We start from the raw sequence: 129,171 nt of genomic DNA on the forward strand, positions 1-129,171 counted from the left end.
TTGAATATATTACCTTAAAGTTTCGCCTTGAAATTCCTTGGCAAAATTTCCGAGTCTCAAGTTTATTCCTTCTGGCTTGACTGTTTCCTCACTGGTGAGCATCTCTCGATTTTCCTTGAATTTGACAGCCTTAGAATTTTATCAAGGCAACCCTCACACTGAATCTACATTTAATCTAGAAACTTTTGGTCTAAAAATCACCTGATTTGCACTAGTAGTTTGGAAAAGCTTCTTGTTTGAAGTTAGCTTATACGTCTGCCCTTACAACCCTGTTCCCTTCGGCACCTTTGCTTGTACCTCCGCTCGAACAATGCCTTCCTTCCTTCAAATATCTCTTATTCTTTCCTTTCTTTGTGGTTTTTATGTACTTAACTGATTTTTGGATTGAAGTGAGGCGCTCTGCCCCTTTTATAGGCGTCTAACCCTTCTCCTTTGTCCGACACCTTTTCCATTGATCATAACCAGGTGTACTTCTCGCACCCTGCCAACTCCCAGCCTCTTCCACCTTCTGCTTGATGTGTCTTTACCCTACATTATCAACACAACCCTCATATCAACGCAACCTTAGGTGTCTTCCTCTTCCATAGCCAGCACTTAAGGCTTAACTTTGCATGTCTTCCTGTGCATCCACCTTATTTGCTTAAGGCCTAAGATTTCTTCCCAATAGGCCACATGTCCAGATGACGACATGGAATGCATTCATTCAATCTCATATGCGCCCATCTACCACAAGTGTTTCCATTCACTTCATTTTCATTCATCCAATTGGCATAACATACCTACGTCCGGACACCACCCCTTAGCGCATGCGTCCATCCTATCTTTGCATTCTTGCAGTGTCCTTTAAATCTCCGCATAATGCCCTTCCATCCATTGTCGCCTAGCGCCTTTCCCTATTCGGGACATACTTTCCTCAGTTATGCCATTTTCAATTAGCGCAACCTTACCTTGTGCAACCCATTAACACAACTTGGTCACATATGCTAGATGCTCGTAAGGCTCATCCTTAGCCGCATGCCCTCTACCGCATGGCTTACCTTCGCCTTATGCGCTCAATCTACGATTATGACCAACCCTCTTCCACCGCATACTCTTTGCTCAAGTCTTGTCCTATGCGCTCACATACCCTCGAATGTTCAACGCATAGCACATCGTCAACACATAACAACCCTCTGTACTGCAAGCCTTAGCAATGCAAGTCATTCCACTATGCGCTTGCCATGGCTCGTCTCATCACCACATAGCTCATCATCTAATACTGTTGCCGCATACCACCAACGCATAGTACCGCCGCATAACACCAACGTATAGTATCGCTGCATGACACCAACGCATAGTGTTGCTGCAAACCATTAGCGCGTAGTGCTGCCGCATATCATCGTGTAGCATCGCCGCATACATGATCAATTCACGCACACATCTTCAGCACCTTGTGCCTATGTTCACACAACTATGAGGCTAATGCATGCTTTACTAACCTCTCAAACATCGGCTGCCGCATGCTTAACCCCGCATAAAATTTCCTCTTGGCCATACTTCAGTCTCTTTCACTACCAAAATATCCTTTCAAATTCCAATGGCCAATGCATTATCTTCTACTCAGCTATTTTCCTAACCTCTAACGCACAATTCTTAACCTCATTTTATTAGTTAAGGCTTATTTCAAAGCTACTTAACAAATCTATTTAAACACTTATTTTTTTCCTACTTTGTACTTAGTTAATCCCTTTTATTTCTGGTTTTAAGTAGAAAAATGAAAGTTCGGGTTTCGCAGGTATAATCGGTAAGCGATCGCTTAGCAATATCATATATCTAAGCGATTGTGCAGGTACTATCGTATGGGCACTGATTTTAAACGATGATACTATCTTTTCAGAATGTCCGCGCACCACGAGATCAACACACCATTAGCTATTTATAATGCACTCATCCGTTATTTAGAACAGAAAAGGCGCCTTCCCATTTCCTTTATAACCGTCCAATGAATGTGATCATCATATTCATAACATATAATAAATATCATATATTAATTATAATATTTTCCTCTACTAGATATAAATCATATTTATATCCAATTTCCTCCAAATTAATGTATATCATACATAAAGTTAATCATATCATATTTAATTAACTCTTTCAATTATATCATATATAATCGAACTCCCTCTTGTCAATTTGAACTTTTCAAATTGACCCAAAAACTGACTCTCAACTTGTATCTAAGCTACCAAGGGGACCTTATGGACCTATGGCTCAAAGCTCCAACGGTACGTGAATAGCTTACTAAACTTTTTAGTCACGATATCCACCATCCGTTAACTGCAGGCACTCCACTAAAGACAAAAATATATCTATGTCCATAGATATATATCTATGTCCATTAGATATAACCAATCATCAGTACGATGACCCTTCACAGATGCTTGTAATTACAATAGGCCAATTTACCGTTTTGCCCCTGTAATTACATCTTCCTTCTTAAGTACTATTGATCCCTCTAATAAACAATACAACATAGTCCTACTATGTGTGAACACCTCTCGAGCCATGAGAAGGTGCGTGGCGCCACATCGTTTAAGCCCTAGAATCAACCCTTAAGGGAGCTATCTATCTACTTACCCCTACCTCGGGGAAGAAGTGAATTCCACCTTGTGTAGCTGAGTTCCCAACTCCCAAATCAGACGAATCCCCAAAATGGTAGGTTTGAGTCGGCGTTCTGGCCACTCGCACCCACGCAAATCAAAGGACCACCCACAATGGCAGGAGTTCCCAACTCACTTAGGATTGAGGTCATGTTACCTATGATCATCCTAGTGAAGTGAAGTCTCAGTTATGAATGGTGTTATATAACAAGACGTTAACACTTCATGGTCAAGTCTTATACAAACTCTTTATATAGGACGTCCCCGTTCACATGTCCCTTACACGAATGATCAGGATCAGACCATCTGTGACAAGTCACAACACTTCTGACCATTCTACAAAGCGGGTCGCATCCGTAGTGTTACCAGGATAAGGTTTCCCTCCTATATCCATATACTACAGACCATTTTGGTTATCACTCAAGACATGATCCACTTGTATGTCACTACATACATGCTTAAGTTACATACAGATAACTAGGGATATTAAGTTTATTGGTTTGTGGTAAAATAAAAAACATCTAAATGTGCAAAGTCAAGTAGTGAAGTAAATACCATTTATATTATACATCACAAGTGTTTGTACAAATTTATTTACAAACTACTGGATACGAGACTTTAGGGCACAAACCCCAACACTATCTCAATCATGTTTTAAAACAATTTTAGAAAATGATTATAACCTAATGTTTGCATGCAACTCTTAACTATTGATTTTAATTCTAATTTTACTTAATTATAACGATTATAAATAAATGAAATGATTAAAACATTCATTGCATGTTTGACATACTTTAGTTAATCATAACATTTATAAATTAATCTAAGGTAGTGTCATGCTTCATGCAATCTCAATTCATTACTTTCTTATATAACAAGGTAATGAATCATTTTATAACATACTTCCATACATCATTCTACCATATATTGTAACAATTATAACATAAATGATGCATGGATATGCTATAAATGCATGCATACATATACTATAACATTATACTATACGATGCATGAGCATGCTATATAATTTAAATCATGCATATACATATATTATAACACTTATAATATAAAATGATGCATGAATATAAATGCATAACCTATGGTGGATTTTAAAACTATATGACATACATTATGACATATATAATAAACATACAACACATGCATATTTAATTAAAGTTGATGGACCAGGATAGTAAATCTCAAAACTGGAAAAGAAAAGGATAAACTATTACAAAAGATGAGTCCATCAGTTTAGAACAAGTGAACCGGGTCTTGAACCACTCGCTTTGAAGCCTTGCAGCTTGATCATGTAGCAAACTCATAATCATCGAGTAACGTGCGTCAAGTATAGACGATCATATAAAAGCGATCGCGTAGCTTTTGACTATGCGATGATCATGAAAGTCCACGCGATCGTGTAGTGTGCATCGAGTAGCGCATACCATGCGATCATGTAGCTAAAGACTATGTGATGAGCATGATAGTCTACATGATCGAGTAGCGTGCGCTGAGCATCGTATACTATGCGATCGTGTAGCTACTGACTATGCGATGAGCATGATAGTCTACACAATCTTTTAGCAGGCATGCCTTGTGTCGAGTATCATATACCGTGCAATTATTTACCCATCGAGCGTCTATGTGTTCATGCAGCCAACATAACACGATCGTGTAATAACCTTACACGATCACCTAGCATTTAGCAATGCGATCATTTAGCATATGCAACACGATCATATAGAAAATTCTACACGAACTCATAGCAAAATCTAGACGATTGTTTAACTCCAGCTACATAATGCATCCACCATTTCATCTTCTCCATTGAAACACACTACAACCTTCACATCTGAAGCTTAACGAACGACTCAAAAACAAACAAATACAGCCTCGATTGCAAGTTTTATGCCCAAAAAACGCAGGGGCCTTTACAAATTAACTTTTATAATGTAAACAGAAAGCCAAAATAGAGATTACTACCCTGAACATCCATCAACAACCATCCACATACATTCAACATTTAAACGCAATGCAAAACTTAAAACCTACCAAAAACTGTAAACGATTTCAATACAGAAATGGAATTTGGTACAGAACTATAACTTGGCTCTGATACCAATTGAAGGAACTCGTTTACAAGGAGATCGATGAGCAGAAGAAAATCGTCCAAATTCCATTTAGATTGGAAACATAAATTTACAACAAACATACAAAATATGCATTATAAGTTAAATTACAGCATATTTTTTAAACAACAAAAAGGGTTCAAGTGATTATACCTTTGAATAACACTTCTTCTAGTACAACCCTCGAACAGTCACGAACTTTTCAAACAACAACAAAAACTTAAAAACCATCTTTAAGAAAATCACGAACCAAAAGGTAGACATAACCACTGGGATTCTTCGGTATACTTGGGGTGAGAACCCAAGAGTTGTGGGCTCTGACTATTTTGGTTAGAAGGGAGTTTATAAGTTTGAAGGAGAAAGACGATTGAGGAATAAGTATTATCGTATAGCAAAGAAGCCTCAATCGTTTGGTCTCTATATTCTTGTCGTGTAGACTTGTTTCGTATGGTAAAAAAGAAAAAACTATGTTTTCATTTATTCCATTTTTCCATAAAAAGCACTTAATCACCCACTAAGGTGGTTAGAGAGAAAAAGGGATTAATTATCCCAAAATAATAAATAATATAAATAAATATGATAACAACTTATCATATTATATTTATAACCTATAATTTTAATATTGCATCAAATATAATATAAACTATAGTTCTTTTTCTCTATTTTATGGCATTTAATATAAATCATATTTATATTAAATTTAACAACTATGAATCTCATTCATAGAAAATATATTTGAATCACATTCAAATATTTATTCCTCCAATTAAACTATAATGTATTAAATACGTTATGTCAATTATATCATATTATGTATAATTGAATCAATTTAATTATATCATATATAATTAAATTTCTTCTTATTATTTGAACAATTCAAATTAACCAAAAAATTTATCATCAACTAAATCCTTTTGAGCTACCAGAGAACCTTATGGACCTGTAGCTTGAAGCTCCAACTGTACGTGAATAATTAATTAAACTTTTTAATTACATTATCCACCATCCGTTAACTATCGGGCACTCTACTAAAGACCGACAACTGCACTCTTCACACTACAGATATATTTCTGTGTCCATTGGATATAACCAATCAACAGTACGATGACCCTCACAAATTGCTCGTAAGTACAGCTGGGCCAAATTACCATTTTGCCTCTATAGTTACATTTAACTCCTTAAGCACCACTGATTCCTCTAATGAACAATGGATCATAGTCCCACTTGTTGGGGTTGATGCCCTAAAGTCTCGTGTCCTATAGTTTGTAAACAGTTTGTACGAACGCTTGTGTTGTATAATATATGATATTTACTTCACATCTTGTTTTTTGCTCAGTTGCATGTTTTATTTGCTTTATCACAAACCAATAAACATAAAATCCCTGGTTATATGTATGTAACTTAAGCATGTATGTGGTGACATATAAGTGGATCATGTCTTAAGTGATAACCAAAATGGTCTGTAGTATATGGATAGATGAGGGAAACCTTATCCTGGTAACGCTACGAATGCGGCCCGCATTGTGGAATGGTAACAAGTGTTGTGACTTGTCACAGATGGTCTGATCCTGATTATTCGTGTAGGTGACATGTGAGCGGGGGCATCCTATACAAAGAGTTTGTATAAGACCTGACCACAAAGTGTTAACGTCTCGTTATATAACACTGTTCATGACAGAGACTTCACTTCACTAGAATGACCATAGGTAACATGACCTCAATCCTGAGTGAGTTGGGAACTCCTTCCATTCAGGGCGGTCCTTTGATTTGTATGGATGCGAGTGGCCAGGTTGCCGATTCAAACCTACCATTTTGGGGATTCGTCTGATTTAGGAGCTGGGAACTCAACTACACAAGATGGAATTCACTCCTTCCCCGAAGTAAGGGCAAGTACATAGATAGCTCTCTTAAGGCCTGATTCCAGGGCTTAAACAATGTGGCACATAGTTGGACTATGTTGTATTGTTCATTAGAGGAATCAATGGTACTTAAGGAGTGAGATATAACTATAAGGGGAAAACGGTAAATTGGCACATCTGTACTTACAAGCATCTGTGAAGGGTCATCGTACTCATGATTAGTTATATCCAATGGACACATAAATATATCTATGGTAAGAAGAGTTCGGCTATTGGTATTTAGTGGAATGTCTGGCAGTTAACAGATGGTGGATCTCGTGGCTAAAGAGTTTAGTCAGCTATTCACGTACCCTTGGAGCTTCAAGCCACAGGTCCATAGGGTCTCCTTAGTAGCTTGGATAAAGTTGAGAATCGGTTTTTGGGTCAGTTTGAAATGTTTAAATTGACAAGAGAGAGTTCGATTATGTATTGACTAAATGTATGAGATACATTATTTTTTAGGAAATTAGATATAAATATGATTTATATCAAGTAGAGGAGAAATTACTATAGTAGTATATGATATTAAACTATAGGTTAAGAATATAATATGATTATATTCATTTATTAATTAATTAGTCGGTTATATGATAATTGGCTAAAAATTTCTCCTAAATCGTGCGATAGTGGGAAAATCATTTCTGATTATTGTAACAGAAGAATAAAATGAAAATTGGTTTCATTTTGCAAAAAATTCAAAAAAGTCACTCAAGGTGTGGAAACGTCACGATCGCTTAGCTGAGAGCCTATACAATAGCGCCTTATCACCTAAACGATCGCACACCCTGCATATTAAACGATCGCACGCGTTCTCTAAACGATCGCTCAGTTTCACTAAACGATCGCTTAGCATGCCAAGTTTTCTAAACGATTGCTTACTGTTTACTAAATGATCACTTAGTAAAACCTACACGATCATGTACCTTTCTATAAACGATAAGCATCCGACTATAGATAGTCACCTACTATCTCCCACTTACTTGTCATTCTACACAATCGTTCTTTCCTCCTTCCTCTACCAATTCCATCAAAGTCCACTCTTTGGATTCTAACTCCGAGAATACCAATGGCTTCAAGTGGTGGTGTCGTCCCCGGTTGTTGCTTGTTCATGTGTTGTCATTCGTGCAGATGATCGTGTTGTTGGGCGATAAAGACCGTAGACGGTTGCTTCTGCTAGATTGAGTTCGAAGTGAAGACAATCTTCAACTGGTACGTTTACTCAATCTGTTGTTATTTAATTGTTAAAGCATGCCTATAAATAGTGTTAAAATGCATATCTGTTTGTTAGAATGTGTGTGTAGTAATTTGGTCACAATGAAATAGGAAAGATTCGAACGCGGTCATGGATACTGTGGTATCAGAGTTCCTTTAATTGGTATCAAAGCCAGGTTCTGATACTCCAATTTCATTAATTCAACGAATTGCATATACATTCACGGTGGGTGCATATCTACTCTCTATTTAATTGTTAAATTTTCTGTGGATATGCATATTAATGGAGTTTTCTGGATGTTACCTCGTTTTGATTTAATTCTTTTGCAATTTCGGTTAATTGTAAAGGCCCCTGCATTTTTTGGCACAATTAATTGTTATCGAGTTTGTAATTCAGAGTCGGTTTGAGTCTTGAGTCGTTCGTGAAGAAGTTCGGAGCAAGGGTTGTTGTTCTTCGAGGAAGAAGACGATCAAGGGTTGATTGAATCATGTAGACGATGGGGTAAGCGATCGCTGAGTATCGGATGCTCGAGTATCGTTTAACACACGCACGCACTAGGCAATCGTTTAGCTCAGCAAGCTTCATCGCTTAGTAACTGACTAAACGATCTCGGAGTAACGCACGGTAAATCGTTTACCTTTTTCCGCATTAAGCAATCGCCTAGACGATCAGGTTTCGCAGCCTTGTTGTCATCTAAGCAATCGTTTAGCTTTTGCGCTATCATCTAGTGTGCGCTAAACGATCGTTTACCTGCAACGTTTACTAAACAATGGAGTTTTGCTGGTGGTTTAAGACCCAGTTTTCCTGTGAATCGGTTTGCTCGATGAAAAATGTAAAAGATAGAGTTATTTCATTCCTGTTTTTGTAAAGTTTCATCCTAGTCCATTAATCCTTGGTTTTTTACATGAGATGTATGGTTATTTATATGTCATATGGTATGCACATATAGTAAATCCCACCTTAGGTTATGCATTGGTCATGCATCATCTCTTTATTGTAAATGTTATAATTTAGAGAAGCATGATTTAATTACGTAAAAAAGCATGCCCATGCATCATATAATATAAGAGTTATATTTATGTATGCATAAAAAGCATTGACATGCATCATCTTTATATTATAATTATTATAGTATAAGGGTGTATGGAAAGCATGTTTGCTTGGTTATTATGCATATATAAAAGTTATGTATAGTAATGATAGGACATTGCATGAAGCATGACACACAGGTTTCATTATAAGCGTTATAAACACCTAGTTGTGCGCATTGTAATTTTTTAGTTGTTTCTTTTTAATGGTTAAAGAGAAAGTAGAACTAAAAGCAATAAGAAAGAATGCATGCTCACTTAGGTTTAATTCATGGTTTTAAAATGTTTAAAACTTGGATAACATAGACCTAAGATCATGGTTCTAATATGATTAGCAACCATTAGGCTTTAATCTTTTAATCAGTTTAATAGGATTAAATTGACTAATAAAAGGTTAAAGTGTAGCAAATCTATCTATAAGAGACCTTTTGTCTAAGGCGAGTTCTGTCTAGGCTGGGGTATTTAAGTTGATGGAAACGTAATACCCCTATCTGAGAACTTACCTGAAAAGGTGAATTAGATAGATTTGATGCATGCATGCAAGTTAAGACAGTCCATTAAAGTGTTTAAATGTGACTACTTGAACTTGTTCTTTTTTCATAGACAAAAGTTGTTTATGAGTGGACTTAAAAAGATGACTTAGACTAAAATCATTAGCCAGATTGTCTACGTTAATGAACCCCTAGGTAAAACATTCAGTGGGAGGTACTTAGGGCATATGATGCTTCACTTAAACCTTTCACGTTTCTCCTATATAGTCCACACCGTGAGATCTACCCTCAGCCTCGTGGCACCTTTGGTGTGTCCCCCTAAAGGATGGTGTTTGGGTAGGTCAATATCAAGATGGATGGAGAGAGTGTTCATAGTAAATGGGAGCGGGAGGTGCGACAACATACCCCTCGGTCTCCCTCGTTGGATTGAATAAAGATTCTACGCATCACCTCGAGGCACCCTGGGACTGTCCCCCTATAAGATGACAGTTTTGCGCATTTCTTTATTTGATCTCCTATAAGAGGATAAGGTTACTTAGTCTCTTGTCCTAATCTGCTTCTTCCCTACGGTGGGCTCATTAGGGCGGGACTCTGGCACCGAAAGCGAGGGGTCACACTTATGCGAAATTGTTAAAAGTTAACAATTCTGGATCAAAGAAATGATGGTTGTTAGGTTTAGTTCCAAGAGTTGGTTTTGCCTAATAGTTGAGAAGGTCTCATCCCAGTGAAATAGCATCTGATCACCCCACCGGTGATGTTTGTCCTACCTCACTGGGGCATCATTGCAAAATAGAAGTCTTACACTTAGGGTACTTGAAACTGTTTTGCAAAATTAATTGGTTAAAATGTGGTTTAGCAAAATTTGATAAAAGTTTTGTTTGTTTTTTCAGCAACAATCTTTTAAAAATGGCCATAGCCACAATACCTTTACTTAGCGCCGAAAAATTAACTGGCGATAATTTCTCAACATGGAAACACATGATCATGACAATACTGATCATCGAGGATCTCATGTTTGCCATTACGAAGGTCTGTCCTCCTATTCCAGCTCTGAATGCCACTCGAAAAGTTCGAGAGGCATACGAGCCATGGACACGGGTGAATGAGAAGGCCTGAGCCTATATCTTGGCAAGTCTTTTTGAAGTCTTGGCCAAGAAGCATAGGCCCATGGTCTCAGTGCGTGAGATCATGGAGTCCCTACAGGGAATGTTTGGACAACCGTCTAAACAGCTCATGCATGAGGCTCTTAAGTATATATTCAACTCCAAGATGGAAGAAGACACTTTTATTCCTGAACATGTGCTTAACATGATGGTCCACTTCAATGTGGCGGAGTTGAATGGGTCTACCATCGATGAGGGTAGCCAGGTTAGCATAATCCTACATTCTTTGCTAGAGAGTTTCCTGCACTTTGTTAGCAATGTGGTTCTTAACAAAGTGAAATACAACCTTCCAACTCTCCTCAACGAGTTGTAGACCTACCAATCTTTACTAAAAAGTAAGGAGGGGAAGAAGAGTGAGGCAAATGTTGCTGCATCTTCTAGGACATTCCATAAAGATTCAACCTCAAGAACGAAGTCTGCACCTTCTACTTCTAACTCTGCAAAGGGAAAGAAGAAGAAGGGTGGTAAGAGAAAAGGGAAGGTGCCTGCTAACATGCCACATGTCGCCCCAAAAAGGCGTCCACCGCCGGTTGAGAAGGGAAAATGTTTCCACTGCAACGAGGATGGACACTGAAAGAGGAACTGTTGTACCGCCCCAGGCCTAGGATTCGGAATTTGGCCCCTGATGGCTCCAGCATTCCCCTGTGACCTGGTTATGTCATCCTCCCTTACCTTGAATGTTTTTTTAGAAGTGAAAGTTGTCCCCATAGGATTTTCTCCGAGCTAAGCACGCTTAACTTTGGAGTTCTTATGATTGAGCCACCGAAAAAGAAGGTGCAACTTGTTGGTATAGGTGGTAGTAACTTTCAATTCTTTTAAGCCTTTCTTAACCATACTTTCATGTCCTCAGGATCCCTCTCATTCAAATGTGATATTGATTCATTTATGTACCCCTCCTGAACTCGAGTCGTTACAACTGTCCCCGCTGGCTGAAGGAAAAGAAGGCCACCAAAAGGCCAAGGCTGATAAAGGTAAATATGATTTACTTGTACTTGAAACTTGTTTAGTGGAGAATGATGATTCTTCCTGGATAATTAATTCGGGCGCCACTAATCACGTTTGTTCTTCTTTTCAGGGGATTAGATCCTGGCGACAGCTGAAGGCTGGTGAGATGACGATGCGAGTTGTCACCGGGTACGTTGTCTCAGCTGTGGCAGTGGGAGGGCTCCAGTTATCTTTACAGAATAGATTTCCAATATTAAATGATGTATATATTGTTCCTAAACTTAAGAGGAACCTTATTTCTGTAAAGTTCTTGCTACAATGTAAATACGTTGTTTCTTTTAATGTGGATAAAGCGTTTATTCATAAAGATGGTGTTAATATTTGTACAACATATCTGGAAAGTAACTTGTATGTGCTAAGGCTGTTAGCCATTAGTTCCCTCCATAACACAGAATTGTTTAAAACTGCCATAACTCAAACTAAACGTCGACGTATTTCTCCAAAAGAAAATGTCCAACTTTTGCACCTTCGATTAAGGCACATCAATCTCAATAGGATTGAGAGATTGGTGAATAATGGACTTCTAAATGAGTTAGAAGAAAATTCTTTACCAGTGTACGAATCTTGCCTTGAGGGTAAGATGACTAAATGACCTTTTACTGGAAAAGGTTATCGAGCCAAAGAGTCTCTTGAGTTAGTACATTCTGACCTTTGTGATCCTATGAATGTGCAAGCCCGAGGTGGTTATGAGTATTTTATCAGTTTTACTGATGATTACTCTAGGTATGGGTATGTTTATCTTATGCGGTGGAAGTCTGAATCTTTTGAAAAGGTCAAAGAGTTCAAGGTTGAAGTTGAAAATGCATTGGATAGATAGATTAAAACACTTTGATCGGATCGAGGTAGAGAGTTTTTGGACTCAGTATTCCAGGACTATTTGATAGAACATGGAATCGTTTCCCAACTCTCAGTGTCGGGTACACCTCAGCAAAATGGTGTAGCAGAAAGGAGAAATAGATTTTGTTGGACATGGTTCGTTCGATGATGAGTTACGTTTCCTTACCGAACTCGTTTTGGGTTTTCGCAATGGAGACTACAATATACATACTCAGTTGTGTTCCCTCCAAGAGTGTTGCGAGAACACCTCTGGAGTTGTGGAACGAGCGTAAAGCTAGTTTGCGTCACTTCCACATTCTCACTGATATTTGAGGATCGAAAAAACTCCACGAAAAAATTTGTCGAGATGCTCCCCACCTTATCCTCGTCAACCTCTCAAACACCGTTATCATCCAAAATGCCATCAATCCGATTTCTCTTCTTTTGCTGAGAAGCTTTGGCAAGAAGCCACTTAGTGTTTCTATCTTCCCAATTTAACCAATCTTCCCTTGATCTGCTTTTCCAGTACTGTTCTTCTGCATCCAGCAATTTCTCAAGATCTCTTTCCGCTTTTTCAAGCTTGGAAACCCACTCCCTATCCGAAGTACTCCAGAGAGCAGTAATCTCTTCTTCCTTCCTTTTGATTGCAGATTTCAAAGACTCGTTAAGCCTGTCTTTGTTCCACTTGATGAGGTCGTCCAGACAGGCTTCATTCTATCTTGAAAAAAATCAATCTCTTCCCTTCGGCCCCTTCTCTGGCTATCCTTAATAATGTCTCTACACTCCTCAAACTTAATCCAACCCTCTTTAAATCTAACAGGTTTAACTAATTTTCTTCTATGGCAACACTTTCGTGGAGAGTCTAGTTTAGCTAAGATGGGTCTATGAACAGAACAATGGAAGTTTATATGACTAACCTTAATGGAGTTGAATCTAGAATACATCTCGTTGTTCACCAAGAGGCGGTCAAACCTCTCCTTAATGTAGCGACCTTGACCATCTTTCCTTGTCCATATAAAAATATTACCACTCTATCCTATATGGCTGAGCTTGCAAGCTTCGATGGCTTCTCTAAAATGATCCATTTGACCATGATTTATAATTACACCACCAGACTTTCTCATTTGAACCCATAATCTCGTTGGAATCTCTTCATAAAATCCATGATAATTTCAGCACCCCCGTTAAGCCTGGAAAGCAATCTCCACATTTCAAAGTGTTTTTCCTTGATGAGGTTTCCATAAACTCTAGTGAACTTCCACCACCCAGCCCATCCTAGACAATCGCTCGATATGACCCAAAGAAAAAGAAGAAATGGCCAAATTTATGCTTAGATTCTACAGAATAAAAAAACCTCCACTTTTACCTTTAATCGGGACTATAAAACCACCGTCGAAACCCAAATTTATCTTCACCTTCTCCTTGATCTCATTACTACACATAATATTTGATAAGAACACAATTCTGGGATTTACCTTTCTAACGTCATGTCCAAGGGCTCAGAGCATTCAAGGATTCCCCGTTGAAAATGTCCTAAAACTCGCCACTCGTATTTTTTAAATATATTCTATTTTGCAATAAAAATATTATTGAGGCTTCATTCAATAAAAGTGTTATTAAAATTGCATTCTGTTATAAAATCTCATAAACAAACCCATGACTATATTATGAATACCTAAACTTTATGTAAATACAAAAAAGAGGATCAAGTTTTAGTATATGGCCAAAAAGGTCTATAAGTATATGGATGTGGTTGGGCACCTCATCTTGGAGACACTATGGATGCGACCCACTTTGTATATTGATACAAACGATGTGTTTCCAAAATCGTTCATGTGAAGACATGCGAGTGAAGGCATCCTATGCAAAAGACATTTGCATAAGACCGAACCACAAAATAGTCACTTTTCTTTATAACAATCGTTTACTGTTGAAATTGACTATTTCAAATCGATGACCTAAGTTAACTCGATCTTAATCCTGAGCTAACTATGAACTCTTGTTTATTCGGGATTATCCTTTGATCTACATAGGTGAGAAGTTCAACATCACCGTTCAATAAGCCTCCCATTTTGGGGATAAAACCAGATAGATAGTTGGGGACATAGTCCTGCAAGAAGGAATTCATTTCTACCCATCCTAGGGTTAACAGACAGGTTGTTCCCTTAAATACTGATTCCTGGTCTTGAACAAAGGGGTCCCGCCTCTCATGGTCGAGAGGGACATGGTTTATAAGTTGGACTATAAACCAATTATTCAATAGAGGATTAATGGGAGCGATATATTTACAGGGGTAAAATCGTAATTTTTCCCTAACTATAAATACGAACAACCTGTGAAGGATCGACTTATTGATTATGATTAAATCAAGTGGACAGAAATATATCTACAATAATGAGAGTGTAACTACTGAGCTATAGTGGTATGTCTTGGTAGTTAACGAATATTAATTAATTCGGTCTAAAGAGTTTAGCCAATTAATCTCAAATCGTTGGAGCTCATGATCTGTAGGTTCATAAGGTCTCTCTACTAGCTCATAAAAGATTAAACATTGAATTAGAATATTGAGTGAATTTGAAATGTTCAAATTCAGTTTAGGATTTGAATGCCTAACCCACTTGTATAATGCTCTTTGAAGTGTCAATCAATTGTTTATTGAACTGCTTGCATGCTTAATCTGATTAAAAAGGTCAAGAATTAATCAGTGTAAAGTGGATGCAATTGAATTTTAAAAAGAAAATTTTGCTCCAATTTCTTTTCTCTCAAACCCTCTTCAAACCACTTCCAATTCCATCTCATTTAAGAGTTCCACCACTCAATTCAAGGCTGCGATTAATAAAGAAGACACTCTTGGTAGTCTACTGAAGTGATTGAAGGCCAAATTCGTGGAGCTTGCAAAGATTAAGTAGAAATCTACAAGGGTATTAAAACTGAAACCCTATTGTTTTGAAACTATGACTTTGCATGCTTGTTACTTAAATTAATGTAATTAGAGTACTTAACGATTCTGTTAGCTTTCGTATATTGCATGTTTACTCTAACATCCCCAAACTTTGAAAGTTCCAACATAGGATATCCATGGCACCGATCTCCCTCCATCTAGATTGATAAAAATTTAAGATTTAAATTTATAGAATTAATTCAAGATTTTAATTGATACAAAATTTTGGAATATAAATGGATAAATCCGAAGCTTTTTATTGTGTTGTACGATTAATGGAGTAACAAATTTGTGAGCATTTCTCCATCGCCACGTCCACACTTCAACACCGACCATCATTCAAACAACTTTTGTTGTGTTTCAATTGCATCCGATAGTTTTATGTGGTTTTTTCTCCACGATGTCAATCTAAAGGAAATTTATTCATTTTAGCTTAAATTTTTAAAAAGCTCAAAATATATATAGAAAGGTTTGCTCCAATTGAAGAGATTATTATATCAAATCCAATCCCTCGTTTGGTAATCATTTCAGTTTTATGTGGCAACTATTTCGTTCTTTGTTTTTTATTTTTTAAAAAATTAAATTTTCTCTTCATTTCTTACAATGATTTACATCTTTCTTAAGTATAGTGGTTTAATTCATAACCAAATTCCAAAAATAAAAATAAGTTTTTAAAAGTTACTTTTTTAAGTTTCAAAATTTGACTTAGATTTTTTAATCATTGGTAAAATGTAGATAACAAATGAAGAAATTTGGAGGTAAAAATATTGTTTATAAGGTTAATTTTAAAAAACAAAACTAAAAAACCAAATGGTTACCAAAACAGGGCCTTCATTTTTTGCTTTTGGTTTTTCAAAATTGAGTCTATTTCCTCTTCCATTTATTACAATGATTTGTATCTTTCTTAATTATAATGGTTGAATTCTTAGTCAAATTTCAAAAACAAAAATATGTTTTTAAAAGTTACTTTTTAGTTTTCAAATTTTGGCTTGGTTTTTAAAACTATTAGTAAAAAGTAGATAACAAAAGAAAAATTTTGGAAGTAAATGTAGTGTCTATAAACTTAATTTTCAAAAATAAAAACTCAAAACCAAATAGTTACCAAACGAAATCTTAATTAAAATTTATATTTCATTTAATGTTACCCAAATATTTAATTGACATTAGTATTATCTTACACGATTAATTTTAAATTTTATGGATCAAATAGACATCGATTTTAAATCTCAGAAATCAAAAAGGTATTTAGGTACTATGATAGTTTTTTTTTTATATATATATATATATATATATATATATTAAAAAAAAAAAAAAAAAAAAAAAAAAACCCTCCTCTTCAACCTCTCACCTTCAACCCCTACCCCACTTCAAAACACTCCTCTGGTCAAGCTGGCTCCACCGCGGACGGCGGCTGCCCATTAGATTCTTCTTCTTCATGAGTCTTAAAAATTATCTATCCATTCCCATTTTCTTCTTCCCAACAAATTCATTCCATCTTCTTCTTCCTAATCTCCAATATTATGATATATTATGATGATTTGATATTAAAAATTTATAGACTACGGACGTATTTGAAATACATTTTTAATTTGATTAAATTGAGAGAGATCATGAAATCAAATTTGTTTTACACCCTATTGAAATTAATTTAAAGTTTATTTCAAATTGTTGGGTGTTAAAAAAATTGTTCTCGATTGTAATTTTAAGAATATATATATTTTGCAAAGGTATAATTAATTGCAACAAAGATAAGAATACCTCATGTAGCTTGATATTAAAGCACAAACAAAACTCTACCAAAGTTATAAGACTGAGACAAAGTAATCGACGAACTACAATTCATGAAACACATTCAAAAGAGAAGAACCTACTTAAATTCTCTGATCAAATAGAAGCCTCGAGTTATTTAGAAGGAATTTTCGTACGGATGACCTCTTTTCAGGAATATGAATGAACAATGACCCAAGATTAAAAAATGCTTGAAAAATGGTCATGTGAAAGTACCGACTTGTCCCCAAAATGTATGTGAGGGTCGAACACTACCATGATTTCTCGTTCATTCTTCTCGCTCCTCATTCCTTCCTCTTACTTTTTCTCTTGTTCTTCATCAACATGGCAACAGACACTTTTTTCTTTAATTTTTTTCCTTTGTTCGGATTCTTCTTTTAGTTTCTTCTCACTCTCGCTTTTTCCTCTCACTCTTTGTTCTCACTCTCACTTGTTCCTCTTGCTCTTCATTCTCACTCTCATTTATTCCTCTCACTCATTGTTTCTAGCGAGAGAGTGAAAGAAAAAATTGCAGAACGAAGAAGGAAGGGGAAGAATGCAGACTAAAACAGAAGAAGAATCAATAGAAGAAGCAGAAGAAGAAGATTATGAATTGCAGAAGATCGAGGGATTTTTTTAAAAAAAAAAAAAAAAAAAAAAGTTCAGATCAAGAGCGAGACCAAGGGAGAAAGAATTGATATGACTTTGGTAATTTCACTAGGGGATGATATAAGCAAAAGGCAAAAAAATATATATATATATTTTCAAAACCCATGTCAAATTTCATTTGGGCCTTCTATTTTAGATCATCCATGTCATTTTTCTCACTTAGAACAACAAAGGAACACTTTAATCTGAACGAATTGACAAATCACCTAGGGCGCAAGGTAGCAACATGAGCACAAAAATTACCCTCCAAAAGTGATAGATAATAGCACATAACAGATTATACTTCTTAAGACCTTTTGTCGTTGATGATTGCCTACACTAAAATGAAAATTCAATCCAACTCAATTCCCCATTATGGGAGCTGGGAGCAGCCATGTGCCATAAGAATGCAGCTTCAAATAGACAGACTAAAAGCCAAATAAAGAATAAATAGTCTCCAAACTTAACTCCATTGTTACACAAAGAATACAAGGTTGTGACAATATTAAATAAAGAATCGATTTTAAACCTAATTTATTGAGATAATCTTAGATTCAAATCATACATGATTTTGAATAAAATTCCATCTTCAATGGGAGAACTATTATCAAATAAGAAATTAAATTATCAATGTGATCATAATTTAATTGGTATCATCGTGATTAAAAGGTTGTGGTTCGAATCTTTCTACGTCTCTACTAAAGAAATATTAAATCAAATCAAAATTGGAAAAGGGGGAGAAAAAAAAAAAAAGAAAGAAAGAAAACATTCCAATTTCACTTGAATATGAAAATTTTCGCGAAATCAAAATTTTGATCACATCCAGAAAAAAAATATATCAAAATTTTATTAAATAAAAATCTATATTAAAAATCTATTCCCAATTAAGAACCTCAAATCAAAAAATAAAAACGTGAACAAACTTCACATATTTTGTTTCCCTTTCTTGAAAAAAAAAATAAAAAACAACAATTTTGACCCTAAATGGAGAAATGTTGTATCAATTTGGAGCTATACTTTTAATCTGATCTTGTTAGAATCATTAACATTAAACTTTAAAAAAATTGATGCATTTTTAACTGAAAAATCTCTTGTTCGCAATATTATTAGGAAAAAAAAAATTCTTTACGTATTCAATGAATTAAATTTTAGAGAAAAACGAAATTGTAGCTTTCTTTCTTTCTTTCTTTCTTTCTCTTTTTTATTATTATTATTATTATTTTTTTTTTTTTTTTTGAAATTTATGAAGTTTAGCAAAATTATATTATAGTTAATTTGTGCTTTGATAAGCTTATTTTTTTTGCAAAATTAAACTCTATTTTATTGATATTAATATGTTACAAAGTTTTTAATATAATTTTTTTTAAATCTTAAACTAATAATGGTATCAATTTATATCATAAGTGTGTCAATTTAAACATGAAACTAATAATTGTATTAATTAAAATCTTAAACTTTTGTAAGTATATTATTTTAAATCTTAAACTTTCATAAGTATATCAATTCAAATAAAGCTTAATAGAAAGTTTAAATTAATATATTTATAAAAAATCAAGGTTTAAATTAATATAATTATTAATTTAAGATTAAAATTGATACTCCTCCAAACTTTAGAGATATAAATTGATATTTATCCAATTTTTTTATCGAAGATTCGCGCCCACATACTAATAATGAAGAAAGTAATTATGATATCAATTTATTAATAAAATTAGATATTATTAAATTAGGAACCCAATTAGATAAAGTTGTTTGTGCGATGACACAAATTTGTAATATTTCTATCAAATGGGAAAAAAAATAAAATAAAGAAAAACAAAAATAGGAAAACGAACTGGAAACCGAGAAGGAGAAGGAAATGTGCATTGGAGTTATTATAAATATACTCAAAGAACCGACAAATCATCTCATTATTTGGCCACACCGTACAAAGAAATTCACTAACAATTACCGGCAACCGGCAAAATTATGTTGAGAGAGGATTTCATAGAAAAAATCTCAATTTCCAATTGGGATAAAGGCAGTGTTTTAGGAAGAGGTTCTTTTGGACATGTTTACTTAGGAGTCCCTAACAAACCTTATCTTGCCAATGTTGCAATCAAATCAGCTCCTTATCAAACCGCTTGTTCTCTTATTAGAGAAAAAGTAGTTTTGCAAAAATTCATCGGATGTCCCGAAATTGTTCAGTACATTGGAGAAGCGTTAACGGTCAATACTGATGACAACATTGTTTACGATTTGATATTGGAGTACGCTGCTAGTGGAAGTTTAGCTCACCTGATCAAGACACGTGGAAGGTTATTAGAACGTGAAGTGAAAGTGTATTTACGAATGATATTACAAGGACTTTCTTGCATTCATGCTAGAGGTTATGTGCATTGTGATCTCAAACCTGAGAATATTCTTGTATTTCCTATTGGTGACAGGAAAAAAATGAAGCTAAAAATAGCGGATTTTAGGCTTTCAGAAAGGTATTTTGGTAAGAAATTAGAAGAGAGTGGCAAGTTAAAGTTTAGAGGGACGCCGAAATATATGTCTCCAGAGTCTCTAATTGGAAAGATTAAACCTTCGCTTGATATTTGGTCTCTTGGATGTGTTTTGGTTAATATGATTAGTGGAAAATGTGTTTGGAATGATTGTACGACTAGAGAAGAAGTGCTTTTAAAACTTATGTTTGAAATGAAGACACCAAATATACCAGAAGAATTGTCTTTTCAAGGAAAGGACTTTCTTCAAAAGTGCTTTGAAAGAAATCCCAAAGAAAGATGGTCAGCCGACATGTTACTCAATCATCCTTATTTGGTAGAAGAAGAAGATAGTATTGAAATGCTTCCAATTTTTATTGGTCTTTTAACCATAATGATCATAGTCGCCATTCTTTTTTAATTCCTTTGGTCTATTTTCCAAAGGTTTAATGAAATATAATTTTAAAGAATGATTTTTATTGTTAATAAAAGTTTACTATTTGAGTGTGGTTTTATTATTTTTATGATAGGTCGGGATGTCATTCCCCATCCCATCCCCACTCTCCATTTTATTCTCCATCCCATGAAATTTCCACAAGAATCGGGACAAGGATTGTAAAAAGTCAATTAATTTAAATCACTAATGTGGGTAAATTTTAATTAAATAATTAACTTTATCACTAAATTGTTTATTAGGGTTAGTTTTATATGACAATTTAAATTTAAAGATAAATTACTCAAATTTTGGTCTAAAAAAGCTAATTAATTTTTTTGGTAGAAAGAAATAAATATAAATCAAATTATTCACATATATAATCTAAATTTAAACATTCAATTTAAACATATTCATTATGTTTCCCAATAAATAATCAAATTTGAAATTTAAATGTAATATTTATATAATAATAATAATAACATAACATTAGATAAAATGGGGCGGGGCCGGGAATGGAGAATGCATTCCCCGTCCCCGTCCCCGTTTAACTCACGGGAATTTTTTTCCCCCACTCCCTATCTCATTCCCGACCTAATCAGGGAATCCCCGCCCCATTAGAATAGTGGGGAAGATCTTGAGGTAGTCTATAACAAGATTTGGAGAAGTTTGCAGTTGAGAATCAGGATTTGAAGAAGTTCTACAAAGGTATGGCTTGAAACCCTCTTGTTTTAGTATGAGCATGCTTTAGTTTCTGCCAAAATTAATGAGTTGGAGTGCTCATTGATCCTTGTTGCTTCCGCTGCTTGCTGATATACTCTAACAAAAGAATCATCACTAAGATTCTTCATCTCAAAATTCTTTTTGAGAAACCTCTTAGTGTCATGCAAAAAACTACACCATTACTTGCTATGAGTATGTCATCGACATATAACATGAGAAAGATAGATTTACTCCCACTGAAAGATATCTATATACATTTGTTGATCAGCTTCGCTGTAAGGAGAGAGAAATTAAAGAAAATAGAACTTTAATTTTTTAAATAAATAAAGATGGATTTAAATGAGTAGATTTGGGGGAAAATATCTAAAATAATTTAATTAATATTGAAAAGTTGAAGTTAAATTAAAGTTTAATTTCGATTCGTTGTAATTATCGATGAGATTCAGGATGAATTACCAAAACCAAAATTTAAAGTTTAGCTAAAATAATATAAGTCAAAGTGAGTTTGGCTCATTGGTATTGATATGATCTCTTATTGTTGAACGCTTCAATTTGGCCACTGAAGGATCGACAAGAATCAACCATTTTTACTCATGCTAATGCCCTAAAAATTCTTGGATTTCACGAGATTCTAATAACGTATATAAGAGGAAAGAGTGGGCTTCTTCAGGCTCTTCCTATTACAATGATTGGTCAAAATAATGAGTCACCATCGATATCAGATATATATGAGATCGCCACATTTTTTATTATAAAAAAAGTTCTATAATATAATTAATCAAATTCTATTATTGACTTATGTCATTTGAATGAGTACTGTACTTCATAGTCTTTATATAGTCTTTCTCATGCACCTAGAGAACTGATTCTTCTTGAATTGACACCATAACAAGATTTATGCGCATCAATCGAAAGGTGTCAGCAGGTTCACGGAGGCAGGAGTGACTGCAATGAACAGAAATCTCACTCACCGAAAAAGCACGAGATAGCCGAAATATGAAAAGAAAACCACTTTAAATAAATACAGATTAATATTGAGAATCCGGCAAATTTAGTTCATTTTGTATATGTTGTATCCCTCGTGGGCGAATGCCAAAGTCCGAAAGGTATGACCAGTTTCCAGGTGAAAGCACTTTTGGTAATGGCTTTTCAAAAGCCTTAAGAACGAGAACTGTACCAGGCTACCTCAACCTAGCTGCTTACCAATGGGGGACAACCCGACCCATGGTGAAGTATCAATCAAAACCTATACTCCATCTCTACTTTTCTAATTTTGTAATTTCAAATCATCAAATTCAGTCTTTCTACTTTATACAAATCTTTAAATTACTCATTCTAGTTTTCAAGTTAAATCTTTTTTTAGTTGGTTTAATAATAATAGTATTTAGGGAAAGAAAACAATTTTTTTTTTTTTTTTTTGCAATGGTATTGTAATTAAAGTATTGGGTGAAAAGATCGAATCTCTGACCTCGAGACCAATAATATAAATACTATGCCAGTTGAACTACGCTCGTGTTTGCAAGAAGAAAATACAATTCATGTTTCCAAAATTTATGGAGAAAAAAGACATTAATGATTTTCTTTCTTTCTTTCTTGAAAAATTGCATAAATCAAGGCGTGGACATTTCCAAAATTTATTGGAATTGGAGACTAAATTTAGACATTCAAGGGTCGTTTGGGATAAAGAGTTAGTTATTATAGTAACCTAGATAAGTTATAATAGTTTGTGTTTGAGGTGTAAATTATTTTAGTTTGAGTTATAATATGGGTTTGAAGTGCAAATTATTTTAATTTAACTAAGAAAAAGTGAACACTGCAGTAAAAAATAAAAAAAATTGATGAATGTAAAATAATAAAAACTATAGCAAATAATAAATACGATAGCAAATAAGAGTTTTGAAATAGTGTTGACGGTAGTTAATTGAGAGTTTTGAAATAATATTTACTGTAACTAGAGGCGGTTATTATAGTCTTAGGATAATCTTTGAATCAAAATCTCCTCAATGATTAAAATAAACTTAATTCTATCGATGACGATCAATATTTGACAAGAGTATAATGAAATATGACCTATCTTTAAAATCGAAGTACTGCAACTTTTTGTTGAAGTGAAATTACGAAATCCATCAACACGTGTTAATTAATATTTGACTTCTCTTATTACTTGTTGAATTTTATTTTTAAAATTTTTTTTACATGTGTATGAGTCTTCCTTCAAACATACGAAATATAAGAATTACATCAATAAATTACAAAAAGTGGAGAAAATTTAAAAGGAGAGAACTGCACATCAAGTTGGATTCCATCACTTGGTAATGATGTAAGGTAACAAATTATAGAATTTATGATTTTAAGAGGTGAATCATATTTCAAAATAGTCATCCTTGAAAAAAAAAAATTTTAAAAAAATTCATAAAAATAGAAAGTGATAAACTCATAGTTTAAATTTTCAATTTCAATTTCCCTCCAACTTCTCACAATTTCGAAATTTCAAAATTTTTTTAGTTTTATCTTTTTTAGAAATTAGTTACGTTAATTCAAAAGAAGTTTTCTCTTTTACGACAAATATTTATTTTCAACCAACTACATATTTTCATTCAAATATATTCTATTGAATTTTTTCATCATTTCCTCTCAAACTTGAATTAATGTAAATTTTGTAATATTCATCTCATTTTTTCTCAGAACCTATCTTGTAAAGTTTTCTTTTTCTTTTTTCATTTCCAATATGTTGTGTTATGTTTAATATTATGCTTTTTATATTTCTCTTATGTTTAATGTTAGGGAAAATTAAAAGGATATTGTCCCTTTAGAAACTATTTAGGAAAATATTGTTGTTTTCAAACTATTTGTAAAAATATTGTTTCTTTTTTTTTTAAATAAGTCTAGGTCAAATTTTCAACCCTCGATCTTCCTTTCTTGTACGTCGAACTTGCCCTTCCTAACATGATTATTGAGTCTGTTTAATTATCATTCTGGAGACCTTCCTCTATCAAAATATCGTATTTCTAAATTTTCATAAGGTCCCCTGGAATTCCTTCCAATGCTTGTTGTATAATTTTTACAGATTCTGTCATCTCAGCAAGTCTGACTAAATAACGAGCTAATGAATCTCCTTCTTTTTGCCACTAAACTTCCCAATCAAATTCGAGAACGAGATTATAAGAGAGAGCGATATTTTGAGCGTGAGCGAGAGCGAGATAGCGATATTTTGATAGAGAGCGAGAATACCGTACAAATTTTCTTTTTTTTTCTTTTTAATTATTACACATTCCACCTTCTTCTTTCTAATCTTTTTTTTTTTAATTTTCTATTTTATAAAAAACAATTTCTAAAAATATTTTATTATTTTATTTAAACTCTAAAAAGAATAAATTAAGAAAATACTAACTCATAAAAATAAAAAAATTTAAATTAAATATCTCATTTATATAAAAATAATTACAAAAATCAATGTGTTCCATGAGGCGGACGTCGTCGATTTCGAGCTGGTTGTCATCGTCGACTTCGAACTTGAGATTGCTCGGGTTCTTCTTGATGTTGCTCTAGTACCTCTGCAGGCGCTTCATAATATAAATATTCATTATGCTCTCCACGACCCCGTCCATGCACGTATGAAGACGAAGGATCAGCCTCTGAGTCATAATGTCCTAAACCAAATTCACAACCTCACGGAGTCTACTGTTGTTCGATCTCCATCTCTCGACCAAGGCTGTGATCATATGCCAGTCCAATTGAATAAATCCTACCTCTCGATGTCTGCAAGATATTTCTCCAGTAGTACGATCTCGCCATACAACATATGATCGATGAATGGACTGGTCGTACAAAACATCAGGATCAACAGGTCCTGGGTTTATCTTGACGCTCCAATGCATCCCTTATTTCTGCTCTTCTTTTCTCGAAATAGTTCACGCATTTAAAGAATGTTATCTGAGCAAGAGCATTTATAGGCAACATCCGAGCTCCTTTGAGGACTCCATTTATGCACTTTGATAGAATTGTCGTCATCCACCCATATCTGAATCTCCATCATGTGCTTGAGTCCATTGCTCTAAACTAATGTTGTCAAAAAAAACTTAGATAGCTCCGATTTATTCCTTTGATATCTTCAATTTCTTTGTTGAACTTTTGAATTTGAAACTGACACCCGACACGATAAACATAATTTTTCAATGAATTAAATTTATACTTTTTATTGAAGTTGCTGACGATATGTCGTAAGCATAAACAATGGTGACATTTTGGTCCCGTCCAAATTTTCTAGGTTGTTCACTGCTGCAATTATACTAGCATGTCGATCTGAAATTAAACACACCTCTTCGTGTGTTACAATTTCTCTCAGGTATTTCATACTTAGTGATCTCGAACAAGCCATCATAATGAGCAGTACTGTTCATGTAACAAGTGGCAAGCATTCGGCATTCCATGCTCGCATTTTATGGCATTTTGCTCACATTTTACCATGAACTACAAAGATTTTATTGAGGACAACGTATGCTGAATGTTACTCTCCTCAATTTCAACCTGTACCGCATGAAGATTACTGGATCACGCACCCTAATATGTCTGTCTTACATCCTGATCCATCGTTGTTGAGAAGACCTGGTAGACCGAAAAGTTCACGTTATCACAACGAGATGGATTAGACAGAACCAGCCACTCGACAACGATGTGGATTTTGTAACTAGTTAGGACATAATCGAAGGAAGTGTCCTTTGTTACCAAAACGGGCTCCAGATAGTTAGGGATTGAATAATAAATAATTTTTTTTATTATATATTCATTTTATTGTATATTCAATTTTTTTTTTTTGTAATCAATAAAGTTTTACATTATAATAATCTAATATATTCAATTTATAGTATAATAATCTAATATATTCAATTTAATCAATTTATTGTCTAATGATTATTCAATTATAGTATAATAATCTAATATATTCAATTTATTCAATTTATTGTCTAATGATTATTCAATTATAGTATAATAATCTAATATATTCAATATGTTGTCTAATGATTATTGAATTATAGTATAATAATCTAATATATTCAATTTGTTGTCTAATGATTATTCAATTATAGTATAATAATCTAATATATTCAATTTATTGTCTAATGATTATTCAATTATAGTATAATAATCTAATATATTCAATTATAGTCTAATCATTCAATTATAGTATGATTATTAGCTCTTTTTTCTCTTTTTTTATATATATTTTTAAGGAAAGTTCAAATAAAGTGAAGGCTATCGCTCTCTCCTAAGATCTCGCTCTCTCTCAATATCTTGCTCTCTCTGTCCATTAATGATTACTAGCTTTTATTTCTTCTGGAACAATCACAAACACTTTTTTGATTATGGATTTACTATTAGAAACTCAATGCAATCTTAGCATTCAATGTGTATTCCTTAATAATCTCATTTTTTAATTATTCAACCATTTCATTTTACCAAGTTCAATGTTAGTCAGATTAGTCAATATAAACTAAATCTCGCTCTCTCCAACATTCTCGCTTTGAATCTCGCTCTCTCCTACTATCTCGCTTTGAATCTCACTCTCTCCTTAATCTGCTTCAACCCACTTATCTCCTTAATCGCTTTGAAGTTTCGACATGTGTGTAACCTTCGACAACCTAATATACAAAATTTTGTTCGTAGACAAAGCTAATTCGGAATTGTCTTTCATTCCAAGGCATAACTTGTATCCATGCGCTTCATATTCGCCTGGAGTTCGCTCCCAGAAATATAGCCATCCCCACCCCCTCACGTCAATCCCACAAGCCTCCGTCTAATTCGAAATGATAACAAAATGCATAGGTTGTTAGAAGCAGCTCGAGTACACAGATACATATAGTATACCATCTCATTACTTTATTTCCTCTATGAGGGAAAAAGAAAAGTAATAAACCTGCAATCTCGAGGGTGGATGTGTGTCGAAACTTCAACCTTCGACAACCTAAGCAAGATTCGCGAGATTTCCCTTGTCGAGGGTTGAAGTTTCAGCCTATGTATTGTTTCCAAGTTTTTCTTTGTTCGTCGAGTTCTCAACGTTCGACCTCCAGCATCGAACTCCCAAAACAACAATATTTCTCTAATAAGTTTCAAAACAACAATATTTCTCTAATTAGTTTTGAAAACAACAATATTAATATTAAAGGTCCTTTAATGTTATGATTTTTTATTATTCTTATTATGTTATATTAGTTTAATGCTATGACTTTTTTTTTTTGTATCCACTTCATTTTATAATAAACAATTTACAATTATTTTATATTCAAATATTTCATGTCCATTAAATTATTTTAGTGAAAATTGTTTTCAATTATTTTAGTGAAAATTTAAGTTTTAAATAAAAAAAAATGTTCGTTTGAGAATCTCACATTGCTAAGATTGGGAAGTGAGACTTCATTTATATACTTCTACCTTGAGTTGTAGGTTTGGACTCCAAAGAGTACCCATATTTTAGAGGGACTAAGGAGAGAGATTAATGTGGGAATGGTGGGCATCCTACACGCATGGCGTGGTGTGATTAAAGGGCTAGTTTCCATCTATAGTCAATTTTCACTAGAATTATCTCAATCTTGCAAGTTAGATAAATCTTTTTATGGTCTGAAACAAGCTCCTAAGTAATGACACGAAAAATTTGACAACCTATTTATAACTTACTTTATAGAAATAATAATTAAAAATGGTCAATTATAATCTAATACAGACACACTCAAAATTCCATTAACTAACCATAACAATTTTCATCAATTTTCATTAAATTAAGATCTCAATATTTCCATCAACGTCGATATTCTGAATGTTATAATGACCAAAATGATATTTCGATTTAAAGTTATATTAAAATTTAAACCCTAAAATTATTGGGCGGTGGCCGGTGAGGAGGGTAGTAATGGAGAAATAGACCATACTGAAAAAGAAATTCGGCTGTCACACACACACACCCATCAATCACATTCCAAAGCCATATAATCGCCCAATTAAGGAGACACATATAGGTCCATACTATTACTTACCTTCAAACTTATGAAAATCCCCTTTCAAATTCTCATGGGACGTGTTTCGATATTGGTCCTTATACTTTAACGAAATAACAATTTAGTTCTTACGACGAATTTCTATACTATTTAGTTCGTTAATTTTATTTATATAAGAATTTAGTTCGTGAACAATCATTTTTGTTATATCTATTTTTAAATTTTAATTGATTCGATCTTTTATAACCATTACTTTTCTTAAATTTCATCATATAATTTAGATTAAACAAAATTTGTTGATATTCAAATGGTATAAAAATTGTAATAAATATTTTATAAATTAATTATTATATAAAAAAAAATTAAAATAATAAGTCTACTTTAGTTCATAGAACTAAATTAGACCAATTTAGTATTAATTTACTAAACAATGCAATTAATTTTTTCTAATTCAAAATTAAAATTGACCCAACACTATTTTACTTCATTTCATAACTCATTTTTTTAAAAACGCAACTGTCATCAAGTATTTTAAAAGTTAAAGCAATGCCAAACTTACCATAAATTGTTACAAAATAAAATTTAATACATTAATTTGATGGGATTTTTCATAATAAGGACATAAAGTTACAAATTTTAAACCATATAAACTAAATTATTACAAATTTAAAAGTATAAAAACTAAATTCTACCACTAGAATGCCACTTGAATGTAAAGGGATTAAGAGTATTTTAACCCTAGAATATATAAGTTTTGGACTTTAAATTTTTACAATTTAAATTATAATTCTCGAAAATCTTTTAAAATTAGTTAAAAATATATACTTTTTTGTCTTAGATTTTGAGTCTAGTTTTCATTTGTTTCCCAGATTTCAAAATGTTACATTTTAAATCTTAAGTTTTGAGATTGGCTTCAATTTAGTCCCTAAATTTCAAATAATCATAATTTTCCCCTTCAGATTTGAGTTAAGAGTGTAAATTTTGAAATTTAAGGACCAAACTAAAATAAAATTCGAATATCAATGATACAATTATAACATTTTGAAACTTAAAATTATTGAAATCAAATTTAAAACTTAGGGATTAAAAGTGTAACATTTTGAAATTTAAGGACAAAATAAAAACCAGACCAACGAATTAAAAAAATATTTTTCCAAATTAATTATTTCAGTTTTCAAAATTTTATAAGGAAAATTCTTATAAATAAAAAAATTCCAAAAATATTTAGACTTTATAAAAAAGAATCTAAAAATATTTTATATTATGAAATTTTTTACTATGAAGTGTAAATATTTTTTAAATATTTTTTATATTTAATAAGCCCCATTTCATAATAGCACCCTTTTTTAAAAGAAAATCTAAAGCACAGAAAGTATTAATCAATAATTATTTAAGAAGGAAAAATTAAAAGGATATTATCCTTTTAGAAACTATTTATGAAAATATTGTTGTTTTCAAACTATTTGTAAAAATATTATTGATTTTTTTTTAAAATAAATCGATGGTTGAAAATTCGACTCGAATTTTGAACCCTCGACCTTCCTTTCACTTGTACGTCGAACTTTGAACCCTCGACCTTGCCCTTCCTAAATTATTATTGAGTCTGTTTAATTATATTTCTAAATTTTCATAAGGTCCCCCTGGAATTCCTTCCAAAACTTGTTGAATAATTTTTCTGTCATCTCTGCAAGTCTGACTAAATAACGAGCTAATGAATCTTCTTATTTTTGCCACTGAACTTCCCAATCAAATTCGAGAGCGAGATTATGAGAGAGAGCGAGATTTTGAGAGAGCGAGAGCAAGAGCGAGATAACGAGATTTTGATAGAGAGCGAGAATACCGTACAAATTTTCCTTTTTTTTTCTTTTTAATTATTATACATTCCACCTTCTTCCTTCTAATCCTTCTTTTTTTTTTTTAATTTTTCATTTTATAAAAAAAATTCTAAAAATATTTTATTATTTTATTTAAACTCTAAAAAGAATAAATTAAAAAAAATAATAACTCATAAAAATTAAAAAAAAATGTAAATTAAATATCTCATTTATATAAAAATAATTACAAAAATCAATGTGTCCCACAAGGCGGACGTCGTCGATTTCGAGCTGGTTGTCATCGTCGACTTCGAACTTGAGGTTGCTCGGGTTCTTCTTGATGTTGCTCTAGTACCTCTGCAGACACTTCATAATATAAATATTCATTATGCTCTCCACGACCCCGACCATGTCCATGCACATATGAAGACGAAGGACCAATCTCTGAGTCATAATGTCCTGAACCAAATATTGGCATCATCATCATCGGACTAACATAATTAGTTTGACTCTGCGTCTACGTCATAGGGGGCAACTCTTCCACATTATGTGCAACCTCATCAAACTCATCCTCTTCGCGAACAGGTCCTCTACGTCTAGAAGCTGGTGGAGGAACAATAGGTATATCGTACATATAATAAATTTCCTCCATATAGCTTTGGTTGTCACTACATATAGCAAGAACATGGTTCGGATCATTCGCAACCTCACAGAGTCTACTGTTATTCGATCTCTGTGAATTATAAAACAATTAGATAATATTTAAAATAAATTTAAATTAAAAAAATAGATAATATTCATTCATTTACCAGATGACCCACAGCTGCTCCCGGACGAGTGACGTAGCGTCTTGTTATATTTTATACCAATGAATATATTATGGAATGACATCTGTGTCAAACTATTCAAGAGAAACCCCCACTGCAATAAACCTTGCACGATAGTGCCATCACACTACCAAATGTGCACCTTTTTCGGACCAATCTCCAGTCCTTAGGTTAATATCATGCAGTACGGGTTTAGTATTACAAGGCGATGGGACATCCTGCTGAAAACCAAATTGTCTCATCACCCTGTCAGGAAGATGTCACTCACTAATGTGAAAACATATGAGAGGACTCATCGGCCGCCATATGTTTTGAACATTCGAACAAAAATTAGGCAAAGTATGCACAATAATTTTGTACGGCTCCCAAATAACCTGAAACACAAAATATTATATTAGAGAATATTAAAGACAAATACAATAAAAATGTGAATAAAATAATCAATTTGGTTTAGTGTAATGTACTTGTTTAGATTGAAGCAGATTAAACATGTATCTATACTAGTTGACTACATGTGTGGCTGTCCTAGTCACACAAAATTTGTCTCTCCACCTAAATTTTTAAATTGATAATTTAGAATTTAAATTAACTAGATCAGTGATATAAAAATTAAATTGAATTAAAACAACATACCGAGAACCGTAGGCTCGTCCAACTAATTGAGCGTCATTAACATGATATAGCTGTGGAGCCATTGTTGGAAATCGCTCCCAATCCCATAGTTGCAAAAGTATGAGAGGCCCAACTATCTCTCGAACCTCAGATCTTGTTGCTTTGCATAGTTGTCTATACAACCATGCCAAGCATGCTCCACCCCACAAATACTGCCCCGCATCATGGAGGTTAGCTAATAGTTGCAGGAACATCAAGTGAACAAAATGACTTGATTTATCTGAAAACAGATTTCCACCCATCATTTGTAATATATATGCTCGCGCACCCTAATATACCCTTCTTACATCCTGATCCATCATTGTTGAGAAGACTTGGTAGACCGAAAAGTTCACGTTATCACAACGAGATGGATTGGACAGAACCAGCCACTTGACAACGATGTGGATTTTATAACCAGTTAGGACATAATCGAAGGAAGTGTCATTCGTTACTAAGACGGGCTTCAGATAGTTAGGGATTGAATAATAAATAATTTTTTTATTATATATTCATTTTATTGTATATTCAATTTTTTTATTATAATTTATTGTATATTCAATTTTTTTATAATAATATACTGTATATTCAATTTTTTTTTTTTTGTAATCAATAAAGTTTTACATTATAATAATCTAATATATTCAATTTATAGTATAATAATCTAATATATTCAATTTATTGTCTAATGATTATTCAATTATAGTATAATAATCTAATATATTCAATTATAGTTAGCTATTTTTTTCTTTTTTATATATATATATTTCTATGGAAAGTTCAAATAAAGTGAAGACTCTCGCTCTCTCCTAAGATCTCGCTCTCTTAGTCTCGCTCTCTCCTAAGATCTTGCTCTCTCAATCTCGCTCTCTCCTAAGATCTTTCTCTCACTCTCGCTCTCTCAATCTCGCTCTCTCCTAAGATCTTGCTCTCTCACTCTCGCTCTCTCCTAAGATCTCGATCTCGCTCTCGCTCTCTCTCAATATCTCGATCTCTCTGTCCATTAATGATTACTAGCTTTCATTTCTTCTGGAACAATCACAAACACTTTTTTGATTATGGATCTACTACTAGAAACTCAATGTGTAATCTTAGCATTCAATGTGTATTCCTTAATAATCTCATTTTTCAATTATTCAACCATTTCATTTTACCAAGTTCAATGTTAGTCAGATTAGTCAATATAAACTAAATCTCGCTCTCTCCAACATTCTCGCTTTGAATCTCGCTCTCTCCTAACATCTCGCTTTGAATCTCGCTCTCTCCTACTATCTCGCTTTGAATCTCGCTCTCTCCTTAATCTGCTTCAGCCCACTTATCTCCTTAATCGCTTTGAAGTTTCGACATGTGTGTAACCTTCGACAACCTAATATACAAAATTTTGTTCGTAGACAAAGCTAATTCGGAATTGTCTTTCATTCCAAGGCATAACTTGTATCCATGCACTTCATATTCGCCTGGAGTTCGCTCCCAGAAATATAGCCATCCCCACCCCCTCACGTCAATCCCACAAGCCTCCGTCTAATTCGAAATGATAACAAAATGCATAAGTTGTTAGAAGCAGCTCGAGTACACAGATACATATAGTATACCATCTCATTACTTTATTTCCTCTATGAAGGAAAAAGAAAAGTAATAAACCTGCAATCTCGAGAGTGGATGTGTGTCGAAACTTTAACCTTCGACAACCTAAGTGAGATTCGCAAGATTTCCCTTGTCGAGGGTTGAAGTTTCGGCCTATGTATTGTTTCCAAGTTTTTCTTTGTTCGTCGAGTTCTCAACGTTCGACCTCCACATTAGTCGAGTTCTCAACGTTCGACCTCTAGCCTCGAACTCCCAAAACAACAATATTTCTCTAATAAGTTTCAAAACAATAATATTTCTCTAATAAGTTTTGAAAATAATAATATTAATATTAAAGGTCCATTTAAGAATATAAAACTATACTCCTTCATTTATTCCATTATTTAAGAATGCAAGTCGCTTTCTAAATAAATGTTCTCCCACGTTCACAAAACTCGTGGCCACAAATTTTGTGTATTTTTGTCTCCATAAATTATGAACTTTTATTTTAGGAAAAATACTTGGTCACTACATTTTAGATTTTGTTTCTATTTCGTTCCTATATTTCGTTCCTAAATTTTAAAAGGTTAAATATTTTATTCTTAAGTTTTGAGTTTAACTTCAATTAATCCCTAAATTTTAAAATGTTATAATTTTATTATTGACATTTGAGTTTTGTTTCAAGTTAGTTCTTATGTTTCAAGATTTATATTTTTAACCTCGATTATTCACTAAAGACTCATTTTCCATCTTTGGTATTAATTTGTGTTAATAAATTAAAAATCATTAAAATAATTATAATTAATTAAGTTTCACTATTTTTATCACTTTTAAAATTAAATTAAAAATTTTACTTAATAATTATTTTTAATTAATTTAACATCAATGATTGAAAGTGAGTATTGAAAAATTGAAGTTAAAAATGTAAAATCTTAACCCTATAGACCAAATTGAAACAAAACTCAAATCTCAAGGTTAAATTATAATATTTCGAAACTTAAGGACTAAATTGAAATAAAACTCAAAATTTGAAGATCAAACGTGTAACATTTGAAAACTTAGTGATCAAACAAAAACTATATTCAAAATCTAGGGACCAAAAAGATATTTTCCCTTTTACTTTTTACAAAAATTATTTTGAATTTTTTTTTAGTTCAATAATGATCAAACTTCTGAGCTCTTATTCGGGATATATGTCTAAGTCAATTTAGCTATGCTCTTGGGTACTTGAGTAGATTTATGTCATTGAATTTAAAATTATAACAATAAATTAACTAATTTACGTGATTCTACTTACTTTTTTATATAGATTAAATTATAAGTTTAATCCTTAAATTTTTAATTAGCCATTTCAATTATGTCATTGAAATTTAAAATTATTACAATAGTTTGAATTTTCAATATTTATCTAAAAAGCCCTTAGCCTTTAAAAAGTTTCTAATAAATCCCCAAACATTTAATTTTTTTTTGTTTAATAAAGCATTGGTTTTTTTAATTTTATGTGCAATATGCCTTTAATTTATTTGACATTTTTAAACAAATCAAGAAACTATTTGACATAAATTAAAAGTTTAGTATTGTTTTATTACACTCAAAATTCAATTTTATGTTCAGTAGATTTGTAAAAAAATTTAAAAATGTATTCCTTATATATCGAAGTTCTATTAAATATAAGGTAAAATCTATTAAATACCTCATAAAAGGTTTGTAACATAACATTTTATAGGGGAGTATTTTTTAGATTTAAAAAAAAAACGATGAATTTACCAAAACTAACATAGTTTATGACCAATAATATATATTAAACTAGTAGTTACGACTCAAAGTGAGCATAAACTTAGAAGTAATTAGTATGCAGAGCATTCAAGAACAAAAATTTTAAATCTCATATACTCTACTTGTTGTCTGAAACTTTTTTCATAGTACTTTAATATTGAAAAGAGTACATACGTACTGCAATTATTTTGGATGTAAATAACCTTTATGTAAAAGTTGGTGACTTCCTCACCTTAATGGGATTTGGAACTGGACTCCTAATAGTTGGTTGATTTTTCTACTTAGGTAGATTTGATAGTGGCAGTGGTTGTACAGGAGGAATGTGCAACATGACTTGTTGTTCGGAGTCTATTATAGACATGTGATTGTATTAGTTGATGGTATTCTTATATCCATAATTACTCTGTTACGTGCACTGGTAACTTTGAGTCTAGGATTCATTTATTATTTGAGTACTCTTTTAGCCATGCCATTTGGGAGGGATATGCGTTTGGGTGGAGGGGGTGCTCCCACGGGATCTCTTATTGGGATACGATGCTCAATTGGATTTGTCACTTTAATGTAGGCAATCAATTGAGGTGTAAGGTCTGGAGAGTCACTTGGTATGCTGCTATTTATCATATTTGGCAAGAGCATAATTTGCATGTCTATGAAATTATCTTGCATCCTCTCCAGGTGATCAATCAGGTTGCTCTGTCTGAGTTTTTCTTTGTTGTTCTTTGGGGATTTGGGCTTCTATTGAGATGACCCATGAGGGTTCTTCTCATTGGGACCTTTTATCTTGAGTTGTAGTTACTTTTTCTCTTGTGTTTGGAAGGTTTCGTTTGTTTTGTATGTGCCTTGATCTTAAACTATGAAGTCCATTTCTCTTTTTAGCATTCCAATATCTTTGTTAAAAGAAAAAAAGTGACAAGTTGTATAAACCACACTTAGAGTATGGTGATAATTGCAATTATATCCGCAAACTATTAATTGTAAAAATTGATCCTCAAACTTATACACGTGTTAAAATTGGACCTTTAAACTTATATAATTATAGAAATTGTAACAAAGTTTGAGGAGTCAATTTTTATCATTTGGTGGTCTAATTTGTACAACTATTCTAAGTTAATTGGTCCAATTTTGAAATTTGAGAACCCAATTTTTACCATTAAAATTTTGAAGGTGTAATTATAACTATCACCCAATTTTTGGGATGATTTTTCCAATTTTTCAAAACAATAAAAAAAAAAAAAAGTAAGTACGCAGTATTTGATAACAAAGTCACATGGCAGAAATAATCACATTGTCGTACAAATCTTGAAGAAGTGAGCATAGACCTTTCTTAGTAGGGTGACCATAGACTTGGTGAATATTATTCCACGTTCTTTTTAATATATACATATTTTGTTTGTCGACATATCAACATTTCTATATGTCTACAAATTTTATTATATTATAAACAAATTAAAAAAATATATCTTTTTTTAAAAAAAATAAATATATAACAAAAATATCATTAGTATGGATTATTTTTATTAATTTTAAAAATTTTGCTATATTTATAAATATTTATGCTAATTTTGCTATTTGTGACAATTACTCTATTAACGTTTGGTTTTTTTCTCCTTGTTGTGTTCGATTAAAATATTCTAAATATCCACCTTCAGTTTACAAGATAACAAGTCCCTTTCATATCTCTACGATAATTTGATATTGTCTTCTTAATTTTCATTCCATCTAATTATTACCTCTTTTTATACCATTGTTTAATTCATTGAATGAACTTTGATTTATATGATATTTTATATAATAAGTTCAATCTCTAATATATAGTCTTTTGATTTTTTCTCTTGAAAATCTAAGGAAGTTTTAACCTCTTAAATCTTCTTAAACTTTTAATCTGAGAATTTTTGGGAACTTAAAAAAGTTTGTCTTCCATATTTCAACCATCAATTCTTGAGTTAAAATTAATTTCAACCTTCAAGTATGCTTTAGCTTCCTTAATCTTTTCACTCTCAAGTAGGAGTGTCCAAAAAATCTGATCAATCCAGTCCAACATAGGTTCATTTAAGTTTAGTTGAGTTGGAATAAATGAAATTTGATGAGTTGGATTGAATATGAGTTCACTCAAAAAATAATTGGATTAACCTGAACTTATTATTAATTTTAAAAAGTATGTTTTTTTTTTTACTTCCAATACAATTATATATACATACGTTTATTTTAATTTTTTCATAATTTTTTTATTCTCCAACAATTATTTTAACACTATGGACAGAAAATTTTCATAATATAAATTGAAAGTAATTTTTAAATGTTAATAAAATAATTAGATAATTTTTTTACATATTAACATTTTGTTTCTTTTTAAAACAAAAATCTAAATAATGACCTGAGTAAACTCAAATCAATCCAGCTTAAGTATTTTATGATTCGATGGAGTTGGGTTTATTATTTAACGATGCTTATTTGGCTTAAAAAAATTACAACTTAAATAATTAGATTTGGTCTAAAAAGTGACTTGGACAAAACATGGTGCTTGGACTCAACCTTTTCTTTGGTCCAATTTTCCCTCATTGAACTTGAATTGAATTGGATCTCAAGCCCAATTGACAATTTAACCAAATTGTATTCTCCAACAACTATTTTAAAAATACGGTATTAATCAAATCTTTTTTCTTTTATGTATATATATGCATCTTCTTCATTTCTTTATCTTATTATGTTTTTCTTTACATTGTTTTCTCATCAAAACTAGCTTTTAATTTCATTAATTTTGTAGTTCGTGAGATTAAATTTGAGGACAATATGTTTTGGTCAAGTTTTGTTTCATTGAAATTTAATGCATGTTTGAATTTGATTTTAAAATTGTTAAAATCATTTTTATCACACTTAAAATATCTTCGAAATGTGTCTTTCATCACCCAAATTAATTTAATATTCAATTTATATTTTTAAGCATAATTTTTATTTTATCAAAATTGGCTTTAAACTATTAAATTTATGTTTTATAATAAATTTTAAAATGGACAAAGTAATAACCAAAGTGTCGCATTATGCGAGTGGCTGGCATGAAAAATAGTGCTTTTTTTATTTAACTTTAAAACATTTTTTTTAATGACCTTCTTATATATGAAATATCCATTTACTATTTCACTTAATTTATCGCGATATATATATTTTTTTTAATTTCATCTTTAAATTATGTTACACGTATGTTGAAGAGTGGATTTAGTATGGATTCAACCCTTCTCAATGCTCTTTATATAATATATATATATATATATAAAAGGTTGAGATAATAACAAAATCACTAACTAACCTAATGTAAAATTACTTTCTAGCCCCCCTCTAGAACCAAGTTCAAGTTTCATTCATCACATTTATTTTTATTAAATTATATATAAATCTCCGTCAATAAAATTTCTAGATCCACCATTGCGTATGCCATATATAAACACGATAAGATAATTCTTATTTAAGATGTTGATTTTTTCGGTTGATTTCTATTTTATTTATTGCTTTAATTATAAAAAGAAAATATCATTATCGGCACTACAATGGAAGAATATTTATCGACTCATTTTGTCTATATATCTTTTAATAATTATAGTAAGTATAAAATATCATGATTTAATGCTAAAAATATATTTGGATGAATGATCACGTTCTTTCTTTGTTACTACTGGTTGGGTTGAAGGTGGTATATCCTTTGATGTATGAGTGTGTTTTAGACCATAGATAAAACATCACGATCTAAAAATGGAAATATGTTTGGAATGGACAATCACATCATTTATCCCATTACAACTATCCAGATCGAAGTGGTTAGATGATGAAGAGGTGTAGCATTTCGTGTATGAGATTGATTTAGACGATAAATATGAAAGCATCACGGTCTAACAATGGAAATATATTTAAACCGACAATAATATCTTTTTCCTTCAAAAATTTTAAAACTTTATATTTTGTTTTCCCTTGCAAATAGTTACGACTTTTGGTATCAAGCTAAGGTAGAAAACAATATGTAATCATATATTTTTTTTTCTTACAAAAAGAGAGAGAGAAAAAATTATCTTTTCAGTCACCAAGTATTGAAGAATATGCGCATTTGGTTCTTAAGTTTTAAAAATTTATCTTTTTAGTCCTAAAAAAAATAAGTATATTTGGTCCTCAAATTTTCAAAATGTACCTTTCTAATCATTGAGCTTTAAAACTATGTTTAAAAGATCTTTGAAGAAAGGATGTAGTTTTTAATAATCATTCTTCTAATTTAAAATGTTATATGATTATTTAAAATAATAGTATAAAGTTACTAGAGAGATTTTTTTAAACCTACCTTTAAAAATTCAGAAACTAAAAAGGTTTATTTTGAAAACTCAGGGACGAAGTAAATCTATTCTTATAAAACTAGGAACTAAAAAGATTCTTTGACTGCGATTGCGAGTGTAGATCAGGAAATAAGGATGATTTTCGGGATCAAACACACTTATTCTTCAAAACTTGAGAACTAAAAAATGATAATTTTCCAAAAAAAAAAATCGAAATAAAGCTATAAAAGTATGGGCTAGAAATTTAAAATAGCATCCAAGTTTGATAATGATAATGAATTATTAGTTAATGTGAAGGGCATTTAGTCTAGTGGTATGATTCTCGCTTTGGGTGCGAGAGGTCCCGAGTTCGATTCTCGGAATGCCCCTTTTTATATTTTTTTTGTCTTAATCTACAGAATTTTATTACTATTAATTATTATTTTTCCTTCGTGGAAATGGGCTGATTTCAGGCCCAATTCTTTTTAATCGAAAAGTCCAGCCCAACTGTGAGAGCGTCACTGATATTGGATCCAACGGCTCAATAAAACTACAAAAATTATAGCATATAGCATTTTTTGTACACAAATTTCACAAACATCATCTTTTTCCCCCAAAAAAAAATAAAAATAAATCAGCTTTACATCCTCCAAATCCAGCTACTTATTTATTACCCCAAAATTTTTATAATATTCTATTTCTTTTTATCATTCAATGGTAGATTTATGATTAATAGTAATTTTGAATGTCATATTTATGTAATGTCAAATATATCATTAAATGTATATTAAATATCATATTTTTATCTTCCTGACTAAAAAAAAATCTTGCCAGTAATCTATTGAATTTATTTTCTTTAAGAATCCACAAAAATTCTTAAAAAAGACATCATTATAAGATTTAGTTCCTTATTAATTTAATAAACTTCGGTAAGAAAACAACTATACAAAGAATTTTCTCATCTTCAAAAATTTTCCACACAACAGCTTTTTGTCCTCTCTATTTTGCCCTTCGCCATTTTTTCATTTCTTTTTTTTCCCCACAAAAGAAAAGACTTTTGCACAAATGAGTAAATTTTTGTTTCAATATTTCATTTTATTTTTTTAATTGTGTTTCTCGTTTTTTTTTAGTTTATCTAATTTAAGTTTTTAAAATGATTGATTTTTGTTTGACTTATTAAATACAAAATAAAACAATTTGAACTTACACATAAAATTGAAAATTTAGAAAATTTTAAAAGTAATTTGGACATGTAGTTGTCAAATTCATGAAAACGAAAATATAGAAACATTAGTATGTTAATGAAAGTTTAATAGATTATTGAGTAGATTTTGACCAATAAGAATTAGGTCCAATGTTACTTGACCTAATTTTTCAAAATAAGATTTTATAACCATTTTCAAACTTTTTTTTTTTAATTCTTCATTTTCTTCATATCGCTTAACTTTCATCATTCTCTCTCCCTCCCTTCTTCTTCTAGACTTTTTTTTTTTTTCTAGCTCTTTGCTCTCAATTTCATTTCCGATAGCAACAATGAATAAAGTCGTTCTAGTTCTAAAATAAACCAAATGTAAAGAATAAGAGAGTAAGTAAGAACCAGAGCAAAAACAAAAAGGAATGAGCAATGAAAAAGAACCAAAATAAGAACTAGAAAGCGAGCTAAAACTAAAACAACCGTGAAAAAATAAGATTAACATTACTATTATAATTTTTTTTTTAAAAAAAAGACAATAACAAAAATAAAAAGGATAAAATATACTTTTAGTCCTGAGATTTGAAGTTAATGTCTAGATTTTTCCGGTTGATGTCTGCTACTTTTTGCCATCGCCCCCCAATGAAGAATAAGGATTATGTTGCATCTTCTGCCACCAGGTGAAGAATGAAGGAGAGACTTTGCAAATCCAACTAAATTAGCTAACCAAATATATACAAAATCAAAAGTGAAAACAATAAAATTCTCCAAATTAAAATCCCATTTTCTATTTACGAATGAAATGAATTAGAAGAAAGTTTGATGTACAAAACTTGGAAAAAATGCAAAGAACCACCACTCTAGGAATTGGTTTTTTTTTTTTAAAAAAAAGAGGAAATCAATCACAATGTGCCATTAATAAAAAAAAAATCAGAACATCACAAAGTGAAGGACAAAAATAGAAGATATTTAAATAAAAACATAAATGGTAGCTTGAGTTCTTATATCCAGACAATGAATACTCCAACTATGTAATAGGGGAGGAATAGGCATCGATGGTAGAAGCAAGACAGACACGAGACAACAATACTGAAATCGGGCGGAGATGGAGACCACATAAATATTAGTTTTATTAATTTAATATTAGATGGAGGTTGGAGAAAATTTATGTAATGACCCGACTTTCTAGGACTTATACTAGGTCGTTACTACATGCATACATGAATCTTAAAATGACTCTCCCACAAATATTAACTAAAATCAAAATAATTTTATTAAATAAATAGCTTTTGTAAAATCTAAATGACCGAAAATCTTTGGTCGAGGTCCCCCTGAAATAAAAATAAATTTCATAAAGTTTTATAAATAAAAATTTCAAACAATGGAACTCTAAGTTCAAACATCAAGACTAGAATTTAAAACATGAAAACATGAAAGGAAGCATCTCTCTGGTCCCAGTGGCACAATCATGGATTCTTTTTTTCATTCGTCGGTGTGTTCTTATCCTATCTGAAAACATAACATAATAAAGAATAAGTATAAAATACTCAATAAGTAACCCCACTACTGGGGTCAGGCTCTGCATTTATGTCCAATAAATGCAACTTTCTAGTGAAACAAGGAAAAACCTCTACGAATCCTGGATGGTCATCTAATGGATAATGAACCTGTCCTACCGTAGGTGAGACGTACCCACAAGCCTTTGGTGAAATCCCGGAGGAGATCACTAACCTTTGGTGAAGTCTCGAAAGAAATCACAACCTCTGGTGAATCCTGAAGGAGTCACAAACCTTTGGTGAATCCCAAAGAAAACACAAATCTCTGGTGAAATCTCGAAGGAGATCAGTAACCTCTAGTGAAATTCTGAAGGAGATCACTAATCTTTAGTGAATCTCGAAGGAAACACAAACCTCTGATGAAATCCCGAAGGAGATCACTAACTTCTGGTGAAATCCCGAAGAAGATCACTAACCTCAGGTGAATCCCGAAAAAAACACAAATATTTGGAAAAATCCCGAAGATCACAAACCTCTAGTGAAATCTCGAAAGATATCACTAACCTCTAGTGAAATCCCGAAGAATTTCACTAACTTCTAGTGAATCTTGAAGGAAACACAAACCTCTGGTGATTCCCGAAAGAAACACAAACCTCGGATGAAATCCCGAAGGAGATCACTAATCTCTGGTGGGTACACGATTATGGGTATGGGGCAACTATCACTAACATAAATATCATGCAATAAAATCAGAATTCCACAATCATGGAAATATATCATCATGCTCATACATTCTTAGAACATATCATATAAAACTTAGTTCATGCTTATTCATCCTCATAAAATATTTCATAAAATTCTAGATCATGCACATTCACATAACGTGCTTCAAGCAGAATTATCGTTATACTCATATACTCTCTCTAAAATTAGAGTAAGATTACTTACCTTGGAATTAATTCTAAATAACTAGCAATTCAACTCCGCAAAACCTTGAATCTTGAATAAATCCAAAAACATAAACCAAAATTAAATCCGACGTTTAGGATACAATTCTAATCACAACTTAACCCGAATGTCTCTAAACAACTTACTCAACATGTGGTTTGATCCAAAATCACTTCGAAGCTTCAAAATCATCACGAACCAACAACTATATCACCAAAATAAACCTTTAACTCTAATGGACAACAAATTTAGACCTTCTAATCCAACCTCCAAAAATCACAATTAAAATAAAAGTTGAGCCAACACTTAGTGGGTATCCAAAAATTCTCACCAAAGACCCCAGATCTTACAAAAAAGGATGCGTAACAATTTTAATCTTATCAGAAAGCATCTTGAGAGTTTGTAAAACCCAATTTCAACATCAAGACAATATAGGTAAGCCAAAACATAAACCAAAATTTGATGGGTATTCAAGATCTTCCAAGAAAACCCATAAAACACCAAATAATATACCCAAAATATCAATTCCGGCGACAATGGCACTAGCGGCAGTGGTGGCAACGACAACCATAGGCGGGTGGCGGAAATTGCTATTGGATGGCACAACTTGTTTAGGCTAGCGGCTGGTATTGGGGGTCTTGCATGAGGAGGGTTTGCGAGGATGAGAGAGAAGGGATGTTTCCAATTTTACAGATTCTATGCAACAGTTATTACAGATAAACTAGTACTTCAAACAACGATCTAACCGTTCAAAACAAGACCTTATACATCTCAAATAGACTAACCAAATTTCAGCACGATCCAATGGTTCAAACTCTAGAAATAGACAATTTTGTGGAAGTTTTTGCTGAAAAACCGAACTACTGTCTTTCTCTTCGATTTTCTGCCTCTTTTCACTCTTATTTAATTTCAAATATCTCAATTCTTTCATTTTTTTTTTCAAATTTTAAAAAGATAAATCATATATTTTATCATAATATCTCCAAAATCTCCAAAAATTCTATAAAGTAATAAAGTAATTAACATCTCAAATTACCTTAATTTAGGTTCCAAAAACCAAAATTAAAGGGCATAAAATCCATCAATGATCAAATTAAATTCTTCCAAATATTTAAATCAATTTAAAACCACATAAAACTAATTATCTCCTCAATTGTTTTAAGTTGGCTCCAAAATCCAAAAACTAAAGAAAATTAAAGCCCAACAATTTAAGATAATTAATCCTAATTTATCAGAAGCTCGGGATGTTACATTATTCCCACCTTTAGAACTTTCGTCCTTGAAAGTTCAAATTTTGAAAAAGCTTTTGATACCTAGTTCTCACCTTATCCTTTTGTTTTGGAATTGCTTCATCGATCGAAGTGAATAAGTACTTTAAACTTTAGTTGCCCATAAAGATCTATACCTTCTCCCCATTTAAATAACATCTCCAAATTTCCAAAGCAAAGACAGTTCAAGTCATACCCAAATGTTCGTAAACATCCAACTCTTAACTTAGAGAGTCAAACCAAACTTAGTCCTTGATCTCAAAATATGAATTTTCTTTATATTCTTAACATAATAAAACCTTTCCTAAATACTATTGTTTTCTTCACACTTATCTTTGTTGAGGCCAACAAATTTTAAGGCGCGCTTTCCATTTCCCAAGTGAAATATAATCTCTATACCAAGCAAGTCATGTGATTATCTATATTAATCTACAATTCAATTCCAAACTTCAAACTTTAGAAGAGAGTATCCTCCACCAATTAACATTGTTTTTAAACTCCAAATACTTATCCTCTCTCTTAATTAAACTTGAGTCCTTTCATCATAACAAAAACATAGACAAAACATAGGCACTTTTGAAGTATCTTGAATACAATCCTTTACAATTCCTTAACCTCTCAAATCCACTTTTTTTTTTCCATCCATCAACAATCTTAGTTTCATGTTTGTCATGTGTTTTACATTGGCACGACTTCCTTTATGCACCCATACTCCCGTTATCCTCAATAAAATCGCAATGCAAACTTATAATACATTCTATATTGGATAGTCTTTGTTACTAAGAACTCCACTTTCATCTCTCTTTAACTTTTTTTTTTCCCACTTCAAGTCTTATGTACTTTTCAAATTATAACTTTAGTTTTTAATCAGATCAACTAAACTAGGTACTTTTATGAAGATATTCTTCGCCTTAAGTTCACTTACTTTCCAACTTGAACCTTCCTAACCCTTTAGGGCATAGTACATGAAAAAAAAACCCAAGGTACCCTATTTAGTCCATTACAAGAGTAATGATAACCTATCAAAAGCTTTAATCAATAGCCAACAACTCCAACTAGTAATTCTTCTTCCTTTTAGGCATGTGTATGAAGAACCAAAACACAACATCTTACTCAATCCATCAATCTTCAACACCACAAAAAAATGACCATGAACTATTAATCATTTCAACATTTCTCTTGAAACATTTTGACTTTAATATCCAGTAGCCTTTAATAGAGTTATAGTCTATTCTTCCTTTCTTATTTATAAAGCTACGGTAGCCTTATACTTGAGTGCATGCCTTGCGAGGGGTATTTATTCGTTCTACCACCAACTTCATTATTTAATGCCAAAATATATCACCATTCCTTAGTGAATTCTTAACTATACTACTTTATTCTTTGGCTTAGATAGATACATCATTTACTATTTACACTGCCATATCATAACACTACATAGTTCATCAGATTTAAAGATCTTTGAATTATCTATTATTTCTTAGCAATCCTTTCATAAGATAAAATGGTGTTAAGTAACTTTTAACATCCATCGGTTTGTTTTAAGTCTTACTGAAAATTCATCTCATACTAGCTTCCATATAGACATTACCAAGCAATAAAACATAACTTGTGATATCAAACTGAACAAATATTTTTATGTAAAACTTTTCATAGTACTTTGGGACAGTTGTAAATATAGACATTAGACCCAAAATATTAGCAGATATAACATAATGTAAAAAAAAAAATACAAATATGGTCAAATTTAAATAGTCTATCAGTGATAGACCATATTATTAGTAGGAGTCTATCAGTGATAGACCATATCACTGGTAAGAGTCTATCAATGATAGAAGTCTATCGTTGATAGACTTGTCTATATTTACAAAATTTTTTTAAATGATATTATACACTTGGTTATTCCTAAAAATGCTACCAATTGCAATTACCCTAATACTTTTACTACCCGGACATACCTGGTGATGACGAAGAATCTGTTGATGAGCCATAGGGACATTCTAGACTTACAATGTAAGTCAGCCTACAGAACCTAAGACTTAGATTTTGATACCAATTATAACGACTTGACTTTCTAGGACTTATACTAGGTCCTTACTACATGCATGCATAAATCTCAAAACGACTCTCTCATAAATATTAACTAAAATCAACATAATTTTATTAAATAAATAGCTTTTGTAAAATCTAAATAACAAAAAATATTTGGTCGAGGTTTCCCTAAAATAAAAATAAATTTCATGAAACTTTATAAATAAAAATTTCAAACAATGGAACTCTAAGTTCAAACATCAAGACTAAAATTTAAAATATCAAAATATGAAAACATGAGCGGTAGCATCTCTCTGGTCTGAATGGCACAGTCATAGATTCTTTCTATCATTCGCCAGTGTGTCCTTATCCTACCTAAAAACATAACATAATAAAGAATAAGTATAAAATACTCAGTAAGTAACCCCACTACCGGGGTCAAGCTATGCATTTATGTCCAATAAATGCAATTTTATAGTGAGACAAGCAAAAACCTCTACGAATCCTAGATGACCATCTAATGGATAATTGAACCTGTCTTACCGTAGGTGAGATGTACCCACAAGCCTTTGGTGAAATCCCGGAGGAGATCACTAACCTTTGGTGAAGTCTCGAAAGAAATTACAACCTCTGGTGAATCCCGAAGGAGTCATAAACCTATGGTGAATCCCAAAAGAAATACAAACCTTTGGTGATTCCCAAAGGAAACATAAACCTCTAATGAAGTCTCAAAGGAGATCACTAACCTCTGGTGAAATCTCGAAGGAGGTCACTAACCTCTAGTGAATTCCGAAGGAAACACAAACCTCTAATAAAATTCCGAAGAAGATCACTAACTTCTGGTGAAATCCCAAAGGAGATCACTAACCTCTAGTGAAATCCCAAAGGAGATCATTAACCTTTGGTGAATCCCGAAGGAAACACTAACCTCTGGAGAAATCCCGAAGGAGATCACTAACCTATGCAGATTCTACAGATTTTATACAGTAGTGATTACAGATAAATCAAAGCTTCAAACAACGATCCAACCATTCAAAACGAGACCTTATACATCTCAAACAGACTGACCAAATTTCAACACGATCCAACGGTTCAAACTCAAGCAATAGACAATTTTCTGGAAGTTGTCCCTGAAAAACCGAACTGTTGTCTCTCTCCGATTTTCTGCCTCTTTTCCTTTAATTTCAAATATCCTAATTCTTTTTTTTTTTTTCAAATTTTAAAAAGATAAATCATATATTTTATCATAATATCTCTAAAGTCTCCAAAGATTCTATCAAATTAATAAAACAATTAATTTTTCAAATTACCTTAATTTAGGCTTCAAAAACCAAAATTAAAGGGCACAAAATCCATCATTTGATACAAATTAAATCCTTCCAAACATTTAAATCGATTTAAAACCACATAAAATTAATCATCTCCTCAATTGTTTTAAGTTGGCTCCAAAATCCAAAAACTAAAGAAAATTAAAGCCCAACAATTTAAGATAATTAACCCCAATTTATCCGAAGCTCGGTATGTTACAGTTTAAGAAGGCGACGGAAAAGAGGAAAAGAGGAGGAAAGCCACATCAGTAAAAAAATAAATTATTTTTTTTTACAAATAAGCTAGCAAGCTCATCATTTAATGGACACGACATTTTCAACTAATAGTTCAAGTAGCTTCAAGGATTATTTAGAACTATTTTTCAAACTTCGAATACTAAAGTATTTATTTTAAAATCATGGGACTAAATAGACATCAATATCAAACGTCATAGAAAAAAAAAACATTTTACCCAACAGAAACAAGCAAAAAAAAATAATAATAATAATAAAAATTGAAAGCTTTATCTTGAAAAAAGGTAGTCAACTCAACCCTGATTTAAGGCTCCAAAATGAATCCCAAATTTAAGCCTTAGTGGTGAAGTACCTTTGTAATATAACTCGTCCACTGTCTCCTTCATCTCTATCGTAGAGTACAAACCAGTTGCCTTGCAGAGCTATGGTTGATTCTAGGGTAGATACAATTTCAAGGTTAGCTCAATGGAGGATCGACAGCCTCGGCCCTTGCAACTTCAAGAAATCCGATCCTTTCAAGGTCGGAATCTGGAATTGGTACTCTTCTCTCAACAACTTCATTTCATTTTTCTTTTGTTTTCAATTGTAGTTATTCTTAGTCTGTTCTTGAATTTATCTACTGGATTTGAGGCATTTGTCGGTCGAGAAGAGTCGATATCTGCACGTTCGTTTGTTCCCTGAGCCGTCGAAGATCGCCAAGGAACAGCCTCCAATTGCTCGGTTTTTTATTCGAGTCTCTAGCGTTGGACCCAACCGTAGACCTTCTGTTTCTCCCAGTATGTGTTCTGATTATCCACTTGAGTGATTTTTTTTTTTTTTATACTTTTTTTTTTACTTTTGAGCTTTGCATGTTGTGGTTGAGAGCTTTGAAGCTGTATTCATTGAGGAAAGCGGATGGGATTGAACAACTGTGTGAGTTAGATGAGCAATTTCGAACATTCTCTGTTTTTCTTCGTGATTTTCTTTCTCCTTGTAATGAACTTTTATTCAAGTGTTAGTGAATCCTTTATGCGAGATCTGTTATGTGTGGCAATCCATATAGTTTCATAGTTGAAATCGTTTAATAATCTTCAATGATTATTGAATTTCACTTATATAACAGTTCCCATAATTTTTGCTTAAATTGTTTTATGGGAATCATGAATAATTTTCTTAGATAATACATGTGCAGCTATTAACATCTTGTATACTTCATCAAACAAAACCGGATTATTTAGTACCAGCTTTTATAACTATTCGTTATGATTTCTTCTCCTCGTTGTTCTTGGGCATTGCCTGTGTGGATCACATATCTTTTTCCATAGAATATAATACCCTTCCTATTATTACTAATTCATTGAAGTATCTCCATGTAATCTTTTGATTTTCAGATGTCAACATGAAACAAATCTTGGGGAAAATATGTCGAAGTATCATATATAATTGACGTATTTTAAGGCTTTTCTGTATTGGAAATCTGTTATTTAGTTTAGACCACTTGGAGCCTTCGATCCAATTATTGTTTTCAAATCTTGTTCTTTTTTGGTCAAATGGTATGATGTTTGGTTTGATGATACTCTGAAATACTCAATTTATATGTACAGTTCTTCTCCTGTAGTTCATGAAAAACTTCTTCGAACAAGTGAAGACTTTGTTTGGGCTGTTGATTCCACCTTCCATGGTCGCTTCATTGTTGATGTCGAATTTCTTGACTTGAAGATCTGCCCTATGAATGTGAGTTCCAATACTTAGTCTGGTGCACTAAAATTACATCTTGAGAGATTGGTTCAACTTAATTTCAATTCAGCATATGATGCCCAGTTCTTGTGATAGATTTCTGGAAATTCTGATTGTAGCAAAAGGTATTTGGGGACGTTGACCGTAATTTGTCTGAAAATCTGCTCATTCTGAAAATCCATGTAGAGATTTGACTGTGGCTGAACATTCTCAGATTTCTTCTGCTTACATTTGCTAGCCATAGTTTATCTAACAGTTGAATCTGAAAGGGTTTGAAGGGAGGAGAAGCGAGTTCTATATGGCCGATGGAGGGGACGATGCAATCAGTATCATCTCAAAGCACTCTTCAATGCCTCTCTCGCATGCTAGACGAGGCTATCTATGCCGATGTCACCATAAAGACGATTGATGGCACTTTACAAGCTCATAAAGCCATTTTATCGGCCAGTTCTCTGGTTTTCAAGAGCATGTTCCATCACAATCTCAAGGAAAAAGAGTCTTCCATCATCTTCATAGAAGACATGACTCTAGAAGCCTGCATGGCTCTGTTACGTTACTTGTATGGAACCATAACTGAAGACAACTTCTGGAAGCATCGACTGTCGCTTCTTGGGGCAGCGAACAAGTATGGTATTGTAGACCTAAAAGATGCGTGCGAAGAGAGCCTCTTGGAAGACATAAACTCGGGGAATGTCCTTGGGAGACTGCAAGAAGCATGGCTTTATCAGCTGCATAAACTGAAAAAAGGATGCTTAGCATACTTATTCGATTTCGGTAAGGTTTACGACCTTAGAGACGAAATAAACGACTTCTTCAGGCAAGCGGACCGGGAACTGATGATGGAGATGTTCCAAGAAGTGCTTACAGTATGGAAACCAGTTTAATAACAATGAATTTCCATCCTCACCATGTGTGAAGCTTTGTAGCTTTACTTACATTGATCAATATGTATATATATGTAAAGGGTATTTTGGGACAGTGGAAACCAGTTTAATAACAATGAGTTTTCATCCTACATCATGTGTGAAGCTTTGTACTTACATTGATAAATATGGATATATATCTGTAAAGGGTATTTTAGGACAACATGCTCTTTTCTTTTTTCTCCTTTCCCACCCCCCTTTTTACGGTGATGATATGGCTCTATGTTGCAACTAGTGAGGTTGGAGTTATGTGCAATTTGTTTCTATGTGACACAAAAATTAGAAGTTATTGGACTTATAGTAAAGTTTTTAAAATTAAGAAAAGTTCTTTTTAAAATTTTTTACAACAAATATGTACTTTTGAAGGCAAAATTGGTCCCTCTCCTCAAAGGGTTAAAATTACTTTTTTTAATGATTTAAAATTAATTTTGGTAATAAAAAGTTTATATTTAAAAGTGTAAAATTAAATATTGAATTAATTTTAAGTGATTAAAGACGTATTTCAAAATAATTTTTGAATATGACAAATATGATTTTAACAATTTCAAAATTCCTTTAAAGTGATTTTTCAGACTTGTAGTCGAGGCATTTACTTATTTTTATTTTTTAATACAATAAATATGAAGTATAAAAAGTAAGTGTATAACCTATCGATGATAAACTTTTGTTAGTGATAGGCTCTATCATGGATAGAACCTTATTAGTGATAGACTATCCATGATAGAGTCTAAAGTTTATCAATAATAGAGTTTATTGCTAAAATGTTACTATATACTTAATTATTAGTCTTAAAAAGTTTAAGTTTTGTTATATTTGTAAATTCTTTATATTATAATATATCTGCTAATAGTTTGGATTTGATTGCTATATTTACACCTATTTTTTTTTTAGAATAAATTAAAAGAACATAAAAAAGAACAAATGTGAAATAATAAATAACAAAATATACTTTATTAAACTTCGATTCTAAAAAGACCAATATGTCCCGGATGCAAAACAATTTTTGTAGAGTAGTGTTTGCCCAATTCGAAGGTTCAACTTGTAAAGATAGCATTTTTCAGAAAAAAAAAAAAAAAAAAAAAGGTAAAGATAGCCACTCCCATATTTGTTTATTTGACCATAAATATTTTTGTAGTCATGAATGAAGCCACGTAGAGGCTAGGAACCCGTGTCCCTCTCAATTTATTCATCTTTTATATTTGTATTTTTAATATAAATTATAAGGTAATATATATTAATACAAATATAAAGTTCAAGTATAATAATAAAGACATTGACTTGTTGGCATGTAGTGTTATTTGGTTGTCAATAGATACGGTTTGACTCTACTATTTGTAACATTTTATTTTAGATTTTGTATGAGATTTGGACATAATTTTTATATTCACATTACACTTTATATATTTTTTATTGTTTCCATGTTATTTTTACATTTACATTTACTTGTATAGGTTTTTAAAATTAATTTCACAGTTCAAGCAAGAGGATTATTTGTTGTTACTCGTTTGGATATTGAACTCGGTAAGTAAGTTAGACTTTAAGTTTTTATGTCTTTAAATCTATATAATAAAATGTAATATTCTTATTATTAATACTTTTGTAGAGTTAATTCAAAATTAATATGGAGAGATATTATAAAAGAAAAACAACATCAAAGATTGTAGATGTATCATTTTTAAAGAAGAAAAATGTTTTGGATTCTAATCGAGTTTATACAGAAATCAATCTATAAAAACTACCTGTAGATCTTGGTCCAAGAACCAAAATTTATGATTATAATTATAATATTCGAAATCAAGTTCGTATAGCATATTTACTAAAAAGTTTTTGTCAGCCTCGAAATTATATTTTTCTACTTAAGAATTTTGGTACAAAGTCAAGATGATCTAATACAACTTGGTTATGTGTATTCTAATTAGTTAGAATATAACATTTCAAAGGATGCTACATTTTATTTATGTTATATTCTATTAAACTAGAAGTACGTAAAAAGTCAGGATCAATTTCAAAACATGAAAACACGTAGAGGCTAATTGCAATGTAATAAATTGATTAATATATAAAGTTATGAATATATATATATATTTTTATATTCATTTATTGATTTTTTTATTAGACTTGTACATATAGTGTCTCATATAAAATTTATGGCTCTACCACGGTATTTATAGTAAAACAATTGCGAATTTCAAACATTTTGAATTTTTATAATGATAATTGTTGCTTCATCTAACTTGTTAGAATGGGTGATAAATAAATATTTAAAACATATTCAATGAATTAGGTTAGACATCAAATTATGAAATGGATTAAGAAGATGGTTTTTGTACAAATCAACACCGTATAAGCTAACATTACTTTTTGTGTTAACAAATTAAAATCAAAATTTTAATAGTTTTAATTATTAAAATAAAATAGGGATTTTGACTTTTGAGAAACCAATACTAAAATAGAATTTTAAACCTCGACTTAGGGCTGTCCCAATTGGCTAAGAAAAAAGTGTTTTTAAAGTAAAAATCATTTTTATTTAGATTCATTTGATAAAAACGGTTTAAAATATATTTTAAAAATGTTCCAAAAGTTATTTTGAATAATTATCAAACATTTGATTTTTTTCAAAATGACTTATTTTCAAAATTAAATACTTAAAAGATTAAACTCAACATAGAGTTAATTGCATCTTATGACTGTTGTTGTAGTGTCATTCCTCTCATCATTTGCCCTGTATGTATATTTTTATTTATGGTATTTAATTTACACCCGTGAATTTTGGAGTCTTATCAATTTAAATCTCGAGTTAATAGTTGTATCAATTCGAACCCCTAAATTTTTGTAACTATATCAATTAACACCTTAATTCAAACTTAGTTCGAAAAATGTCGTGCGAAATATATACTTGTTTTAATTAAACTTCTAAAATGTTATAAGTGAATCAATTTAGAATATTAAGATTATACATTTAAAAGTTGTCCATGCATTCATTTCTTACATTCATGGACAACTTTTAAATGTATAATCTTAATATCAATAAAATGAACGATTAAAATTGATGCATAGTCAACTTTCAAAAGAATTTTTAGAGGGTCTAAATTGATTTGCTAACGAAAATTTAAAAATTTAATTGATAAAATTATAAGTCTCATATGGTGTTTATATACATATAGGAGCGTAAACTTATATTTTCTCTTTATTTATTTATTTATGAGTACATCCCATTTGTACTAAAGACCGGTTTTAAGAATGATCTTGAGATAATTTTTATGAAATCCTCAAGTCAAATGAGATTATATATATATATATATATATATATATATAAATGTATGGAAGAAATACTAATAAAGGGCTTCCTTTAAAAGCTATTTAGTGTTGTGAACTTAAAAAGCACAACAGACACACGGATACCAATAAAATATAATATTAATATACATATAATATAATAATAAAATAAATAAATTAAACATAATATATAAGTATATGAAATAAATAAATAACAAAAGTAAATAAAATAAAAAGGATGGACTTCTCCACTTTCCAATCTTTTTTTAATTTACCTAATGTGTGTATTCCAAAACCCACAAAATGTCACTATTTATAGGCAATTTGACAAGTAGGGAGTGGATTACATGGACACTAATAATGTGTAATATTGAGACACATGGACAACACTTCGGATAATGAGGGCATGACACATAGTCATTGAATACTAAGCATGAGCATCTAATGAGCATCTATTATCATAATATCTATAATACTCCCCTTTAGATGCCCATTATATATATGAAATATGTTTCGTTAAAACCTTACTAGGAAAAACTATTGGAAAAAAATATTCTAGTGAAGGAAAAAAAATACATATTTCATATAATCTAATACTTTTTAAAAAGAATACAGTATATTTACTCCCCCTCATGGTAACATCACTTGAGATCTCTGAGTCACCGAATTCCAATATTGTGCACCAATTTCGCAAAGGTTGTGGTTGGTAATGATTTTGTAAATAAGTCTGCTACGTTATCCATCGAACAAATTTGTTGTACAGTGATGTCACCATTTTCTTCAAGACCATGAGTGTAAAATAGCTTTGGTGAAATATGTTTTGTTTTATCTCCTTTAATGTATCCTCCTTTGATTTGAGATATGCATGTTTTGTTGTCTTCGTATAATATCGTAGGAAGATTTTTACTAGAAGACAAACCATATGTTCTACGAATGTGCTGAGTCATTGATCATAGCCATATAATTCTCACTAGATTCGTGAATTACTAGAATTTCAGCATGATTTGAGGAAGTGGTCATTATGGTTTGTTTCACTGATCATCATGATATAAAAATTATTCTCCATGTACTAAGTAACATGTTTAAGATCTAGCTTGTATGTGTTAGATAACTAACCTACATCTTTGCAACCAACTCATAATTAATATATTAGAATAAAATGAATCGATGTAAACTAATTCTCAGATAAAACGTACCATATGTTTAACTCTACTCCAATATCCTCCTTTTGGAGGAATATCATATATATGTAACGAAATTACTGAAAAATACTACAAAGTGCAATATATAAACTAGTCAAGCTATATAAGTGCACTTATTTCTCAAAATGTATAGTTCTTCATACCTAACATTCTTCATCATCTTTTTGAGATCAAATGATATATATTTTTCACATCAAGTGAATGAACAACTATAGGAGTATTCAATGATGTACATAATCCACAAAAGAGCTTTGATGTATAAATTGATGCAATTCCATTTGCTCTATGTTTTATTTGCAAACTAAGGAAAAATTTATCATCTTAATTTCTTTCTTCAGAAATTCTATTGCCTTTGAAATCTCTTCAGGAGTTTTTGCTCAAATCATCAACATATAGTAAATCTCAGGTTGTAATTTCTTTATAAAAGGATATGGACAAATAGGGTTATTTTTGTACCCTCATGCCAACAAATATTGAATAAGATGATTATATCACCTTCATCAGGAATATTTTGTAGGAATCTCTATGATATATATATATATGATTCTCTAATATTTGAATTATAAGATTATTGCACCTTTAATTCTTCAGGAATTTTCATAAATAAATATCATTATTAAGATGTTTATATAAATGTGTTAAGACCGCATCCATAAGATGTATATTAAACTTTTCATGCACAATCAGATAAATTGATATCTCATGGTATTGTATATGAACCATTAGAGAATATGTTTTCTCATAATTAAAACCAGTCTATTGTGAGAATTATTGTAGGATTTGTCTCGCTTTATATCTTGTGACTTCACTCAATTTGTTTTACAAATACTTCATTTGTATTACACATGTTTGACATTCTCTGATGTTTGAACTACTAGTCCTCACGATTTAGAAAATGACTTTATTTATATTGGACTGTTCCTTTCCATATAAATCAATTCTTTCTATGTTGGTATTTTTCATACTCATTTTCATAAATAATATTATGAGTAACATTGTATGCAAAAATGTTGTCAATTTATATGGTTCAATAATTTATTGAGATCTCATTATTAATCTCATTTACTTCAATATTCTTATGAGTACTCATATCTAGGATTTCTTCTAGAGCATCCATATTCTTAATTGAGTCATTTATTGACTATTTCTTTTTCGAGGATTTTTATCTTTGGAATCGAATGGTCTATCATGCTTTTGGCGTGTCCCAGACTCATTAGTGACAACTTACTGCATTTAATGGGGTATTTGCAGCTAGTATATATGACTTAGTCACTTTCTTATCATTTATAAATGCATCTAGTAACTGATTTGTTATATTTGCAAAAGAATTATTTTTTGAACTTCAGGTACACATTGATTTGTACGGAGATCTAAATGAGACAATAACGATGCATTCCATGTAATTCCTTTTCCAACTTTTTAATTCCTCCCCCTAATGTTGGAAAATTTGTCTTATTAAAATGACAATCAACAAATTGTTCAGTAAACACATCACTCGTCAGGGGTTCAAGATATTTAATAATTTATGGAAATAATATCCAATATATATTCCTAACCTTTTTTGAGAACCTATTTTAGTGCGTTGTGGTAGAACAATTGGAACATATATTGTACATAAAAAAAATTTCAGATGGGAAATATATGGCTCACGGCCATAAGCTAATTATAATGGCGAGTACTTATGATAAGTTACTAGCCTAATGCGTACAAGTGACGCCACATGCAAAATAGCATGTCCTCATACAGATGTAAAAAGCTTAGCTCTTATAAGCAATGGTCTACCAATTAATTGCAAACGTTTTATGAATGATTCTGCTAAACCATTTTTGTATAAACTTGAGTTACAGGATGTTCAACATTTATTCCAATTGGCATACAATAATTATAAAAAACTTGGGATGTAAATTCACCAGTATTATCAAGACGGATGGTCTTAATTGTATAATCAGGAAATTATATTCTTAACTTAATTATTTGAGTAAGTAATCTTGAAAATGCGAGATTTCGGCTTGATAATAAGCACACGTGTGACCATCTGGTGGATGTGTCTAAATACCATAAAATATCTAAATGGTCCACTTGGTGGGTTAATAGGTCCACATATATCACCATGAATTCGTTTTTAAAATGTAGGGGATTCAATTCCCACTTTAGCTGGTGATGGTCTAATTACTAATTTTCCTTGAAAGCAAGCATCAAATGATAATGCATTAGATTGAAGAATCTTCTGGCTCTTCAATGAGTGTCTATTTAAATTCTCGATAATTCTTTCTCATCATTATAGACCCTGGATGACCTAATCTGTCATTCCAAATTGTAAATATGTCTGGATTCATAAACTTCAGGTTCATTGTTGCATATGTTTCAATTACTCGTATATGAGTATTATGAAGGGATTGGAATTCTTTGTAGTGGAAGCAATTAGGCACATTAGTCTCTAGATTTTGTTTTACAGAATATACAGAATTTAAAGTGATGGGAAATGATAAACAATTTTCACTTAAACATGCTATCTATTGTGCAATTAGAGAGGAGGAGATTAAGAAATCGCATACCCGTTGAAGATCTATATCTTCTTGTTTCCTCTCCACAACACAAACATGAACTGCTCCTCCCGATATCACGAACCTGGCACCCACGAACACAACGCAGTAATGGTGAAGAAGACACCACCACGAGATCTTCCTCATTATTTTTAGGAACGAAAATTGTACAGAGGTATGAGCTTGCACTCAATTTTGGGAAGAGGGAAGGAGATGATTGAGAGAAATCATCCGTCCAATCTCTTCTGCAAAAAACGCAGAGAGAAGGAGAACCATAGAGAGAGAATATTTTCTCTCTCCACCTCTTTTGTTACGTGAGAGAATGAGAGATTAGGGATGAAGGAGTAATAACTCCCTCCCCATTTTTAATTAAATTTGAAAGAATTAAATTCAAATTCTAAATTTGAATTTAATATATATATTAACCACTTTAAAATATATTTAAACTATATGTTATATCACATGTAACATTTAATCTATAGTTAATATTATATCACATATTACATAAGTTATAGTTTATTATTCTCTTAAATAACCTAAGGTATCAATATGAATCATGTTCATATTAATTTTAACGTACAGTTTTTATATGAATCACATTCATATGAATAAATATTTGAATCACATTCAAATAACAACCCCTCTCAACAAACTATATAAATTTAATATGAATCATATTCACATTAAATTTATATTAAATTTTAACATATAGAGTTTATATAAATTATATTCATATAATTAATATTTGAATCATATTAAAATATTTATTTCTCTCATAAAATTATATAATGTATCAACATACATTCTATCATAAAGTACCAACATACATTATTTAATTGTATCTTACACAATTAATTCCCTTTAATTAATTTGAACAATTCAAATTAAACCAAAATTAATTTTATTCTCATCAGTCCTCATTGAGCTAATGAGACGACTTTATGGATCTATAGATTGAAGTTCCAATGATACGAGATTAATTTATTAAACTCTTTTAATCAAATTAATCAACATTCATTAATTGTCGGTCACTCCACTAAAGACCGACAGCTGAACTTTTCGCACTATATATATATATATATTTCTGTATCTATTGGATATAACCAATTAACAGCGCGTTGACCCTTCACAAATTGCTCGTAAGTACAACTTGGTCAAATTACTATTTTACCCCTGTAGTTACATCTAACTCCTTAAGTTCTGCTGATTTCTCTAATGAACAATTAGTCATAGTTCAACTATGACCAAACCCCTCTCAGGCTAGGAGAAGTTGGGGTGTCTCATTGTTCAAGCTCTAGAATCAGCCCTTAAAGGAGCAATTTATTTTCTTACCCAATATAAGGAAGGAGTGAAATCCTTCATGTGTAGTTGTGTTCCCAACTCCCCAATAAGACGAATCCAAAAAATGATAGGCTTATTGGATCGGCGAATCTAGTCACTCTCACCTATACAAATCAAAAGATCGCCCTCATAGGTAGGAGTTCACAATTCACTTAGGATTAAGGTCAAGTTACCTAAGGTCATCCTGGTGAAATGTAAGTCTCTTCTAGCAATAACATTATAAAGAAAGACTTAACATTTTGTGGTCTGGTCTTTGTACAAACTCTTTTGTATAAGATACCCCGACTTACATATCTCCACAAAAATGATCACGATCAGATCATTTGTAATACTTTAGAACAATTGTAACAACTACAAAGCGGGTCGTATCAATAGTGTTACTATGATAAGACACCCAACCTTATCCATATTACTACAGACCATTTCAGTTATCACTTAAACATGATTCACCTGTATGTCTCAACATACATTCTTAAGTTACATCAGATAACCTTGTCAATGGATTATTGCACAAGTAATATAAAGTCAATCAACCATTGATTCAACTAACATAAAACTACGAGGTTTTAGGACATACAGCCTAACATATAATATAATCTAGATGATAAAGTAGACAACTCTTCCAATATACGTTTTTCACATGAGACGGTAGAAACGATATAAAGATACTCTATATTATTATTTCTATTAGTCTTAATATGATAACTATTGCAACGTATATCTTTAAAACTAAGTAGATTTCTCTTTAATTGACTAGAGAACAATGCATTGTCAATTGTAAATTTTGTTCCTCTAGGCAAAATAATATTTGATTTTCCAAAGCCTTCAATCAGGTTTGCAGAACCTAATATTGTATTGACTTTTGCTTCTAGAATTATCAGTAGGAAAATATATTTCTACTTGTAAGTATTGTATATGTAGTTGCCCTGTCTGCCCAACATAGATCTTTTTTACTCATTTTTTAGTCACCCAACATATAGAAATGATCCAGGTTTTTTTTATTAAAAGAAAATAATTACAATAGGAAAAACAACACTTCGAATGTACAAAATTTAATATTAACCAAGGAAAAAAACATAAAAATAAAAATAAAAATGAACAATATCAATACTAAATATTCTCAAAATCAAAAGAAACATTTGTTATTCCATCAATTGTGCCAGTTTTCTCTTCAGGAGATTTGAAAAATGTGTCACATCCAAATATGTTATATTGGATGGGTAAAATATCTCATTATCCCGGTATGAAAAATTTGCTTCCACATTTTTTCATTTTTCCTTCAGGGAGACTTGATAGAGATCAACTAAGTGTTTTGACGTACGACAGACACGTAACCACTGCCTAGTCATTCCATATCGGAAGCATTGATTTTCAACACTTTTGGAACTCTTATCTTGTGGAGTTTTTCCTTCGTGATTATGATTTTGTGTGGTTCTTTTGAAATTTGAATGATTAGAACGACCACCACGAAAATAATACTTATTTCTTCCTCTGCCACGGTCACGACCTCAACCACGACCACGGTCATTAACATTCACAACATTCGCTTCAGGGAATGGTGTTTTTTCAGTTGATCGAGATTCATGATTTTTATCAATAACTCGTTATTTTATTCGGTCACGAGAAAATATGAAATAAGTTCAAAATACTGTTTAAAACATTTCTTTTGATATTGCTAATGCAGGAGCATATCCAAAATGTAGAAAAATGTCTTCTCTAACACATTGATTTAAAATTATGGAGCCTCGAATGCATCCATTTATGATGAGTTTTAAGAAGAAAAATTGTTTTTCAATGATTACATTTTTAGGACATCCAAGTGTATTTTGGCATTGAGCACTAATGACAAATAATTATTACCATTAATATCAAATGCTACAAATTCTAATTTTATAATATTTTCATAGTAACACTATTACAAAATATTATATTTATATTAGAAATTCAATATATATCAAATATGTAAAACAAAATTTAATTTATTAATTATAACGAAGAAAGAAAAACTGACATACATTTAAGACCTACCTTTAGCAAGGAAAACAATAGGAGCTCGATATAATATTAAAAATAAATAAATGTTAAAATAAATTAAACATAATATATAAATATATGAAATAAATAAATAACAAAAGTAAATAAAATAAAAATGATGGATTTCTCCATTTTCTCCAATCTTTTTGGAATTTGCCCAATATATGTATTTCAAAACCCACAAAATGCCAGTACAATTTGTAAGTAGGAGGTGGATTATATGAACCGTCATAATGTGTAATGTCGAGACACATGAATAACACTTTGGAAAATGAGGACACGACACAAGGTCAATAAACACTAAACAATAACATTTAATAGGCATCTATTATCATAATATGTATAATATTTAGTACATTTTAAAGTATTTTTACAATTTTTAGAATCTTTTTAGATTATGTTAGAAAACATTAATTATAAAAACGATTTTTAAAAAAAAAAATTAAAAAAAACTTTATACAAATGGTAAAGAATAATTTTTAGTTGACTTAAAATAACTTTGTATCATCCCGTATTCAAAAAGGCTATTTTCTTAATAAGATTCCTCCAGGTAAAATCATCTCAAAATCATCACAGTAAAATATTTTAAACTTAATCAACATCAACATCAAAATAAAATAAACTCAATATGATCAATTTCTTTAGGCTAAATTATATAAATAAGTAATCTCTATTTTTTTTTTTAAGAAACAATATAATATTACATTTAACGTTTCGTTAACATTTCAAAATTATACTTAAAGTATAAATTTATTAAAAATACAGATAGAAATTGAGACACACGGGTGTTCAAAAATCCAACAACCCAAAAAATCGATCAATCTAACCCAACCCATGCGATTTTGATTAGGTTATCAACTTATTTGGGTTGGCTTAAGGGTTCACTTAAAGTAACCCAAGAACCAACTCGAACTTATTATTTACTTTAGTATTATATAAATTTTATTATTTTTAGATTGGTTATTTCTAACAAAACATAAAAATAGTTTTTTAGTACTTCAGAAAGAAATTTTGCATTATATAAATTTTAGTTGGTAATCTTAATTCAATATATAAAAATAATTAAATCAAATTTCTACGTATTAACATTTTATTCATTTTTAGAATAAAAATTTAAATAAATGATCGAGTAATCAGAATCAGCCTAACCCAAATATTTCATGGTTGAGTGGATTAGATTCATTTTTTAATAAAGGTTATTTGGGTTTGAAAATATTTACAAATCCAAATAATTGAGTTGAATCTAAAAAGTATTTTAACACAATACACGAAGACCCCTAGATAGTATAGTGAAGTTGTGATCTTTAATAATGTAATAATTCAATTTTTTTTGGTTTTAAGTCACTATCACACCCTACCCAAAAAAAAAAAAGAGTCAATATCACACCATGTCAAGAATATTGCAGCTTTTAAAAATATTTTCTTTTTATAATTTAACCATTACTATTATTTTAAGATCATATTTATCCCATGTGAAACGTCAATGATAATGTAAAAAAGTGAGTCTCATCTTGTTTACTCTTCCGTAATTATAATGAACTGTGGGCCTACCTCCAAATCTATAATCAAAACGCGTTTAAAAATTACATGGGACACACTACCTTTACTATTCATAATCTCATTGCATTATACCAAATTTAATTACAGTTTGATATACGTAGCTAAATTCACATATTTTCATTAACAGATTTAAGTTATTATTATTAGATAAGGAAATCATAATTGATAAATGATAACCATGAGTTTGAGAACCACGGTGATAGTTTCAATTATACATTTCAACTTTCAATTACAAAATTTGAGTTCTCAAACTTACACAAGTTTAAAATTGAATCTTTAAACTTACATAATTTTAGAAACGGTAACAAATATATAAATTTGAGGGTTCAATTTTTATCATTTGAATGTCTAATTTTATAACTATTATAAATTTGAGAATCTAATTTTAATACTTGTAGACATTTGAGGACCCAAAACTTGATGGTGTAATTGCAACGACCACAATACTTCAAGGGTAATTTTTGGATTTTGTCTTTTTTTTTTTTAATTAACAAACTAAGAAGGAAAATTTTTCTTTTTAGTCCCAAAGTTTTGAAGAATATGTGCATTTAGTCCAATTTTAAAAATGTAACTTTTTAATCCACAGGTTTATAAAAATGTATCTATTTGTTTCCTAAATTTTAAAAAAGGTATGACATTTAAAATTAGAAAAAATAGTTTTAGAGAGGATGTGATTTTTAAAAATTATTCTTCTAATTTAAAATGTAATATAATTATTTAAAATAGTAGTATAAAATTATTTGAGCGACTTTTTTAATCTATTTTTAAAAATTTGATAACTAAAAATATATATTTTATAAATTCAGAAATGAAATGGGTCTATTTTTATAAATGTAAGGACAAAAAAGAGTAAATTTTTCGGCCAAGAAAATAAGAAATAAAAAATAAAAAATAAATTAGAGTTTGTGAATTGTGATCCAAAGAAAAGGCTGCCTTGTTTGTATTCTTGAATCCGAATAGGCATATTTTCCATATTTCTAAATTAATAATTAGTATTTTTATTTCCGAAAACTAAATAACAGAAAATCAACTCCCACTCTCTTTTCTTCTTTTCTTCTTCGTTTCGCTCTCTGGTTTTTCATTTCTTGACCTTACTTTGATCTGGCATGGCCATGGATACTCTCTACGATTACCACATATGGCAACCTCAAGAAGGGGAAGGTGATCTTAATGTTACCATGTCCAATTCTCACTTGCTTCCTTGTGACTGTTTCCTTTTTCATCTTCACTTTCGCCACGTTCTTCAGTCAAATCACCCTCAAGAATTTCATCTACTCTTAAATTCCTCTCTATCTTCTTTCTTGATACCTTGCAACGTCTTTCTCGCTACTGGCTCCAGTATCCTGATCGCCGTTTTCTCTGACACCGGCGTTGCGCAAGACTTCTTGGACACGGCGGTGCCGGACGTTCTCTCCGTCGCGGCTGATATCGCATGCAATCCTCTTAATGCTGGCCGTAGGATACTTCCGTTGGCGGTGTCCGTTTTAGTCGTTTCGCCGTATAATGAACGCGAGGAAATTGGGCGAGTTTTGCGGGAATCATCGGCGCAACCGTTTAAAACGTTGCCGGCTAGTGAGACGGCAATCGAAGGTTTGAAGAATGTGGATATTGATGTTGGTGGGGAGTTGTTGATTGGGGAATGTAGAATATGTTTGGATGAACTGATGAATGGGATGGAAGTTACGCGATTGCCATGCGCTCATGTTTACCATAGAGACTGTATCGTTAAATGGCTGGAGACGAGTCATTTGTGCCCGTTGTGCCGCTACGCAATGCCACTGAGCTGAATGGATGGAATTTTTCAAGGATCAATGGTCGTAGATGATGGAATTGAATTTACAACGGGAAATGCATGGTAAAATTTTGATTGAGAATTGAATTTGATTCTGCATTTTTCTTAATTGAGCAAAATTCTTGAACCCTAGCTTGTAACCATTTTGTTCTCTACCAAAATCGCACAAGTGGATAGCGCTATACATGAATTCTACACAGATTCCATCTTCAAATAGCAGAAATTAAATTTAAGTTTGAAGTTCATTGCCGATAAAGCTACTACGCATGATACATTTCACTTGTTCTACTCCTATCTGATAGTTTCCTGTCTATGGATTTTTAGAATTTAGTGGATTAGGGCTACACATGAATCCTACACAGATTATTGCATCTTCAATTAGCAGAAATTAAGTTAAATTTTGAAGTTCATTAGCGATATGGCTACTACACATGATACATTTCACTTGTTCTACTCCTATCTGATAATTTTCTGTCTATGGATTATTAGTTCGAATTTTTTGCTTATTACACCCTCTCGCGGTTCCATTCTCTGGTCTATCATTGAAATTGTAACAACAAAATATTTTTAAAAAATGTTATGGAATTCTTATTAAACTTGTGATTCAATTTTTTGCAGGAAGCTAACCATATAGTGTATAGTTATCGTTTGTTGAGTATTGGGAAGACATGAATTGACTGACTGATGATGAAGAACCAACAACCAAGCTAGTTTTTGCTAGTTTTCAACTTAGCTGATGTAAAGAAGCAAGAAAATAAGGTGGACTGGTTCTTGAAACTCCATTGACCTTGAAACATTGAAATCAATCTAACAGATAACAGGATATGAGACATAGAAGTTCAGTTTGAAGGTTGACAACCATTTTAGGATGCTGATGAAACCTTAGCGGTCACCACGTTACATCTTCGACTGTGTTTTGAAGAACAGCTCAATCAGAGAAGATTTTGATGGGGCAAAGCCAACCAAAGTGTTGCAATCATCTTTAGGAGGGCAAAGGGGTGATGTTTTTACTCTTGTACAAGCTTTGTTCAAGGGAAATTTGAAGATAGATATTCAGACAGCAAAAAAAGATAGCTGGTAAGAGAGACAGAGAGAGCAGACGCAGGGAATATGCCTTTGCACACACTCCAGAAGCAATGCCTATAACAATACATTGCTGGCCAACGTGAGTTCATAACATTTGTGTCTCAATTAAGAAGCAAAATATTAAGAACAAGGCTTTATAGATGAGACTTTATTTTCATTACTCTGATCTATAGCCAAGGTAGTTGATCAAATATTTGAAATAGATTTTTGGACTTCTGTACCTCAAGAGCAAATCTTAAACGAAACTGTGTCCTGTTCTTCTCTGAACTACAGAAATAGCTAGAACAAAAGTACGAACAGCAGAAGACAAACTTGGGAGAAAAGCTAATTGGTACGTTTAGACATGTAGCAAAATTAGGATTTAATCAAATGGAAAAGAAATTAAAAGATGACATCATTTAGGGGAAAAAGAATCAAAAGATAGTTATTCCTTACAAAAGGGACATTTGAAGTCTTCCTTTCTTCTGTGAATTGTGATCTTCTTCCATCCTCCTATGCATCATTCTATTCTTTTGCAGGTCCTCGGCTTCTCCATTCCCCATCTTAATCGCCTCATTGAAACCCTTTCCATTCCCACAGCTTCCATCTGTTCGGCCTATATTATCGATATCTTCCACCTATTCACATTCCGGAGAGCCCCGCTAACCATTCGGGGCTGATTCTGACCACCTGAAGTTCCTGATTATCACTGTCATTGTAGTCCTCTTCCCAGCCCTCCCCCTTTCCGAACTCTATCCCTTCAAACTTCTCATCCCCTTCTCTTCTCATCCCTCTAGGCCAGTCTCCATACTGTAAGTCTTCCTCTCCAGTGCCAAAACGCGAATTGCAATCTTGAAGGACGAGTCCTACCTTCCCACATTTATAGCATAAATCGTCTTTCTCTTCACTATCAGAAGAAGAATTGCAGGCGTCGAGGACGTGCCCAAGCTTTCCACATTGATAGCAGAAATCCATGAGCTTTTCATAAGTGATAGGTATCAAAATTTCTTCCCCCATAGATCCAACTTTCAACTTCACCACTCTTCTCAAAGGCTTTTTCACATCAACACTCACTCTAACTCTCATAGTTCTTCCCCAACACATTCCTTCCTCATCGGTTTCAACCGTTTCGAACCTCCCAACCATATTCCCAAATACTATGGCCATTTTCCTCGAGAAGCAAGCCATTGGAAGGTGGTGAAAATGAACCCAGAAAGAGACGTATTGGAAGTCCAGGTCTATGAACTTGCAGGTTCCTCTTGGTGGGTGTTCGAAAACCAGCAGCTCTTTGTCAAAGAACCATGGCCCGTTTTCTAGAACCGTTTGCTTATCATTTGGTGCTTTGAATATACATAAGAAGATGTTGCAATCGACGTTTTGGATTGTGACTTCTTCTTGGAAATTCCAAACCATTGGCATCATAAATTGCAATCGATGTTAAGATTTTGCAAACTAGTGCGTTCTGTAGCTTGTTTTCTACTTCGTTTATTTGATGGTCTTCCAAGATGGCAATTGCTTGTTCGGATTCTGTTAGTTTCAGGTTTTCGAATTGGGGAAAGTTTTCTTCTTCCATGTCGAATTGCTTCAGACAAAGGAATTATTGATAGAGGATTGTTAAAGGCAAATTATGGATGGTTTATTCCTAATTTATGTTTTCCTTTTTAGTACTTTCCTTTTCTGTTATTTTCCTTTACCGGTGGTTTTTGAGTCATTTTAAATTATTTTCTATTTGAAATCCTACTTTATAATTTAAAATCCCTAGTTTATTTCATGTATTAATCCGATTTTCAAATCGTCTGGCCAGGCTTATTTTCACGACTCCTTGTTTATGTATAAAATAGTTTTTGGTATCTTTTAAACATTTAAATTTGTACAATTTTGCTACGGATTCAAATCCTAAGGTTTTCATATCATCGTGGGTCCTTACTAAAAAACATCAATTTTATGCTTTATTAACTTCTTACACTATGAGCCTTAGGGGGCGTTTGGGGCAAGGAATTGGTTATTATAGTCATAAGTTGTTATGGTTGGGTTATTGTAGTTTGTGTTTGGGTGTAAATTATTTTAGTTTTGATTATAATAGTATGTATTTGAAGTATAGACTATTTTAGTTTGAGAAGAAAATAGTGTAAAAAAGAATAAAAAAATGTTAAATGTAACATAATAAAACGGTAGCAAATAATAAATACTGTAGCAAATGGGGGTTTGAAATGAAATAGTATTGACGGTAGTTAGAGTTTTAAAATAGTATTTAATGTAGCAAGAGATAGTTATTATAGTCTTATGATAGTTCTTGTTCTAAACATCCTTTAGGAGTTCACAAACTCTCCAGATTTCACAATTTTTTGAAATTTACAACTCCACTCCTTATCGCAAATACTCCGAAGAGAATGTTTAATGTAATCTCACTATAACCTGAAAAAATAGATAGTGGCGAAATTCCTTTCTTTCAAAGTGATTTTTGCAGCTAACCATAGGAGGCCATGGACATACACATAGAAGAATACAGGGATATGATTTTTGTAAACCAACTACATTTAACTAATTCTATTGAAACTAATAAACTTTAAAGGACTTTATTAAGTCAAAATATAAGGTATTTATATATAACAAAGAAAATTATACGTCACATTCTTAGTACCTGATCATCTATCCAATCTTAATACTCATCTAATAAAGTTGAATCCATCATAACGTCATTTTCTATGTCATTGAAATCTAAATCCTCATTTATTCATTGCGGTTTGGCCGTGGTTTCCATCGTATTGGTGGTCATTTCAATCTTATAACACCTATCACTAGTGCATTGGTCGATGATCACATTTTGCACATAAGACATGTAACTAGCATTTTGGTTGATGGTCGTCTCAAAATCATAAATCATAATATTAGTACCTTGGTTGGTGGCCATTCCAGACAAGTAAAACACATCATTAGTACTCTATCATGTTACCAGTACTTTGGTTGATGGTCATCTATAGCTCAAAAAGCACACCGTTAATATCAAAGACATGTGCATACACATTTTACACTTTTTAGGTTCAAAATATCACGCTAATTAAGTGTCTTTTTTTATTCTAACTAAAGAAAAGTAGTAAATTAGACAGTGAAAACATGCAATTTTTGACATCTATCATATGTGTTTGTTGAGCACCAATATAACAAATGTGGGTTGAGGAAAGCTACTATCAATAGACTTCCGAGACCCTGCCGCATAATCAGATTGAGATTTGCACATATTTGAAAGGGTAGTGGTAGGAAGACCATTGTATAGACGGACTTGGAGAAATTGAGGGTGGTAGACTAGGAGTAAGAGAGGTAGAGGAGGTAAGGTCTAATACCATATACCACTGGTAAAAGGGAATAAAAAGAACACAAAAATAGAGATCAGTTCATTGATAGATTAAAGGGAAAAACATAGATCACGTGTCTTATAACGATAGGAAAGCAAATAACAACAACAAAAAAAAAACAACGAGTAACATATCACAAAAAAAAGGTAAATTATACTGAAATAATAATTAAGGAAAAACGATCGAGCGTGTTTATCTACCTGTAAACGTAACTAGTGAAATGTAATTTAAGGAAGTGTGTCTCATTGAATTATGCTTCAGGTTGTTTACAAAATCAATTGTGAGTCCTAAAATTTTTATTACACCTAATCATATGATCCCACTATAGGTGGTATTGTTGATTACATGCGACTTGCATCATACTTTTTCACTTTACATCATTTACCTTTTCTCCCTCCTTTGATATTTTGTTATTTATCTTTTTTTAGCTCTCGTTTCCCCCTCCCACTCTCATCACTTTTTTTCTTTACGGTCCCTATATTAAACTTTTCAATCTTCCGTCTCTTCTAAATGCCATCAACAAACCCATCAAAATCCATGAAGCTTGGACTCCCAATCTTGAATTTGAATTCTAGTTGATCCATAAAAAATTCATCAATCAATTCCTTTGCTTTGGACCAAAACCAGTCGTGCTAAGAACTTTTTGTTCAGGTTTAAGATTGCAGAGCAAAAGTATTGTAATTTTTTAAAACAAAAAAAGAATATATTATTTATTATATAAATTTTATATAATTAAATATTATATATATATATATATATATATATATTAAATTTTGTTAATCGAATACATATTTTTTAGATATATATATTTAATCTAGATTTTTTTTATTCAGGTATTAAATTTCCATTTCGATTTTCTTTTATCATTTTTCCTTTCACTCAACATAACAAAAAAGTTTGGCTAATAGACTATTGATTGAAACTAGTTCCGTGTAAACCTTACAATTTTGGAAACTATTAATTTTCACTCCAAACTAATGATTGTATATATTTAAATTCTAAATTTTCATAATTATATCAATTAACACCCTTCGTTATATTATGTTTGAATAAACATCGTGTAAAACTTAAATCTAAATTTTTTAAGTTAATTAATTTAGACTCTCAATTATTTCATTTAAAAATTATCGACGCATAAATTATAGTCATCTATTTTATCAATTTGTATGAAGAAGTCTATACATTATAAAAATTGAATCCATGAATAATTTTAAAATGTAATCTTACTAAAGAATATAAGTTTATAACTAAACGAAAGTATAAATCGACACAATTATAAAAGTTCGTAATTTAAATTGTTGCAATTATTAATTAGAGTTTAAATTGATACTCCTTCGAAAATGTAATTGAGATTTTTCTTAAAATTTCTAGGTGAGAAAATACTCAAAGTAAAAGATGGGATGTAAATAGATGTTTTCCATAAATTTTTTAGTTAGAAAATGCTTCAAAGAAAAAAAAAAAGGTTAAAACGGGCGACCGGCTGAACAAGTTGATGGAATGGAACCCCTCCGAAACCTCCAGACTCTCCTGCAACCGATCAAACCGCATCTTCCGTCCAGATAAACAGACCCACCGTCCCGCAAAATTATCAAACCCAAAACAAAATGTTCTTCTTCTTCGTCGGAGGTTTACAGCAACAAGTTCGCCAGATCATCAAATCCAGCGCCGGCCGCTGCATAAATTGCAACTCGCCGGCCGATCTCGTCGACTACGAGAAAGTTCTGAAGCTCTTCTTTGTTCCGGTGTGGCGGTGGCCGGGAAAAGAGCCATTGATGCACTGCAACAACTGTAAGCTCTTTTTCCCTCAGTCCTTCTCTCCGCCGCCAATTTCCGATCAATCGCTGCCATCTGCGGCTCTTTTACGGGCCCTTCATTGCCGTTCTTGCAACAGAGTAGTGGAGCCCGACTTCAGCTTCTGCCCTTACTGTGGCTCTTCTCTGTAACTTCCATAAGTTCTAAGTTCTCAATTGTGTAGTTAAAGAAGGCTAGGTTCTATGGCTTTTCTTGTTTACTTCTGCTTCAAATCATTTGAGATCTTTTATAGATGTGTCTGTTAGTAATCATAATGGTGTCAGATTCTGTTATTTGTTCTTGAAACCCGCTTCTTTTGGATGAGAAATTGCTGGAATTCAAGATTGAGAATGAAAAATCTTTATTAACACTGTTCAATTTCTTCGTTGAAGATACATAGAACGAACAATACTCGTGTTCATGTACTTTTACAAGCCTAAAACAATGATCTTAGGTAGTGGGCCCTGGAGAAGCGTACCAAAAGCAAAGCAGAAAGAACTTATAAAGGCAAAACCGATCAAATTTATATAGCAGTTCTAATTTACAAAGGGGATTTTGTAGGGGGAAGAGCCAACATCTTTCTGCTTTCAGATGATTTTCTACAGCTTCTGCAAAGTCCAATTGAGAGCGTTCTTCTCAAAAGTGGAAGCTGAAGGAGGAAGGAAAGGTAGGTTGGTTTTGTCTCAGCCAGCAATTTTAAGCTTTGAAAAAGAAGGGGGCTTGTATTTATGGGTCCTAAGAAGTGTTTCAAGTTAATTAAGTTTGAATACTGTTCAAGTTGATTCGCTGAAGGGTAGTTGTTTTGCTCCTTCCTCTACAGCATTTCTCCATAGCCTATATCTTACACCTAACTTATCATAAGAAACTGGCATGTTCCAAATATTTGCTCCATTAATCATTCTTTCTTGCTGACCAATGACAAGCCTTAAGTCCTCATTCAGTACCTGCATGAATAACACAAAAAGAAAGACTTCAGTGTTTGTTTCCAAATGGTTTAATTTATTATGTGCGAAGACGGCATATGCATAAATAACACTAAAAGAAAGACGTCAGAGTTTGCTTCCAAATGGTTTAATTTATTATGTGCAAAGATGGCATATATATAGTCATGGTCATGGTTACAAGAGAGTTGGAAAGTAAGTAGAAATAACTAAGGTTAGTTTAACTAACTCTAATACTGGACAGAAAATTAATAACACCAATCTTAGACAACAGAGGATGATTGTTAGGGTTTGATGAATCATCAGAGTCGATAGCCATGAAGAAGAACGCAAGGAAGGGACCTCAAGAAGACGCATGAAAATTTACCTCAGATGCCATATTATGACTTGGGTTAATTTATAATATGCAAAGATGACATATATATAGTCACGGTTACAAGAGAGTTAGAAAGTAACTAGAGATAACTAACAGAGGTTAGTATAACTAACTCTAATAAATAGTAATGGAACAATTCAAATATTTTTCTAAGATTTCTATCTTAAAACTGTCCTGGAAACTAGCTCTGGACAAATTCTGGATGAGAATTATACCTGTTCTGCAAAATGTCTCCAGAGATAGTGCATGAAGGGAATCTGCTTCAACACAGGAGCAAAATCCAGTGACATTCTATACAGTAGTCTTGTCTTCTGTCTTGTTGAAGGTAAGCACACATGAAGTTGATGAAGATGTGTTGAGCATTCTCTGGTACTTTGGCCTTCTAGTTTTCCTGGCTTGGAAATCCCTATAGTTGATAACACCATACAAGGTGGTCGAAACTCCATGTCGATTGGGTAAGGGTCCCAGTATCCTTGGAGCCCAGATGCAGGGGTTAAAAATTTCACCAAGCTGTGAGTTGGGTAGAGACAGAGTACAATAAACAGTCAGTTTTTATGACTTTTTTAACTGATAACTTAAGCTACAAATATATGCTGCATTCCACAAAAAGTAAAGAAAGTGCACTTTTTTTTTTGCCTGCTATCTGAAGCAACCAGCAAAAATAGGGAAGAGCTTGAACTAAAAACACACAGAAGTCTTTCTACCAGAGGTTAGACTTGAGAGTTTCCGAGTGTTATTTCTTATGGTTTTAGCTAAATCCATCTACTGAACATTTGAAAAATCTTTGTGCTCTGCACTTTTGTTCCGACTTGACCGCAAAGGATATTTGCATAGCTATGATATTGACTGAAATGTACCTGGGTACGCTCCATCCTTTTGCAAAAGTGGAAGTATGAGTAAAAGGTGCATGAGCAAGATCCAAAAGGTTATCTAGCAGTAATCCATGCTCCACTGGAATGTCAATGACAAGCTGCCATATGCACATACCGTTTAGCTAAAGAATTCATGCATATTCTTCATTTAAAACTCAACCGACAAAAGGAACTTCATGTTTCTGACAATTACCTCAGCATGGATTTGAAAACCAGGAGGAGGGTTTAGAGAAGGAAGATTAGCTGCTGGAGGATCATTACCTGGCCAAACCCAGATCATTCCTTCTTTCTCAAAACATGGCAGAGATTTTATTTTCACATTTAGCAGTCGCGTTGATGGCATTTTCTCACACTTGCCATCTGTTGTGTATTCCCAACCTGGAGTTTTCAACCAAATCGAATAACCCTTAGATATCATTTCTTTTTAGTTTTTGTTTCTATTAAGCCAAGCTTTTGAGTTTTTGAGTCTATATTTCTTTTATTTAGACTAACCATGGTAAGGACATTGGACTCGACCGTCGTTGACAGAACCGAGGTGAAGAGGGCACGCCCTATGAGCACATGTGTTTCTTATGCATCCAGGATTGCCATCCTTTCCTCGGAAAAGAACCCATGGTTCTTCAAAACAATCAAATGGGATCTGAAATAGATGATAAATTAGTAAGAGGGCATCCAAAGTACAGTTGAATACGAAGGATATTGGATGACCTGATCAGTAGAATTACCCTACCATTATGTCATTTTTCAAATCACTGGAGAAAGCAACAGGATACCAGAAGTTCTTCAAGCGGGGATGATACGGTTCGACGGGACCTGATACGTTCAAACTTTTCTTCGGCGATCTTCTATTTACAGAAGCATGGGAATGTGTAGAAGTATCAGTCGAGGTAGATGGGCTATCCAATTCCGCTGTGTTTCTATCTTGTAACAGCCTATCATGCACCAATTCTTCCATGTAAGCTAGTTTATCTAAAGCAGTGGCAACCCGTGCTTCAGATATATGAACCTGCAGTTGTTCACGAGTGGTCAAGACATGATAATGGTAAAAGATAGAAGAACAATCACCTCACCAGGTCAAAGAACTAACAACAAAAGGCCATTTATCCATCCTCTCAATGAACTAGGAAAAAAGCTAACTATATGTCTGGAAATATATTATTGACAAGAAAGTTTATACATACCTGTCTATGAGCTTCTGCTAATTCGTCCTGTAATCCGGCAAGCTCCTTCTTCATTGTTCCGATGGATTTATAGTCACGGGCCAGAGGATTTAGGACTTCCACAACCTAAACGCAATATTTGAGCCACAAAATTTTCAGAACAAAACACATTTCAAGAAAAAAACAACCACCAAATTACACAGCCTCTTCAAACCTAAAGGTAATTTGGTGGAAGATAAACCGAGTTAATGAGGAGGGAAGGAACCATGAAAGACTTAGAGGAAATGAATGTTAACAAAAAGCAATAGAACGAAGGAAATGAAGCAGCACAAGATTGGAGGAACCTTTTCATGAAGAAGCATGATTGCAAGAACGTCTTGCCGAGCTCGCCAATCACAATATTGAATGTCATATCTAGCCACTTCAAGAGCTTGATTAACATCTAAGAACTTCCCTTTACATTGAGGAACTTTAGTCCTCGGATCTTCCACATCAAATAGCGTTTCCCAACCACTCTTCCTCTCTATAGCTCCTTCCTCTCCAAACACAGCAAACACTCTAAATCCTCCTTTCACACTCTGAAAATTCAACACCTGACAATATCAAACCAGGAACAAAAATCTAGAACCTCAAGGCCAATCATTTACCACAATTTAACAGAACACACAACATCAAACATCTAACACCACATATTCAAGCGATTAAACCAGTTAATACACCCCATTACTAACTTGAACAGGAAACAGCCAAGCTTGGTAATCAAAAGCACTACGAGAACTAAGCTCAGCAGAAAAATGTACATTGGAGTTTCAATCGATTACTGAGATAGAGAAAAAGAAAAAGAAAAAGGAACGGACCTTCTTAAAATTGAGCTTGGGAGATTTAGAGTAAGAGATCGGCAAGGAGAGAGCGGCGGCCGTTGCTACGACGGTCATGGCGTTGTTTGAAGTGTGAAGGCAGGTGAAAGAGAGAGGGAGAGAAGGAGAGAAGTGAGAAATTTTGGTGAGAGAGATTTGATTTTGGGGATTTTTGGCGATAAGAGGCGGTTGTATTCCGCGATCTCAGCTGGCCTTCCATGGTCTGCCACGTGGAAATTAGTGGGCAGAATGTAATTACACGTGGCATGCTTAACTTCCACATGCTTCTTTTATTGTGAGAGCGAGTATCTTCCATCAGTGGGGCCCAGACATCCTGCCACATCGGATTGCGAAGATATCTTTTATCTTTCTTCTCAATTTCTCTAATCTCTTTCTACTTCCAATTTCGTGGCTTTCTCTCTCTTTGCGCTTCGTTTGAGTCTTTCATTGGTTCACCCGTCGAGTACGTAATTTTTTGTCACTGTCAAATCAAGTCCGTCCATTATTGCCTATAGGCTGTCCAAAATGTTTGTAATGATATCCAAATATCACTCTATTCATTCACACTATAATTACATAAATATTTGTAGACTCTGCTGTTCTCATTCTATTTTTAAAAGTACGTTGACGTTGAACACAATTATTAGAGATGGTATGAAAATTTTTTCATATTATTATAGTATAAGAAATCTTTTTTATGGGTAATCTGTCTAACTCCTTTTCAAAATAACGATACTTTAGTACATCTTGAATACCAACCTGAACTAAAAAAGAAAAAGAAAAAATTCAAACATATTTTTCAAAGGAAAAAAAATGTCATTTGATAAAATGTGGTTGAACCCCTAGTATGCTGAAAAGAAAAGAAAAAAAGTGACTATTTTTCTTTCAAAAGTCTTTTTTTTTTCTAATAAGTTGGTTAAATAAAACTTTAGTTAGATACAAAATTTATTTCTTGAAATTTGTCCGTAATTCTTATATATTTTCTAAATATTATAATTTATATATTGATTGATAACGATTTGATTTTTGGCTTTTAGTTTTTGAAGAAGCTTATGTACACACATCTTGGACCTTTAAATTTTTTACTTTATTATCATTGTTATTAAAATGTTAACGTGTGATGTTGATTATATTGTCAAAATAAGCAATGAGTATAAGCCAACTAGATACATAAAGGATAAACAAGCTTACATAAGGTTTTTAGTACTTCTCTAGAACCATTCTTTTATTTACACCAGCATTTTTCCATAAATAAATTTTAAATAGAACATTTATAGAAAATTTTCTAAAAGAATTGGCTTTTCAGAGTGTAGTAGATTATATTAGATTCTAAGTTCGGTTTTGTTAATGCAAAAAAATAAAAATAATAAAAATAAAAAATCATAAATTTGTATTACTGGGAAAAATAGTCCAAATGGCTGCAAGACAAAAGAGATTAAGTATCAGCGTGGTGTCAAGCTACACACAACGCTCAAGTAAGTCTCGGGATTTGTGAGTAATTTGATAGTAGAAAATAGTATCAGATTTTAGGTACACCTTCGACCAGTGATTTTAGTTATTTATATAGGACAATAATGTGTAACTGACACTGGGGTTTGTAGTTGTTTCTTTTAAAATTTTGAAACAACTGAATTAATACTCTCTAGACAATTACACTATCCCTGTAGCTTATACTTAAGTGCATCAGCTATGCAATTTCTCAATGGTTCCTTTATGAATCATCTATTGAGAATATGGATGTTTCAAACTCAATCACTTGAAGCTTACCATAGATCTTTTGAGCTCATTTTAGGCTTCTTCATAGGTACTCTGAGCTCGTTCTAGGCTCACTCAAAGCTCTTCCATGGTCTTATGAGCTCACTTTAAGCTCCCTCATAGGTCATGTTTGAGCTCAATCTCCTTCACAACTTGTTTGAGCTCTCTCATATGTCCTTTAAACTCTTTCATAGATATTTCGAACTCACTTTCTCATATGTCATTTAAACTTTTTCATGGATCTTCTGAACTTACTTTAAACTTACTCTAGATACCTTATGGATCTTCTAAGGTTCATGATGAGTCTTCAAAGCCTCTCCTAGGCTCTTAGAGCTCCATCCAATGTTTCTCAAAGCTCCCTGTTTGAAAGACCCATAATATACTTAAATTTTTTGTTAAATATAAAATCTGCAAAATCATTGAGACAGAAAAAGGGTAATTGTACAATGGGCAGAAAAGAAATGGGCCGAACAAACAGCCCATCCTTCGGAATCGCTTGATGCCCAATTCGCAAGCATTATCTGGTCACCGTTTACCGGATAGACCGGTAGCCCGTCTCCTGTCTCCGGTCTCTTCATTTCTGTTTCTGTCGATCGTTTTCTTCTCCAGCAGATATAGAACAGACGATTGAGCTCCACAGCGAATCAATGGCGGGGAGGACAGTGTTGAAGGAGAAGAGAAGGGCAGGAAGCTTCTTCTCCGCGACATTAGTGCTTTGGTCAGTCTCTCTTTGTTTCGAAATTCTGTTCGACCGGCGCTTCGAGCTGCTCTACGTCGTATTCGGAGCTCTGTTCTACCAATCCGCCAATTCGGCCATTCGATTTCTTGTTTCCAAGGATCCTCTCCTAGTCAACACCTCCGTCTCTCTCCTTCACTCCACTATCACCTCTGCTTCAGGTTCTCTGCTGCTCTTTTACCCTCTCCTTGCTTGTTTTCTTCTTCTTTGTGAGTGATTTTATATCTTCGCTCGTTTTTTTTCATCATACCCGCCTGCCTTCCTTGCTCACTGTTTGATTCTTTGTTTGGGAGTTACTTCTTCGGCTTGCTTTAAGGTTTTACTGATTGGAATAAGAAACTTTATTTGCACTATAAGAAAGACTGCGACTGGTAGTAGGTCGTGTTTCGTTATTGCAAGTTTTGTGTTGTAAATTATGTGAATTATTAGTTATTGATGTGGTTCAGTGCGTTTGCTACAGTGGGTTGTTTGAGCGAATGAACCGAGCACAAATGAATTATTTTAGAGCTCTTTTCCAGTGCCAAGAATATCTAGAATTTGTTCTTTACTCCTTATGTACCTTGGTCAAATTATAAAATTGAACTCCAATTTTTAAGTTTCAGTTCTTGAATTTTTAATGGTTTTAGTAACATATCTATTTTAGATTATGTTTCTATTTATTCCATTAGAATGTAGGGCATATTGAGGAGCCACTTTCGAATCAATTTAATGTTATAAAATCAAACATTAAATTGATTTGGAATGTTTAAGGTCATTTGGTGAAGTGATTTTAAAATTGCTTTCAAAGTGCCCGGGTCGTCCATCTCATATGGATTCAGTTAAAATAACTCAATGGACAAAAACTAAACAAAATACAGGCCAAACTTTAGAGACAGGAATTGTTTTTTTTTTTTCTTTGAAGCTTTAAGATTAAATAAACACCATGCTTCCTTCCTCTCTACTCTCCTACGTCTCGTACCCCCTTTTTTTCCGGAGATTCTGTTTTCCTATGTGTTCATCAAGTTTAAAGAAAGGTGGAAAAATACTGTCTTAATTGATAGACAAGAAAAGAAAGGTTGCAAATCACTGAACAGATGAAGTGTTGGAGATAAAAGGATGTTATAGGAAAAGAAAGCTTCAGCTGTTTCCCATGTTGATCTAGGAAAAGAAATCTTAGTAACATAGACAAGGGTCGTCCATATGATCTGTTAATCCTAATGAAGATCTCTAACCTCAATATGTCGCTAAGATCAAACAAGTCAGTTTCATTTTGCCACACTATATAAACAGTTCTTCCAGATCAATCTAGGAAAATTTCAAGCCCCCCCTGTTTTTCATTCCCCATCGATTTTGCTTGCTTCCTCTCCTTTCTTTCTATACCTATCTCTGCATTGTATGCATATTGATGCATAGATTGAGGGAAAAAGATGTCATTGTCGGGTTGATGCAGAGAACAGAAAAGGGGAGATTTTGTATTATAAAGATGCTTGCTAAAAGAATCCGAACTATGATGCGAGTAAAGGTTGTCTGTCGACCAAGAAAATGTCTAAAATTCGTCAATGATGTGAGAGATTTTTTCTTGGCTCCATTAGCAACTTCTTTATGTTGTTGAAGGTTGAGGAAATGAGGTTCAAAACTTAAAGGTAAATATTTAATTATAAGGTTTGAATAGATGTATTATTAATTCCTATTGTTCAAGATAGAGGAAAGCTGCTAGATTGGCCTTGGTTACCACATGATTTTAACCCGAAGTACTTTGATGGCTCAATATTTTCTGAATTTCGATAGTTTATCCTATTCTTTGGGCCATCTAGTTAAGTCATCTTTGCAATGATTTAAATGCAGTGCTATTTGTTTTGGTGAATCGATGGCTGAGTTATGGTTCAGAGGGGATTTTTGAGCATTCACAATTGTTTGGAGGAACATGGCCGTGGGCCTATGCAGCTTTGTGCTTCTCATGTGGATATTTTGCGTATGATCAGTGGGATATGCTGCAATACGGACTATACAGTGGCTGGATCCCTGCGATCTTGGTTCATCATCTGGTTCTTCTCATTTGCTTTACGCTTGCTTTGTATAGGAATGTCACCATCAATTATCTCATCCTCACTCTCATTTGCGAGGTATGCATTAGTTTCTTCTCGCAAAATATGCTTCGCGAATATGCTGCTTTCTTTCTTCATGTTTGCTGTCCTTTCTGGATTTAAGCATTTCTGTTACCTCCATTGACATGGACAACGACGATGTCCCCTTTTTTGACGACTTTGCCACAGGCACAAGATGAGGACTCCAAGTATTTTTCGACCGTTTCAGATTTAAGTTGTTTTTCATAGAAACGAAATAGATAGATACTTTATCTAGTGCTTTTGCCTTGAACAGTCCATCTTATCTCGTGTGGCATCCAGTTTCTATTTCTGACCTTTTTCTCCATGCACTTTCTCATTAACTTCTCTCGGCATTCACCCTTTCACATTGATCTCCTCCTAACACAATTTCTGTCACTTTACTCTTAGTTAACCATTCTCTTACTAACTCTTTTCTGTGCACATTTTCTCTCCATGTGTATACTTTCCATGACCAGTCTCTTTGTATACATCTTCGCCTATTAGTCTATTTGTTAAGTTACAAGTTTAGTCTATGAACTTTGAGCTTTTTGTCTATTTGGTCCTTGAACTTTTAAAAGTGTCTAATAAGTCTCTAAACTTTTAAGTTTGTGTCTAATTAGGTCCTTGAAATGTTTGGTCTATTGGTTATAAATTTGGATTTTGTCACACAGAACCCTAAATTTTCAATATCTTATCTAGTAGATTTGTGAATTTTAAAAATATCCTATAGGTCAAGGATATATTAGACACAAAATTGAAAATTCAAAGGTCTATTGGATACGAAATTGAAAGTTTAAAGATCTGTTATACACTTTTTAATTGTTTAGGGACTTGTTGAACATATAATTAAGTTCAAGGACTTACTAAACACTTTTGAAAGTTGATGGACGAATTAGACACAACTACAAAAGTTCAATAATTAAACTTATAATTTAACCTAGTCTATTTCTGCACAAGCTCTCGCTGTCTTCTCTCTTTTTTATATGGGTTAATTCTACACAATCTCTCTTAATATGTCTCCCCACACACATCACCTCTCACTTGTTTTCTTGATTGATTTATTGATCTGGCGATGCACACACATATACCCATATATAATGCTCAATCAAAGAACATGCCTTTGAGGGGGAAAATAGTCATCTTAGTTAGCAAATGAAAGAGATCGAACTCGTACTTTCTTTGCCCGTTTGGAAGGACTCTGGAGGCCAAAACATCAGATCTATTCTTAGAATAACCATACTCTATTAGAATCAAACCAAGTTTTCATGTCATTTTTTACTACCAGCTTTTAATATCCAAAACTGAAACAAGAATCGTTCTGATGTTCCAGATGCATTCTATCTTTCTCCACGTAAGGCGATTGCGAAGGATGGCTGGTGTTCGTGACGCCAAGAGCGTTATCGTGAAAGTTGAATGGATTCTCAACTGGCTAACGTTCGTTTTCGCAAGGTTTGTTCCACACATTCTCATTACTGCCAAGCTCATCATGGATGCTTCCAAGTTCGATAAAGGCATCGAGCTGCCGCTTGCACTGTCTGGGATGGCCGGCATGAACCTGCTGAATGCTTTGCTCGGAATGGATCTCTTAAGCGCTGTAAGGAAAGAAAGTTATTACCAGAAAACTGATCACTCTCATCATGAATGAACGAGGACCAACTTTGGTGGAAATTATTGTATTTGTTCTTTTTATTATATTATGGAAAAAGAGCTTAAAAAACCATTTTTTGTCCCTAAACTTTCATGAAAGTAATAATTTAGTCTCTAAACTTTAGTTTGTAATGATCTAGTCCAACTTTCAATTTTATAACAATTTAGTCCCTAATGCAAAAAAAAATATCAAAATTTGACGTCAATTTTATTATTTCATGATGTATACTTTGTATTTTATAAAAATATTGAGTCTGATTAATTTATTGTTACACATTTTAAAGTTGAAAAATTAAATTGTTATATAGTAAAATTTAGGGACTAAATTGTTATAAAATTGAAAGTTTAGGTACTATATCGTTACAAATTAAAGTTCAGGGACTAAAAAATTTTACAAAAATTTAAGGATTAAAAGTGATTTTTAACCGAAAAAGAATGATAAAAGAGGAGAAACTTATGTAACACGGAAGAAAAATTGGTGTAATATCAGTTTAATATTTAGTTAAAGAAATTTAGTACTATTAATATTGATGTTAATCTAGTTCCTTAGGCTTTTAATATTTTTAAGGCTATAGAATGAATCTATTTTTTTTATTCTAGGAATTTGCAAGTGTTGTAATTTTTACCTTTTTATTTAATTTATGAAAAATTTAATAACTAATTTTCTTAGCTTTTGGTCTATTCTGTCCTCTATCAAGTCCATTAAATTTTCCTAACTCTTAATGAGAATTAAGAGATCTGTTTTAGCTAAACAAATCTAGTAGGATAAATATGAAAAAAAAAAAAAGAGGTCCTACCGGGAGTCGAACCCAGGTCGCTGGATTCAAAGTCCAGAGTGCTAACCACTACACCATAGAACCCTCTCTTGGGAGGTCCGTTAATCGCATTGTTCAAGGGATTGTTCAGTTTAGGGTTTCTGAAAATGTATTATACATTTTTATATAAATTAATAAAATTAATTTCAATAATTAACTTTTGTTTGTTAATTTATCTTTATTACATTAAGTTATTAAATCAATTTTAAATCATTAAAATTTAATTAAATTTACGTATTCACCCTCTAATTTAATATATTTATAATTAATTAAATTTTTTATATTACACATTTATATTATCAATTTTTATGGAAATTACTGATAATTAATTTAAATATCTTTTTTTTTTTTCAGGTAGCTAATTATTTAATGTCAATTATAAGTCTTATATTATAAAAGAAGTTGATATAAATTTATTGATTTTAAATCATCAAACAATGTTTTTAATTTTTAAAAAATAACTATAATTATAGATTAGAACTAGAAGTACAAGTGTACAATTAAAAATAATTAACTTATTTTATTATTAATTAATTAATAAATATTTTTTAAAGATTAATTCATAAATTTATTAAATAATTTATGATGTTAATATATATTACCAATAAAAAGAGATTTAAGCAAATATAATTATGGTTATTCATATTTTTTTAAAAAAAATTATGATTTTTCATATTAATTCATAATAATAGAATAAATTATTATATTAGCATTATTATCAATAAAGTTAATTATATATATCAATTATAAATTTAATTTGTACATATTTATAAAAATTAAATAAATTAACCAGTATCAACAAAAATAAAAAGTAAGAGAGGAAGAAAAATCATTGGAAATGGAGAAAACTCATTTATTTGGGTGATTATGAAAAACCTCCATGGATGAAAATATAAAATGCTTTAGAATAAGATATTCTCATTCCTAAGATTGAAAACTTGTACCAAATATGGTGATAAAATATCATTTCTCATTCCCACCTCTTTTTTCCATAAACCAAATGTGTCATAAATGCTTTGTCTTTAGGATCTTTTTTTATTACCTAAGGAAAAAAGTGTTTTTAAACCGAAGTTATTTTTATTTAAGCTCTTTTGATATGGTTTGTTCAAAATAAGCTTTGAAAATGTTTCTATTTTGAGCAGTTATCAAACACGTCAATTTTTTTCTTTTCAAAACGACTTAGTTTAAGATTAAATACTTGAAAAGTTAAACCAAATATTTCTTAAGACTTTTTTACTTACAATTTCTTTCTTTATATCGAGATGAATTACTTGTTATATTTTCATCACCCAGTATATTTTCATTCTTTTGAAATTGTAAACATAAAAATAAGTTTACGAGTCTATTTAATAGTCATTTTACTCTTTTTTTTTTTAAGATTAAACTTAAAATCACTATTTTCTCTCCTAAGTTTTTATGTTTTGTTATCCAATTTGATTGTGTTCTCAAAAAGTAAAGTTAAGTTTTGAAGGCTAAAACTAGTTTTCAAAAAGTACATTTTGCTTTTAAAATTTGATTAACAATTTAAGTATTTTCATAAAATATGTGAAAATCATACTAGAAAAATTAGAAAGAAGCAAACATAAATTTAAAAAAAGAGAAGATTAAAAATGAAACCATTATTAAATAGGATTTACTTCTTTTTTTTTTTTCACTTTTCAAAACCTAACTTGATTTTTTAAAAAAACATAAAAGGATAAACTCATGAGTAATAAAAAAAAACATAGAAAATGGAAAACAAATAGTTATTGAACAAAACTTAAGTTTTTTTGGCAAAATTAATCTAATAAAATAGATTCAGTCTTATTTTGCATATGATAAAAACTAGATTTGTTTGTTATCCTTTTACTTGATGCCTTCAATTGATTTTTTTAGTTATTTTTAAATAAAAAAAAATGTGCCAACTTATTTATAAATATAATAAAATATTGTTATTTATCAGTGATAGACCGTGATAGACATCTATTAGTGTCAGTGATAAAAAATGCATCGCGATCTATCACTGATAGCAGTGACATTTTGCTATACTTAAAAATATTTTTAGCAGTTTTACCATTTAAAACAATTATCTTTTCTTTTTTCTTTTCTTTTGGAAAAGAATCCATTTATATTCCTAAACTTTCACAAAATATCACTTCAAACCTCAACTATTAATTGTATCATTTTAACAAGGGTTGACACGATAAATAGCAAATTTTAAAGTTTTATTTGTAAAAATACCAAAAAAGTTTTCAAAACCGTAAAAATAGAAAAATAATTTTTTAAATAAAAAATATTAATTAGAAAATACCCAAAGTACCCCTATAACTAAAATTATAAAAACCAACAGCACAAACTAAAACAAATGAAAAAGAGTTAACACATTCAAATACACTGTATTTTAGATGTTACTATTAAATGAATCATACCTTGTCGAACACCTTTAACCTTGCCAAACTTCCACAGAAAAATTTTACCAAAAATCCCATAAAACAGCCTAATACTCACCTGACCACATGGCAACAATAGCGATGATGACTTGTAGATAATGGCAAAAAAAGAGATTTAAGAAGAAAAAGAAAACGAGGAGAAGAGAGTAAATGAGACTTCCGATGCTACCCTTTGTGATGACGGCAGTCTCGACATGAACGACGGCATGAGGCGGTTGACAGCGGTAGTCTCAGCACAAAGTGTTGCTGATTGTCTTCACGCGAAGGAGGAAAAGAAGGCTAAATATTGAAGCTTTGTGCGGCATTGTAAAATTAAACTTATACGGTGTTTGGCTCACCAACATAAGTTGAGTTGAGTTGCTAAAATACACCAACTCAATATTTGGTCCACCAACTTTAAATTTTGGTGAGGTTGAATTGGTATATTTTACCAACTCACCCATCCTCCATTCTAATGATTTCAATGGCTCCACCCATCAATCACTGTCGGCAGCTATCGCTGCCACACTCCAAAAATCGACTCCGAGCTCCGATAACCACCTCCGATGATAACTCTGATGACCAACTTCGACGACCACCTTCGCGCAACCAACTCCGACGACCAATTCAGGCTCCGACAACCACTTTCGAGTGCAAACTCTGATGAAAATCAACTTTGATGACCATTCGAGCGACCAACTCCGACGACCAACTCCGGGCTTCGACATCCACCTCTGACGATAAACTTGTTGGGTTTTTATGTCCTAAAACTCGAAATTGTAAACAATAAAACTTATTCTGAAAATTCAATAAAGTTGTTAAAGATCCATGACTATTATATGAGTACTTGAACTTTATGGGGAGACATAAAAGTGAATCAGGTTCAAGTAAATAGTCAAAATAGTCTATATTATATGAATAAGGTTGGGTGCCTTATTCTGGTAACATTATCGGATGCGGCCCACTCTGTAGTTGTTACAAGGAGTTGTAAAGTGCTACTGACCCTAATTCGTACATGTGATGACATGAGGAGTGGGATTGTCCTATGCAATGAGTTTGCACAAAATCGGACCACGAATAAGTCACTCTTACTTTATAATGTTGTTTACTGTTTAAGACTAACTATTTTACAACGATGACCTAGGTAACTTGACCTTAATTCTGAGCTAACTATGAATTCCTGCTTATTCGAGATTATCCTTAGATTTGCATAAGTGAGGATTGGCTCAATAGCACCGGCTCAATAAGCTTCCAATTTCAGGGGTAAGATTGGGTAGATAGCTGGGGACATAGAGTGCAAGATAGAATCCATTCCTATCTGCTTTCAGAAATAGTAGAGAGGTTGTTCCCTTAAGCGGACTCTAGGTCTTGAACAAGGGGTCCCACCCTCTCATTGGCCGGAAAGAAACTCGGTTTGATGATCGGATCACAAACCAATTGTTCATTAGAGGATCGGTGGGATTTAAAGAACAAGAGGTAATCTTGAGAGTAAAATAGCCTTTTGACCCAGCCGTTATTACGAACAATCTGTGAAAGGTTAACTTACTAATCATGGTTATATCGAGTGGACACAATATATCTACAGTGAGGGGAGTGGAACAATCTGTGGAACTAGTGGAGTGACCCAATAGCTAACGAATGAGGGTTAATTCGGTGTAAAGAGTTTAGCCAATTAATGTTGGATTATTGGAAGCCCATGATCTGTAGGTCCACTAGGTCCCCTACTAGCTCACAAACGGATTAGCCTTGGAGTAGCGTGATAAATTGATTTGAAACATTAAAATTAGATAAGGGAATTAGTAATTATATTTGATATAATTACACGTTTAATTTTGGAATTAAACGAAATTGAAGAATTGGTTAATATTTAAATATGATTTAAATATTCATGAATAGGGATTCATGATAGTGGAATTGATGATTAATTAAATTAATATTTGATATTAAATTAATTGAAATTAATTAAATCGTTTAATTAATTATTGAATTAATTTTTGTAAAATTAATAAAAACTCGATTTTAATTAAAGAATTAAAATTGAAAAGTTATTTTTTTTAATTTTTAATATTGGAAAAGTTTCAAAATTGAAAAACAAAAAATGAGAAAATGAGAAAAATTGGAAAAGTGGGAATTTCCCACTTCCTCCTAGCAACTCATTCATGGTACCACCATTGTTACAACTCAAATTCTCAGGCATGAGCTGGAGTTCATGCAGGATGTTGATTTGCATGAAAGTCATGCAATATAACAACGAGATCTGAGTAGAAATGGGAGAGAAATCGATTGCATTTTGTTGAAAGAAAGTGGTTGAAGAAGTGTTCTTCACACTACTGAAAAATCAGTTTTTCACCTCCCATTTCCCTTATTCAAGCTTGTTTTGAGTCCCACAACTCAATCTAAGGCTCCAAGAGAATAGTAAGGAAGACCTTGTGATGGTTCACAACCAAAGGAGAAGGAGATTGCAGCTAGTTTTTGTGAATCAAAGGTACTTCAAAGGTTAGTGTTGAAACTCTGTTTTTAGTTCATGAACATCCTATTTTGAAGCCAAAATTAATGAATTAGAATGCTTAATGATCATGTTTTGCTTCCGTTGCTTACTTCCTTAATCCAACAAAACTCTGGTAACCAACTCCAATTTCACCTTCATACGACCAACTTGGGAGCTCTAACAACTACTTCCGACTACAAACTTCGGCGAAACTGATCTTTGATGATCAACTTCGACAACCACCTTCGCGCCACCAACTTCGGACTTCGAAAACCACCTTTGACGACAAACTCCGACAACCAACTCCAATACCATTTTCGACAACCAACTCTAAAAAAAAAAGAAAGAAAGAGAGAAATGCTTTAAAAATTAAAAGAAAAAAATCGCAATCCATATTTTATTCAACACAAAGATGGGTTGAATTATTGAATAAAAAACTTTCAAAACAAAAATAGTAATCATAAAAGCAGATTATTTAGAGTTTAAAGACTACACCAGATACCCCAGACATATGAACTCAACTATACACTTCAAACACATACATATGACTTCACATATATATGTGAAAGGATTGAAATTACTCAGTTGTCTCTAAATTTCGTTTTACAGAATATAAAGAGTATTTCTTTTTACAGAATATACAGAGTAATTCAAAGTGACAGAAACTAAAGGATAAACATAATTAATTCTAAGCATGCTTGTACTGTGATGAAAGTAGAAAAGAGAGAAGGGATATCACATACCCTTGAAGAATACCATATTCTCCTTCCTCTCAGAAGCGCGGACATGAATTGCTTCTCTAGATCTCCTAAACCCGGCACCACGAACACGGTGATAGTGACAACAACAAGGAAGAGGACACCACCACGAGATCTTCCTCATTATTCTCAAGGTGAGAATCACAGTGGAGTTTCGTAGGCTCACTTGGAATAATTTTGGTGAAGGGAGATCTTTATTTTGCGAGAGTTCTCTAAAAGAGGAAGAAATAGATCTCCTAAACCCGGCACCACGAACACAGCGACAGTGACAACAACAAGGAAGAAAACACCACCACGAGATCTTCCTCATTATTCTCAAGGTGAGAATCACAGTGGAGTTTCGTAGGTTCACTTGGAATAATTTTGGTGAAAGGAGATCTTTATTTTGCGAGAGTTCTCTAAAAGAGGAAGAAATAGACAAAGAGAGATTCAGGGGGATGAAAAAGATGATCATCATCTCTATCCTATTTTTCATGTAAGTGAATAAGAGAATAACGGAAACCACTTCCCCTTATTTTTAACCAAAATTTTGAGAGAATAACTCCGAAAGGGAGTTGTTAAATTAAATTCAAATTCAAAACTTGAAAAATATATATTAACCCTTTTAATATATACATAAACTATATGTTATATCACATATAACATATAACCTATAATTTATACTGTATCACATATAGTATAACCTATATTTTGTTATTCTCTTAAATAACCTATGGTATTAATATGAATCATATTCATATTAATTTTAACCTATGGTATTTCTATGAATCACATTCAAATAATTCTCTCTCTCATAAAACTATATAAATTTAATATGAATCACATTCACATTAATTTTAGCATATAGTTTCTATATGAATCATATTCATATAATTAATATTTGAATCATATTCAAATATTTATTTCTCTCATAAAACTAATATAATGTATTAACATACATTATGCTTTATGTAATTGTATCTTATACAATTAATTCCCTTTAATTAATTTGAACAATTCAAATTAAACCAAAATTAATTTGATTCTCATTAGTCCTTATCGGGCTAACAATGAGACCTTATGGACCTATAGATTGAAACTTAATTGATACTTGATTAATTAATTAAAGTTTTTAATTAAATTAATCAACCTTCACTAACCATTGGTCACTCCACTAAAGACCGATAGTTGCACTCTTCACACTATAGATATATTTTTGTGTCTATTGGATATAACCTCTAATGAACAATTAGTCATATTTCAACTATAACTGAACCCCTCTCAGGCCAAGAGAGGATGAGGCGCCTCATTGTTCAAGCCCCGGAATCAACCCTTAAAGGAGTAATTTATCTACTTACCCTAACAATAGGGAAGAAGTGATTTCCTTCTTATATAGCTATGTTCCCAAACCCCCAATCAGACGAATCCCCAAAATGGTAGGCTTATTGATTCAGCGAATCTGGCCACTCTCATTCATACAAATTAAAGAACCACCCTCATAAGCAAGAGTTCACAACTCACTCAAGACTAAGGTTAAGTCACTTACGGTCATCTTGGTGTAGCATCGGTGTTATAAAGAGAGACTATGCATTTTGTGGTCTGGTCTTATAAAAACTCTTCGTATAAAATACCTTCACTCACATGTCTCCACATGAATGATCAAGATCAGATCATTTGAAACACTTTACAACAATTGTGACAACTACAAAGCGAGTTGTATCAGTAGTATACAAGGATAATGCACCCAACCTTATCTATATACTACATACCATTTAGATTATCACTTAAAGATGATCCACATGTATGTCTCTACATACACATTTAAGTCACATCAGATAATCTTGATATTTATATAATAGATTGTTGCATATAAAACTAATCAACTAATGATTCTAATAACATAAAACTATGAGGCTTTAGGGCATATATATTAACAATCTCCCACTTGCACTAAAGTCAAGAAAATGTAAACCGGTGAGACATATATCCTATGACATACTCTACGCCATACATGCTCTCTCATTTGCCCTAGCACAATAGAGACGTGTCTCATAGTCCCAGACAATCTAGGAGATCCTCTCACACTTTAGCCTAGAGAAATCCTCTTATATAATTCAAACTATTATGTCAACAAAAACCACCAGTTCATCAACAAGATGTTTCTCTTATTCTGTTTTATTCCTACAACTTGATGGTTACATATGTCCTCAAACTCAATTCTCACACCACATTATCTCATAAAGTGGACAGATTAAGTTATATTTGAAGCAACTTTCAAATATCTTAGGACATACCTGACTTATGCAAATTATTGCTTCACAAGCAAAAGATTGCCTTATCGTCCAATATACACCAACTAGGATAAAACATGTATTTCTCTAAATCCAATCTGAAGTAGTGTAACCCGTAAAAGATCAAATCTTAAACTATATGCACCCACATCTCACTATTCGTAAGTTTTAATTTTAAAAACCCAATGGTCATACCATCAACTTTACTGATTTAACTAACCAATTGTATATTAAATGTTAATTAAGTCTCATGTAGATTTACATTACCTCAACATTTGAGGTGTCTTAGGAAAATTTTCCCTTGACATATCAACTTCATTGTAGAATGGTATGTTACCATTCCATCTAAAGTAATTGCATCGAACATTAAACAACTACTTTGTAAACGTAAGATGCATGAGACAAATTTAATATCATGTCCTAAAGATCTGTATGTGGACTTGTAATATACAAAAATCTTTAAATCAACTATTTGAAAATTGGTTAAAGAGTCAAACTTTCATATTGATTTCCACTTCATTCATAAATGAGCAAATACCAATATAAAACAAATAAAAACCCACATTTCATTTTCTTATCTATACAAGAACATCGTCATCGTTCAAAGTCATTGGTTATGATACTATATCAAAAGCTTATTCTCGAAGATCCCAATTGTAAAGTTTATTTCTCAAATGTGTCTCACAATTTTGCAAACCTTTTGCAATTCAATCTTTGAAAATTTTCTTGAAAATTATACAGATGCATTGAACTTCTATTCATTTTTCTTATCACATATGCAACAACGAATCAAATAATGCATAAAATCTCTATTATAGAAACTAGTTAGAAAATTGACTCATAGTCCATTTTCACCCAATAGTTTTAGCGCTGATTTTCACCTGACACCAAGAGTCTTATTTTGAAGATCTCTATCTCCAAGTACTAAACTTTCAAGTCTTCTTTTGTAAATCTATTCATATCCTTTGAGGTTGCCCCCATCAACGAAAATCTACAAAAAAAAAAAAAAAAAAAAAAAAAAAAAAAAAAAACTGAGATTAAGTACATTACTTTATCTCATAATTTATGATTTTAACAAAATTTCTCTTTGTCAAATTTCTTCAATTCTTGTAGTCCAGTATGACAGCTTTGACTTCCAATAAGTCACAGCGAAGGTTGAGTCATCGCATAACTCTTCCACTACTGTAAGGTTTATAAGTTTTCATTTTGTCATCTTATATGACAACAAAAACTTCAAGTAAGCCTTTGAAAAGGTTGAGTTATCTCATAACTATCCTACTACAATGAAGACTTATCTGTTTGAAAATTAGAAATTGACGTTTAAATGACGGTAAACATCACTAGTTAACTATTACGTGGTTTTACTTAAAACTAATCCATCAACACAACTTGACCTTTTTACAGGTCTACAACCATTTACTTTCTAAATAAATCAGTATTTGTCACACAAAATATATCATTTTACTTTGGACTATCCAAAAGGCTATTTATTGATTCCTCAAGAACTGCCTACATCTAGACATACTTTTGAACATTTATTTCATCAGGGATTTATTTTTGTTGGGGTTGAAGCCCTAAATCTCATAGGATCTTGTAGTTTGTAAATACTTGTATGAACAAACATTTAAGTGATTAATAATATATGATATTTTATTCACTTCTGTCTATGAAATATATGATATTTTAGTTGCATTAACCACAAACCAATAAACTAAGATCCATGGTTATCGTTGTAACTTAAACATATATGTGGAGACATACAAGTGGATCGTGTTTAAGTGATAACCTAAATGGTCTATAGTATATGGATAAGGTTGGATACCTTATCCTGGTGACACTACGAGTAAGGTCCGCTTTGTAGGTGCTATAAATGTTGTAAAGTGCTACAAATGATCTGATCCTGATCATTCATGTATTAGACATGCGAGCAGAGATATTCTATACAAAGGAGTTTATATAAGACTGGACTACGAAATGTTTAGTCTCGTTATATAACGTCGTTCATAGTAGAGACTTTCATTTTACTAGGATGACCGTATGTAACATGACCTTAATCTGAGTGAGTTGTGAACTCCTACCTATGAAGGCGGTCCTTTGATTTGCATGGGTGAGAGTGGCCAAATCGTCGACTCAACAAACCTACCATTTTGGGGATTTGTCTGATTGAGGAGCTGGGAACTCAACTCCACAAGATGAAATTCACTTCTTCCCCAAAGCAAAGGTAAGTAGATAAATTGCTCTCATAAAGGCTGATTCCAGATCTTGAACAATGTAGCACCACACCCTCTCTTGACCCGAGAGAGGTTTAGTCATAGTGGGACTATGATCTATTGTTCATTAGAGGGATCAATGGTACTTAAGAAGTTAGATGTAACTACAGGGGCAAAACGGTAAATTGGACTAACTGTACTTATGAGCGATTTGTGAAGGGTCATCATACTGTTGATTGATTATATCCAATGGACACAGAAATATATCTTAGTGCGAAGAGTGCAGCTGTCGGTCTTTATAGAGTACCCGACAGTTAACGGATGGTGGATAATGTGATTAAAGAGTTTAATCAGTTATTCACGTACCGTTGGAGCTTCAAGTTACAAATTCATAAGGTCCCCTTAGTAGCTTAATAGATTTAAGTTAAGAATCAGTTTTTGGGTTAATTTGAAATGTTCAAATTAATAAGAGGGAATTTGATTATATATGATATAAATTAAATTAATTCAATTATATATGATATAATTTACATAATGTATATGATACATTATAGTTTGATTGGAGAAAGTAATATTTGAATATGATCCAAATATATTTTCTATGAATAAGATTCATAATTATTAAATTTGATTTATATTAGCTACCATAAAATAGAGAAAAGAACTATGGTTTATATATTGTATATGATGCAATATTAAAACTATAGGTTATAAATATAATATGATAAGTTAATTATCATATTTATTTATAATTATTAATTATTTGACAAGTAAATCTTTTTCTCCATAACCACCCTTAGTGGGTAGTTATTTGGTTTTATGGAAAAAGTAGAATAAATAAAAACTGGTTTTATTATTCCACACACGAGACATCAGATATACGATCGAGTGTAAAAAGAGTTACTACACGATTGATTCCTTTGAGAGACTACATGATCGAGTAAACTTGTCCATGCGATAGATAGTTCGTCTACACGATAGTGTTGTTCACTACACGATCGTCTTCCTCCTCCACACCAAACTTTCCCTCTATCCAAGATTAGCCAAAGCCCACCACTCCTGGATTCTCACACCCAGAATACCAAGGTAACTAAGTGGTAGTGTCCCGGTTGTTCGAGGATCAAGTTTTTGCTTGCTGCTTGTTCGAGGAGTGTTCGACGCGTTCGTGAACGAGTTCGTTCGAGGGATTATCTTGAAGAACAGTTCTTCAAAGATATAATCTCTAAACTTTGTTTTTAATTTAGAAGCATGCTGTAATTTAGTTTTTTATGCATAATCTGTTTTGTATGACTGTAAATGTATGCGTTCAATCACAATGGAATTGGGACGATCCGCTTTTGCTCAAAGGTTCTCTGTAAATAGAATTTCTGCAATTGGTATCAAGGCCAGGTTTTGTTCTGATTTCCAAATTCCATTTGTTGTATTGAATTTTATTTACAATTTGGTGGATTTTAAGTTCTGCAATGTGTTTAACTGTTAAATGTTTGTGGATGTTATTGATGATGCTTCAGGATAGTTGTCTTTATTTAATGCTTTCGTTTTACTTTTACAAAAGTTAATTGTAAGGGCCTCTGCGTTTTTGGGCATAAAAACTTGCAATCGAATATGTATTCATTTAGAGTTTTTTAGTCATTCGTAAAGAAGCTTCAGATGCAAGAGTTGCAGATCACTTCGATGGAGAAGACAAAATGGTGGTCGCATCATCTGGCTCAAGCTAGACGATCGTTTAGATTTGGCTATGCGTTCGTGTAGAACTGTTCTACTAGATCGTGTAGCATTTTCTAAACAATCACATAGCTAATTCTATGCGATTGTGCAAAGTGTTTACTCGATCGGGTTGCGTTGGCTGCATGATCGCTTAGACGCTCGAGGGTAAACGATCATGCAATATTTAATACCCTGACGCAAAACATGTGTGCTAAACGATCGTGTAAGCTATCATGCTCATCGCATAGTCAGTAGCTACACGATCGTATGGTATACGATACTCGACGCTTGCTACTCAATCGTGTAGACTATCATACTCATCGCATAGTCGTTAGCTACACGATTGCATGGCATGCGTTACCCGAAGCATGTTGCAAGATCATGTGGACTTTCATGCTCATCGCATAGTCCTAAACCACGCAATCATTGCTACACGATCATTTATACTCAACGCTCGTTGCTCAACGATCAGAGGATTTGCTACATGATCATGTGTCAAGGCTTCAAGGCGGGCGGTTCATCGGTTCACCTGTTCGAACAGGTTGACTCAAGCTTTTGTAATAATTTAGCATTTCTTTTTCGGTTTTTAGATAAACTATCCTAGTCCATCAACTTTTATTAAATGTGCATGTGATGTATGTTTATCTTATATGCCATGATGTATGTCATATAGTTTTACAATCCATCATAGGTTATGCATTTTTCCATGCATCATCTTTATATTATAAATGTTATAATATATTAGTATGCATGATTAAATTACATAAAGCATGTTCATGCATCATATAATATAAGAGTTATAATATATGCATGCATCAAAGCATATCCAAGCATCATTTATATTATAAATATTATAATATAAGGTTGTATGTTAGCATGGAATATATGCTTAGTTCATTGCTAGTTATATAAGAGTTATATATTAGTAATGAATGAACATTGCATGAAGCATGACACTTAGGTTTATTTATAAAAGTTATAAATAACTTGCGAATGTCTAGCTAGCAACGTGGGATGGTTTTAATTGTTTCATTTGTTATAAGAGTTATAATTAATGAAATTAGAATTAAAATCAATAATAAAGAGTTCCATGCACAACTTAGGCTTTAATCATGTTTTAAAAGAGTTTTAAAATTTGATTGAGATATACCTAAGATCACGTTTCTAATAAGATTATAAACCTAAGTTTAATCTTTTAATTCGGTTTAATTGGATTAAATTGACTAATAAAAGAATAAATATGTAACAACCGTATTTATAAGGGACCTTTTTATTGGGGTTGATGCCCTAAACTCTCGTTGGATCGTGTAGTTTGTAACATATGTATTGAACAAACGCTTATGATGTAATAATATGAGATATTTTCTTCACTATTGTCTATGAAACATGAGATGTTTTAATTGCTTTACCACAAACCAATAAACTAAGATCCCTGGTTGTCGTTGTAACTTAAGCATGTATGTGGAGACATATAAATGGATCATGCCTTAAGTGATAACCAAAATGGTCCGTAGTATATGGATATAGGAGGGAAACCTTATCCTGTTGACACTACGGATGCAGTCTGCTTTGTAGATAGTTACAAGTGTTGTGGCGTGCTACAGATGGTCTAATTCTAATCATTCATGTGGAGACATGTGAGTGGGGATGTCCTATACAAAGGAGTTTGTATAAGACCGGACCACGAAGTGTTTAGTCTCGTTATATAACGCCATTCATGATAGAGACTTCACTTCACTAGGATGACCATAGGAAACATGACCTTAATCCTGAGTGAGTTGGGAACTCCTGCCTTTGAGGGCGGTCCTTTGATTTGCATGGGTGCGAGTGGCCAAATCGCTGACTCAAACCTACCACTTTGGGGATTCGTCTGATTGGGGAGCTGGGAACACAGCTATACAAGATGGAGTTCATTCCTTCCTCGAAACAGGGGTAAGTAGATAGATTGCTCCCTTAAGGGCTAATTCTGGAACTTGATCAATGTAGCGCCACACACCTTCTCAAGGCCCGAGAGGTGTCCACTCATAGTGGGACTATAATGTATTGTTCATTAGAAGAATCAGTGGTACATAAGGAGTTAGATGTAACTACAGGGGCAAAATGGTAAATTTTCCCAACTTTACTTACGAGCATCTATGAAGGGTTATCATATTGTTGACTAATTATATTCGATGGACACAGAAATATATCTGTAGTGAGAAGAGTGCAACTGTCGATCTTTAGTAGAGTGCCCAACAGTTAATGGATGGTAGATCTCGTGACTAAAGAGTTTAATCAGTTATTCACGTACCTTTGGAGCTTCGAGCTACTGGTCCATAAAAACCCCTTGGTAGCTCAATGGCTTCAAGTTAAGAATCAGTGTTTGGGTCAGTTTGAAGTGTTTAAATTGACAAAAGGGAGTTTGATTATACATGGTATGACTAAACTCGTTCAATTATATATGATATAGTTGACATGATGTATGAGATACATTAATTGGAGGAAAATGATGTAAATGTGATTTATATCAAGTAAAGAAGAAAATGACTATGGTTTAAATGTTACTTATGATGTGATATTAAAACTATAGGTTATAAATATATTATGATAAGTTAGTTATTATATTTATTTATAATTAAAACAATTATGAGATAATTGTGGGTGGTTTCTCCTATAACCGTGCATGAAAATGAGAGGTTGTATTCAGTTTTCATAACTGAAGGATAAAATGAAAAATGTTTTCATTTTGGAAGAGAATCGTTGAATCGCTTCATTTGAGTACACTGTCAATCGTTTAGCTCATGAGAGACTACACGACAGCTTTAAGTGTTTGTCTAAATGATCATGTACACACACCATTATCTAAACGATCGTGTAGAATTTTACTAAACGATCGCGTGGCTAGCGAGTTTCTTTAAATGATCGTGTAAATGATCAACCCTGTTTTACTAAATGATCGTGTACCTTTATTAAATGATCAAACACCACAGTCTATACGATAGACAGTATCCCTCTCCCACTTGCTTGGTCGTTGAGTTCGATGTTGTTTCCTCCTTCCCTCCACCAAATCCAACAGATCCCACACCTCCTAGATTCTCACTCCAAGAATACCAAGGTCACTGAGTGGTGGTATCCAAAAGGTTGCTTGTTCGTGGAGAAAATTGTTCGTGGAGAAGTTTGTTCGTGACCAAACGATTGGGTAGACGATCCAGATGAGAACGAGTTGTTGTTGTCCAAATTCTTCACGAGAGTGCGAGACCTGTGAAAGAAGAGTTCTTCAAAGGTAAGTCTCCCGTTCCTATTGCATTTGTTTATGAAAGCATGCCATAATTTGTTATAAAATGCATAACTAGTTTGTATGTTTGTGAATGCTTGTAATTATGTCATAATGAATTTGAGACGATCTTGCTTCCGCTCATAGGTTCTCTTTGATAAGTGTTCCTTTAATTGGTATCAGAGCTAGGTTCTAATATTCCAAATCCATTGTTGTATAGAATAGCATATACATTATTGGTGGGTGTAAGCATATCTACATTCTGTTTAAGTGTTAAATATGTTTGTAGATGTTGTTTAATGGCGTTTCTGGGATGGTTGCCTCTAGTTCTTGAATTCTTTTACATTTGAAAGTTAATTGTAAGGGCCCCTATTTTTTTGGGCATATTAACTTGCTATCGAGTCTGTAATTTAAAGTGTTTGAGTTAGTGTGAGTCGCTCGTGATGACGCTTCAAGGCAAGAAGTTGCGTATTACTTCGAGAAAGAAGAAGACCAAGCGTTGGTCAGATCGTTTAAACGATGGGGTAAGTGATCATTGAGTATGGGATACTCGGCAGCAAGGTAGACGCGCGTGCACTAAACTATCGTTTAGCTCAGCAAGCTTCATCGTTTAGTCACTACTACACCATCATGTAGTAAAAGTTACTTAGCGCTTGTTCTATGACCGTCTAGACAATCGTGTTTCATAGCAACGTATTTGTCTATACGATCGTTTAGACTTGCGCTGTTTTAAATTAGTACGCTAAATGATCGAGTAGCCTCATGTTTCATCATATTGTAAATGGTACTTGATCGTAGCTAAGTTATCGTGGTTACTCGCCCATTTTACCAAACGATCAAGGAAGACTTCGCCCGAGCGGTTCAAGACTCGGTTCGCTTGTGAATTGGTTTGCTCGATGGATTTATGTAATAGATAGAATTTAATTTCTAGTTTTTTAGGCTAATCATTTTGGTCCACTAATTTTGGAGAATGTACATGAGATGTATGTTTTATTATATGTCATATTGTATGCCATATAGTTGAAATCCCACCTTAGGTTATGCATTGGTCATGCATCATCTTTATATTGTAAATGTTATGATGTAGTAGTTTGCATGATTTAAATTACTTCAAGAGCATGCTCATGCATCATATAATATAAGAGTTATATTTATACATGCATTAAGCATAGACATGCATCATCTTTATATTATAAGTGTTATAGTATAAGGGTATATAGAAGCATGTATGCTTAGTTCATTACCAAGTATATAAGAGTTATATATAGTAATGAATGGACATTGCATAAAGCATGACACATAGGTTAAATATATAAGAGTTATAAATATCTAGTTGTGCATAGAAATGTGAATGGGTTTTGGTTGTTTCTTTTATAAGAGTTATAAGGGAAATTAGAACTAAAATCAATAAGAAAGACATGCATGCAAACTTAGGCTTGAATCATGGTTTTAAAAGAGTTTTAAAACTTGGTGGAGATAGACCTAAAATCACAGTTCTAATAAGATTAGCAACCTAAGGTTTAATCTTTTAATCGGTTTAATAGGATTAAATTGACTAATAAACGATTAAATGTGTACCAAATCTATCTATAAGGCACCTTGGCGGATTCTGTCTAGGCTGGGGTACTTAAGCTGATGGAAACGGAACACCTCTACCTGGGAACCTACCTGGAAAGGAGAATTAGATAGATTTGATGCATGCATGCAAATTTGGGGATAGTCTGTTAAAGAGTTTAATGGGACTTGACTTTAACTTGTTTAATTTCAAAGACAAGAGTTGTTTTTGAGCAAATTAAACTAACTTAGATAAAATCAGTAGTCGAATGGTCTAAGTTAATGAACTTTTAGGTAGAACATTCAGTGGGAGGTACTTGGGGTATATGATACTTCATTTAAACCTCTTCACGTTTCTCCCTTTATACTCACACCGTGAGATCTATCCTCGGCTCGTGGCACCCTGGGAGTGTCCCCCTAAAGGATGGTGTTTGGGTAGGTCAATACCTAGATGAATGGAGAGAATGTTCATAGTAAATTGGAGCGAGACATGTGATAACATATCCCACGGTCTCTCTCATTAGGTTGGATAGCATTTCTGTGCATCGCCTCAAAGCACCCTGGGAGTGTCCCCCTATAGGATGGCATTTTTGTACGACTCTTTATCTGATCTCCTATATAGGATAAGGTCACTTTAGTCTCTTGTCCTAAGCTGCTTTCTTCCTACGGTTGGCACATTAGGGCGGGACTCTAGGGCCGAAAATGAGGGGTAACACTTATGCAGAATTGTTAAAGGTTAATAGTTTTGGACTGAAAAATGGTGACTGTTAGTGTCAATTACAAGAGTTGTTTCTGCCTAATGGTTGAGAATGTTCCATCCCAGTGAAAGGGCATCTGACACCCCTACCGGTGATTTTTGTCCTGCCTCGCTGAGGCATCATTGTGAAATAGATGTCTTTTCACTTAGGGTACATGGAAACTATTTTGCTAAAACTAAAATTGGTGTTAAAAGCGGTATTACAGACTCATTAAGTTTGTTCATTTTTCAGCAACGTAGAAATGGCTACGGCCACATTAGCTCTATTAAGCACCGATAAATTGACTGGCGAGAACTACGCTAGTTGGAAATATACAATCACTACTATTTTAATCATCGATGATTTAAGGTTCATCCTTACAGAGGAGTGTCCTCCTATTCCACCTCAGAACGCCACTCGAAATGTTTGGGAGGCCTATGAAAGATGGATATGGGTGAACGAGAAGGCCCGAGCTTAAATCTTGGCTAGTCTTAACGATGTTTTGGCCAAGAAACATGAGCCTATAGTCTTAGCACGTGAGATCATGGAGTCCCTGTGAGGAATGTTCGAACAACCATCTAGACAACTCAAGCACGAAGCTCTCAAATACATCTTCAACTCCAAAATGGAAGAAGACACATCCGTGCGTGAACATGTTCTAAACATGATGGTCCACTTCAATGTGGCGGAGATGAATGGGTCGCACATCGATCAGGGCAGCCAGGTTAGCATAATTCTGCACTCGTTGCCAGATAGCTTCCTGCACTTTGTCAGTAATTCTATACTAAACAAAGTAGACTATACCCTTACAACTCTCCTCAACGAGTTGCAGACATTCCAATCCTTACTTGTAAGGAGAAGAAGATTGGTGAGGAAAATGTTGCTTCATTATCAAAGAAATTCCATAAAGGTTCGACCTCAGGGATTAAGTTTGCACCTTCTACTTGTAACACTGCCAAGTGGAAGAAGAAGAAGGATGGTAAGGGGAAGGGGAAGGCACCTGCTAACCCACAGCCTATTGCCCAACGGGGTAGGCGACCAACGCCGTTTGACAAACGAAAGTGTTTCCATTGCAACTAGAATTGGCACTGGAAGCAGAACTGTCCTCGCTGGATAAAGGAGAAGAAGAAGGCTAAGGTCAAGGAAAAACAGGGGGATTAGATCCTAGCGACAGCTTGAGGCTGGAGAGCACCGGGCCCTTCATCTCAGTTGTGGTAGTGCAAGGGCTCCAATTGACTTTATAGAAGAAGTTTCTCATTTTGAACGATGTGTATTTAATTCCCGAGTAAAACCGAAATTTAATTTCTGTAAAGTGTCTGATACAATGTAAATATACTCTTCACTATGATTTGAATAAAGTGTTTATTCATAAAGATGGTGTTGAGATTTGTTCGACAAACTGGAAAAAAATTTGTATGTGCTAAGGCCGTTAGCAAAAAATTCTCTCCATAACATAAAGATGTTTAAAATTTTCGTAAATCAAAATAAACGAAAAAAGGTTTCTCCAAAATAAAATACCCAACTTTAGCACCTTCGATTAGGGCACATCAATCTCAATAGAATTGAGAGGTTGGTGAAGAATGGACTTCTAAGCGAGTTAGAGGAAAATTCCTTACCGGTGTGCGAATCATGCCTAGAAGGCAAGATGACTAAAAAACCTTTTACTGGAAAAGGTTATCGAGCCAAAGAGTCTCTAGAGTTAGTGCATTCAAACCTTTGTGGTCCGATTAATGTGCGAGCTAAGGGAGGTTATGAGTATTTCATCACTTTTACTAATGATTACTCTCGGTATAAGTATGTTTATTTGATGCAACGGAAGTCTGAATCCTTTGAAAATTTCAGAGGGTTCAAGGCTAAAGTTGAAAATGCATTAGATGGATGGATTAAAACACTTCAATCGGATCGAGGTTGAGAGTTTTTGGATTCGGAGTTCCAGAACTATATGATAGAATATGGAATCGTTTCCCAACTCTCAGCGTCGGGTACACCTCAGCAGAATGGTGTAGTGGAGAGGAGAAACAGAACTTTGTTGGACATGGTTTGGTCGATGATGAGTTACGCTTCCTTATCGGACTCGTTTTGGGGTTTTGCAGTGGAGACTGTAACTTATATCCTCAACTGTGTTCCTTCCAAGAGTGTTGCAAGAACACCTTTGGAGTTGTGAAACGGGCCTAAAGCTAGTTTGCGTCAGTCCTGCATATGGGGTCTCCCAACACATGTGCTTGAGGCTAATCCAAAGAAATTGGAACCACATTCGAGGTTGTGCCTCTTTGTAGGCTACCCCAAAGGTATACGAGGGGGTTACTTTTATGATCCTAAGGATAACAAAGTGTTTAAACGAATGGTACCTTCCTAGAGGAGGATCATATGAGGGAGCACAGTCCACGTAGTAAGATCTTATTGCGTGAACTTTCCAACGAAACTACTGAAATTTCAACAAGAGTTGTTGATGAAAGTTCATCTGGTGGTCAATTCCACCTCAAGAATTGAGGGAACCTCAACGTAGTGGGAAGGTTACGAACCCACTTGTTCGCTACATGGGTCTCACTGAAATCCTGGCTATGGTAGCCGATGGCAAGGCTTAGGATTCGTTGTCTTATCAGAAGGCAATGGAGGATGTTGACCGGGATGAATGGGTAAAAGCTATGGATCTCAGAATGGAGCTGATGTACTTCAACTCAGTATGGGATCTTGTAGATCAATCTGATAGGGTAAAACCTATAGGTCGTAAATGAATCTACAAGAGGAAACAGGGTGTCGATGGGAAGATGCAAACCTTCAAGGCTAGAGTTGTGGCAAAGGGTTATACTCAAATGGAAGGGGTCGACTATGAGGAGACTTTCTCGCCTGTTGCCATGTTAAAGTCTATCTGCATCCTCCTATTCATTGCCTCATATTATGTCTATGAGATATGGAAAATGGACGACAAGACTGCCTTTTTGAATGGTAATCTTGAGGAGACCATTTATATGGTGCAGCCCGAGGGGTTCTAGCGCAAGGTCAAGAGCAAAAGGTTTGCAAACTGAATCGGTTCATTTATGGGCTGAAACAGGCGTCTCAATCTTGGAACATTCAGTTTGATACTGCGATCAAATCATACAACTTTGACTAAAACGTTGATGAGCCTTGTGTCTACAAGAAAATCTTCAACAGTTCAGTAGTTTTCCTAGTGTTGTATGTAAACGATATCCTACTCGTTGGGAATGATGTAGGTCTACTGACATCAGTTAAGAACTGGCTAGTGACCCAATTCAAAATGAAAGATTTGGGAGAGGCTCAGTTTGTTCTTGGTATTCAGATCTTTCTGGATCAGAAGAACAAAGTGCTAACACTGTCTCAGGCATCGTACGTTGACAAGATGTTACTTAAGTACTCGATGCAAAACTCCAAAAGGAGCCTACTACCTTTTTGGCATGGAGTTACATTTTCTAAGGAAATGTGTCTTAAGACACCTCAAGAGGTTGAAGAGATGAGACGGGTCCCCTATGCATCTGCCGTTGGCAGTTTGATGTATGTGATGTTGTGTACTAGACCAGACATCTGCTACGCTATGGGGATAGTCAGTAGATATCAGTCTAATCCAGAACAGGGTCACTGGACCGTCGTTAAGAATATCCTCAAGATCTTCAGAGAACAAGAGACTACATGCTCGTGTATGGATCTAAGGATTTGATCCTTACTGAATACACGGACTCTAACTTTCAAACTGATAAGGATTCTCGAGAATCTGCTTCAGGCTTATTGTTCACTCTTAATGGAGGAGCTGTAGTGTGGTGAAGCACTAAGCAGGGGTGCATTGCCGACTCCACGATGGAGGCTGAGTATGTAGCGACTTGTGAAGCTGAGAAGCTCGTTTGGCTCAGGAAGTTCCTGACTAATCTGGAAGTTGTTCCAGACATGTCTAGGCCCATCACTCTCTATTGTGATAATAGTGGTGCTGTTGAGAACTCCAGGGAGCCAAGGAGTCACAAGCGTGGAAAACATATAGAGCAGAAGTATCATCTCATTTGCGAGATAGTCTATCGAGGAGACGTGATAGTCATAAAGATCGCTTCACCTTCAGAGCATCGGTCTATGGGACCTCCCGTGGCTAGACTAAGGCAAGTGGGAGTTTTTTGTACTGGGCCTTGGTGCCCTAGTTTATTATTTTGTACTTGTTTTTATGTACACCCCACTTGCTATAGGACAAGTGGGAGATTGTTAGGGTTGATGCTCTAAACTCTCATCAGGTTCTGTAGTTTGTAAACTCCTGAATTGAACAAACGCTTGTGATGTAATAATATGAGATATTTTCTTCACTATTGTCTATGAAACATGAGATGTTTTAATTGCTTTACCACAAACCAATAAACTAAGATCCCTGGTTGTTGTTGTAACTTAAGCATGTATGTGGAGACATACAAATGGATCATGCCTTAAGTGATAACCAAAATGGTCTGTAGTATATGGATATAGGAGGGAAACCTTATCCTGGTGACACTATAGATGCAGTCCGCTTTGTAGATAGTGACGTGCTACAGATGGTCTAATTCTAATCATTCATGTGGAGACATGCGAGTGGGAATGTCCTATACAAAGGAGTTTGTATAAGACCGAACCACGAAGTGTTTAGTCTCGTTATATAACGTCATTCATGACAGAGACTTCACTTCACTAGGATGATCATAGGTAACATGACCTTAATCCTGAGTGAGTTGGGAACTTCTGCCTTTGAGGGCGATCCTTTGATTTGCATGGGTGCGAGTGGCCAAATCTACCACTTTGGGGATTCGTCTGATTGGAGAGCTGGAAACTCAACTATACAAGATGAAATTCACTCCTTCCTCGAAACAGGGGTAAGTAGATAAATTGCTCCCTTAAGGGCTGATTCTGGAACTTGAACGATGTAGCGCCACACACCTTCTCAAGGCTCGAGAGGTGTCCACTTATAGTGGGACTATGATGTATTGTTCATTAGAACGATCAGTGGTACATAAGAAGTTAGATGTAATTACAGGGGCAAAACGGTAAATTTGCCCAACTTTACTTACGAGCATCTATGAAGGATTATCATATTGTTGACTAGTTATATTCGATGGACACAGAAATATATCTGTAGTGAGAAGAGTGCAACTGTCGATCTTTAGTAGAGTGCCCGACAGTTAATGGATGGTAGATCTCGTGACTAAAGAGTTTAATCAGTTATTCAAGTACCTTTGGAGCTTCGAGCTACTGGTCCATAAAGACCCCTTGGTAGCTCAATGGCTTCAAGTTAAGAATCAGTGTTTGGGTCAGTTTGAAGTGTTTAAATTGACAAGAGGGAGTTTGATTATACATGGTATGACTAAACTCGTTCAATTATATATGATATAGTTGACATGATGTATGAGATACATTAATTGGAGGAAAATGATGTAAATGTGATTTATATCAAGTAAAGAAGAAAATGACTATGGTTTAAATGTTACTTATGATGTGATATTAAAACTATAGGTTATAAATATATTATGATAAGTTAGTTATTATATTTATTTATAATTAAAACAATTATGAGATAATTGTGGGTGGTTTCTCCTATAACCGTGCATGAAAATGAGAGGTTGTATTCAGTTTTCATAACTGAAGGATAAAATGTTTTTATTTTGGAAGAGAATTGTTGAATCACTTCATTTGAGTACACTATCAATCGTTTATCACACGAGAGACTACACGATAGCTTCAAGTTATTGTCTAAATGATCGTGTTACATTTTACTAAATGATCGCGTGGCTAACGAGTTTTTCTAAACGATCGTGTAATCCATCAAACCTATTTTACTAAACAATCGTGTACTTTTACCAAACGATCAAGCACCATAATCTATACGATAGACAGTATCCTTCTCTCACTTGCTTGGTCATTGAGTTCGATCGTTGTTTCTTCCTTCCCTCTACCAAATCCAACTAAGCCCACACCTCCTGGATTCTCACTCCAAGAATACCAAGGTCACTCAGTGGTGGTGTCCAAAAGGTTACTTGTTCTTGGAAAAGTTTGTTCGTGACTAGACAATTGGGTAGACGATCCAAATGAGAGCAAGTTGTTATTGTCCAAATTCTTCACAGGAGCGAGAGACCTATGAAAGAAGAGTTCCTCAATGGTAAGTCTCTCGTTCCCATTGTATTTATTTATGAAAGTATATCGTAATTTATTCTAAAATGCATAACTAGTTTGTATGTTTGTGAATGCCTGTAATTCTGTCACAATGAATTTGAGACGACCTTGCTCTTCTCGTAAGTTCTCTTTGATAAGAGTTCCTTCACTTTTGGGTAAGGCTGGTTTTGGCTAGGCTAGGGTACTAAGTCGATGAAAACATCGCACCCTTAGCTAGGAACCCACCTGAAAGATGAATTAGATAGATTTGTTACATGCATGAAAATTTAATGAAAGTCTATTAAAGTGTTTGATAAGACTTGAACCAAACTTGTTTAATCATCAAAAGCAAGTGTTGTTTTTTAGAAAATTAAATAAACCACTTAGTTAAAATTAGTAGCCGAATTTTCTAAGTTAATGAACCCTAGGTAGAACATTCAGTGGGAGGTAATTGGGGTATATGATACTTCACTTTACTTCTAAACATTTCTCACTAAAAAGTTCACGCTGTAAGATCTATCCTCGACCTCAAGGCACCACTGGAGTGTCCCCCTATGGGTGCCATTTGGGTAGGTCAATAATGAGGTGAATGGATAGAATGTTCATAGTAAGTGGGAGCAGGACGTGTGGCAACATATCCTTCGGTCTCTCTCATTAGGTTGGATAAAGTTTTCGTGCTTCGCCTCGTGGCACCTTGGGAGTGTCCCCCTAAGGGATGGTTGTTTTGCACAACTCTTCATTTGATCTCCAAAAATGGATAGGGTTGCTTTAGTCTCTTGTCCTAATCGGCTTTTCCCTAAGGTTGGCTCATTAAGACAAGACTCTAGGGCCTAAAATGAAGGGTTACACTTATACAGAATTGTTAAGGATGTTAACAAATTTTGGACTGAACGATGGTGATTGTTAGATTCAGTTACAAGGAGCTGTTTCTGTCTAATGGTTGAGATTGTTTCATTTCAGTGAAGGGGCACTTGATCACCCTGCGGTGACTTTTGTCCTGCCTCACTGGAGCATTATTGCAAAATAAATGTCACTTAGAGTACACTAGAACTATTTTGCTAAAACTTGATTGGTTTTTTAAAAATGGTTTGATATAAGTAGACTTATTAAGTTTGTTCTTTTTGCAGCATTTTAAATTATGGCTACTGCTACTTTGTCTTTACTTACCGCTGACAAACTGATTGGCGAAAATTATGCTAATTGGAAAAACATGATACTAATCATCGATGACCTAAGGTTCGTCCTTATGGAAGAGTGTCCTTCTATTCCACCTTCTAACGCTGCTTGAAAAGTTTGAGATGCATATGAGCGTTAGACATGGGCGAACAAAAAGGCTTGAGCGTATATCTTGGCCAGCCTTAACAACGGTTTGCCCAAGAAGCATGAGCCCATGCAAGATCATGGAGTCTCTGAGGGGAATGTTCGGACAACCGTCCACGCAGCTCAGGCACGACGCTCTAAAATGTGTCTTCAACTCACGGATGAAGGAGGGAACATCATTTTAGGAACATGTTCTCAATGTGATGGTCCACTTCAACGTGGCGAAGATGAATGAGTCGAGCATCGATGAAGCCAGCCAGGTTAGCATAATTCTGGAGTCGTTACCAGAAAGTTTCCTTTACTTTGTTAACAATGTTGTTCTGAACATGGTTGATTACAACCTTGCAACTCTACTTAATGAGTTGCAAACTTTCCAATCTTTACTAAAAATTTAGGAAAGAAGGTTGGTGAGGCAAATGTTGCTTCATCATCCAAAAAGTTCCATAAAGGTTCGACCTTTAAAAAAAGTCTGCACCTTCTACTTCCAGCACCAGAAAGTGGAAGAAGAAGAAGGGTGGTAAAAGGAAGGCACCTGCTAACCCACAACTTGTTGCTCCAAAGGGTAGGCAACTAGTGAAGGTTGACAAAGGAAAGTGTTTCCATTGCGACCAGGACGGGCATTGGAAGTAAAACTACCCGAGATATTTGGCTGAGAAGAAAAAGGCCAAACAAGGTAAATGCGATTTACTAGTTTTGGAAACTTGTTTAGTGGAGAATGATAAGTCTACTTAGATTATTGACCTTGGGGCCACGAACTAGGTTTGTTCTTCATTTCAGGGAATTGGTTCCTGGCGGCAGCTTGGTGCTGGTGAGATGGCGATGTGAGTTGGAACCGAGCACGTCATCCTAGTTGTGGCAGTGGCAGGTCTCCGGTTGACTTTACATAATAGGTCTATCATTTTGAATGATGTATATGTAGTTCTCAAGTTAAAGATGAACTTAATTTCTATAAAGTCTTTACTCGAATGTAATTATCAACTTAATTTTTCTATAAATAAGGTATTTATTTCAAAAAATGGTGTCGATGTATGTTCGGCTCAACTAGAAAATAATTTGTATGTGCTAAGGTCATTAGCAACAAATTTCCTCCATAATATAGAAATGTTTAAAACTGTCGTAACTCAAAATAAGCGACTTAAAATTTCTCCTAAAGAAAATGCCCAACTTTGGCACCTACGTTTAGGGCACATTAATCTCAATAGGATTGAGAGATTGGTGAAGAATAGACTTCTAACCGAGTTAGAAAAAAATTATTTACCTGTGTGCGAGTCATGCCTTGAAGGCAAAATGACTAAAAGGCCTTTTACTGGACATGGATCAGTCGATGATGAGTTATGCATCCTTACCTGACTCGTTTTGGGGTTTTGCAGTAGAGACTGCAGCTTACCAATTTTTTGGAAATTCTTTTTCCTGAACTGTGTTCCCTCCAAAAGCATTGCCAGAACACTTTTGGTGTTGTGGAATGGTCATGAAGTCAGTTTACGTCATTTCCGTATCTAAGATTTCCTAGCACACGTACTTGAGGCTAATCCTAAGAAATTGGAACCACGTTCGAGGTATGCCTATTTGTAGGCTACCCCAAAGGAACGAGAGGAGGTTATTTTTACGATCCTAAAGAAAATAAAGAGTTTGCATCGAAAAATGCTACTTTTCTTGAGGGGGATCATATAAGGAAGCACAGACCTATAAGTAAAATCGTGTTGAATGAGCTTTCAAAGAAACTACTGAATCTTCAACAAAAGTTGTTAAAGAGTGGGCTACCTTAACAAGGGTTGTTGATGTAGGTTCATCTAGTAGGTCAAATCCACCTCAAGTGTTGAGGAAGCCTCGACGTAGTGGGGGGGTTACGAACCCACATATTCTCTATATGGGTTTAACTGAAATCCTAACTATAGTAGCTTATGGCGAGGTTGAGGATCTGTTGTCTTACAAGAAGGAAATGGAGGATGTTGACAGAGATGAATGGATCAAAGCCATGGATCTTGAAATGGAGTTTATGTACTTCAATTTAGTTTGGGATCTTGTAGATCAACCTGATGGGGTAAAACCTATAGGTTGTAAATGGATCTACAAGAGGAAACGGGATGTTGATGGGAAGGTGCAGACCTTCAAGGCTAGACTTATGGCAAAGGTTATACCCAGATAGAGGGAGTCAACTATGAGGAGACTTTCTCACCTGTTGTCATGTTAAAGTCTATTTGCATCCTCCTATCCATTGCCTCATATTATGATTATGAGATATGGCAAATGGATGTCAAGACTACTTTTCTGAATGGAAATCTTGAGGAGATCATTTATATGGTGCAGCCTGAGGGGTTCATAGTCCAAGATCAAGAGCAAAAGATTTACAAGCTGAATCGATCCATTTATGGGTTGAAACATGCATCTCGATCTTGGAATATAAGGTTTGATACTGCGATCAAATCTTACGGTTTTGATCATAACGTTGATGAGCCTTATGTCTACAAGAAGATCATCAATAGTTCGGTAGTTTTCCTAGTGTTATATGTAGATGATAGCCTACTCATTGGGAATGATGTAGGCTTACTGACTACAGTTAAGAACTGGCTAGCGACCCAATTCCAAATGAAAGATTTGGGAGAGGCTCCGTTTGTTCATGGTATTCAAATGTTTTGTGATCGTAAGAACAAAATGCTAGCACTGTATCAAGCATCATACATTGACAAGATGTTGATCAAATACTCGATGCAGAACTCTAAGAAGGGTCTATTGCCTTTCAAGCACAAAATTACATTGTCTAAGAAATAGTGTCCTAAGACACCTTAAGAGGTTAAGGAAATGAGACAAGTCCCCATACATCTGCTGTGGGTAGTTTTATGTATATGATGTTAGGTATTAGACCTGACATCTGCTATGCAGTGGGGATAATCAGTAGATATCAATCTAATCCAGCATATGATCACTAGACAACCGTAAAAAACATCCTCAAGCATCTTCGTAGAACGAGGGACTACAAGCTTGTGTATGGTTCTAAGGATTTGATCCTTACAGGATATACTGACTCTGATTTTCAAACTGATAGGGATACTCGAAAATCCACTTCAGAATCAGTGTTCATTCTTAACGAAGGAGTTGTAGTATTCCGAAGCACCAAGAAGGGGTGCATCGCAGACTCCACTATGGAGGTCGAGTATGTAACGGCTTGTGAAGCTGCTAAGGAGGCCATTTAGCTTAGGAAAATCCTGAATAGTCTAGAAGTTGTTTCAGACATGTTTAAGCTCATCACCCTTTATTGGAATAGTGGTGTTGTGGAAATTTCCCATGAGCCTAAGAGTCATAAGCGCGGCAAGCACATTGAGCGGAAATACCATATCATCTGAGAGATTGTGCATCGAAGGGACGTGATTGTCACGAAGATATCTTTGGAGCACAATGTTTCTTATCCATTTATGAAGGCTCTCATGGCTATAGTGTTTGAGGGTCACCTACAGAGTATGGGTCTATAGGACAGACCACAGCTTGACTAGGGCAAGTGAGAGATTTTATACTAGGCTTGTTTATGCCCTAGTTTATTGTTTTATGTACTTGTAATTTGATTATCTTGTACACCCTACTAGCTTTAGGACAAGTGGGAGATTGTTAGTGTTGATGCCCTAAATCTCGTAGGGTCTCATAGTTTGTAAACACTTGTATGAACAAACATTTAAGTGATTAATATATGATATTTTATTCACTTCTGTCTATGAAATATATGATATTTTAGTTGAATTAACCACAATCTAATAAACTAAGTGATAACCTAAATGGTCTATAGTATATGGATAAGGTTGGATACCTTATCCTGGTGACACTACGAGTATAACCCACTTTGTCGGTGTTACAAATGTTGTAAAGTGCTACAAATAATTTGATCCTGATCATTCATGTATTAGACATGTGAGCGGGGATATTTTATACAAAGGAGTTTGTATAAGACCGGACCACGAAATGTTTGGTCTCATTATATAACGCCGTTCATAATAAAGACTTTCATTTCACTAGGATGACCATAGGTAACATGACTTTAATCCTAAGTAAGTTGTGAACTCCTGCCTATGAGGGCGGTCCTTTGATTTGCATAGATGAGAGTGGTCAGATCACCGACTCAATAAGCCTACCATTTTGGGGATTCGTCTTATTGGAGAGATGGGAATTCAACTACATAAGATGGAATTCACTTCTTTCCCGAAGCAGGGGTAAGTAGATAAATTGCTCCCTTAAGGGATGATTTCGGGTCTTGAACAATGTGGCGCCACACCGTCTCTTGGTCCGAGAGGGGTTTAGTCATAGTGGGACTATGATCTATTGTTCATTAGAGGGATACATGGTACTTAAGGAGTTAGATGTAACTACAGGGGAAAAAAGGTAAATTAGCCTAGATGTACTTACGAGTGATTTGTGAAGGGTTATCGTACTATTGATTGGTTATATCCAATGGACAGAAATATATCTGTAGTGCGAAGTGCAGTTGTCGGTCTTTAGTGGAGTGTCCGACAATTAACGGATGGTGGATAATGTGATTAAAGAGTTTAATCAGTTATTCAGGTACCGTTGGAGCTTCAAGCTACAGGTTTATAAGGTCCTCTTGGTAGCTCAATGGATTTAAGTTGATAATCAGTTTTTAGGTTACTTTGAAATGTTCAAATTAATAAGAGAAAATTTGATTATATATGATATAAATTAAATTAATTCAGTTATATATGATATAACTGACATGATGTATATGATACATTAAAGTTTGATTGGAGGAACTAATATTTGAATATGATTCAAATATATTTTCAAAGAATAAGATTCATTATTATTAAATTTAATATAAATATGATTTATATTAAATGCCATAAAATAGAGAAAAAGAACTATGGTTTATATGTTGTGTATGATGCAATATTAAAACTATAGGTTATAAATATAATATGATAAGTTAGTTATCATATTTATTTATAATTATTAATTATTTGATAATAAATCTTTTTTCTCCATAACCATTCTTAGTGGGTAGTTATTTGGTTTAATGGAAAAAGTGGGATAAAAAAAATTGGTTTTATTATTCCACACACGAGACATCTATACGATTGACTGTAAAGAGAGTTACTACACGATCGATTCCTTTGAGAGACTAAACGATCAAGTAAACTTGTCCATGCGATAGACTAATTCGTCTACACGATAGTGTTGTTCACTACACGATCGTCTTCCTCCTCTACACCAAATTTCCCCTCGAATCAAAATTAGCCAGAATCTACCAATCCTGGATTTTCACACCAAGAATACTAAAGTAACCAAGTGGTAGTATCCCGGTTGGTTCGCGATTTTTTGCTTGCTGCTTGTTTGAGGAGTGTTCAAGTTGTTTGACGCACTCGTGAACGAGTTCGTTCGAGGGATTATCTTGAAGAACGATTCTTCAAAGGTATAATCTTTAGTTTTTGATGCATAATCTGTTTTGTATGACTATAAATGTATGCGTTCAATCACAATGGAATTTGGACGATCCGCTTCCTCTCAAAGGTTCTCTGAATAAAGTTCCTTCAATCTTGACACAAGTGTCTTAACTTACCCAAAACTTGGAACCTCATAAACAAATTTTACAATACTTTCATAATCCAACATTGTTTCACAAAAATTTTGGAGGAAATAACATTCAAAATTTGCAATCTTCATTGCATATCCTTAATGGAGTTAGGTATCAGTGTAATTTTAAAATATTAGCACTATGTTTAACAAACTACTTAGAATGTACTAAGTTCAACAAGGCCACATTTCTCCTGCTGCAATATAATTTCATCCAAATTGTACCTAATACTCGAAGTTGAGATCTCATATCATCTCTATCAATTAAGCTTAGTACAACAATGTACTAATCATTATGATCTGATCATAATGTCACAATACACTTGCTTAAATGACTTAAACTTTCGTCCAATTTCGTTTGAACATTTTTTAAAAAAACATAAGTTTTAAGTTGCTTTAGAATAAGATAGATTTATTTATAAATACTCATCTATCATACTAATGACTTATTTATGAAGTCATACTTATGCTTTCAATCATAACACAAGAAAGTCCAACATTGGCCAAGTAACCTTATCTAATAAGGTTTCAATGACACACGTGCATCAAAAGCAAGACTTTTGACGGTAATAATAATTTAACTCTAACTCTTAGAGGATTAACTGTAAGTGCCATTTAAAGCCAAAGACATGTATCCCTTTAGGAGAATAGAATTTTCTTTCTTTCTAGATTCATTAATCCTCACACCCTCTCAATTTCGTATGCAGAAGTGTTAACATTTACGCATAAAAATGTATTTATTCAAAGTTGAATACATTTTCAAAACAACTTTTGAAAACATGTTTTATCCCTAAAACTATTCATACTCCATGAAATATTTAGTGATAAACTTTGGAGAAATTGAATTTCTAAGGTGGTAAAAGCACCACATTCAACATAAATAAATAATGTTTTAATATCACTCACTACTTTAATTGAGACGAACTTTCTGTTGCCAACTAGTAGAACTATTCTACTGAATTAACTATTGGCCAAGATTTACAATTTAATTGTATAAAGAAAAATTATGATAGTGAATCATTATTCAACTATCAAGGTGTGAATCTGTATTCTCCACCAAGAACTTAGTAAATCAAATTTACTTATTCTTATTTTTCTTCCTCTTGAGGTATTCCTAAAATTCCTCATTATGTGACATTCCATACTAATTTGGATACACTTTTCTTACTAACGCTAATTATTTTCTAGGACTTAGATAATACTTAACTTTGGAGGTCATATAATTTTCCATGAGTCCAACATACAATGTGTTACATCATGATTTTGTCTTATAATCCAGGCACATCATATGTTTTCTAGACAATAAAAGTAAGTTATCACTACAAAGATTATTCATGAACACTTCATGAATTAGCTACGATTCCTTTTTAGAACATTTCCTAAATAAAACGACAAAATTACACTGTCATTATGTGTTGATGACTTTTCAAAGTAATATATTTATCAAACCCTTTGACTTATATCGATAATTAAAAAATCAAAACCTTAAAAGAAAATGACATAACTTTGAATCATATAAAACATGTTAATTGACTATATGCAATCAATTATCGATTCTTATTCAACATAGAAATTAAAAGAATGAACACAATAGATTTAATATGAATCTCATTTATATTAATTCAATTTTTCTATTGCTATGATACTCCAATGAGTTAGAATCAAAACCACTGAATAGTGATTAGTTACCATTTATTTGATCAAGAAATCATTAACTTGCTTAACAATTTCTTGTAACTGCGACCCTCTATTTTAGACCCTAGAGTTTTGTCCTAATGAGCCAACCAAAGAAAAAACTGATTGGGGCAAATCCTAAAACGATTCTATCATTTATGTAGTTCGCCTTGAAATTGACCTAATGCACAAACCATCTGAAGGAGGATGCTCCCACGGTGCCTCAAGACTATGCAAGAAGATCTCACGATTCAAACCAATAAAGGAGATCGTAGAACATGTTGAAACACATCTTCTCCCATTTACTATAAATACTTTCTCCATTAACCTTGATATTGACCCACGCAAACACCATCTGAAGGGGGGACACTGCCAGGGCGCCTCAAGACCAAGCATGAGTCTCACGGTGTAAACTTTTAGGGAGAACGTCTGTGGAAAAATAACATATCATATACATCTTTTTCCTCCCACTAAGTATTTTCAAATGAGATTTCAGTACTTTAGTAAATTAGGCTAATAAATTTATCAAAATGAATTCTTATATTGGATAGTTTAACAATATATGATTCTTGTTTATTAAACACTTTAATAACCCTATTCATTTATTGCATGCTTATAACATTATTGTCTAATTCACCTTCCAGATCGATTTCCAGGTAGGGGTGTTCCGTTTCCGCCAGCTTAAATACCCCAGCCTTATACATAACATTCCTTAGACAAAGGTTCCTTAGGCAATTATATTATAAATTTAATTTTTTTTATTTAATCCTATTAAATGGAAATTAAAATATTAAACTTATTTCTAATTGTATTAGAAATATTATTAATATAGGTCTAGATGACATTAATTTAACCTATTTTTGCATGCAATTCTTTATTATAGATTTTAATTCTAATTTCATTAAACTTATAACAGTTATTCATTAATTAAAAACTCACATGTATCTAATAAACTTTATATTATAATGTATCAAATAAATTATAGTAATTATATCATATTTAATTGGATTAAATTAATTACATCACATATAATTAATTCCCTCATTTAATTTGAAAACCTCAAATTAATCCAAAAACTGATTCTCATTAATTCCCGTTGAGCTACAGAGGGGACCTCATGGACTTGTAGCTTGAAGCTCCAACGATACTTGAATAATTAACTAAACTCCTTCAACTAAAATATTCACCATCCGTTAACTGTCAAGCACTCCACTAAAGACCGAGAGCTACACTCTTCGCACTAGATATATATATTTTTGTGCCCATTAGATATAACCAATCAACAGTACGATGACCCTTCACAAATTGCTCATAAGTATAGTTGGGCCAAAATTATTGTTTTACCCCTATAGTTACATCTAACTTCTTAATTACCATTGTTTCCTCTAATGTACAATAAATCATAGTCCAACTATGACCAATCCCTCTCGAGCTAGGAGAGGGTGTGGCGCCACATTTGTTCAAGCCCCAAAATCAGTCCTTAAGGGAGTAATTTATCTACTTACCCCGATATTGGGAAATGAGTTAATTATTTCTTGTGTAGTCGTGTTCCCAGCTCCCCAATCAGACGAATCTCTAAAATGGTAAGCTTGTTGAGTCGGCGATTTGGCCACTCATCCATACAAATCAAAGGACCACCTTCATAGGCAGTGATTCAGATCATGTTACCTATGGTCATCCTGGTGAAATGTAAGTCTCTATTATGAACGACATTATATAATGAGACTAAACATTTCGTAGTCGGATCTTATACAAACTTCTTTGTATAGAATATCCCTGCTCACATGTCTCCACATGAATGATCAAGATCAAGATCATTTGTAGTACTTTACAACAATTATAACATCTACAAAGTGGGTTATACGCGTTGTGTCACTAAGATAAGGTATCCAACCTTATCCATCTACTACAGACCATTTAGGTTATCACTTAAACATGAACCACTCGTATGTCTCTGCATATATGTTTAAGCTACAAGATAACTTTGGATGTTAGTTTATTGATTTGTGGTTAATGCAACTAATTTTGAAAAAAAAAAAACATCGCATATTTTATTACATAAATAAAATGTTTATACATTACAATTACAAACTATGAGACTCTACGAGATTTAGGACATCAACCTCAACAGAAATGCTGGTCATCCCAGCCAAGAATGCGCGTGCATGACCCGACCGGTGACCCAAGTTAACCAATTTAGTCGTTCGGGTCAAAGAGGTTCAGTTCGCGTGGTTTGGGTCCAGTTCAGGTTGTTCTGTGCGGTCCATAAGTGTTTTGGAGCTGGTTTTGATTATTATTGTAATATTTTAGGTTGTTTATTTGCTTAAAATGTCAAAACTTGTCCATATTCGTGTGTGTTTAATTATTTATGCATTGTGAATGTATGTTATAATTAAATAGATCTTGTATGTGCATATAGTATGTCATATAGATTTAAAATCCCATCATAAGAAGCATGTTGCATGCATTGAATATATGTTATAAAGAGTTATAATATATAGTATGCATGTTTAGGGTTTCAAGTGTTTGATATAAGTTTTATATTAATAATCCCGAAATGCTTGATGTATTTTATGGATGTAAAGCATATCTAAAGTTTTATAAGTTGTTATAAAATTGGGTTAGACATTTAAAATCCATAACAAAGCTAAGATGAATACTCACATAGGTTAACAACTTGTTTAAATAGTTAAAATAGGTCGTTATCTTGTAAAACTATGGTTACAAACTCAACTGGTATATAATCTTGTCTAAGGTTTGAGGTACTTAAGTTGATGTTCTACTGAACACCTCCTACCCTGGATTACGGCCGAATAATTGAGTGTTGTTAACCTGGTTTTCTGAGCATATGTGAGTGGTTTGAGGTTTAAAAATTAGTTTATCACCTAGACATCGTAGGTTAATTCCAAATATAATCGTTATACTTGGAAAATCACCTAAACTTAGGTTGTTTTAATTAGTCAGAACATACCTAAGTAAATATTTACCCAAAACAAATAGGACACTTCAGTGGGAGATTAATAACATATAGGATATGTTGTTCTTAGCTCTCATGTCCCTAAGAATTCACATTGTGAGATTCATGCTCGGCTTTGTGTCGATTATACCTCAACTGCTCCATTCGAAATGTGTTTTCATTGGTCAATAGCATGGTGAATAGGATAATTAGTTCATAGTAAGTAGGTGAAGGATATGTTTCAATGTGTCCTGCGGTTTCTTCCATTAGTTTGGATCGTGAGATTCCTATGTTGCACCTGTTTGTCAACTTTATGTGATCTACGCTAGTCGTTTTGTGGCGACTATCCCCTCGGAGGGTTGTAACTTAGGATTCAGAACAAATTAAACTCCAGGAATGGATAGGATTTCTTAGGTCGATTCCTAACCTTGACTCTCCAATTCAGTAGCATCGTTGGGGTAGCTAACCTCCAAGATCTGAAAATGGAGGGTTACACTTACAGAATTACTAAGTTTTAATAAGTTCTTGAGTGAAAACAATAACTAAATGACTATAGGAATAAGAGTTATTCTGGAGATAGTATTTAGTCAAGAATGTCTTGCTTTAGTGAAGGGGTATTTGACTGCCCCTCAATAGCAGTTATTCTGACTCACTATAATATCGTTGTAAATAAAATAATGAAATTCTAGTACATTATTAATTTACTAAAATATGATTGGGTTTAAAAGTGATTCACTAATAAGAATTTGTTCATATTTTCATAATGACTAGCTCATTAATTCAGTTATTAGCTTCTGATAAACATACTAAAGACAATTGTGCAACATGAAAATTGATTTTGAATACAATGTTGGTGATAGATGATCTAAGGTTTGTTTCAACAGAGGAGTGTCCTCCCATCCCCGGCTCAAACACAAACCAAACTGTTCGGGAGGCTTATGACAAATGGATAAAAACAAATGAAAAAGCACGAGTCTATATCTTTGCCAGCAAGCATGTGTATCATTTGATGTTTTGGCAATGAAACATGAAAGCATGCGTATTGCTAAAGAGATTATGAAATCTCTACGGGGGATGTTTGGATAGTCATCTTTCTCCATAAGACATGATGCTATGTGTGTCTTTTCTTGGAGATAAGATGACCAAAATCGAGCTCTAAGGGTTCTTTTGGTGCTTTAAGATTTTTAAAAATCTTAAAGCACCAAAAGAACCCTTAGAGCTCGAACTTTCAAACCTATATGGTCCGATGAATGTCAAGGCACAAGGAAGGTATGAATATTTCATCAGTTTTAATGATGATTATTCAAAGTACAGTCATATTTACCTAAATCATAAGTTTAAAACATAAAAGTTCAAGGTGTATAAAAACTTATTAGGTAAAATAATTAAGGCACTTTGATCAGAACGAGGTGGAATATACAGAAAATTTGAGATTTCCAGGACTATTTGATAGAACTTGGAATCCAGTAACAACTCTTTACACCTAGTGCCTCGACAGAGCGGTGTATCAGGAAGAAAAACATAACCATGTTAAACATGGTTCAGTTGTTAGATGAGCTTTTGCTTAAATGCCTAGATTGTTTTGGGGATATGCAGTAGTGACTGTTAAATACTTTTTGAATACCATTCCATTAAAAGTGTTTCTAAAACTCCATATTGATGGAACATAAAAAACGCATGCACAGCAAGAGTGATGAAATCGACAACATTCTAATTGCAATAAAAACAAGAATAAGCATGCAAAAGGGATAGAAAATACAATCTTTGAAGACTCCACCGCAATCTTCCTCTCTCGAGCTCGATCGACACCACCAACGATAAATCCCACTATTCTCCGATTGAAGAACATGGTTATGGGACCATTTTGTTAGTGAAAATAAAGGAATTTCACTATAGAAAGAAGGAGAGTAAAGAGAAATGAGATGGAAGATTTTAGGTCAAAAGTTGAGAAAACATTAGTCTTGCAAATTTCAAAAACAAAGCCTTTTGTAGAGAAAACATATGCAAAATCCCATTTTTTCATGTCTTCCACCTTAAACTCCACTAGCATGTAATCTTTAGGTGTCAATCTTGGGAAAAGCCATTTCAAAGTCCACTTAGTTAGTGGGAAAATCCAACAATTGGATTTTTCCACTAACTAATTTTTATTATTAAAAAAAATGAAATATAATTTTCAAATTTTAGAAATTATTTAATCAAAAAAATTTCAATTAAATAAAATAAATAAATTTAATACCATATATTAAATTTTGTAAGATACCTAGCTTTGATTAATCACACTAATCAAATTTAAAAAATATTTTCATGCTAATGATCAACTATACTCTCAAAAATAATTAATTAACAAATTAATTATTTAATTGTAAATTATATCTCATATAAAATACAATTTTTCCTTAAGACCGAATTTGAACATTTCAAATACTCACTTCACAGGTTGTTCGTAACCTCAACTAGGTCAAATACCGAAATACCCCTGAGTTACATCTTTTTAAGTACCAATTTCCCTCTAATGAACAATTGATTTAGGATCATAATCACTAAATCCATTCCCTCTCAGGCCAATGAGAGGATGGGGCCTCTTGTTCAAGACCTAGGATCAACCATTAAGGGAACAACCTTTCTACTATCCCTAAAATGGGTATGAGTGAATTCCATCTTGCAAATTCTATGTCTCCAACCATCTACCCGGTCTTATCCCTGAAAGGGAGACATATTGAGCAGCGACGTTGGGCTTACCCTCACCTATGCAGATCAAGGGACAATTGCGAATAAACAGGAGTTCATAGACAACTCAGGATTCAGATCCAGTTATCTAGGTCATCAAGAAGTGAATTAATCATTGTTAATAGTAAACGGAGTTAATACATAACAATGACTATTTTGTGGTCTGTCTTACACAATCTCATCGTGTAGAACACCTCCGCTCACATGTCTCTACATGAACAAACTGATCACATTGTTTATGACACTTAACATTTGTAACAATCATAAAGTAGGTCGTATTCAATAGTATCTCCAAAAATAGGTACTGAACCTAATCCAAGTACTATAGATGGTTTAGGTTATTTTACTCGAACTTGATAAAGTTTATGTCTCCACATAAAGTCCAAGTATTCATAACAATAGCCAAGGGTTTGTAGTTTATTGGATTTAGAGTTATTAAACAATCAACAACATTTGTCTGAATAAACTTCATATATATTTACTATTTACAAAACTACGAGTTTTAGGACATACAACCTAATACATATGGGATGTGGAGAGGTCATAAAAAAATTTTATGACAAGTAAAGGATGTATACATATTTCAAATTTTGAAAAAGACCGGCACATATGTTAGTATCGAACCCTAAGGTATTGGAACATTGTTCAAATAGTTTGCCTATCTGTAGGCTACCCAAAAGCAGTATACTTCTTCAACCCAGGAGAAAATCAAGTATTTGTAATCGAAAAATGCTAGTTTACATAAAGAAGTACACATGAGAGATCATCAAATATTGTATCAATTTCCATAATAGCGAAAGAATATCAATAAGAGTTATTAATTATGTTGACTCTATAACAAAAGTTGTTAAAGATAGGTCATATGCATCTTTCTCAAATAGTTGAATGTGCCTCGTAGTGGGAGAGTTGTGTGACAGCCTAATCATAACAGAAGTTTCGTCAAAACTCAAGCCACCAATATTTGGTGTTGATGTCTAGAAGCAAGAAGTTTTGGGTATAAGATGTCTTCCCTATTTGTTGACAGTTAAGAAGCGCACTGTATATTGATGTGTTTACAATGATCCTCTCGGCTAAAGTGTTTGGGGGTTACCTAATGAGACTAGGACTACGAGTTATATAATCTAGGGCAAGTGGCAGAAAAACCTATAGATATCTGATACACGGTGGGAGACAAATCATGAGTATATGATGCCTTAGTTTATTGTATTTCTTTAAAAACTCAAAAACTCAACATTATGTTTACATATATATGTCACCACTGGAGTTTTAGTCCAAGTGGAAGTTTGTTAGGTTTAATGTCTTAAAACTCGTGATTTGTAAACAATAAATTTATTCTGTTAACCAATAAAGATGTTATTGAAGTTTGATTCAATAAAGTCGTTATTGAATATATGAATTGCTCATTTCGTTTTACAAATGATCGAAATCCAATAAACTAAGATCCATGGCTATTACATGAATACTTAAACTTTATGAGGAGACATATGAGTGGATCAAGTTCGAGTAAATAGTCAAAATGGTCTATGGTATACAGATAAGGCTGAGTATCTTATTCTGGGGACACTATCGGATGTGGCCCACTTTGTAGATGTTACTGAAGGAAATCGAACACGAGGATTTCCATGAGCAACGGAAAGATCATTCCAAATTACAATCATATATGAACTTTACAATTACAGTTATAAACAGAAACATATGATTATGCATTATTTACAGAAATTACAGCATGATAATACATAAAATCAAAGACAAAAGCTATACACTTTTGTAGACTCATCGTCAAGCTCCTTGATCACGAACGCTCGATCACAGCAACACAACAACCACGAATGTTCGTCCAACATGACCGTTACACTGCACGAATACCATGCACTTGAACTCAACGATCGCCTTGGTCACGAACACCCCGAACAACACGAACGGCCTCCACAGAACCTCGACAGTGTTGAGTTGAGTATGACACCACCAAGAAAGCTACCTTGGTATTCTCGGTGTGAGAATCCAAAGGGTGGGCTCTGTGTGGACTTGGTTTGAGGCAGAAGACGGAGGAAACACCAATCGTGTAAAATGATTGAGCAAGTGGGAGATGGCAGAACCTATCGCATAGGTCAATGTCCAATCGTTTAGCAAAAGTTAAGCGATCGTCTAGCAAAAGCTATGCGATCGTTTAGCTCATCGCTTAGCTAAGTGTCTGTCGCCTACAAACACTCCACAATCATTTTCCTTATCCAAGTTGTCACTTAGTAAATCCTATTTACTTGACAACTTCCGTGAGATTATTTCCGAGAGAGAAAAATCTCAAAACACAATTTTTGCAAAACTTACTAAAATTAGGAGAACATTTTTCCTTTTATCTCACAGTTACCATGAAACCACCAATAACCTCTCACTCAATTGGTTATTAGAGAAAATGAATTAATTATCCAATAATTAATATTATTATAAATATAAATGATAACCAACTTATCATACTATATTTATAACCTATAGTTTTAATATTTCATCTCATGAAACATATAAACCATAGCTCTTTTTCTATTCCATGGTACTTAATGTAAATCTTATTTACATTAATCTTCCACTAGATGTATCTCATACATCATACCGATCATATTATATATAATCGAATTACCTCTTGTCAATTTGAATATTTCAAATCAACACCAAGAACTGATCCTCAACTGAATCCATTGAGCTACCAATGGGATCTTATGGACCTATAGTCCGAAGCTTCAACGGTATGTGAATAACTGACTAAACTATTTAGTCATGAAATCCACCATCCATTAACTGCCAGGCACTCCACTAAAGACCGAAAGTTGAACTCCCTTACCACATATATACTATATATCCATCTTAACCAATCAGTAGTTCGACAACCTTTCACAAATTGCTCGTAAGTACAGCTCGGCCAATAACCGTTATGCCCCTGTAGTTACATCTAACTCCTTAAGTACCACTGATCTCTCTAATGAATATAAGTCATAGTCCTACTATGACTGAGTCCTCTCTTTCAAAGAGAAGTTGTGACCACTACGTTCAAGCCATGGAATTAGCCCTTAAGGGAGCAATCTCTCTACTTATCCCTGCTTTGGGAAAGGAGTGAATTCCATCTTATGTATTGAGTTCCCAGCTCCAAGATCAGACAAGTCCCCAAAAAGGTAGGCATGTTGAGTTGGCAATCTGTCCACTCTCAGCTATACTAATCAAAGGACCACCCTCAAAGGCAGAAATTCCCAAAATACTCAGGATTGAGGTCGTGTCACCTATGGTCACTTAGGTGAGATGTAAGTCTCTAGTATCAACGACGTTATATACAGAGTCTAGTCATCTTGTGGTCCGGTCTTATAAAAACTCTTTGTATAGGACACCTCCGCTCGCACTTCTCCACATGAATGGTCAGAATCTACCATCTGTAGTAGTTTACAACACTTGCAAACCTCTACAAAACAGGTTGTATCTGTAGTATCACAAGGATCAGGTATCCCACCTTAATCCTTATACTACAGACCTATTTAGGTTATCACTTAAGGCATGATCCACTTGTATATCACATATACATGCTTAAGTTTACATAAGATAACCATGGAGCTTTGTTTGTTGGATATGAGTAAATTTCATAATGAAATAACAGTTATTTTATTCATCAAACAATGTGTATCATTACAAACAATGAGACTCCAAAAGAATTAGAACATCAATCCCAACAGTTACAAATGTTGTAAAGTGCTACAAACAAAATGATCCTGATTTGTTCATGTGGAGACATGCGAGTAGAGGTATCTTATGCAAAGAGTTTGTATAATATCGGACCAAGAAATAAGTTACTCTCACTTTATAACGTTGTTACTGTTTAAGACTGACTAATTCAAAGCAATGACCTAGGTAACTTTTAATCCTGAGCTAACCATCAACTTCTGTTTATTTAGGATTATCTTTAAATTTCATGGATGAGGGTTGGCTCAATAGCGCCGACTCAGTAAGCCTTCTATTTCAAGGATAAGACTGTGTAGATAGTTTGGGACATAGGGTGCAAGATGGAATTCACTCTTACCCGCTTTTAAGGATAGTAGAAAGGTTGTTCCGTTAAGTGAGGACTCTAAGTCTTGAACAAGGGGCCCCACCCTCTCATTTACCTAAGAGGTACTAAGTTTGATGATTGGATCTCAAACCAATTGTTCATTAGATGATCGGTGGGACTTAAGGAACAAGAGGTAATCTCGGAGGTAAAACAGAACATTCAACATTCAAAATGCATAACATTTACCCACCAACACTTTGAATTAAAGTTCAAAAATGAAATTTAGAGACTTGAGATGGTCTGACACCCATTGAAGGGATTGAAATTTTCCACAGTGAAAGCAATTGTATGTTGTTGTCTTTAAGTTTCATTTTACAGAACATATAGAGTAATTTAGAGTGACGAAAACTAAAGGTTAAATATAATTAATTCTAAGCATGTTTGTACTTTGATGAAAATAGAGAAGAAGGAAGGGATATCGCATACCCTTGAAGAATACCATCTTCTTGCTTCTTCTTCCAAGCACGAACACGAACTACTTCTCTCGATCTCACGAACCCGACACCACGAACACCGCGACAGCAACAAGGAAGAGGACACCATCACAAGATCTTCCTCGTTATTCTCAAGGTGAGAATCACACTGGAGTTTCGTAGGCTCACTTGAAATAATTTTGGCGAAGGGAGATCTTTATTTTGAGAGAGTTTTCAAAGAGAGGAAGAAACACACGGAGAGAGATTGAGAGGGATGAAGAAGATGATCATCCTCTCTCTCCTATTTTTTCACGTAATTGAATGAGAGAATATGGGAAACTACTTCCCCTTATTTTAACCAAAAACTTGAGAGAATAACTCCCAAAGGGAATTTTTAAATTAAATTCAAATTCAAAATTTGAAAATATATGTTAACCATTTTAATATATATATGTGATATCATATAACCTATAGTTTATATTATATCACATATAATATAACCCATAGTTTATTATTCTCTCAAATAACCTACGATATTAATATGAATCACATATTAATTTTAACCTATGGTATTTGTATGAATCACATTCATATAAATAATATTTGAATCACATTCAAATAATTCTCTCTCTCATGAACTATATAAATTCAATATGAATCACATTCGTATTAATTTTAATATATAGTATCTATATGAATCATATTCATATAATTAATATTTGAATCATATTCAAATATTTATTTCTCTCATGAAATTATATAATGTATGAACATACATTAGGCTTTATAATGTATCAACATACATTATTTAATTATATTTTATACAATTAATTTCCTTTAATTAATTTGAACAATTCAAATTAAACCAAAATTAATTTAATTCTCATTTGTTCTTATTGAGCTAACAAATGGACCTTATAGACCTATAATTGAAGCTCTAATGATACTTGATTAATTATTTAAACTTTTTAATTAAATTAATCAACCTTCATTAACTGTCAGTCATCCACTAAAGGCCGATAGTTGAACTCTTCGCACTATAGATATATTTTTGTGTCCATTGGATATAATCAATCAACAGTCTATTGACCCTTCATAAATTGATCGTAAGTATAACTGCGTCAAATTATCGTTTTTACTTCTGTAGTTACATTTAACTTCTTAAGTACTGTTGATCTCTCTAATGAATAATTAGTCATAGTCCAACTATAATTGTATTCCTTTCGGGCCATGAAAGGGTGAGACACCTCATTGTTTAATCCCCGGAATCAGCCCTTAGAAGAGCAATTCATCTACTTACCCTAACATTAGGGAAGGAGTGAATTCTTTATTGTGTAACTGTGTTCCTAGTTTCCCAATCAAACGAATCCTCAAAATGGTAGGTTTATTGAGTCGACGAATCTGGCCATTCTCACCCATACAAATCAAAGGACTGTCCTCATAGGTAGGAGTTCATAACTCACTCATGATTTAGGTCAAGTTACCTATGGCCATCCTGATGAAATGTTATAGCAACAGTGTTATAAAAAGAGAATAGCATTTCGTGGTTCAGTCTTATACAAACTTTTTGTATAGGATACTCCCGCTCATATGTCTCCACATAAATAATTAGGATCAAATCATCTGTAGCATTTTACAACAATTGTAACAACTACAAAGCGAGTCATATCAGTAGTGTTACAAGGATAAAACATCTAACTTTATCCATATACTACAGACCATTTAGATTATCACTTAAACATGATCCATCTATATGTCTCCATATACATGTTTAAGTCACATTAGATGATCTTGGATCTTTGTATAATGGATTATTGCATATAAAACTAATCAACCATTAATTCAAACAACATATAACTACAAGGCTTTAGGGCATGCATCCCAACAATATGAATTCCACAGACATATGAACTCCAAACATCCTATCTCAACTCAGCACCCCAAATAACCCCTTATGATTTTTTATATTTTTTTTATATTTGTTTATGAAGCTTTTAAAGGGTTTGGAATACCCCGAAGTGGAAGCAATTGAATGCAATTGTGTCTTATTTTCATTTTACAAAACATACAAATTACAGAGGGATGGAAACACGATAAGCATTTTACATTAGGCATGTTTTTCTACTGATTTAACATAGAGGAGAAAGGGACTAAAGGGCTCAACTCTTCACGTTTCCTCTCCACAGAACGAACACGAACAAAACTCTTCTTGATCTCTCGAACTCGACAATACGAATACAACGTACAGTGAACCAAAAGGACACCACCACAACTTCTTCCTTGTTATTCTCAAGGATGAGAATCAATAGAGTGTGTGGCTTTCTATTGATTGATTTTGGTGAGGAATGGAGAGAATTTCTCTTTTTTTTTTTTAGAAAAAAAAATCCACAGAGGTTACACAGAGAGTTGAGAGGATGAAGATGATCTTCTAATTTTCATAAAATACTTCTGTGTTTTTCAAATGAGATATCACGTTAGTTTCTAAAACCAATCACTCTTCTCCATAACTCCCTTAATAACACCCTTGGGAGTTATTAATTTGAATTTAATATATATATATACACACACACATATACATATACATATTAAACTATATGTATATCACATATAACATATAACTTGTAGTTTATATTATATCACATATAATATAATCTATACTTCATTATCTCTAATATAACTTATAGCATTTATTATATTTATATTAATTTTAACCTATAATTTTTATATGAATCATATTCATATAATTAATATTTGAATCATATTCAAATATTTATTTCTCTTATTAAAACTTTATATTATAATGTATAATATACATTATATTAATTATATAGTATATAATTAATTCTCTTTAATTAATTAATTTGATTCTCATCAATCCTTATTGAGCTAACAAATGGACCTTATGAACCTATAGATTGAAGCTCCAATGATATTTGATTAATTAATTAAATTAATCAACCTTCATTAACTGTCGGTTACTCCACTAAAGACCGACAGCTGCACTCTTTGCACTATGGATATATTTCTATGTCCATTGGATATAACCAATCAATAGTGTGTTGACCCTTCACAAATTGCTCATAAGTACAAATGGGTCAAAATTACTGTTTTACCCCTATAATTACATTTAACTCCTTAAGTACCATTGACCCCTCTAATGAACAATTAGTTATAGTTCAACTATAACTGAACCCCTCTCGAGCCAGGGGAGGGTGTGGCACCACATTGTTCAAGTTCTTGAATCAACACTTAAGGGAACAATTTATCTACTTACCCTAACAATAAGGAAAGAGTGCATTCCTTCCCATACAAATCAAAGGACCACTCTCATAAGCAACAGTCCACAACTCACTCAGGATTCAAGTCAAGTCATCTATAGTCATACTAGTGAAATGTAAGTTTCTTCTAGCAACGGTGTTATAAAGAGAGACTATTCATTTCGTGATTTAGTCTTATACTAACTCTTTGTAAGGATATCTCCACTCACATGTCTCCACATGAATGATCAAGATCAGATCATTTGTAGCAATTTACAACAATTGTAACAACTACAGAGCGGGTCGTATCCGTAGTGTCACCAAGATAAGGTATTCAGCCTTATCCATCTACTATAGACCATTCAAGTTATTACTTAAACATGATTTATCTGTATGTCTCCACATACATGTTTAAGTTTCACCTAATAACCTTGGATCTTAGTTTATTGGTTTTTGGGTTAATGCAACAAAATGTCAAATAAAATACAATTTATTTTATTAAATAAATAATAAGTTTGTACAAATACAATTACAAACTACAAAATCACGAGATTTAGGGCATTAATTCCAACAATTTTGTCCTGCTTTTTAGCTTAAAATTTTTGTTTTTCTTATATTTTTTTATTTATCTCGCAAAATCTTATATATATTTGCCAAGTCAAGCTTCTCTTTTCCCTCCTAAATTCCAAATATTTTCATATCTTCTTTGTCTTATTCAATAAACTCAATTTTGGTTCTAAAAATTCAAAATTAAAAGAAATAAATTAGACTTCCAAAATTATGAACTTGAGACTTACATTAAAAATCTCCGATCCAAAAATTTAAAACTAAAATATTTTAGTTTAATGTACTATAAATCTAATATATTAGATTTAGATTTTAAACATCTATCCGCAAGTCAAATTAAGCTAAAGTTTGGCTCCATCCAACCCACAACTTATTCCCAAAATAAGTAATAAAAACAAAATTCTTAATTAATCTTGAATTGAGGTAAAATAATTATTTTAAAAGGTCGGGACATTACATAAAACTTAAAAATTTTCACATTAAAATGTATATTAGTTAAATCTCATAGCTCCATCTATTACTATTACACTACATGTGTAAATGTTTATTAGTTAATTACCAAAATGTATTGATACCGATATTGATAGAGAAAAATCAAGAAGATGCAATATTCTATTATAATCTCATAACTTTACACTACAATTATATTGTATGTCCAAATACTTCATAACAATATAATAATATAATATGACATGAACGTGATAAGAATATACACCAGAAAAAACTTGCAAAAATATCAAAACAAATTGAAACAAAGTTAGATAAAATCAAAGCTGATAATAAAAGATCAATTCAAAGAGATAAGAGTTACATAAAACCAAATCTGTTAATAAAGATAAATCCCTAGAAATATTAGTGAGAAAAATCGAGAAGGATTTTTCATTTAAAAGTAAAAATATGTAGGATCTCGTATTTCTTTTTTTATTATTATTATTGAATAATAACCCAACCTTCAAGAATTACACTTTATGTATATGTTAATTTATTGATGGCAAACTAGGAATATGCAAAAGGCCACCCACGTGATTCCCACCTAATTTGCTAAAATTCTTAACAATTTTAGATTTTTGCCAAATATCCAAACAAAACCTGAAATTTTGCTATTTTGTCCAATTACTCTTTTAACAATAAACTTTCATAAACTATTATGGATTGGCCTAATAATAAAAATGAGACCGTCTTAATAAATAAACAGCTAAGAGCTCAAGGATTCAATCGCTTTTAAATACGTAATATTAGAGATAAAAGGTCGGAATAAAATAAATACCAATTACTTTTCATTAATATAATTAGAATTCATTTTTCATCTCCAGCAATTTTTTTTTTTACATATTTAAAAAGAACTATGTCATAATTTCTCTTTAGCTATTTTAGTCAAAAATTCTAAATTGACTAATTTGATTGTGATTTAAATTGATATAATTATTGAATTAAGATTTTAATTG

The 129,171-nt window shown here is 33.1% G+C and overlaps 6 protein-coding genes and 2 non-coding genes across 12 annotated transcripts; 6 read left to right on the forward strand and 2 right to left on the reverse strand.

Annotated features, from left to right (window-relative positions):
* Positions 1-19,766: 19,766 nt before the first annotated feature.
* Positions 19,767-20,684, forward strand: LOC120076229 (mitogen-activated protein kinase kinase kinase 20-like). The gene has a single exon (XM_039029993.1). It carries the CDS (start codon positions 19,767-19,769, stop codon positions 20,682-20,684), a length of 918 nt encoding a protein of 305 aa, XP_038885921.1.
* An 18,964-nt stretch (positions 20,685-39,648) lies between these two features.
* On the forward strand, positions 39,649-39,720 carry TRNAP-UGG (transfer RNA proline (anticodon UGG)). The gene has a single exon. It is a non-coding gene; the product is annotated as a tRNA-Pro (tRNA).
* An 8,394-nt stretch (positions 39,721-48,114) lies between these two features.
* On the forward strand, positions 48,115-50,630 carry LOC120076481 (BTB/POZ domain-containing protein). Of its 4 annotated transcripts, none has more exons than XM_039030321.2 (5): positions 48,137-48,365; positions 48,459-48,604; positions 48,693-48,740; positions 49,426-49,541; positions 49,814-50,630. In XM_039030321.2, the coding sequence occupies exons 1-5, from the start codon at positions 48,253-48,255 to the stop codon at positions 50,426-50,428; spliced, it is 1,038 nt and encodes a 345-aa protein (XP_038886249.1). In that variant the 5' UTR covers positions 48,137-48,252; the 3' UTR covers positions 50,429-50,630. The 4 variants fall into 4 exon arrangements, with proteins under 4 accessions (XP_038886252.1, XP_038886251.1, XP_038886249.1 ...); XM_039030322.2 differs by having other exon boundaries at positions 48,139-48,365; positions 49,823-50,630; XM_039030324.2 differs by lacking the exon at positions 48,693-48,740 and having other exon boundaries at positions 48,115-48,365; positions 49,823-50,630.
* Positions 50,631-63,429: 12,799 nt separating this feature from the next.
* LOC120076230 (E3 ubiquitin-protein ligase RING1-like) lies at positions 63,430-65,543 on the forward strand. The gene is made up of 2 exons (XM_039029994.2): positions 63,430-64,278; positions 64,834-65,543. The coding sequence occupies exon 1, from the start codon at positions 63,530-63,532 to the stop codon at positions 64,208-64,210; it is 681 nt and encodes a 226-aa protein (XP_038885922.1). The 5' UTR covers positions 63,430-63,529; the 3' UTR covers positions 64,211-64,278; positions 64,834-65,543.
* Positions 65,544-70,237: 4,694 nt separating this feature from the next.
* On the forward strand, positions 70,238-70,802 carry LOC120075351 (zinc-ribbon domain protein). The gene has a single exon (XM_039028656.2). It carries the CDS (start codon positions 70,238-70,240, stop codon positions 70,574-70,576), a length of 339 nt encoding a protein of 112 aa, XP_038884584.1. The 3' UTR covers positions 70,577-70,802.
* CH1 (Pheophorbide a oxygenase family protein with Rieske 2Fe-2S domain-containing protein) lies at positions 70,769-77,005 on the reverse strand. Of its 2 annotated transcripts, XM_039028654.2 has the most exons (10): positions 76,398-77,005; positions 74,631-75,111; positions 74,118-74,351; positions 73,795-73,899; positions 73,344-73,619; positions 73,106-73,253; positions 72,807-72,991; positions 72,599-72,711; positions 71,957-72,251; positions 70,769-71,368 (listed from the first exon to the last, which is right to left on the reverse strand). In XM_039028654.2, the coding sequence occupies exons 2-10, from the start codon at positions 74,706-74,708 to the stop codon at positions 71,198-71,200; spliced, it is 1,605 nt and encodes a 534-aa protein (XP_038884582.1). In that variant the 5' UTR covers positions 74,709-75,111; positions 76,398-77,005; the 3' UTR covers positions 70,769-71,197. The 2 variants fall into 2 exon arrangements, with proteins under 2 accessions (XP_038884582.1, XP_038884581.1); XM_039028653.2 differs by lacking the exon at positions 76,398-77,005 and having other exon boundaries at positions 74,118-74,366; positions 74,631-74,993.
* A 27-nt stretch (positions 77,006-77,032) lies between these two features.
* On the forward strand, positions 77,033-80,984 carry LOC120075350 (TRAM, LAG1 and CLN8 (TLC) lipid-sensing domain containing protein). Its single transcript, XM_039028655.2, has 3 exons — positions 77,033-77,282; positions 78,946-79,223; positions 80,536-80,984. Exons 1-3 carry the CDS (start codon positions 77,033-77,035, stop codon positions 80,848-80,850), a joined length of 843 nt encoding a protein of 280 aa, XP_038884583.1. The 3' UTR covers positions 80,851-80,984.
* Positions 80,985-81,640: 656 nt separating this feature from the next.
* Positions 81,641-81,712, reverse strand: TRNAQ-UUG (transfer RNA glutamine (anticodon UUG)). Its single transcript has one exon. It is a non-coding gene; the product is annotated as a tRNA-Gln (tRNA).
* Between the last annotated feature and the right edge of the window lie 47,459 nt (positions 81,713-129,171).

The sequence above is a fragment of the Benincasa hispida genome, chromosome 4 (assembly GCF_027475165.1).
Source record: "Benincasa hispida cultivar pf3 chromosome 4, pf3_genome.v1.1, whole genome shotgun sequence".
Classification (NCBI taxonomy): domain Eukaryota; kingdom Viridiplantae; phylum Streptophyta; class Magnoliopsida; order Cucurbitales; family Cucurbitaceae; genus Benincasa; species Benincasa hispida.

What these genes read in the sequence shown, in the direction of transcription:
- LOC120076229 (XM_039029993.1), top strand. Translation starts at nt 19,767, where the DNA reads ATGTTGAGAGAGGATTTCATAGAAAAAATCTCAATTTCCAATTGGGAT.
- LOC120076481 (XM_039030321.2), top strand. Translation starts at nt 48,253, where the DNA reads ATGGTTGATTCTAGGGTAGATACAATTTCAAGGTTAGCTCAATGGAGG. An exon ending in TAGACCTTCTGTTTCTCCCA is followed by an intron (nt 48,605 to 48,692) that starts GTATGTGTTCTG and finishes TGTGGTTGAGAG; the next exon opens with CTTTGAAGCTGTATTCATTG. An exon ending in TGAAGATCTGCCCTATGAAT is followed by an intron (nt 49,542 to 49,813) that starts GTGAGTTCCAAT and finishes TGAATCTGAAAG; the next exon opens with GGTTTGAAGGGAGGAGAAGC.
- LOC120076230 (XM_039029994.2), top strand. Translation starts at nt 63,530, where the DNA reads ATGGCCATGGATACTCTCTACGATTACCACATATGGCAACCTCAAGAA.
- LOC120075351 (XM_039028656.2), top strand. Translation starts at nt 70,238, where the DNA reads ATGTTCTTCTTCTTCGTCGGAGGTTTACAGCAACAAGTTCGCCAGATC.
- CH1 (XM_039028653.2), bottom strand. Translation starts at nt 74,708, where the DNA reads ATGACCGTCGTAGCAACGGCCGCCGCTCTCTCCTTGCCGATCTCTTAC. An exon ending in AGTCCAATGTCCTTACCATG is followed by an intron (nt 72,992 to 73,105) that starts GTTAGTCTAAAT and finishes TGAAAACTCCAG; the next exon opens with GTTGGGAATACACAACAGAT. An exon ending in GTTTTCAAATCCATGCTGAG is followed by an intron (nt 72,712 to 72,806) that starts GTAATTGTCAGA and finishes TGCATATGGCAG; the next exon opens with CTTGTCATTGACATTCCAGT.
- LOC120075350 (XM_039028655.2), top strand. Translation starts at nt 77,033, where the DNA reads ATGGCGGGGAGGACAGTGTTGAAGGAGAAGAGAAGGGCAGGAAGCTTC. An exon ending in CACTATCACCTCTGCTTCAG is followed by an intron (nt 77,283 to 78,945) that starts GTTCTCTGCTGC and finishes ATTTAAATGCAG; the next exon opens with TGCTATTTGTTTTGGTGAAT. An exon ending in TCCTCACTCTCATTTGCGAG is followed by an intron (nt 79,224 to 80,535) that starts GTATGCATTAGT and finishes CTGATGTTCCAG; the next exon opens with ATGCATTCTATCTTTCTCCA.